Source organism: Vanessa atalanta, chromosome 30, assembly GCF_905147765.1.
Source record: "Vanessa atalanta chromosome 30, ilVanAtal1.2, whole genome shotgun sequence".
NCBI classification, from domain to species: domain Eukaryota; kingdom Metazoa; phylum Arthropoda; class Insecta; order Lepidoptera; family Nymphalidae; genus Vanessa; species Vanessa atalanta.
Window position 1 is genome coordinate 4246877 of NC_061900.1, and position 144179 is coordinate 4391055.

The 144179-nt window shown below is 37.0% G+C and overlaps 4 protein-coding genes across 7 annotated transcripts; 3 read left to right on the top strand and 1 right to left on the bottom strand.

Annotated features, from left to right (window-relative positions):
* Positions 1–15179: 15179 nt before the first annotated feature.
* Positions 15180–64083, bottom strand: LOC125075261. 4 transcript variants are annotated; one of them, XM_047686960.1, is made up of 25 exons: positions 63945–64083; positions 59171–59279; positions 55752–55925; positions 54566–54638; positions 53350–53453; positions 42888–42954; positions 41928–42062; positions 41114–41187; positions 36403–36448; positions 27532–27698; positions 26104–26151; positions 24677–24812; positions 23972–24098; positions 23258–23462; positions 22642–22827; positions 22268–22472; positions 20421–20577; positions 19717–19881; positions 18901–19035; positions 18210–18385; positions 17793–17940; positions 17117–17280; positions 16293–16377; positions 15967–16146; positions 15180–15576 (listed from the first exon to the last, which is right to left on the bottom strand). In XM_047686960.1, exons 2-25 carry the CDS (start codon positions 59275–59277, stop codon positions 15413–15415), a joined length of 3228 nt encoding a protein of 1075 aa, XP_047542916.1. In that variant the 5' UTR covers positions 59278–59279; positions 63945–64083; the 3' UTR covers positions 15180–15412. The 4 variants fall into 4 exon arrangements, with proteins under 4 accessions (XP_047542916.1, XP_047542917.1, XP_047542914.1 ...); XM_047686961.1 differs by lacking the exon at positions 26104–26151; XM_047686958.1 differs by lacking the exons at positions 15180–15576; positions 15967–16146; positions 16293–16377; ... (11 more) ...; positions 26104–26151; positions 27532–27698 and adding an exon at positions 31135–34671.
* A 1100-nt stretch (positions 64084–65183) lies between these two features.
* On the top strand, positions 65184–72697 carry LOC125075295. The gene is made up of 5 exons (XM_047687020.1): positions 65184–65321; positions 66982–67118; positions 70029–70202; positions 70895–71288; positions 72606–72697. The coding sequence occupies exons 1-5, from the start codon at positions 65264–65266 to the stop codon at positions 72635–72637; spliced, it is 795 nt and encodes a 264-aa protein (XP_047542976.1). The 5' UTR covers positions 65184–65263; the 3' UTR covers positions 72638–72697.
* A 4230-nt stretch (positions 72698–76927) lies between these two features.
* Positions 76928–117792, top strand: LOC125075260. The gene is made up of 14 exons (XM_047686957.1): positions 76928–77390; positions 101810–101907; positions 102994–103161; positions 103576–103689; positions 104061–104214; positions 106683–106828; positions 107895–107988; positions 108564–108661; positions 109243–109422; positions 109858–109965; positions 110806–110976; positions 111600–111710; positions 111982–112083; positions 113426–117792. The coding sequence occupies exons 1-14, from the start codon at positions 77198–77200 to the stop codon at positions 117152–117154; spliced, it is 5466 nt and encodes a 1821-aa protein (XP_047542913.1). The 5' UTR covers positions 76928–77197; the 3' UTR covers positions 117155–117792.
* Positions 117793–135790: 17998 nt separating this feature from the next.
* Positions 135791–138189, top strand: LOC125075423. The gene is made up of 3 exons (XM_047687164.1): positions 135791–135826; positions 137261–137464; positions 138050–138189. The coding sequence occupies exons 1-3, from the start codon at positions 135805–135807 to the stop codon at positions 138187–138189; spliced, it is 366 nt and encodes a 121-aa protein (XP_047543120.1). The 5' UTR covers positions 135791–135804.
* The last annotated feature ends 5990 nt before the right edge of the window (positions 138190–144179 follow it).

Sequence of the window (144179 nt, forward strand, 5' to 3'; positions counted from 1 at the left end):
TGAGAGTATGAAAATGCAAGATTACCTCTTGCAAATGTTCATGTCGGTAGTCGTTCAGAAAGTATTTTGTCAACAATTTAGGAAAAAAAAAAGTAAGATATTCAACGGTCGTGATGTTGTGCAAAGAAATGCATATGAAAAGTCAATCTGTCACCAACAGCGGTTTCGGCACAAAGAGTGGAAATTTAATCTTTAAGATATCAGAAAAATTTGAAATTTTGGAAAAATTATAAATTTTGAAAAATATTACCAAAATTCCTTCTCATTTTGGTGAGTATGGTTGGTTGTATCTTTTACACTTGACTGAGAACAGATACTTTCATATTACATACATCCGTTGGGAAGTCAGGGATTCAACGGTTTTGGTATCAGAAGTAGCGAGTTAAAGTGGTTTAGGAGTTACATTTAGTCGAAAAATATTGTACATACACAATGATTAATCTTGAATTTAATTCTAACGATCAGATTACATTTACTGTTTAATTCGGCTGTTAAGTATTTTCTCCCACACGGTTATTTTTGTAAGAGACAGAAATATTAAGATTTTTTAAAAAAAAAATATTTGGTTATTTTTTTTTTTATACGAACACTTATTCAGAAATTTGAATGTGAAACGCCCATTGTTATTATTGTTTATTGCAAATGTTCATGTTGGGAGTCGTTCAGAAAATATTCCGTCAACAATTTAGGAGAATAAGGAATTTACTTTGCGACTCGTGCAAAGAGTCCAAATACATAAATGTTTAAGAATATGTCTTTCAAGTGCTGTACATGATATTCAACGATGTCGTTGTAAGTTAAAAACTTCTTATAATCATAGATTGGACAACCAGCTACTAAAAATATTATAAAGACTATACTATACTATACTCATTATAAAGTTGTGACAACGTTATTTGTGTAAATAACGTGAAAGATTTGTGTTATAAACACTACGAATATTTCAGTAAGACAATTTGAGTCACTTTGTTTTGTAATTAAAAATGGAAAAGCCCCTGGAGAGGACGGCGTTACAACAGAGCTATTGAAAGCAGGAGGTAAACCCGTACTGAGGGAGCTCCAGAAGCTGTATAACTCTGTCCTCTTCGAAGGGAGAACTCCGGAGGCGTTGAGTAGGAGTGTGGTCGTCCTGTTCTTCAAAAAGGGAGACAAGACCCTGCTGAAGAACTATCGACCCATATCCATAATGAGCCACATCTATAAGCTGTTTTCAAGAGTGATCACGAACCGTCTTGCGCGAAGATTCGACGAATTCCAACCCCCGGAACAGGCCGGATTTCGGAGCGGATACGGCACCATAGACCACATCCACACAGTGCGGCAGATTATACAGAAGTCCCATGAGTATAATCGGCCCCTGTGTCTTGCATTCGTGGACTATGAGAAGGCCTTTGACTCGGTTGAAATCTGGGCTGTTCTGGAGTCCCTGCAGCGTTGCCAAGTTGATTGGCGATACATCCAAGTGATGAGATGTCTCTACAAGGCCGCCACCATGTCCGTCCAAGTACAGAGTCGGCAAACGAATCCCATACCATTGCATCGAGGAGTGAGCCAAGGGGACGTTATTTCCCCCAAATTGTTCACTAATGCAATGGAAGACATGTTCAAGACGCTGAACTGGAAAGGGCGTGGCATCAACATCAATGGCGAGTACATCTCTCACTTGAGATTCGCAGATGACATAGTCATCATGGCAGAAACGCTGCAGGACCTACAACAGATGCTGAATGAGCTGGCTGATTCTTCTATGCGCATCGGCCTACGGATGAACTTGGATAAAACCAAGGTCATGTTTAATGAACATGTTCTACCGGAACCGATTGCGATACACAGTACCGTCCTCGAAGTTGTTCAAAAATATGTCTACCTCGGGCAGACATTGCGATTAGGTAGAAACAACTTTGAGGACGAGTTGAATAGAAGAATTCAGCTAGGTTGGGCAGCATTTGGGAAGTTACGACGAATCTTCACATCGTCGATCCCACAGTGCCTTAAGACGAAAGTCTTCAACCAGTGCGTCCTACCCGTCATGACATACGGAGCCGAAACGTGGACACTCACGACAAAGCTGGTCCACCGGGTTAAAGTCGCTCAGCGTGCTATGGAAAGGGCTATGCTTGGAGTATCTCTGAGGGATCGCATCAGAAATGAGGTGATCCGTCAGAGAACCAAGGTCATCGACATAGCCCACCGGATTAGTAAGCTGAAGTGGCAGTGGGCTGGCCATATTTGTCGTAGAACCGATAACCGTTGGGGAAAACGTGTTCTAGAGTGGAGACCGCGTCTCGGCAAACGTAGTGTAGGACGTCCTCAGGCACGGTGGAGTGACGATTTGCGCAAGACGGCTGGCAGGAGCTGGATGCGAGTTGCCGAAGAAAGACCACAGTGGCGTGCATTTGGGGAGGCCTATGTCCAGCAGTGGACGAATGCGGGCTGATGTGTGTATGCATTTTGAACCGTTAGCGACATTTATATGGAGACCTCCTAAAATGTTGCAGAGGACGTTTTAGGTAATTATCATTGGACAGTCAGAAAAACAACAATATTTTGTTAAGGACTGTTTCAAAGATATTCATTCTGGGAAAAAATGGACTTTTAAAGAAACATCGATAACGAATCCGAATCTTTCAGAAGTTTTCAGAAAATATTTGGAATAAAAATTTTACGCCATCAAACATTAAATTCAAGTCTCGATCTCTACTAATGTTAGTAAGCACTTTTAGTTGTATCTTTAGCACACCACTGAGTTCAGAGACTTCTTTATTGCATGCGTCCATTGAGTCGTTAGCGATAAAACATCAGTACGGAGATTTCCACCAGAGCTTTCACGTCTAAGATATCAGTCTGGCAAATGTTCATGTCTAGAGTCGTTCAGAAAGTATTTCATCAACTTATTTAAAAAAAAGTAAGATTTTCAACGGTCGTGATGTTCTCAAAACGATCAACCCAAAGAACTCGTAGAATAGTAACTTTCAATAATAGTTCTTCTGTGTGAGCTATTTGTTGAGATAGAATCCGTAAAACATTTTGGAAAAATGCAACGAATATTCTAAATGCACAGCTTTTGTCGATACGTTTTGTAACTGAGACACTTATAGTTGAGTTGTCAAAATGACTATTTCTGAAAAGTAAAAAGGTCGCTTCGCATCTCACCTTTAACGAATTAACCAAAACGACTTCAAATTCAATGATAACATTATGTGGGATAGGAGTTAAAATATCTTTAAAAAATGTTCTACAAGAGTCTCCATCTCCAGAAATCAATCTTGGAAATGTTTATGTTGGAAGTCCTCAGAAAATATTCCGTCAACAATTTTGGTGAGTAAGGAACTTATCTTCAGAAAAAAGTTGCTCAAATGACCAGTGAGAGTATGAAAATGCAAGATTAGCTCTTGCAAATGTTCATGTCTAGAATCGCTCAGAAAGTATTTCGTCGACAATTTAGGAAATTGAAAAAATAAGATTTCCAACGGTCGTGATGTTTTGAAAGAAATGCATATGAGGAATCTTTCATCGGCTTTCCTAGCTTTCCTATTCAATATATATTTTTGCAAATGTTAATGTTGGCAGTCGCTCCGACAATATTTAATCAACGGTTAAAAAAGTTAACAGAGAAAGATATAAACGGTCGTGGTTTTGAGTAAAATCGACACCGAGATCTAACGAAAAAGTAATTTTATCCCGACTTCATTGGTATGAGTGTTTGTCGATATGGAAAACGTAAAGTAAACGTTGGAAAATCACAACGATCTTGGAGTAAAAAAGGATAAAAATACTATATATGCGAAGAAAAAAGGAAAGTGCACATGGACGTGGCATAGCCCCGACACTATGACCAAGAATGAGACCGATTTCATCATTACTGACAAAAGGCACATATTCAGAGACGCCTCAGTGCTCCACATGTTCAATACCGGTAGTGATCACCGACTTGTCCGAGGCTCTCTGAATATCAATTTTAAGGCTGAGCGCGTCCGTCTGATGAAGTCTACACTCCGACCAACCCTGCACCAAGCCATTGCGGGATCTGAAACGTTCCAGTCAAACCTGGAGAACCAATTCGCTTCCGTGAAAACCACAACAGACCGAAACCGGAACCTCGAAAATGAAGTAAGAATTCTCAGGGAAGAAGGCACGAGATTTTGTAGCATACAGCGTAAGTGCAGAAAGTCCAAACTGTCGGAAGAGACTTAAGGGCTAATGAAGAAACGACGTTAAAACCCACTAGTGTCACTTCGTCAGAGAAAATATTAGGATTGTTTATTGCAAATGTTCATGTTGGGAGTCGTTCAGAAATTATTTCGTCAACTAGGGTTAGGAAGTTAAGATATTCAACGATTTCGTTTCTTCAGTTCGAGTTAAGATATTCTTAAACGTCAGCGACAATTAACCGATGTCCACATTATATTTTAAAAAGGACCTCCTTGGTTATTAATTTTCGATGACGGTCGGAAAATCAACAACAATGATGAGCAATAGAAGGCTGTTTCGCACATATTAAAAACCCAAAATCTAAACTTCAAAACTATTAGTGCAAAATCATGAACTTAGCGAATATATAATCTTCAGAAAAAAGTTGCTCAAATGACCAGTGAGAGTATGAAAATGTAAGTTTACCTCTTGCAAATGTTCATGTCTAGAATCGCTCAGAAAGTATTTCGTCAACTTATTTGAAAAAAAAGTAAGATATTCAACGGTCGTGATGTTTTGAAAGAAATGTATCGGTTTGGGACATAAAAATTCGTAAGAAGTTGTAGAATTGTATACGTCTAGTATTATATTTCACAGTACGCCAGAAGTTTTGTTACAAGTGGAGGGGGAGGGGACTGTAGTGGGTCTATGCCGAAAGACAAGCCGAGAGACGTACAAGACAATAACAAAAGAGAAAAGAGTAACTACTGAGTTTCTTGCCGATTCTTCTACGTTGAATCTACTTTCCGAAACATGACCGCTTGAATTAAAAATATTTTCATTTTGATATACCAAAATTGTTATAAATAATATCACCTTGAAAAAAGTATATTATGAATAGTTGTTAACACCCCCACCCTGCCCCTCTCACTTCACATGTGTTGGGTAGGGTAAAAACTACTTATTTTGCATTAGCACCGTTCACATCGTCGTAGTCAGTTTTTGCCTGTCTACCTTAAAAATTAGTGAAGTATCGTCAGCAAAAACACTATATCACATATACCTTTAACATAGAAAGGAAGATCATTTATATATACTACAAATAGAAAGGGACCCAAAATTGGTCCTCGTGGAACATCCATTTTTAACGTAGATCCAGAAGACTTTATGCCATTAATGAAAACTTGCTGGACTCATTGATTTAAATATAGGGTTAGGAAGTTAAGATATTCAACGATTTCGTTTCTAGTTATATATTCTTAAATGTCAGCGACAATTAGCCAATGTCTACATTAAATTTTAAAAAGGTCGGAAAATCAACAACAATGACGAGCAACATAAGACTGTTTCGCACATATTAAAAACCTAACATCTAAACTTCAAAACTATTAGTGCAATTCCATGAACTTAGCGAATATATAATCTCTAAACAAAATTGCTCAAATGACCAGTGAGAGTATGAAAATGCAAGTTTACCTCTTGCAAATGTTCATGTCTAGAATCGCTCAGAAAGTATTTCGTCGACTTCTTTGACGAATCCAAATACATAAATGTTTAAAAATATGTCTTTCAAGTGCTGTACATGATATTCAACGATGTCGTTGTAAGTTAAAAACTTCTTATAATCATAGATTGGACAACCAGCTACTAAAAATATTATAAAGATATGTACTCTCTTTATAAAGTTGTGCCAACGCTATTTGTGTGAATATCGTGTAAGATTTGTTGCAAAAACACTATGAATATTTCAGTAAGACAATTTGAGTCACTTTGTTTTGTAATTTAGAGATGATGGGCTGGAAAACTTTATTTCGATAAGTACATATGTGCTATTCCACAGATATTCATTCTGTGAGAAAATTTGATCTAAAAAGGAACAACCCTAACCTTCGAAATTATGAGTACATTTCCATGAACTTAGCGAATATATAATCTTTAGAAAAAAGTTGCTCAAATGACCAGTGAGAGTATGAAAATGCAAGATTACCTCTTGCAAATGTTCATGTCCAGAATCGCTCAGAAAGTATTTCGTCAACTTATTTGAAAAAAGTAAGATATTCAACGGTCGTGATGTTGAGGAAAGAAACGCAAATTGAACGATTCTTAAAGACTGTAATGTCGGTACAAAGAGTCAACTGTTCAGTGTTATTCATCACGTCATACTGGTGTGGAAAAGGTTAAAAATATGTCTTTTTATATTGGGAGACGTTCAAGTTAATTAACTTAACTTAACTATACATTTTGAACCGTTAGCGACATGAATATGGAGACCTCCTAATATGTTGCAGAGGACGTTTTAGGTAATTATCATAGGACAGTCGGAAAAACAACAATATTTTGTTAAAGGCTGTTTCAAAGATATTCATTCTGGGAATAAATGGACTTTTAACGAAACATCGAAAACGACTCCGAATCTTTCAGAAGTTTTCAGAAAATATTTGGAATAAAAATTTTACGCCATCAAACATTAAATTCAAGTCTCGATCTCTACTAATGTTAGCAAGCACTTTTAGTTGTATCTTTAGCACACCACTGAGATGATAGACTTATTTATTGCATGCGTCCATTGAGGAGGCAGGAATTCAACGGTTTTGGTGTTATTATAAAGTGTCAAAACATTTTATAGAACAATTTCGCTCAACAATATTGTATAAATATATAAGTCATAGGGACTCCGCTACGTAAATCATCCTCTCCTGTAAATACAGTTGCTTAAAAGAAAGAATACTCCATATCATTATCTTTTTTTGTCATCGATAGTTCCTCTCGTAGATATTTAACATCTTATCTTTAACGAAACCAATACAACTTCAAAATCATTCTTAATAAACTAGTCTTCAAATTCATAGCTTAATTCTATGGATACATGACATCCGTTAGCGATAAAGACAACTATAAACAATGTCCTGCAAGAAAATCCATCTTCAATAATTTTTATTCCAAATGTTATTTGTGTAAATAACGTGAAAGATATGTGTTATAAACACTACGAATATTTCAGTTAGACAATTTGAGTCACTTTGATTTGTAATTTAGAGATGATGGGCTGGAAAACTTTATTTCGATAAGTACATAAATGCTATTCCACAGATATTCATTCTGTGAGAAAATTTGATCTAAAAAGAAACAACCCTAACCTTCAAAATTATGAGTGCGATTCCATTAACTTAGCGAATATATAATCTTTAGAAAAAAGTTGCTCAAATGACCAGTGAGAGTATGAAAATGCAAGATTACCTCTTGCAAATGTTCATGTCTAGAATCGCTCAGAAAGTATTTCGTCAACTTATTTGAAAAAAGTAAGATATTCAACGGTCGTGATGTTGAGGAAAGAAATGCATATGAAAAGTCAATCTTTCTCCAACAGCGGTGTCGGCACAAAGAGTGGAAAGAGTTAATCTTTGAGATATCAGAAAAATGTGAAATTGTGGAAAGAATTACCAAAATTCCTTGTTATTTTGGCGAGTATGGTTGGTTGTATCTTTTACACTTGACTGAGAACAGATACTTTCATATTACATACATCCGTTGGGAAGTCAGGGATTCAACGGTTTTGGTATCAGAAGTAGCGAGTTAAAGTGGTTTAGGAGTTACATTTAGTCGAAAAATATTGTACATACACAATGATTAATCTTGAATTTAATTCTAACGATCAGATTATATTTACTGTTTAATTCAGTTGTTAAGTATTTACTACCACACGGTTATTTGTGTAAGAGGCAGAAATATTAAGATTTTTAAAAAAAAAATGTTTGGTTATAAGGAAACCATATACTAATTCAGTAATTTGAATGTGAAACGTCCATTGTTATTGTTGTTTATTGCAAATGTTCATGTCGGGAGTCGTTCAGAAATTATTTCGTCGACAATTTAGGAAATTGAAAAAGTAAGATTTCCAACGGTCGTGATGTTTTGAAAGAAACGTAAATTCGAAATCATAAAGATACAATAATAACGAAATAAAGTGTCAACTGCTCAGTATTATTCATCAGAAAACGATTTGTGTGGAAAAGGTAAAATAATTATATCATTTTCATTATAAATCTCAAAAACGTACTTATTGGAAGTTGTTCAGAAAATATTTCGTCAATATTTATTATGTGTAGAGAGGTTATTTTCGGCATATTAAAGTCCAAATTCATAAATGCTTATATAATATGTCCTTCGATGTTACTGAAGTATTCGACGATCTTGTTCTTAATTTAGGCGTTAGGGACTCAAAAATTAGAGCGCGATGCGACACTTCGAACGAATATTCAGAGACAATATTCGGAAAAACTACAAGTATAAAAGTTCTGCTTAGCTTTTACCTTCCACTGAAATAATTTGGCTATTTACGAAATAGCCAAAACGACCTAAAACTTAAAACTTTAATTCAATTATTACATAATTTGCGTTAACAATAAAAATATCTTAAGAAATGCTCGCCACCGCCTCACCTTCCAAGATATCACTCTTGCAAATGTTCATGTCTAGAATCGCTCAGAAAGTATTTCGTCAACTTCTTTGAAAAAAGTAAGATTTTCAACGGTCGTGATGTTGAGGAAAGAAATGACTATGAGATACTAAAAATGTTATAAAGAATACAATATCACCTCGGCAAAACGTATATTATGAATACTTGTTAACAACCGCCCCCCGCCCCCCTCCACGTGCGGATAAGCGGAAACTTATTTTCACCACTAAAAATAATCTCATAATTTAAGCCTTCTTACCTTGTATCGGAATTTAATAATAATAATGTTTATTACTTTTTACAAAACAGACCTCACACCATTAAAATTAAGTGATATTTATACCTAACTCGATGAAATTGTACATTAATATATAACAATGCAAATTGTTTAAATAGTGCTCGCCTTCGGTTTGCTCGCGTTTTTGGAGGTTGGTCGTGAGGTGTTAGGTATACAAAAGTAGCGGGATCCATGTCAGTCGACTTCTCGTGGCGCACCCTGGGCAACGGGGCCGGCGGAGTGGACTGTGTGAGCGGCCTCGTTGGCAAGAAGGGGGCGGGGGGATTCGTTATGAGCGTCGGAGGTGTGGTCGTACACCGGTGGTCAATGGCGGAGCCAGCCATCCTATCTGTCGCAGGGCGTCAGTCCTTGGCCTCCAGTGGCGGACTCGGTGGAGTCCGTTACGTTAACGATGGAGGCAGCGGAGGAAGGCGCGCATTCATTCATTCATCGCATTACGGTGGCCGCTGCAGGTGGAGCCGCGGTGGTAAGCCATGGAGCTCCCGTAGCCCCACCATTATGCGGCGTATCCCGGTCCCCCGACCGGGCGGCATGCATAAATGAATTTCCTCCTCGTAAAAAAAAAGACATACAAAAGTAGCATACGTCATTGCTTGGGGTTCGAAATTGGTACATAAAGTAGTTTGGCCGTGTAAGAGTCACAGACAGACAGTTACTTTCGCCTTCACATAATATTAGTATAGATTTATAGTCATCGGCAAAGATCTACTCTCTCCACGAACCGAGATAAAAAGGAGGGCGTGGACAAAGTCTGACTGAGACCAGATAATGAATGGAAAACAAAATAACACGACATCCCATACTAACAGCAGCTATTAAGGGATCTGTCTTCGCCTGCAACATTAGTATGCATTCGTGTGACGTAAGTAAAAAAAAACTTAAGAAAAAAAAAGCGTTTATTTAAATAAAAAAAAAAAACAAAAGCACAAATAAAAAAACAAAAACTTAAGAACTACTAGACATTCATATTTATAATGTCAACTTAAAACATAAATCAAAATAAAAATACAAAAATTTCACTTTAAAACTTATAATTAAAAAATCCCTCCTTTATTATTACTAATATTCCAAGTTATCCCTTCCTCGTACTCATGAATGGGGGACGTAAGTTAAGCATCTAAATATACAACTAAACGAAAAACTACCAGTGAGTCGTCTATAAACCAACCATAAAAGGAAAAAAGGCCAAATAACCAACATTTGCCAGGAAATTGACGCGATATAATTGGTCGAGAGCTCGATTAATCTACGATATTCACTATGGATTTGCGATTGGCGTTTGAACGTCGACGAAATTGTTTAAAGTAAAAGTGTATATAAGTAGTTAAGTGTAACAGTGTTGTATTATAAATAAAGATATATTAATCATTAACTCTCAGTAGTGCACAATATAGCTGAGTTATTTGCGAATCGCATGAAATCTAAGGTTTGTTCATCTTTTTTACTACTTCGATTGGAATAGACTACAGAGTCAGAGACTACAGAGTCTATCAGACAGGTCAATCGCGTGCGGTCCGCGGGGCGAGGGGCACTCGCTTGGGACATGCCGTTCTGCCAGGCGTGTTAAAATCTAAACGGACGAGACGAGATTATTGTGTGATTGAAGTAGTTTACAATTTATTGCATTTATATTTGTAGTAAATAATATGACAACCCTGCGGCAATGACGTATAGCGGCATTTCGCGAGACTTCAAAGGCGACCAACTGGTAGTTTTTCTTTACACTGATATAGTCCTGTACTCAGAGAGTCGGCGTGCAGAGTTTATATATCGTCACTGGATTGGAATAAACTCTCGAATGCCAATATGGTAGTTTTGGTGGGTGCAGAACCGCGGCGCAGAGATAGCATGGCAGCAGACGCTCGGTTACCATAGACAACAGATGTATCTCATCAAAAACTGTACACTGTAGAGCAACAACAAAGTTACCTCGCTACATATTAAGGTCACTTATTGTACACAACGTCACTGACGTCACAATAATATACTGAGATATTCAACGGATTCGTAGATAACGCGAGAATAGATTGCGAGAGAGAGAGAGAGAGACGATAAACGCCAGAGCGAGATGGCGCTTGACAAAGTGCACCAGAATCAGAATTCTTGAAAGATCGAATTATTTCCTTAAAAACCCGACCGATGTATATGAACTAGACAAATTCAACATCACGACATCGCGTTTAAAGATTGAAAAACCGGTAACAGAATTATACGAACCCTAGGACTAGTCTGTCACAATAATCTATAGAGATATTCAACGGGTTCGTCCGTGAAACTAAATCGTGGGAGAGAGAACGAGACAAACTATATGTCAGAGCGAGATGGAAGAATTGTGCAAACCGTTTGAAAGCCCCCAATTCAACTAACCATTCGCTTCACCGTTTAGAATTAGATCGCGTAATTATAAGCGAGAGACGTACAATCTGAGCTTAAATTGTTAACGACGACTACGAAAACTAGACTTGGTACATACGAGCCAAATCTAAAAACTCACTAGTAAAAATAATCGTCATGATATTCCTGTACAAACTTTACAGGAATAGAAAGTTCCTTATATAAAAACATCAAAAAACATCTGTTTACCAACTGCATGGTAGTCGAAAATATACTTCAGACGAAATATCTCGAAGTAGAAAAGTTTTGATTGATCAAAATTGACTTCCCGAGCGAGAAAAATAACTGGGCCTAAGATCCTCGACCATTCAACTACCGCTAACCGTGAAGATACACCAGAAGGGAAAGCTACAACGCTCACACAAAACTATACCTAACTAACATAGTCAATTCAACAATGAAAGACTTACAGAATCACTACACGTATACCAAGTAAGCTGACCGCATCTCACAACGCGACATGCTGGCGATCACTGATAACATATTTGTGATACGTCAAGAAATTTGGACCTTCGAGATAGTCAACTGGTCGAGCCCGAAACGTAAGGAGCAAGAGGTCGGTCGTGTACAAGATGGGCAGACGAGATAGAGACTGTGGCTAGTCAAAAATGGATAGTTACTGCCAGAGATAGAAAAAGTGGAATAACTTGGAGGAGGCTCTCACCGGTAGCTGGTCCGTACAACGATACAGTAAAACCTCCTCTGTTCAGCAAATAAAACCGATTGTTATGAATGAATTTAGCCTCCATGTTTTATATTGTTAATTGTATGAAATTAAACAAAGCTTTAATAATAATAATAATGATGACTTGAACGCGACCGCCTCCCGCCCCCAGCGTCTACTTTGTTCGCACCGATGGCGTTTTAGTTACGTCTATTTAAGACGAGATTAAAACTGCTCCAAACTTAATACCTTCCGACACTGAACAAGCACAAGACGTGTAAAAGTATTAATCTTCTAAATCTCACTCCAATAATTGCACGAAATGTTTGTTCGTATCGCGTGAAAGCCGCGTAGCCAATGTACCGCTTTACCAACGAAGAATATGACCTCTATTTCCCAAGAAATAGATAAATATTCCTAATATTATATAATTGGAAGATATATAATATATCTAGATATATATATATCCATTGATAACTGATAATATAACTAGGAACGAGATGACCCACGGTGGTAGAACACGTACATCTTCACTGGTCGGCGTTGAAGGAAAACATCGTGAGGCAACCTGCACGTGTCCAATTTCAACTAAATTCTGCCACATTCGTGGTAGAATATGGTCCAAACCTTCTCCTCAAAGGGAGAGGAGGCCTTAACCCAGCAGGCTGACAATATATGTAACGTATAACTAGGAAATAAATTATTATACATTATCGTAACCGAGTAAAGAAAAGCTTGTGAGTTATATCCCCCCCCCCCCTTAACTAATTTGTGATCAATTCCTGAAATGTGATCGACATCACTTCTCATCATCAGGGTATTGCTATCCCTACGATGAGAAGTGAATAATCATGTATTATGTATTATTATATACATATATGATCAGTTTGTTTATATTGGATCTTATATAACCTAACGGTCCCTATGTCCTAAACCTTCCAAGCTATATAACACTGAGATAGAGACCAGCCAACTCCGACACGACCTCTGATCTCGGACGCAAGCTGCTTCACGTGCTATACGAGGCACTGGAGCGAACACAACTACCAGACTCCTCAGAGGAACTTATCGACAAAAAACCTCAACGAATTTTCTATAGACCCGATCAGATCTACACTCTTCAAAAAGCACACACATAATAGCATACGTATTATTAATCGTTATAAATGTTTGTATAAAAAAAAGCGTAATTCAATATCATATTTGTACGTATTATATAATTGGCTATTTGACTGGTTTTTAAAATCCATTTTATATTATTTAGTGTAGAGGTTAAGGAACCCAGTGAAAGTTTTTTTTTTTAATTCTAGGACATATTTGCTGAAAGATATCAAATTAAAAATTCCATATTCAAATAGCGCGCGAAAACGCTACTTTGACACTATGGCGCTGCAATGGGGTCGGTGACGTCACTTTCCTGTAATGTAATCTGTGGCACATATAATCCACATACAGTAGGCAAACGAGGTTAACAAGCGACTGACGTCATCATAAGTCCGACCGATCAGGAGCGTTTTGTGTAACGTGACAAACGTTTAAAAAAAAACATTTTTATTTATGGATTTATGAATTAATCAATTATTATTTCCAACTTTCGTTGATAAATAACCATTTTTAAACTCATAATATATACTGATTACAATAATTGACGCTTTACTTTTCGAATCGTCAAATAGCCCATTACATTACGTATAGTTATCGCTAAGCTCATATTTTAATAGGACACCGTTCACTACGCTACACCACTAAACGTACATCGATATCGATAAAAGTATTTGCCTACACTAAGACGAGAGTGCGATGTTCGACCTTGAACTTGAATCGACCAATCAGAGCACAGCGAACACTTTCGCGATTTGTCGAATACGTGCTCGGTGTGGACAGTGTTAGTTTCACGACCTATTTATGAGATAAAAGATTATATATCAAAGTACGTATAAAACATTCCGTTGAATCGACACCAATATCAATACGAGTTTTATTTTTTTGTTGATTTTTTTTTTCGTTTTTTTTTTAACATCTATTCAACGAAAAGGTCCTTCAGACAAATTTAAAAAAAAATCTTAATCCATCAACCAATGACTTAAGTCTAGAAACGTACTATATATGTTTAAGTGTTAATCTTACGCACAGAATATTAAATCAAGATAACATACGAAGATACAACGTCTATATCAGTATGTCGTTTGAAATTTCAAACATATAATAGTATACCTTTTTTTCAATCAACGGTAAGTTTCATGTGAAGAGGCATAATAGCTAACACGAGATATAACAACATCCGAGAAATCAAATTAACAATTTTAAACAAACATTTCAAATTCCAGAAGTTTCAGAAGTATTCTAATACCTGCTTCTGATATACACTAAGTCCTATTCTAGAATACAATAAAAAAAAAAAACAATATTAAATTGAAATCGACAGGACACGTCAGCCTAATAAACATGTTCGTGGTCAAATTTACAACAACATAAAAAAAAAAAAAAACTAAACTAAAATTAGTTCAAATTTCGATCACTGCTGTCGTGTATCCATGTCAAGTTTGAATAAGATAACAAAATCGTCATTACCAATCGCAACGACCTAAATACCTAGAAATTATACATTAACATTAGGGTTCGGGAATTCCCGACAATTCACAAAGTCTCGGCGCACAAAGTCCAGGGAATTCCCGGGACCCGTCGCACAATCACCAAAATGGCGGCATCATTTCATCATTCATTCAACTAACAGATGGCGCGTACATACATAACATAACAATTTCGACAATCTCGTCTCGACACCAAAGTCCGGGGACGAGACAACTAATATTACAAAGAGTCCCGGGACTTCGAGACACGAGACCGAAACCTAATTAATATCATAAGCTTAGAAACTATATACATACATACAATATGTTTTTAAATGTAACATAATATGACATTTTGAGATATTTTATCAATTAAATATTATTTCTGGAACGAAGTTCTTCAACGCGGCTTACAGTATATCGAACTGGCAGAAATCGTCACGTGAGGAAAACGCGTCACAACCCCTCCACGCGACTCTTTCCTCCCTCCCTTTCTCTCTCTTTAATACAATATTATTTAAACTTATCATTTCGACACCAAAAATGTATACTACGCTAACTAGAAAATCCGCTAATAATTGTAATGTTTAGTTAGTTAGCGTTGTATAAATTTGTAACTTCGTTAATTTTGTATGTTTCTTTACGATTTTATTGATACCTATAAAAATAACATATTTTAAGTAACTTAGCACAAAAAAAAAAAAAACGATTTTCACTAAAATTCGAGTTAGCGTAGTATAAAAGGTAGGTGTAGTTTGGTAATATGTCAAACGTTGTCAATTTAGAAAGCAACTTCGTTCCAACCGGGCATCACATGACACCTCTCTCATTCGTCAGTAAAAATAGACTTATCAGCACCAGGCCACCAATATAAATTGATCTATCGTATTGTTGACAATCTACACGCCCATAGCTCTGAGTAGATCGGGAGCGTCCACGATATAGAGTCCAGGTTCGATTCTCTCGCACCTCGTCACCTTCAGCTCCCCGCGACCTTCGTCGTTTACTTTCATGTGCACCAGAGCCTTCGCCAGCATCTCCTCGGTCGGATTCTCGGGGAAGCCTGTGGAACGATTCTTCGTTTTATTTACGGTCGAATTGTTATTAATGAAATGAAATGGGTCCACCTTATGTTAAGTGGTCACCACCGCCTATAGGCATTACCACTAGACTTACTTCGCCAATGCGCCACCAACTTTGAAAACTAAGATGTTATGTCCTTTACGCCTTTAGTTCCAGTGACTCAGTCCACCTTCAAACCGGAACTCAATATTACCAAGTATCGCTCGACGGCCGAATATCTGACCAGTAGGTGTTACCTACCCAGACGGGTTTGCACAAAGCCCTACCGCCAAGTAAAAATATGTATATATATTTATAATATTCAGATAATATTCTTTCAAGTATATTTTATATAAATTAATAAACTATCGGTGTATCGGGGGGTACGCACCGCGCAGCTCGACGTGCGTGGCGAGCGCGGGGCGGTCGCGCACGAAGTCGGGCATCATCTTGCGCAGCTGCTGCACGCACACGTCCTGCATGTTGCCGTAGTCCACGTAGCACACGCGCACGCGGGCGCCGCCCGGGCCCGACACGCGCTCGCACAGCACGCCGCGGAACCACTGCGGGTCTGGGGGGCAGGGTTACACATTCATATCGGTCAGTGTGACCGCAATGTTAAAAAATAACTAAGCTGATCACGGTTCACCCCGAATGAACCGATAGTATCTTCTAGATCGAGATATCCTTCCATAATATTTTTAAACGAAAACTTACAGGGCGGACATTGCGCGATGCAGAGCTCCTCCAAGTTCGGCAAATACGGCTCACGACCAATCTCGCTGTTACAGTACTCGGCCATCTGAAACGCAACGTACGTACCATTAGAGCAAATTACAAAGTACTAGTTATCGCACGCGGCTTAACTTCGTTTTAGGTTGGTTGTCATGTCATGTTTTAAACTTTACGAAATAGCCCACATCCTTCCTCAAAGTTAGCACGGTTCAGTTCAGTAGTTTGACCGTGAAAGAGCAACAGACAGACAGCTACATTTTCATTTATAATATTAGTATAGATATTTAATTATGAATAGAATTATCTACATAGAATTAGTACTAATAGGATACTTACCTAAGTAGCTATAGACATTGATGCCGTTAATATTAATAAACATTCCTTAAAACACCAATGCACCACCGATCCTAAGACCTAAAATGTTAACAAGCCCCTTGTGCCTGTTACACTGGCTCACTCACCCTCCAAGCCGGAACAGAACATTAATAAGTAATGCTATTTGGCGATAGAATATGTAGAATAATGAGAACTACTTACCTAGACGAAAACTTCCAAGCTTCCAACCCCCGTTTTACCCTCTTAGGGTTGGAGTTTCGTAAAATCCGTTCTTAGCGGATGTCTACACTCTATAAGGGACTTACCTACCTAATTTATATACGTACGTGTTATAGTTTCTGAGAATTAATTGTATATATAGATAGATAAATCAATATACTATTCCCAAAGTAAAATTGGTCGACATACCTACCATCAGTACAATTAACGCCAACCAATGGCACAGTCTCGACTAAAAACACCAGTATTACCTGTTCCGTGAGTGTCGTGAAGACTTCTTTGGCGTAAGGCAGGTCTTTGAGGCAAGCGTTGACCGAACCGAAGCTCAGAACCGATATGTCGAGTATATCGAGCACACAGCCCTCCTCCGGTAGGTCGAGGTGCTCCAAATCAGAGAAGGTTAGCGTCGGCGACTCTGCAACAACACAAAACACAATATGAATATCACTGTCCTCATAATAGTCTATAGTTGTGAAACTACGAAATGCAATTACGAAGTCCCGTCTAGAAATCAACAAACGCTAAGTCCACGTATTTTTTTATCCTTAACATAATCTGATATTGAATTATATGCCTCATTTAAGCTTTAACATAAGAACATTCACATCAAAGTATCATATATATATAGCCAATAATACACAAGAAAATTTATATTATTAAAACTTATAGCATTATTAAACATTACCTACAGCACGGAAACCTTCGTCCCATATTATACCCCCTTAAGGGGACATTATCATACAATATTATACTTGTTGACTTCCAGACAGGTTATATTATATACATTTATAACTGTCATTTCACCAACTTAACTTTGTACTCTAAATGTTGATAAAGAGAAACTACTGAGTTTTATTGTCGGTTATTCTCGGTAGTAGCTTAATAGTTAGTTAAAAGACGGTTCAGTGCTTGTAATGGTCTACTTACGGATAACATCCCCTCCACTATTCTCGATTTTCTTCCATTCGGGCGTGCAGAGCTCCTCCAGTTTCTTGTTTATGGATTCCTTACTCTTACTTACGACCAAGTTAACTTCAGCGCCGCTCGGTGCTGACTTGGAGCCATCGGCAAGAGTCTAAAACAAAAAGGGAATATTAAAAAAAATATATATTTTTAATAACGACAAATAATTCTTCGATAAGTGAGTCATACATACACATACAGTATCTACAAAATAAATATTGATCTATAATATCTTTAGTAAAAACATATAAAAAATAATACTGCATTAAAGCTGTCATGAGAACTAGGGGTTTTCTGACAATATGTGCTCAGGTAGACGAGTCTAAAAAAGTAAATTTAGAGGTAGCATTTCGAATACTGTGCTGTTTGTGCGACTCTCACCAGCGTGAGGTCGGCGGCGGTGTCCTTGACGTTCTCGAGGAACTCGGCGCCGGCCGCCGTCAGCCCGCTGACGCCCACTCGCAACTTCGCCAGCGACACGACCGTCGGCTGAGACTCCAGGTTCAGCTCCGGCGGACAGGCGTATATCGTTTCCTTCGTGTTGATTTCGGTGTTGCCTGTTTAGATTGGATAATATATTCATTAGATTACAATTATTCGAACAAAGTTATTTTACGCGGCTTACAGTAAAGTGTAATGATAGAAATCTTCGTAAGATTTTTTTCTTATAATAAATTTTTTAAAGCTTTTGCTTTAAAAACCCGGTTTTAGCTTTAACTACTCTTTCGCCAATAGCCAATCCGCCATCTTGGACGTCCGTCATGTTGGATTTGAGTCACGAGAATATTATTTTTTCGTATTCCTGACAGCAAACCCTTCAATTTGATACCCATATCGTGGGGGTGGATTTCGAACAGCCAGTCCGCCATCTCGGACAGGTCGCCATATTATATTTGTAATGACGTTTCTTAGCTAGTCACGTATTGTCATCAGAACTCATCAGAGCGTGTGAAAAATTTCATCCAAATCGAAGACCGGGAAGTGTGTAAAATTAAGATTCCAAGATTTTCTTACAAACATAGTTAGTTACAAGTGAAGCTAATAAAAGCGTGTTCAAAGAAAAAAAACTCACCAAATTCAATATACTCCAGCAAATATTTATTCTGGTTCACATTCGTCCGTTTACAGAGCGCCCTGTAGCAGTTCCCGTCTGTAAACTTCCCGATCACCACTTGACCCTTCAGCGGTGGATTCTCTATTGGTATAGCTGAAACAAAAAAATATATAATATACTCGTAATTTTAAATCTATTGATATATATTTAAATTTATTTGTTAGTTTTAGTTATAGATTAATGTTATTTTATTGATTATTATAGAAACACCCATCTCTTATTCTATGAGCTAACCTACACTGTTGGTTGCCTGGAAGAGAGCGATAAGGGTCCATTCATTTATTACGTAAGACTATTTTTGCTTGTATTTGACCGCGCCCCCCCCCTTCCCTATTATAAGAAAAATTACAAATAAGAGCCGAGATGGCCCAGTGGTTAGAACGCGTGCATCTTAACCGATGATTTCGGGTTCAAACCTAGGCATCGCTGAATTTTTCATGTGCTTAATTCTCGTCAAAGGGGGAGGAGGCCTTTAGCCCAGCAGTGGGAAAATTTACAGGCTGCTAATGTTAATATGCTAAGAATAGAGCTCGAGTTAAACAATTTCAATATTAAATAGCTCCGCTTAGATTAGTTAAAGTTATCATTTCCGTCGGGCGTCCCGAGACGCAGGCGTTTTTTTAGTGTATCTGTGGAACCACGACCGGGAAAAGAATAAAGTTTAATTTTTACACGATATTCGAGCTGGCATATCTAGGTATTTATTTATATGCCGAGATCTGCTAAGTATAATTCAATAAATAAATAATACAAAGATCACCAGTAAACACATACCCGTCATACCGTAGTGCAGAACGTCTTGAAGGATACCGTCGTATTTCCTGAGCGAGTCCTTATCGCTCGGACGTACGAATATCGAATCCATGGCGGTCGCTTCGACGAGCAGCACGGACGAATTGTTGATCAGATCCGGACGTTTCACGGCCGGTATCACTACAGCTGAAAACATTATATTACACTAGTCGTCGCCCGCGGCTTCGCTCGCGTTTAAAGGGGTTGGTTATCATGTGTTGGGCAAAAAAAGTAGCGTGTGTCCTTCCTTGGAGTTCAAGTTTACTTCGTACCAAATTTCATTAAATTTGGTTCATTGGTTTGGCAGTCAAAGAGCGTCAGACAGACAGACAAATAATAAATAAATCATAAATAAATATTGGACAACATCACATACATTACTCTGATCCCAATGTAAGTAGCCAAAGCACTTGTGTTATGGAAATCAGAAGTAACGACGGTACCACAAACACCCAGACCCAAGACAACATAGAAAACTAATGAATTCTTTCTACATCAACTCGGCCGGAAATCGAACCCGGGCCCTCGGAGTGGCGTACCCATGAAAACCGGTGTACACACTACTCGACCACGGAGGTCATCAAACAACGACATTTGACAGCAAATTGACGCGATATCATTGGTCGAGAGCTTGATTACTCTTATATTCACTGTGGATTTGCGAAATAGTGTGGTAGAAAATTTACCTGGGGTTCCATTACTAGGCACAACGTAGTCTACTTGTGGCTTCCATCTTGAGACTACGCCCTCGCCGACCGAAGTCCCAGTTTCCGCGTTCTCGAGTTCCACTTTGAAGCCATCCTCGGTTTTGGAGATCAGCGTGCATTTAAGACTATTGCCGATCTAGAAATAAAATTAGAATTATAGAATTTTTATATATGTGTACATTATAATCACTGATCGAATAATCGGATGCATATTTACCTAAAGTTATTTTTTCGCTAAGAATTATGGAAGCGGCTTCTTAAAACATATTTTTTAAATATAAATTCCAGGGATTTCAAAAATTCGGATGCAAAAGTAATCGCATACGTAGCATGGAGACGACTTATTTAGCGTGTAGTATTATGAATTTAAAAAAAAAACCCGGGACTCTGGTATTACATAATTATTTATATGTGTCTTTGTTTAAAGTTCAAGACACCGAGTTGTTTGTGGCTATGTAGAGTGAAGAAAGACAATTACTTATCTTGACGTTTGCAATGACAGTTTGGCAATTCACTTTATAACATTAGCCAGCACCCGCGATCTATAGTCGGAAAGCACTAAACGATAATTCTGAAATAGCTTGATTTTTTACGATCGATACAAAAGTGCATTCCATATTAGCAAACACCTGAACGCAAGTATCTGTATTCACCCGACTTAATTCTATATATTTTACACGTAATAAGTACATACGAAACATACGGTATGTACTATATTTTTCATATTTTAATGTAAGTAATCTGTAATTTTAATCTGCTTTTTAATTTTTTTTGTAATAAGTCTCTAATACTGTTGTGTATAGAAGACATAACAGTTAAATTATCATTTTCAATATTGCTAGGAACAAATCTGCAGACGACCTTTGAGTGACAAATACTCACTCAGATTAAAAACAATGAGCCACGTGCCGAACGTCGCCGGGAACATTACCGAAGGTGTAAAGAATCATGTCGGTCACTATAACCGGACACAATTTATTAAAAATGTGTCATAATAAGCGAACTGTCACTATAAGGAAAGTCATTATATCCGACTTTTTTATAAAGAATTTTATATGAGAACCCAACATCATGGTGTAATTACGTCATTATAAACGGTTGGTCAATATAGGCGGAGTCATAATAAACGCTAAATATATTTAATTAGATTAGTTTTTTTATGAGTTTAAAAGTTAATTGTTTAAGGGTAACTAAGAAATACGGCATTTCAAATACCGAACTTAGAATTAACGTCAGAGCATCCAGATAAACTTTATACGTCTTTCTGTAAGTCAATTTAAAAATATATTTAAAATAAAAATAAAAATCAATAAAGAGTATTTGGATTTTGATAAGGGCGATGTCTGAGAGATCAAAATGAGGCATCATGAGCCCATCTGTGAGGTCATCACATTAAATGAAAGGATGATTAACGCTTTGTTGATATAAAGCTGATAAAATTACCGATAAAACAAACAGACGAATAATAAAAAAGTGTAATTATCGAATAAAATAATTCACACGGAAATTAAAACAAACTAAAACACCATTTACGAAATCCGTTCAATAACGTGCAAACCGCAACGGACGCGTCCGCTCGCCGGTTCCTCCTGCTGAGAACTAAAGAAAAAATTCTGACACATGTGTATTCATTCCACCAACCAGCATTGGAGCAGCGTGGTAGAATATGCTCCAAACCTTCTCCCAGGCCTTTAACCCAGCAGTGGGTTAAAGGCCAATGCTTAAAACGCCTTATTACTAGGTGTATCAATTCATGTGACGTCACAGGCACATTTTACATAAACGAGTGGACGAAACGTAAGCGCGATTCAGAAATGTGTCATCACCTCCAAGTTCCGTGCGTCGAGTGCGCAGCAAAACTCCGGAATGTTCTCGTATTTGGGCGTCATCTTTTGACACTTGTCGCTCGGTGATATCGTGACCAGCTTGCTCGAATCGATCAGCGCCGCCTGAGCAGCGTTGAGCAGCTTCGCTCTATACCAGGCACCGTCTTCCGGGTTGCAATAGGAAAAAACTTCGCCAGGGTTCGGTCTGAGGAAAAAAACAACATCGAAATGTACTTTAGTCAAGTATTTGAGTATTTACTTGGGGGGGGGGGGAGCTTTGTGTTATCTCGTCTGGGTAATCACTAGGTGGTAGATCTGGGCTATACGGAGGGTGGCCAATCTCTGGGAACCCCATGTCTTTCAGGAACACTTACTTATACAGAGTCGTCTCAGCCTCGCAATCAGCCGAGTAGTCACCGCACAGCAGTTGGTAGTCTCGCTCGCTCGTCTCGTGCAGAGAAAGACAGATATATCCGTCGGTCTTGCTCTTGCAATCGGCGGCCTTCGCGTCCACCGACAGGAGCACGGTGTCGCCGATCGAGAGAGTTTCTACCACGTAACTGGAAATAACAAAAAATCACTTATCAATAGCACACTACTTTCTGCCTGTGTGTGGGGGGTGGGAGGCGTTCGGTACCTACTTTATTATTTGTACCCCAGAAAACGTGCATGTCGATGTATCTGTAGAGTTTGTTCATTCATTGGTCTAATGGCAACAAATACAAAGTACAAATCCAAGTCGACAATTTCAAGTTAAGCTTTTCAAACGCCCCCCCCCCCCCTTCGACACATCCAAAAACAGCCTTCTCGGTTCATTTGCACTTCTCGGCCTGTTTTTTGTATATAATGACTAGACTATAGCACAATTTCTTTCACCAAATATGTCAAAGGTCACATCAATGATCAGGTCAGGTCTGCGCATCCCCTTGGTGATTATTTGTTGTTAGTCGTATATGTTGCGGAATAAACTATTTAAATAATACAACTTACTTCTTGGGGACAAGCTTCCTAATCGGAGTCGTGTCATTGACAGTGAGCGCTTTGGTGCTTGTCTTGACCTCTTGTTCCTTATTCGATTTGGGTACTTCCGGTTCGACGGCGGCTGGTTTCTTATGGACCGGGAGCTTCGGTTGCTCTTTAGCCGCGGCCGATTTCACCGGCGACGGTTGTTTTGGTTCCGTCTTCTTTGTTGGTTCTTTTCGAATCGTATCGAGAAAAATAAATACATTTATTAGTGAGTATTATCTTAACCGATAATTGCGGGTTCAAACCCAGGCAAGCACCACTGGATTTTCATGTGCTTAATTTGTGTCTATAATTCATCTCGTGCTCGGCGGTGAAGGAAAACATCGTGAGGTCAAGTCATGTTTCCAAATTCAACAAAATTCTGCCACATGTGGATCCACATACCCGCATTTGAGTACCGTGGTGGAATAAGCTCCAAACCTTCTGCTCAAAGGGAGTGGAAGCCTTAGCCCAGCAGTGGGGAATTCACAGGCTTGTTACTGTACTGTACTACCTTACAAATATTCCACGGCTGGGCTGAGGTCTTCTCTCTTTTATCGTCCCAAATATATCCACCAAATTATTAGAATTACTTCCTAAACTTCTCCATAAAAAGAGGCCTATGTCCAGAAGTGGGACATTTTAACGGCCTTACGTTCAATAGCTACGTGCATAATTGAGTTCAAATTCATGCCTCACCTTTCGGTTCAAAGCTCTCCTCTTCGTCTGGTACGGTCGCGTTGTTCGTGTTTTGTTGCATCGGACGCCTCAAGTTACGATTCTTGAAGCTCGTGTTGCCGCGATACGATTTGTTTTGACCAGAGTTCTGTGAATACGTCGTTGATAAAGTAAACTTTGTTTAGGACAAAACTGATAGGTTAATGCCGGAAATGCAAACACCATAAAGATGACAAATTAATATATTTTATTCTTGTGTTAACACGTCCGAGAGCATTCCAGAAGCAAGCGAGTGATGTCAAAAGAAAACCTATACATCTAAGGAACATTATTTAAGACCCAATTATTAAGCATTTACAGAGCAAGTTATAATAGACATTATGTGAGACCCAATACATAATTATTTTCATTATGACATTGTGTTTATAAAGATAGCTCTAATAAAAACAGATATTATTTATGACGGCATAAAAGGGCATCTTCATCACTATTACTAGAAAGCAATTCCCGATGAGGCTGTCTATCTGAATGCGATAAGCTCAAAAACTATGTTTTACATTCGGTTTAAGAAAAATCTTGGCAGCTGGAACCGAACTATGATATTCAGCCAAAATTGCCAAACAACCGGTGCAAGACAAAATTAAACAAAAGTACAATAATATACCTGTTACATTTAGACCCGTACGAAGCCGGGACGTGTAGCTAGTTCAAAACAAATTCACTTACTCTATTCTGTCGATCATTCGTGTTCGTATCTTCGCGCTTCTCTTGGCGCCTCGCGTGTACGGTTTGGGCCGGAGAGTGCGGACGGCGTAGAGGAGGGGCTTGCGGCACCAGCGACGTTTGAACCGCTGGTGTGACCCTAATAAAGTATCACAATTTTAAATCAGCAGGAAACTCTTAACGAAAACATGAACAATAAAAATAATTGTCAGTCACAGGACTCGGCAGTAAGGGTAAGAAGTACCAGGCAACAGCATTCAAGATACTACCCTCGCGATACGATGGAACAGCGATCCAAAAATAGTGAAACCAGGTGCATTAACAGTTTCAAGTGCTTTCCGAGGCATTATATTTTCTATCTTCGACTTGCCACCCTGATGGTAAGTCGTCACCAACACCCACAGATATATTTAATGAATGACGTTGTAATAAATATCTATAATTCCTTACATGCCAAATACGCCAATTACCTTGGAAACTAAGACTTTACGTCTCTATTGCGACTATAATTGTAAATAAATTAGTGCTGATAAATGTTGATCAAACCTAACACCATATAAAAGAAAAATACCTTCATTGTGACTATGAGAATTGACTTCGTATCACCCTTGAAAAGTTGACAGCCGATTTTCGGTGACACGGCATTTTGACACGTGTATCCTATGCATTTCGTAATGATAACAAACAATATCGCAAATCAGATTCTAGCATTTCGCGCTCTTTACTGAGATTAGTTTCGAGTTTATTCCTACAGAATGCCTCGACCGTCACAAAAAAACCTACGCTTTCAACAAGGTAATTTACTGGAGCTAAAAATGTTTAGTTGCACGCTTAAAGCGCAAAAATGTATACACGCAAACTTGGCTCGGTAAATCGACGCTACGAATGATCTGAATCTAAGTGTAGACTATTCTGTAAACCCTTATTCGAAACTCACTGTTAAACACGATGTCAAAGTATGATATACGACTTTCCATTCTATAACACTCAATTTAAAGGAGTCACGTATCGACACAGCGTATTAAAGAAAACGGTAAGGAGTTCGACAAGTTAACGGGAAGACATGCAAATGGGCGACCTGATGGTAAGTGGTCACCACTGCCCAGACAATTATAACCATTCCTTACAACACACCAATGCGCCACCAACCTTGGGAACTAAGATGTTATGTCCCTTGTGCCTGTAGTTACACTGGCTCTCACCCTTCAAACCTGAACACAACAATACTGAGTACTGCTATTCGGCGGTAGATTATCTGATGAGTGGGTGGTACCTAAGCAAACGGCCCTTACAAAAATCCCTTCCACCAATTACGACGCATGATGCAGGTTCATTTGTTTCTTTGCTACACAAGGAATCCTTGTAAGGAACATTTCCATAAGCTATTATCACTGAAATAATAATAACAAGAAAAAAAAAAAAATACTCACGCTGGCGCAACTTCTGCGTCGTTCGTGTTGTCTGTACTTTCGTTTAAACTAAAAACAAACAATATAGCAAATAAACATAAACAGAAATCACTACTAAATAAAATAAACAAAAGCAAAAAAAAAAAATTGTCATACTCATGATGTACGCACATGCTATCGTGAAAACTACACAGAAATTGTTCCCTAAACAACCAACTCAATGTCAAGTCGCTCGAAATCGACAACTTCACACCTTACGGGGCGTCCGTGGCTACTGAGTGAGCCGGTGAAGGCAGGGAGCCGGTCTACTTCCCCGCCGTCAGATATGTTGAAGCGTGATAGAGCAATAACATATGGTAAACTAATGTCAAACGCTGATTTGAGCTGTGCCCGCGACTTCGTGCGCGTTTGAATTTAACGAAAAAGATGTTGGTCAGTTCGCAGATTTTACTATAACTCATTAATTCTGCATTAGGCAGCTTTTGTGATATAAAGTCGTTGGAGTGTTGGCATGCGCGCGGTACTGGAATATTATTTTATATAAAATTCTAAAAAAAAACTAGCCTAAGTTACTCCTTGTTACATCAGCTATCAGCCAGTGAAAGTCCTGTCAAAATCGATCCAGCCGTTCCAGAGATTAGCCGAAACAAACAGACAAACAGACAAGATAATTATGAAAGTTTTAGTTTGAAAGTGGCACCGGTAACCGAGAAGTTACGTGGAAGCCGGCTGTCATGGTATGGGAGTGTTTTACGGAGGAATGAGGACCATGTTGTGAGGAAGGTCTCGAGCATGGACGTGGATGGATATAAAGGGAGGGGACGACGAAAGAAACGAGGAATGGATTGTGTGAAAGATGATATGTCCTAAATAAAATTGGGATAAGGGCAGGAGGATGATGTTAGTATAATGAAAGAAGTGATAAGTTAAACTGTCCGAAATGCGGCTAGCGCTGGGGGTTAGAGTGAGATAGGAGGAGTCTTCCTACTGCTGCGTATGCGTACGAGAAAGGGAAGGCGGACATACTAGCGCCGTCACGCGTTACGTAACGAAGCGGTTTACCATCCCATAACAAGTTATCTAAATGGCCTTCGAGGTGTTAAGAACCTCTCTTCGGTTTCTTAAATAACACTCAAACCCCAACAAACATATTCCTGTGAATGACCAATTTTTTTGTTGCGGTGGCGCTTTTACGTATGTACCACGACTTTTAGCAAGTCGCATGAAATATACACATCTACGATTTGTTTATAACTACTACACAATTCTACGTTCCGTAAGCAAAACATAGCGATTCTCGAACAAGCTAATACATATACTCTATTCAACCATAAAAGGTGAAAAGTAAAATAAACAACATTTGACAGCAATTCGACGCGATATACATAGGTCGAGAGCTTTTACTTTCCAAAGCAAGATAACCACTGTTTAGTTTTAAAATGTACTCACCGAGCCAAATTATGGCACACCGAACGATGTCGACGAACCCAATCGACGGTCTGACATCGGAGACCGCAGTACGGCGCCAGGCCACACCGCGCGCAGTACGAGTCCGCGGGCTGACCGCAAGCGAGGCACGCGCGCGACGACACGCGCTGCAGCGCGGGAAGCGTTAACTGCGACGCAGCGACTCATGTATACCATGTCATCGTGATATGTGTGTCATGTAATGGTGATAAATTTCGACATATCAATGGAACGTAACTGTTGTGTAGCCTATTCGAACCACGAGACGACGTAAGCCAATCAAACAACATTTGACGTCGAATTGACGCGATATCATTGGTCGAGTGCGTCAATGATCTGTGATGTTCATTATAATATATAATAAAATTCCGCAGACATTTTAACTTTTCCGTTTCATAAATTCATTGAAAAAAAAAAAATACATTGGTAAAGAAGTCATATCATTCGATACAAGATTATATAGATGATAAAAAAGCGTGGAGTTAACGCTCGTTGACTTCCAGGCAGGAGACATAACATACATATATAATTGTATTTAACTAGCATTACTGTATTTTTAGATGTTGTAAAAGAGTAACTGCTGAGTTTCTCGCCGGTTTTAATAGTTAAATACCATTTTACATTATTTAGTAGAGGTTAAAAAACCCAGTAAAAATTGTAATCTGTGGCACATATAATACACATACAGTAGGCAAACGAGGTTAACAAGCAAGTGACGTCATCATAAACCCGACCAATCAGGAGCGTTTTGTGTCACGTGACAAACGTTTATAAAATGCATTTTTACATATGGATTTTTGAATAAATTAATTATTATTATTTTCAACTTTCGTTAATAAATAACCATTTTTAAGCTTAGAGCAGTACGAAGAGTAAATAGGGCGAACAATTTTCTGGGTATCATGTTTATTGTGTGGTTTTGTTGTCAAAGTTGTGGCGGTGTGAGTGATATAGAGTGCCGAGCGAAGAGATCTAGTGATGTCGCAGCGACTCATGTTCGACACGCTTATGTGTGACGTCGCTCTAGTGTAGTGTAGCGGTGCGAGTGATATATTATACTGAACAACTGAGATCTAGTGACGTCGCACCGACACATGTGTGTTACGTGTGGTGTCGCTCTATTATAGTGCAATAGTGTGAGTGATATACACATTGGCGAGCGCGAAAAAAACTGGCAACACCGTTAAGTTTAATATAAAAACATACTACAATGTTCTGTTATCGAAGTGCAATGGGGTGAGTTTTAACACAACAATGCAAGTATAATTGGTAGTATAATGAGTACCACACTGAAAGAAACGTTAAACAGCGTCGTCGTGCCAACATTATAATATTGTGTTCGATATTCCGACAATGAGACGAATGCTCTATAAATATGCATTAACACTAATGAAAACATCGGTAACAGAAAAAAAAAAAAACACAAAGTAGCCTCATTATCATAGCAAGATTTTCTTCCAGATGATAGCACGTGTCAAATTAAAATTAGAAAAAAAAAAACAAAACAAAAAACGAATTATGCAAAAAGTATTTATTATTATTAATAAAACTCGAAAAATAACATGCAAAATTAAATATTAACAGAGTACAACGAAAAGCAACATTATAAATTAAATCTAGTCAAACATAATAAAAAAATACTTAACCTAAAACTAATGTAAATTTAATAAATAAAGTAGTAAGAGTTCATGTATCAGTGGTTTACTGTCTTGGGGGGAGATTAAAATTCGACGGATTATCATGGACTCTTATGGCGACGTTTGCAAGTTTTACTAAATATCAGATCTACTCCATTAATTCGTAATTAAAATTTTATAAATTTATTTCGTTGAACCAATCAAATCCAGTCTAAACCAACCCACTTAAACACAAAACAAATCGGTCCAGCCTTTAATCCCCCATATATGGGAAATATATATAGCCCGATATTTACTTTCCAATCTGAGTACATTGTATCGACCTAGCATTAAATTAAACAGCATGGAACTGCCCTCCAATAGCGTCGTACCAATTATCAGAAAATACTAAAAATTCGATAGTCACATACATAATAATTATTTAAAAAAAAATAATCGATAATAAATTCATTTGGAACGTAAACGATTCACCGAATAAGAATAGCAGAAGTGAGAAACGTATCAGCAGTAGAGTGATGAGAGAAAGAACAAGAAAATAATGAACGAAAGAGATAAAACACGCCTAATAAAAGTATTGTCAAATAAATTACGAAATTTATGAGCACTGGCGTATTTTAAACTGGTTGTGAACCCGCTGTTACGATCGCGTCTACGAGTCGATATGACCAACTTGGAGTTTAAGCTTAATTTCAAATTACATCGAATTCGGTTCAGTCGTCAAAGAGCAACAGACGGACAGAGTTACTTTTGAATTCATAATTGTTATAGTATAAGTATAGTAACGCTATTGAGCGTTGACTTCTAATATGACCAATTTGGATAATAATAACAAATCGTATCACATTGAGATAAGAATCTGATCTTCTGAGAATCAAATCTGTGGTCTGGTGCTAGAAGGTCATACACCAAAAAACCATGATTCTTGTTATCAGAATATACACAATGAAAATACTATGATTGTTTTATATAACATACGACTTTTCGGTATTGGCAGTTAAGCTAAAATAGTTCTAGCAAAAACATACATTTCTTTTTTTTTTTTTAATAATTTGACAAAACTAGGATTTTACGAGGTGATAATTGTAATGCTACGTAGTTTAAAACGATATGGCACCGTTGATACCCTAAGAAATAATTATTATAACCAATAACTTAAAATTAGAGACAAAATAATATTACAATAAACGCAACGTTAAAACTAACGCGTAAGAAGTAAAAGAGAAGAAGGGGAAGAACTATTGACACCGACACCCCTCCCCTCACGTTACACAATCGTTAGTGTGAGTGAGTAACGCTCGAACTAACACGGTGTCTTAGTGTGCGTGACAGAACTAAGAGTATAGTCAGCAGAAAAATTAAATGACATTTATCAAGTTTATTTTTTTTATTTATTAATTTAACGTGAATGGACGCCTTTATAAATAAAGAATCTATATAGAGAGATATTATTTAAACATAAAAATCACTAAGCCCTTAATAATAAACGTTATATATAAAAGACGAACAGTTAAACATCCATTTGTCTCTTTCTCTCTAGAGCAATTTTAATTTTGAAAGAAAAAAACAAAGCTATGTCAAAACATACAACCGATATACAACATGTATTGTTAGGACTAAAGTAATAAGTAAATTTATGTCATGAATTAATTATTCATGACATAAATTTAAATAGCAACAAATTGAGAGATAAGAGATTTGTCTCTTACGAGTATACCACGACTAATTACGTAAGGACGTTCAGCAAAGATTATAAAACAAAAGTCAAATGTATTAAAGAGACCGAACAAAAGCGAAAACGACATCAAAGGCGTGGGTTAGTTGTGATAATTAATCTTTAAATTGACGTATTAACAAAAAAAATCGTATCGTCACACAATACCGAGACGATTTGAATTCGTGACGTGGCTTCCAAATAAGATGATTAATTTAAAAATTCGCGCGCCTCTTTTCCAATCCCGACATTTAGGACGGCCTAACGGCTCAGCCTCAAGCCCCAATTATTCCAATAAACCCCTATTCACTACAAATTGTGTCCTGTTTTTAAACCGAGTCCCTATGTCCAACTTCGAATCCTGGTTTATGACGTTTGATACCGACAGCCCTAAACTTACCAAAGATAAACGATTTAAACTGTCCAAATTTTGTTTAACCGTAAATTGAAGCCTCCCCCCTTCCACAATATTTGTCAATATAAACTTACGGATCTTAAAATTTAACGGTTACATATACATACTTAGAGAAGAAACTTAAGTCTCTCTCCTCCTATGGTCGGATCAAATCCCTCCCCCTTTATGATAGACGCGGAATGCTTGTCAATTAAAATATTAAATTTACCACGATTATTTTGCGATATCTTTTCGACCTTCCACAGCTCGGTATTGAGCCCCGGATTTTTATCTTCCAAAAGATCGAGGATTACTTCAAGACCGTCCTTCGATTCAGGTAGAATATTCATAGGAACTTTCAAAACCATCTTGCAATGACCTTGAGCGTTGTTGCGAAAACTTTTCACGGAATCCCTGTCGGAATTTTTATCGATATCCGTGTAGAAGAAAACGTTACTCTCCCTGAAACCGAGATTCCTCATCGATCTCGGAGAATTCTCCTCGTTTCCCTTATCGAAGAACGTCGAATTGAACTTCTCCTGTACTAATTTTACGTTTTCATCTTTAATATTGGGATTAGTTTTTTCGGCAAGAATGTGATTTGAAGGCGAAGAGTTACCTGTTGATATATTGTTATTTGAGTTATCGTGAATACTCATTTTAGGCTTGAGCATCGATTTTAAATGTCCCAGTTTGAACTCCACGCTGTCATCTCCGATCGTACCGTTGAAGTCTTTGTCTGTTATTATTTGAGCCGAGAGCTTATCGATCTGCAAGACGACGTCGAGTTTCGTCCGAGTGTGTACAGTATTGATTTTTCTCCAAAACTTTGTTCGTAATCTCGGATTTTGTTTTTGCAGTAACGATATAACCTCGTCGGCATCCTTATCTGTTCTCACTACCATACTTATAATACCTACCGCACCTCGAAATTCCGTTACCTTTAAATTCATTGACATTTTTGCATTTATATTTGCAACGTTTTCCTCGACCCAAACCCTCGAGCTCATATTCTGACATATAATAAATATCACACCATCAAATAAATATATGTCACGAAATCGCGGTACAGATTCGAAGCATCCGTCGTAATTACCAAAAACAATATTATTCATAGTTCTCTTGATGGAATAAAATTCCATTTCATCGATACGAGTCTCGGGATAGTTGGCTGGTCCGACGTATAATTTCAAATCGTCCGCAACCAAATCGGAATAGTGATTTGTCCTAATACGTGTCAATGGTACATTCATGATATCCGATTCTATCGGACTATACATGACGTGTAACAATTCTTGTTTCAGTTTTTTAGTTTCGTCATTTTCGTATTCCGATTCTTTGAAGTCACAGTCACTTTTCGTACTGTCTCGTTTTTGTCTATCGATTATTCTAAAACTAATCGTTTTCCCTTCGTATATCGGATCAAAACTTGGACATTTGATGACTTCCAGCGATATTGGATCGACGCCGAATTGTCTCTTCTGTTTGCCGGCGACATCAGAATAGTACTTCCAACCATCTGGATTCAATTTTGGATATTTCATTTTAAGTGCGTAGAGTATATCGTGAGATTCGACATTAGACAATTCTTGGGGTAGTTTCATAATGATCCTAGTATACCTGACCAAGTTGTTAACGTCTCTGAAATTCAATTTCAAGCCTGTAGAGTTAATGAACTTGGGTAACAATTCCATTAAATAGTCACGACTTTCCAAACTATCACAGACATATATAACAGCGCCGTTGGACAGATATACATCATGGAATTTAGGTATTATCATATTACAAAAACGCTGCAACTTCATATCTTTATGAAGGTAATCCTTGAATAGATGTTTCAATCGTCTTATATGCGTACCTTCCAGTTTATTCTGCGGATAACCATCTAAAACTAATGAGATTTTGAGTTCATTCTCGACGTGTAAATAATTCGTACGTCTGTTATACGCAATGCCTCTACTGCTGTCGATGTTTAAATTGCTATTCTTCACCGTGACGGTCTCAAAACTCTCCGCAAATGATTCAGTTTGCTCGGATATTGCGATCGTTGAAGTACTAGCATCGATAACTTCAACTTCTTTCGACTCATTCGAAACAGTCTTATTACAGTTTAAATTATCAGTCTCTGTGATCCAAATATCATCTCGATTGCAAGCGCTTTGATCATCTGACACATATTTCGTCACAGTTACGTCTAATCCTTTATCCGCATCGACATCCTTATTCTGATCATCGGACGACCTTTTAATTTCAAACGTCTGTTCATTTCTATCGCTTGCTTCGTCTGGATAATCATTAATTCCTTCGTTCTCCTCGTCGTTATCATCTTTTATTTCAAGATTCCTGGGAGTAGAATCGTTTGACTTAATTTCTTGCAAAAGTTTAACCCTAGACGCAACACTGGACAGATCTTCGTTCATATCTGATAGATAACTGTCGTAATAAATCTCAGTATTGCCCATTAGTTCGAAAACCATCTGATTGTAATCTATGACATTTTTAAAACTTGGACCGCGAATGAATTCACCTGAAACCCTATCTATAATAAATGACGTACTCTCGACATCGTCGATGATCTTCTGCGAATATATTTTCCATAAATGAGTCTTCAAATTCGGATTAAAGTACTGCAAGAGTTTAAACGCGTCCTGAGCGGTTGCCGGCCAAGAGGACTTGGGCGTTTTGATCACACCCAGACACAATCGCTTCACTTTCGCTTTCAACAATACAAGATTACTGCCCATCCTTTCCTGCAGACCTGGTATTATCCTCACCACCCAATCTCTACTATCGACATTCTTGCAGATACAAACGATCGCTCCTCTATTTAGATAATAGTCGAGGAAAGTCGGCGTCTTCTTTAGAAGACCCGCTTTCAACTGCATGTCCATGACATCGTGGAGAGATCTTTGAAACCGCTCCATTTGCTTGAGCTGCATTTTAGACTTAGGATATCCAGACAATGCAATAACTATCTTCATATTATCGTCTACTATGTCTATATAATCGTAATCCCTCAACTGTATCAGTCTATCCGTTTCATCGAAATCGTCGTCGCTATCGCAAACACAAGTTAAATCGCTCCTTCTAACTAATTTAACGTCTCTCTTATCGTCTGAACGATCACTTTTCTTAGTACAATCCGATCTGATCGCAGCTTTCTTTGTATCTTCCCTCATTTTAAACTTATCTGATTTCTGACTGACATCTACCGATCTCGTAACGGAGTTAACTGATTTAACATATCTATCAAAGTCTAAATCAGACTTATCTTTTTTATCCTTGTCCTTCGAACACAGAACGCATGTAGAGGGCGTAGAACTGTCAGACGTTCCTGGTTCGTTCCAAGGATTGTGTTCACAGGAGCAGCTCATCGCCCTCTGTTGACAAATCGTCTACTGTTGTCAGAGCTCAAAGTTTCTTGCTATTACCTATTTCAATAAATTACCACGACTCTACTCATTTAGATATCTATTATACCTTTATCGATATCATTTTATGTTTTAAATAAATAAATAAAAAAAAAAAAAAACACATTTTCAATAATTTAACCTTGTTCACTGACATCTGGAAGAAAATATCAACTATCTACCGACGCAATTATTTTAAAAGTTTCAATATCATAACGAACCTCTCGTTTTATGAGTAAGATCATTGATTTTATTACGGTTACAGCATTGCAACTGTTCCTATCAAATCAAAACAAATCGAAATGATTAAACTCGCTCAACTTTACTATATTTTAGAATGAAATGAGAAGAAAGAAGAACTCTTGTTTTTTAAATAAAAACCAAAAGTACAATTACATAAACGATATTTTCTGGATGATTAGGAGAAATAGGTCGGTTTGAAAGTTACTAATCAGTATTATGGACGTATGCAGTAACATAGTACTCCATAATACTGATTTGTAACAAATATTTGATAGAAACAGATGCTAGGCTCTAACCGTAATAGCTTTGACAGTTCACGTGCACTCTACCAGGTCAAACACCGTCATTAATCACCTACTCTGACGTGATAACTGTTGATCTTTCAATTAATCAGTTTATATAGCAAATTTATAGAACGAAGCCTCATCTGACCTCATACTATTTCCATTTCTTTATCATCTCGATGACAGTTCTAATTCGATAGTTGTAGTGTTGTGACCAAAAAGTATTGATATCGATCGCTTATATTTATTATGACGACCTCCGTGGTCGATGTAGAAAAAGTTCATTAGTTTTCTATGTCGTCTTAGGTCTGGGTGTTTGTAACGTCGTTACTTCTGATCTTCCATAACACGAGTGCTTTAGCTACTTACATTGGGATCAGAGTGATGTATGTGATGTTGTCCAATATATATTTTTTTTCTTTACATAAAGATTACCTGTCGTTTTAATTATTTCGTTTCATTGTCGAGTACCTACCTATACCTACTTATTTTGCAACGGCTTCGAAAATTTTTAAAGAAGTCGGCATTATCAATCAAGAATTGACACGTGTAACGTATAATAAATTTGTACAAAAGTAGTCCGGCAGTAGTTTATTTTCTTACATTTTGTAAAAAAAAATTCGGGTCTGTTATCGTGTTACGTCTAGTCTATCGATATAGCTTCATCCCCATCAGTTACTCCGACTCTGGTATAACCTTGTACGCGTGTAAACGTCATTTTTATAAAATAATGCACGTGTCATTGTAAAAGCTCGAACTACGGTAAATCTATTATGAATGGTAATGTCCATAAAACTTTGGGATTTGGATTTACATGTTAGGTTAGGTTTGGAATGACAAAAAGTCCGAAAAAATCGTCCCTTTATAATAAATACTTACATTTACCGACGCACGTCGGTAAATCTTAGGTTTTACTGGAAAATCTTAAGATTTACCGTAGTTCGAGCTTTTACAGTAACACATACATAGTGTAACAAAAAAAGACGCTCGTTCAAGTTTTCAACGGGAGCTGTCATCGAGAAAATAAAAAAAAAATGGAAATAGTTTTTAAACAATTCGGTATAACTTTAAGACTGCATATTTTTATTTAATTTTGGTGTACAATACGGGACTTTTAATATTATTATTTTCATTAGATAATAAAAATAAATACAAGAACAAATCCTTTACTCACCGAATCACCAGCCGCTGAACTGAACGCGACGTCCTGCTGTTCCGTTCTGTGAATGAAATGAATAAATTTAAGGTATTTTTTTTGTTTTAAAGATTTATGACGATGGACCTTTGCATATAACTACTGTAATAAAAAAAAAACATTGCCTATTGCCTTTACCATTGGTTAGAAGAGTAAATGAGTACATTGTCGAGACAAAAATGAAATCTCTGATGTAAAACATCTTAAACAAATTGAACGGTATTGACAGGCAATTAAATGCAGGTATTCTAAAACAGGTATTCGAGCCGAGATGGCCCAGTGGTTAGAACGCCTGCATCTTAACCGATGATTTCGGGTTCAAATCCAGGCAGGCACCACTGAATTTTCATGTGCTTAATTTGTGTTAATAATTCATCTCGTGCTCGGCGGTGAAGGAAAACATCGTGAGGAAACCTGCATGTGTCTAATTTCAACGAAATTCTGCCACATGTGTATTCCGCCAACCCGCATTGGAGCAGCGTGGTGGAATGTGCTCCAAACCTTCTCCTCAAAGGGAGAGGAGGCCTTTATCCCAGCAGTGGGAAAAATTTACAGGCTGCTGATTATGAGGCTGATGATTCTAAAACAGATCTTTACTAGTCCAAGTCCGCCTGGGTAGGTACCACCCACACATCAGATATACTACCGCTAAACAGTAATACTTAGTATCGTTGTGATCCGGTGTATGTGAGAAAGAATGTTACTTGTGAGATGACGTCAGACAGAGAAGTATGGAAGACATGCTGCGCCGACCCCAAGTAAAATTGGGATAAAATCAAGCACTTTTTGAATCGTCATTTAACAAACTATTTAAAGTAAAGCTACCACCCGGTTGGGAATGTAGATTCTACCGATAAGAACCGGCGAGAAATTCAATAGTTACTCTTTTTCAACATCCAAAAATACAGTCATGTTAGTTGAATACAATTATATATGTATGTTATGTCTCCTGCCTGGAAGTCAACGAGCGTTAACTCCACGCTTTTTTATCATCAATATAATCTTGTATCGAATAATATGCCTTCTTTACCGATGTATTTTTTACAAATGACTTGAATCTATGAAAGATAAAGGCAGGAATGTGATAATGATTATGTGGTGTAGGGGAGAGCGGGGCTGGTTTTAACGGAGGTAAGAATTAACAAACTTATTCCTGCCGAACGTGAAGTGTTTAAAATATGAGACTCCGTTTAGTATAACTATATACAAAGCCGAACATGTCCTGACCTGTCAGTAGTCGACCGGCCGTCGCTAGTGATAGTTGTGCGCAGTGACCTCAAATTGACAGATAATTAAACTTTTTGTACTTCGTGATAATTTGATTTAAGATTTATTTTTTGGTTAAATTAAGTCAAAGTTTATCCTTAGTGAAATTCTATTTTATTGACTTTAAAACTATTATACTTGTTTGTAATTATTTTGAATAGATAATTTTCTATAATTGATAAAGTATAAAAAGTGCCCTCGGGGCTAAAATTAACAAATTGAGTGGGGTAAGTATTAACATGTTAATACTTACCCCACATGTAGGTATGTGATATTAAACGAGTGTTTTTTTGCAATAAGTGTGTTTTTTTTATAGAATGAGGCATTACAAAAGGAAAAGCACAAGGGGGTCTACGTCGCAAGAAGTATTTGAGATGGCAGCGGAAGAAGTTCTGAAAAAGAACAGGAAATATAGAGATGTTGCTAACGAATACAATATTTGTCATGTAACGCTGTTTAAATATGTAAAGAAAAAAAGAGAGGGAATTTCTGTTGAAGTGGGTTATAAAAAAAATCGTCTAGTTTTCAATTCTGAGCAAGAAACAATGATAGCAGATTATTTAATAAAGTGTTCTAATATCTATTTTGGATTGCTACCAGACGATGTCAAAAAATTAGCTTACGAGCTTGCCATTCGATACAAGATAGACAATATTCCAGCATCTTGGAAAAGAGACGGAAAGGCTGGCAAAGATTGGTTTACTGGTTTTATGAAGCGCAACCCATCCTTGTCTATTCGAAGTCCTGAGGCGACCAGCTTAAGCAGAGCAACATCCTTTAACCGTACCAATGTTCATTCATTTTTCGAAAAATATCAAGAAGTGCTTCAAAGATACAATTTTCCTCCGAATAGAATTTGGAATGTAGACGAGACTGGAGTCACGACGGTACAAAAACCCAAGAAAGTGGTAGCTCAACGAGGTTCCAAGCAGGTAGGGGCAGTCACATCTGCAGAACGGGGTACTCTAGTGACAGTTGCGGCAGCGGCAAATGCTATTGGTAATTTCCTACCATGTATGTTCATTTTTCCGCGGATCAGATATAGTGATTTATTCGTCCAAAATGGGCCACCCGGGTCTGTGGGTGTAGGAAATAGTTCCGGTTGGATGACTGAAAAAGAATTCTCTATATTTATTGACCACTTTCTAAAACATGTTAAAACATCAGAGCATGAGCCAGTTTTATTGCTGTTAGATAATCATCATTCTCATGTTAATGTCCTCCACACGCATCGTCACCAAAGCAAAAAACAACCACATCATTCTTTTGTCTTTCCCTCCACATTGTTCCCATAACCTTCAACCGCTAGATGTTGGTGTGTATGGACCATTTAAAAATTATATTAGCCGGCAGCAAACAAACTGGATGATTAATCATTCTGGGAAGACCATGACGATCTATGATCTCCCTGGAATTGTGAAAGAAGCATTTCCTCTGGCATTCACTCAAAACAATATCATCAACTCATTTAAAAAAGCTGGCATTTGGCCGTGCAATGAAGATGTCTTTCAAGACTGTGACTTTCAACCATCATTTGTTACTGATCGTCCCGATCCAAATATTGCTTCGATGGAAAACCAGGGATCACTTCAGCCTCGAAATAGTTCTGTCAATCCGGAAGAAGTATCACTTAATTTAGAATTTTCAATCCAAAATGAAATTATGAATAACATGCCTGATATTGACCTAAGTATTTCAGAGGTTATTAATCAAATATCACACGTTCCAACAAATGAGCCAGGATCATCAAATGAACCAGGACCGTCAAATAAAAAGCAAACAGAAAAATTTAACGTAGAAACAATAAGACCATTTCCAAAAGCACCTCCACGTGTCGAATCCAAACGCAAGCGTTCAAGGAAATCAACGATACTCACTGATACTCCCGAAAAATTGGCCTTAGAGGAGGAAGCAGAATTAAAATCATCAAAAAAGATAAAAACTAGTCTGTCTGAAACTAAAAATAAGGGTAAAGGCAAAGGAAAGGGGAAAGGTAAAGGTAAAGTAACCCGGAGAGTAGAAGTAGAAAAGGTTAAGAAGCATATTCTACAGGATGTTAGTGAAGAAGATAACTGCTTCTGTTTAGTTTGCGCCGAGTCTTACAATAAAGACACATCTGGACTTGACTGGATACAATGTATTTTATGCAAAGGATGGGCTCATGTCACCTGTATTAGAGGTGATACCAGAAAATACATATGCCTCAACTGTTACTCAGATGATGAGAAATCATATTCTGATTAATTATTGCCTGATATGGAGTACCTATCTCCTGTCTAGTTTTAAGTACAAATTACATTAAGATTGATTGAACTAGTTACCTTTTTAATAAATCTAAAGACTGTCTGATACTAAGAAGTACTAGCACTGTGATAATTGTTTATAAATACAAAGGAGATTTAATACTGTATTGTTTAATTATTATTTTTTTTATATATGTAACTCATTGAGATTTTTTAAGACTGTTGATACTATAAGTTTATGTGATTTAAATCTAAGTAATCTTAATTATTAAGTTCAAACTATTTAAGCAAATGTTTGTAGGCTAAAAAACACTCTAATGATTGTTGATTAGTGCAGATTTATAACAATACTATTTTTTCTATCTCGTTAAGAAACTTAAAGACTGTTGAACCTAAAAAGTTTATGTTACTTTAAAACATTAAGTTTAAATAGTGTGTTAATTTTTTTAGGCTTAAATACATTTAATATGTACCAATAATTGTTACTAAGTGTTGATTTAAAAGAATTTACTATATTCTTTCAGTTCCTATCATAAAACTTACTGATTTGTTAAACATATAAAACATTAAAACATATAAGATAATAAAACATTTTCATTATGAATTGTGAGTGACATTTTATTTAAGTATTAGATAAAATTTTAATCTCTGTTAATAATTGCCCCTTACGTTAATACTTACCCCAGCTCTGTTAATATTTGCCCCAGATGCGGGGTGTGTATTAACAAATGACTTTTTTGGTTTTTATGGCTCTCTTTCTGAAACCACTTACTAACCTGATGCTTTTTGTTACTAATATCATAGCTGAATAACCCAAGCACGTTTTCAATAAAAAATAAAACGAAATAGTTGATTATCAATGAAAATATAAACCATAATACAAAATTTGTTAGTACCAGCCCCGCCCTCCCCTACCGGTTCAAGTACACTACTAGTTACACTGGTTCGGTTTCAAGAGTGACCGAACCAGTGTAACTACACAAGGGACATAACATCTTAGTTCCCAAGGATGGTGTCGCATTGGCGATGTAAGGAATGGTTAACATTTCAAACAGCGCCAATGTCAACCACCTAACATCAGGCCTTCCATTTGCCCCTCCATACTTGTCTGTACCATAAAACGGTTAGCTAGTCGATCAATAAAAGGAATATCTCCAGGATCTGTAATACAAAAATCGTACCTTTCGTTTGTGTTGCGAACGACAATCCTCCCATCGGGCAACATGCACCTATTGACCGCGGGTTTCTGAGCTGTCTGTAACAAGAGACATTGGACAAACAATACAGTGGACTCCCGGTAATCCGGCCCCTGTTATCCGACATTATTATTGAATATTTTTTTGTCAATTTTCGCTAATACACGATCGAGCGGGTTACAACTTGTACGCGCCACCACCATAAGGGCGCATTTTCATTCGTCGATAAGGCCCGCATTCGGGGTGCGGGAGATTTCTGTAACGCATGCCATAGGGCCCGCAAAGAGTTTATCGTTTTCGCTGGTCGTCAGATTTCTATAACGCATATATAAATATCAATATATGAATGCGGATATCACCCGCACACGTTTAATCGACCGAGTTATCGACCAGTGGATTTCATTGGTTGTTAGCTCGCATGCGGGTACTCCCCGCAATCGGGCTAACTACCGACTTATCGACCAATGAAAATGCGCCTTAACGGTCTCGACGTGTTTTTGACTTGATTCTGAATGATAAAAAGTCGGTTATCGTCTCATTTCGAATAGCTCCAGCCGTAAACGTGCAGAGAAATAAAAAGCATTGCAATTTATTACATTGTTACAATTTAATAAAGAATTTATTTCATAGGGGGGTTTTAGGTAGTGCTGTATAATCCAACAAATTCGATAGTCCGACATTGCCCTGCAAAACGCATTACGGATTTGGGGGGGGGGGGGTTCGGTTGTGTGTTATAAGTATTATATTAAATTGAAAGATCAAAATTTTCTTTATGATCTGTAAAACTGTGAACACTCACGTTCTTCCCTATACGGTTGAGCAGCAGCATCCTCTGCTTGCATTGTATCTGAGCCTCCTGGAGCTTCAGATGTTTCAGCTTCAACTCCTCAATCTCCAGCACCAGATTCGTGTCGAGACCGTCGTCCAAAAGACCCTGTGAAGAGATACAAAAAGTTTCGGAGTAGGCATGCGTCCGATATAATGAAACTGGTCTAAAATCGGATGTCGTCGATTCGATGTTGACGAGTAACCGTTTTAAGCGCATCTAAAAAACTATGAATATCGTTTTGGTACGTCAAAGCATTCAAAGTACGATGACATGAAACTCATGAAATATTCGCCCTGTCTCTTTTTAACTTAACAGTAACCCGTCCGTGAGAAAGAGACGAAGCGAATGTTAAGCCAATTTCGATATCGCATTCGTTTCATCTCTTTCCCACATATCGTAGAATGTGAAGTTAAACAAAGACGGGGCGACATCTGAAATCGGATGTCAACAACGATATTTAATTCAAATATGACGCCCGATAAACCACTCCGAGGTCCCGGGTCGTCATTAAAAGTAAGCCGCAATTTACCTTTCATTCATTCGATCAACTAAATAAAATACGGAACCCTTCATGGTCGAGTCCGACTCGCACTTGGCCGCTTTTTTATTTCATGTTATATCAATAGTCATCACTGCTCATAGACATTGGTGCTTTAAGAATTATTAACCATTCCTTACATCACCAATGCACCACCAACGATGGGAACTAACATGTTATGTCCCTTGTGCCTGTAGTTACACTGGCTAATTCACCCTTCAAACCGGAACACAAAAATACTAATAATATCTCAGGAGTGGTCGGTACCCAGACAAACTTTCACACAGAGATGAATTTTCAATGATCAGTGATCACTTACCGACATCAATCAGAACGGTCTGTACATCTATTTAAAAAAAAAAAATACTAAAAGTTAAGTTTAGAGAACTAACCAGGTCATCATCAATTACGATATCATCATCGTTATTATTTTCACCATTTGACACCTCCTCCAGCTTCCTGTAACAACAGATAAAAATTAATTAAAAAAAAAAAAAAAAAACTGATTTCAATTTACTATTATTACAAACAACTATTATTTAATTTTTGTTTCTATACACAATATATTTTTTTTCATTGAATGGTCTATTTGCTGTCGACCAGAGTGGCCTCTACAGCGTCACCGGACAGGTTACATACTAAATATACTGTATTAAATATTTAAAAATGAATTGCCGCATGTTAAAAATATCATCATGTTCAATTATAAAAACTAAAGAGCCATGATGGCCCAGTGATTACAAGACATGAATGTTAAAAAATGATTGCAAGTTTGATTTTGTATTCATAATTCATCTCATGCTCAACGACGAGAGGCAACCTGTATCTGGTGGATGAGAATTTATCATGTGTACACCAAACTACACAGAAGCAGAGCGGAATAAGCTCCAAACATTAAAACATGTATTGTGCGTCCATAACATAGAATATTTTGAAATGTATGAGCTCCTTCAAATACAGGATACAATATCGAGCATATTAAACATTGACTGAGCTGGATTTAAACAAAAATAAATTTTACATAGCAGAACTTCATTTATTAACACGAGAACTACAAAAGATAAATGATTTTTACACAGGAACGTTCAACGTTATATAATATTGAAATAAAGTACAAATCTTAAAGATATTTAAGACTGTTCACACGTTGCATATATTTTTTAATATGATGTATGTAATATAATTATCAGACTGTAATATTTGACTTTCTTACAATACTCGGTGTCAATAATCTAATTGATCTTGCAAAATTGTACATCTACCGCTTGGTACTAGCCTATTTGTATAAAGTACATTATTGATCACTTGTAAAAAGAACTATATAATACTTTTATATTGAAGCACTTGTACATACAAGAAAAACATTTAATTATTTTGACCAGGATCCTACGTGGGCCTACGCACGCAAATGAAAAGACATTTATTTATAATTCCTTATAACACACTTTTTTAAGGTCGTGCAAGTTTGTATGGAAGTAGATTTAAATCTAAAAACATAGTGACTTCTGTCAAAGACAGTCCATGTATATTTTTCGTTGTGACTTTATTTTTTATTATTATTTTATTAGAAGAGTATATAAACGTCATAAAGAGTAATCGTAAATCTGTTTCTACATTTAAATCCAATACGGGTTACGGCAAAATTGTACCATTTGACTACATACAAATTTAACTGATTGGATTTAAATTTTACTTGTAATTACGAAAATTAATTAGACCTTCTGTAGTTGCAACAAAAATGTATGCGTTTTGTAAATATTAACATAAAATATTCTCGAATTACAAAATTAACTTATACCCGCCATATTTAATATTACGAATATGATAATTACAAAATTTTTAAAGTAATATCTACTTCGGTATTAATGATTTTAAACTTACGTATGTGCTTTACGTTTTTAAAAAATCATAGCTATTTAGATCTTTCATTACCAATAATGTGTTTTTATAAAAAAAAGTACTCACGCCGAAGTTTTTACTTCTTGCATAGAAGCAAAGTATTTGTTGAGAAGCATAACGAAGGCAAAACTATTAACGATTAACTTTAAACGCAATTTTATTTTGGCAGAAAACGATTTTGTTCACTTATATCAATCACTAAACTATATCAAAAACACAAACTTTTCAAAACGTAGAACATGAACAACTTAAACTCTTTAAAATTTTAAAGTAAGCAAAACTTGTTAATTTACAGCGCTTTAAGCGCTTCTACGCTATATAATCAATGGACGGTTATCACGAATAAGTGTACAAAGCAAAGCGCTGTAAGCGTGTTATGAGTAAAATATTGCATTATGATTGGTCGATTTTTTGATAATGATAGTATGAAAAGTTCGTTATAGGTCCGTAATAATTATTTATTTAAGCTCAGTTTCCGTGATGTTTATGTAATTTTGTTGTTGGTAGGAAACACAATGTATAGAGTACACTACGTGAAAAATGCAAATATAATTCTATCATTAATTAATTATTAAAATAAATTGAAATGTTTTAATAAATAAATACTTACACGTCTTCGTGGCTACCATCGCATTTTACCTCAAAAACATATTTTTTTTTGTTTTGTTGTTATTGTATTAAATGCTTTTATGCCGGAGCCAAATATTTATCTCCAAATAATTATAGTTGCTTTAGCAAAAATTACTGAACTAAATTTTAGTCTATTGAAAATATATAAATAATAAATTCACATTATGTACTGATATTTATCAAATTGTTTGTTAAAAATGTATGCTTTCATTTATTTTACAATTCAGTGACATTCTAACCATGAGAGTTGCAATTTATTTCTGTAAACACTACGTAAACGAACAGAAAGCCTACTGTGGAATGCATTCATGCAACTTTTGTATAATTTGTTTTTAAGTATTGCTGGTGGTATTCTCGGTGGTAGGGCTTTGTGCAAGCCCGTCTGGGTAGGTACCACCGACTCATCAGATATTCTACCGCCAAATAACAGAACTCTGTATTGTTGTGTTCCGGTTAGAAGGGTGAGTGAGCCAGTGTAATCACAGGCACAAGGGACATAACATCTTAGTTCCCAAGGTTGGTGGCGCATAGGTGATGTAAGGAATGGTTAATATTTCTTACAGCGCCTTTGTCTATGGGCGGTGGTGACCACTTAACATCAGGTGGCCCATATGCTCGTCCACCAACCAATGCCATAAAAAAAAAAAGCATTGGTCCAATAAAGTATAAATAAATAAATATGGTGAAAAAGTAATGTATTCCCATATTATTTTTGAGCAAAAAAAGTTATGGGAACCAAGCTAAATGCTTCAAACATCATGTTATTTCTACAAAACTACATCGTTAACCGAATAAATACTTTACTTAACCGAATTATGAAGTCTTTGTGTACCGAAATCATTGATTTAAATTACGACTAAATACATTTTTTTTTTAAATTATCTATTTTTAAAATAACCTATCAACATTGAGAAGCAATGCCGCTTTTAGGGACGATTTTGAAATGACTGACCGCAACGATGGCTCTAAATCGAATCAAATTTGTTCAAGTAAACTTTACAATGAAGCGTTTTTGAATCGTCGATATTTAAATACTACCGGATGAAACTTCTTCTAGGGGGTTAAATGGGGGATGATGAAAATATAACCGATTTTCGTCATTACTAATTTGAAAAATACAAGAAACAGTATTTATAGGAATCTTTTAATGAGTTAAAGGCAGTTAATTAAAGCGTTTAAAAAATGTACCACCCTATAGAATGAAATTGGGGAATTACCGCCAATTTTAATGTTAGAATTACGGAAATCTAAAGAATGTAATGGAATTTTAAGGCATTGTTTGTGGATAAATAGTTGTAACGTCGTTATTTGAATATTAAAAAATTCTAAGACGGTAAATTAGTGGCGAAAGTTTGTATTTGACATTTGTAATCTATGTATTTATTCTTCAACAGATTAAAAATTTAATACTTATCCTGAAGTATTATCAATAATGGTAATTAATTTATTATTGTTATATTAAAATGACACATTTTTAAATCAGTGTTTTAATTGTTAAAATTTAGTCAATTATCAAAACCCGCTCATTTCAAGTTGTTCCAACGTTTCCGGTGAGGTATCCCATCGGGATCACGTTCTTAATCTAGTCAGCTAGCAACACTGAATACTTTCAACAGTTTTATGAACAAGTGCGGAAAATTTAACTGCTATTCATAAGCTTGGAACTTATATCGGATGAGATGTTTAAAAAAAATATCCGCCATCTTGGGTGTACCGTCACACGGGATTTAGAATGACGTCACACAGTTAACCATGCATTGTCATCCATACTGAACTTGTATACAAAATGTCAGCTCAACCGGTTAAGGATATCTGCTACATTATTTATTTTCAAGCTGTAGAAGTCCGTCATATTGAATTAAGAGTGAGGTCACATTATTTTTCGAGTTATTTTTAGCAAGCGCTTAATACCCATATTGCAGGAGTGCATTAAAAATAATTATACCACCATCTTGAGTATGCCGCCATTTTGGATTTAGGACGACGTCACACAATTAACCATGCATTGTCATCCAAGAACGTGTATAAAAAAAATCAGCTCGATCCGTTAAAGATATCTTCTAAATTGAGTTGCAAGATTTCACCCGAACATTCTTAAATTGCAAGTTAATTAAAAGCTCGTAAATAAACAACGCTACTTCAGTGCGGCTTGGTAGATACCTAAGTGCATCAGAAATTCATTCGTCCCATGAAATGTAATAAAAATTTGTTTTTTTTTTTCATTTGACACATGTCACAAAAGGCAATCCGGTGTCGCAATTCAAAAGTCTTTCGACAGTTTATAAACGTTTGTCTATACTTTAAAAAATCTTAATTTTCAATTTTTTTCCAGATTTTAAGATTATGATATTCAATTATATACTTTAATAAAAAGATCAAAGACCGAGAAGTCAATAAATATAGATACATCTTACACACTTTATTTATCTTAAACCATTTACAAATTTTAAGAAAGAATTCGCGTATATCATGGTTAACTTTAAAACGGCTTTGAAAACGAATCGGTATTATAATTCATTAGTAAACGTTTTAATGATTTTTTGTTTAAACATGGCAGCACATATTTAATTTTTTTATATGGCAAGACATTAACAGACATTATCAAAATGGCGACGCATTCAAAGCTTCTTGAAGAGCGCTGCTGACGCCTGCGCAACGGGCACACTTCCCACCTATCCAATGGACGCCTAATGCACGCATACGTGGAAATATAGAACTTACAACATTTTATATCACTTCTATTCTTCTAGAAAATCTTAATGCAAACTTATCGTTTCACTTTATTTTTCAAATGGCAACACTTACTAATGTGTATTACATTTAAGTCGTAAGAGTTTTAATCTAGAAACTTCTGGACTTCAGTAAATTACAAATACAAAGGCTTAAAACTAATCTAATTACTTCATTTGATGAATATAAAAAATTATATATGAACTCCTCATTTTGTTCAACTAAAAATATAACCGGGATCAAGAACAAAATGGCGGCGCTTGAATATCGAAGTGCGCGTCTTACGCCTGCGCATCGGACTCGACTGACCTCGCGCATGTGGAACTAACGCGCTTCCTTCGCGTGAACTTAGTACTTAAACATTCTAGAAAAAAATCGTATAACAAAATTCTCTAACTGTATTAAAATTTACCTCCCAACCAAACCAACTGATTTAAGTTTTTTGTTTTATAAAACGGCAACACTAGTTCCCTTTTAAATGGCCACACTAGCGTTACGAAGAATTCGCAAAAAAAGCAAAACCTAATTAACAATGGGCGTTGTTGACAACACAGTCCACTTGAACTTAAACATTCGTCCTCCATTTTGGCCAACTACACAACGTAACATCGATCAAATGTACAACAAAATGGCGGCGCGTCTTCATAGAAACACGCACCTAACGCCTGCGCATCAGGCTCAATTAACGCTTTGACATAGTTGTTTTATATAGAAGGAAAACTCATAAAGAGCACTTTTCAAACTATAACAATACTTAGTATCGGTTTTTCGTTCTACAAGATGGCAACACCGATTTTTAGTAACATGACTTACACAGGCGAACGGTAAGTTGTAACGTTGCAACTGATGAATATATAAGTTTTGAACCATTTACAATTCTACTATCTTGACATATAATATCTTTATATGATAAGACATTCAATCTTACCCTTAAACCCAAGCAGCATAATAAATTACTTAGATGTTGCCACTTGAAAATTATGAATGGCTAAGAATAATTCCTAAAATTATAAAATATTGACAACAATGCATTTCAATTTGACATCTAATAATAGGTTAATTCTACTTCAACGTCACATTTATATTGGCTATAGGGTAGGGCGGAGCTTGTCCAGGGAAAACGCCCCGGGCGACGGCGCCGCGCGCTTGCGCATCGCACACACGAACAAAACAAACGACAGAAAAATCAATCGAAACGCACACAGCAACATTGGAAGACTAATAACATTAAGTCTAAGTACTAATTTAATACCAACTCCCACGTAGGGTCGGACTAGGGTGGAGTCGGTTCAGCCCGGGCAATTGTCCTAAGACTACGCGCTTGCGCAACGCGACTTAAAAATAAAACCAAAAAGATAAAACTAAATTGAAACCTATTTTTAAATAATCATTCCAAATTTGAATTCAAAAATAAGACTCCAAACAATATCTGTTATTATTTAAAAAATAAAGCGCAGATAAAAAATACGATCGACAAAACGTCAAACACTCCGTTCGAAACGGTAAATAAAACATCTGTACACCATCACTTACCTTCGAAGCAGACAGCTCGCGTACATATAGACATAGTACTGTATTCAATAACGCATCAGTAACATAAAACGCGATGCGTCCCCTTCGACGTCCGAGTGATGAATGAGGGCGAATGCAACGGTAAATCTCCGCAGGCGGTAATTCGATGTACTAAATCAATAAACAGAACTCTAGTGCACATGACAGGAATCCTAGGCAACTATATCGATTCAGGTGCGAGATGGAAGGGGCAGGCGGGGGTTGAGCTTTACCGGGAAAAAAGGTGGGGTGTTTTATTGAAATATCATTTTCTAGAATCGTCTCTGATCTCGTATCAGATCGAGTTTTTGTTAAATACTATCTGACCCCACAGACGCAATCCTTTAAGTATAAATATTTAACTTGTATAAGAACAATAAAAGATTTAAAAAAAAAAAAAAACTTATTTACATATATAAAAGCGAAATACGACTCGCTGATTAATCACGATATCTCAGAAACTACAACACCTACAGCTTGAAATTTGGCAGGTAGGTTCCTTATATGGTGTAGACATCCCCGCTAAGAATACGAATTTCACGAAACTCCGCGGGGGAAAATGGTGGTTTATTATTAATTAATCCGCAGGTTCAGCTAGTACGTCATAAAAGGTCTTTCAGTTTTCTGAAAATTCCCATTTGCATTTTTCCTTCCTTCCATTTAGGTTCCTTATATGGTGTAGACATCCCCGCTAAGAATACGAATTTCACGAAACTCCGCGGGGGAAAATGGTGGTTTATTATTAATTAATCCGCAGGTTCAGCTAGTACGTCATAAAAGGTCTTTCAGTTTTCTGAAAATTCCCATTTGCATTTTTCATTCCGTAAGAACCTTCTACGAATGATTAGAAAACTTATAAAAATAAGATGGCGTGACAATGAGAATTTGGGATTCATTTTTATACAAAAAAAATATATCAGATAAAATCGAAACGTTTTGTTCAGATACATACCAAACGAATGCAGGGCTTTGTGCAAGACCGTCTGGGTAGGTACCACCCATTACCGTCTTTACCATTGGGCACGTGCCAAGGCCCCCCCCCATCCTGAGATCGCCCCGAGGAACCAACAATTTGTGCTCATGTATATTTTCGAAATTGTCATATTTCTAAGAAATAACTAACATAGTTATCAAAAGGCTAGTGACGATATTAAAAGTTGATAGACGTGCTCTTCATGATAAAAATTGATATACGACAAACATAAGATTGTGCAACCAATCAGATTCCTACGAATTTACGAAAATTACCGCACCGTTTATTTGAAACTATACTTAAGGCTGGTTATGAGCAAATTATTTCTACATGGTAGTAATAACCGAAATGGCCTCAAATTCATGGGTGCCCAAGGGCCGCAGCATAGCTTAAGAGGGCTCTGGTAGCACCCACTCATCAGATATTCTACCGCCAAATAACAGTACTCAGTATTGTTGTGTTCCGATTTGAAGGTTGAGCCAGTGTAAGTTCCCAGGGTTGGTTGCGCATTGGCGATGTAAGGAATGGTTAATATTTCTTACAGCGCCTCTGTCTATGGACGGTGGTGATCACTTACCATCAGGTGGCCCGAATACTCGTCCGCCAAACTATGCCACTGAACCGAATTTGATGAAATTTAGTAAACCGGAAGCTTGAACTCCAAGTTAGGACGTAGGCTAGTCGCGCCATTCATCATTTTGATTCTAGCGTCCAGCAATTCTTAGTATTGTTGTGTTACTGTAAAGGGCGAGAGGCACGAGGGTCAAATCCAAAATCAAGATGGTACATAGATAATGTCAGAAATGATTACATTAACAGCGTGTAAATTTCCCACTGCTGGGCTAAGGCCTCCTCTCCCTTGGAGGAGAAAGTATGGAGCATATTCCACCACGCTGCTCCAATGCGGGTTGCTGGAATACACATGTGGCAGAATTTCGTTGAAATAAGACACATGCAGGTTTCCTCGCGATGTTTTTCTTCACCGCCGAGCACGAGATGAATTATAAACACAAATTAAGCACATGAAAATTCATTCGTGCCTGCCTGGGTTTGAACCCGAAATCATCAGTTAAGATGCACGTGTTCTAACCACTGGGCCTTCACGGCTCTTGAGAAGAAATGATTATTACTTCTTAAAGTACCAGTGTTTATGGGCAATGCTGAGTTTTAACGTACGATGTAAGATCTGTTTCCAAATTTAATATATTACATTTTAAATATCGGCTCGCTGTGTTTTATTTCCCGCGCTTTGACATGTGTCACTCGAGATGACAGATGGATATTTAACCACACAGATAATATATATTTCTTGGCGGTTATTTTCGGTTGAATCTTTCTTTGAAATTCCGAACCGGTGGTAGCTTTACTTTAAATAGTTTGATAAATAACGATTCAAAATTACTTGTAAAAGCCTACTTGAATAAAGTATATTTTGATTTCATATAAAATATTATTCTAATACTAATAAATATGTTATTTCAGAACTGTGTACAATCTATGTCAATAAAAGAAAATGTAAAAAAAGAAAAAAATACAAATTAACGATAATAATACAAATTAATAAATGCATCGTTACATAAACGGCAACAGAGTAACATCCATCCCAGTAAGAGCGATTTATTGATTTTAGATTTGTAACATCCACCCCTTGGACCACCCACCTGCACCACCGACCACCCCGTTTCTGTCTGGCCTTTGAGCTATATTAATAACTACACCTCGAAATCAACAGGGGGTTGATATTCATCCCTCGTATGTAAATCAACCGTTAGTTAAAAGAACGTACCAGAATTTAAATTAAACAAATACCGATTCGAAGACTATCTCTACATATAAAATAAAGTCTCAACCCGCCGTCTGTACGCTTAGATCTTTTAAACTACGCAACGGATTTTGATGCGGTTTTAATTAATGAAATTAATTATAGAAGAGAAATTACGAAAATTTCAACTTTACTAGCCCGAAGAAAAACAAGGATTTATAAGACTTTTATTGTGCCCGTGTGAAACCGGGACGAATATCTAGTATTTATATAATATTCAAAATCTTTTAGCGCGTTACGGTTTGCACGGTGCAATTTAATAATAAATAAAATGATACTATATAAATATAAGTGATATTTTGTGAATTCAATTTACTTCGACCTCTGAATTGCCAGGCTATAAAAAAATAAATATTTCAATAATATAATTGTTGTATTTATTAATGTGTAGTAACACAGAAAAATATAATCTATATACGAATGAATAAAAACGAAAAAAATGTTTCTAAAATCAAATAAAATGAAATCATGATTTATTAATTAATTTTGTTTTGTCTGCTGATTTTGACAAGTCTTTCATTGGTAAATAGCTAATATTTTAAGTAGCAACACATTAACTTTAAATCCCAAAAAAAAACAGTTCTACAAAAAAAAAGCAAAACAAATTTTGTAATAATTATAATTTTTTTTAGGCCATAACTTACTGGCCGCCGCTCGAAGGCACAAAATTAATTCTTTTCCCTTATTAACAATTATTTATTGAAATATTTTCTACACTCTGAAAAAAAAACATCATATTCACAATAGGCGACTAATTTGGTTGAACGTTATGGCATTTTTTAATTTACCTTTATGTTTTCACAGAATCTTCTAGAATGTTCCACAAAAAAAAAAAAACTAACTTCGATAAGTGTCTCATCCCATAATATTTGCATATATCCCATATATGTAAATATTATGATCCTCTGCCCAAAGGATGCCTGGAAGAGATCGCTGCTCAGCGATAAGGCCGCCTGTTGCACCTCATTTGCATGAGACCTCTTTTGCGTAGCAAAATTGTAATTTTTAGTTTTAAGTTCGGGTGCAATAAAGACTTAATAAATAAATAAATTACTCAAATAAAACGAATACCATAGACTATTTTAGGTCTCGACAAATGTCTAATCTTGTCTAATTTATTAATGTCTTTGCTCGTTACACTGTCAAGTCCTGACTACAAAATCAACACAAAACTTCGCATACACGTTTTCAGAGGCATCTAAAGCTAAGCACGAAAACGGTAAAGGTATGTAAAAACTGAAGGCCTCACCTGCTGTACCGGCTCTTGCTGCTGACGCTCCCGTCGTCACGATAGTTCATCGAACTCCTCTGGTTGTTGCTGCTTCTCTGGTTTTGCGGTTCTTGATAAGTTTTCTGTTTAATATTAAATATGTTTTTGCTCAGAATGTTTTATTAATTAAAATTAAAAAAGGAGGAGGTATTATACAAGATTTTTATCCTCTCGAAAAATTGGTACCAACTGACGGCAAACTCTAGCACCGCGCACGCTCATTGATCGAATCAATCGAATTGCGGGCTTCCCCGGTTTCAACATCCGGACGGAAGTTTGTAACGGTTCACGAAATTGCAAATTTCAGGAAAGCGAGAGAAAATATGTCACATATCAAAAGTTAGATTTAACAAAATTGTGAAGTCTGAACAAAAGGCTTAAGCGCTGAATACACGAGTTGACATTTTACGCCTCAAATACGACACGTAGATTGAGTAACGCTTAAGAAGTTTAAAAGATCCAAGCGTACAGACAGCGGGAACATACTTTGATTGATACTGTGTAGATATACTTAATGACGAGAAAACAAAGTCGTTTTCAATACTAATCGTAAAATCTTCGAAATTTTAGACTTCAACGACTGAGACTGAGACTCCAAGAGTTCATTTCCGCGCCATTGGTCACCGAGTTTAGACGCATACGCAACATGTCTGTCAATATTTCCAGCAAGGAGGTTACGATTCAACGTCAAACCTCCTCGGGTGACGTTAATTTAAACACTGACTAGTGTGGCATACAAACAAAATCCGTGGCATTTGCCTCAGGATCATTCCACTAACACTAGTGTATCCGCGGCTTAAATGTTTAACACTCAACATGTCAACCTATAAGCTTATCTTACATCACCAATTACTAAAAGCGGATACGCCCCCCCTCTCCCCGTCTGTCTGAACGCAATAAACTCAAAACCTACCGCACCGAATCTGCTATGATTTTCTCCATAGGACGGAGTGATTAACGAAGGTTTTGATATGCAACTCGTGAAGGTTTTGGGTAAATTTGCTGATATATGATAAGAATTATTGAAAATATCGAAAAGACTTACTGACATCGCGTAATCCAATAGTTTTAAGCACAACGGTATTGATGGATATATAGAACCTTATTACATCCATGCAAAGCAGAATAATGTTGCTACTTAAAAAAATACTGGCGAAACTCAATGGAACTTTTATTTTATAGCAGTGGTACATACCTTATGAGCTACGTTGATATTCAACTGGAGAGGGTCAGTCTTATTCAATTTCATCATGGCCAACTTAGCTTCACTGTAACAATTATCAATATATTATTAAATGTCCGAGATGACCCAGTGGTTCAAACCCAGGCATGAATATTCCTAATGATACTAATGAATTTTCATGTGCTTAATTTGTGTTTACAATTCACCTCGTGCTCGGCGATGAAAAAAAACATCGCGAGTGTACCTGCACAGGTCTATTTTCAACGAAATTCTGCCAAATGTGTATTCCACCAACCCGCATTGGAGCAGCATGGTAGTATATGCTCCATACCTTCTCCTCAAAGGGAGAGGAGGCCTTAGCCCAGCAGTGGGAAATTTACAGGCTGTTAATATTATGTATGTAATGCTATAATGTATTAAATGTTCAATAATTTAATATAAACTGCTGAAAATCGATCATATCTAAAAAAATGGCTTATTTAAAGTAATATGGCGATTGTATATTTTCATTGATATGGGAGATAGATTGGCCAGGACGAGCAGGCGATCATACCCCTTACAAGAAAACCCCAAACCTTAACCGCACCCGGGAAACAAATAAGATCCAAAACAAAATAAATTTCTCGTTGGACCAATTAAGTGGAAGTAGCATGTGGGTAACACATTTATTGGGTGAGCTGGCTGAAGATTAGGACATCGTGATATTTGATGAAGAAATGCCATATGGGGTGACATCTTGAAACACTAGAGCAGTCTGTAGATGAAGATATATTCGATGAAAAGGGGACATCACGTATTAAAACTCTTGGTAAGTTAACCAGACGAAGCTAATATGATCTTGCATAATAAAGGGACGTTCCACGTAAGTCCAATGTACTACTACAAGGGACATATTTTATTTCCCAAGGTTGCTGTCATATTGGTTATATAATGGTTCCGGTCTATTATTAATCTTGGAGCTAGTGACGGGGTGTTCCAGATGTTTTTTAACAAAGTAGGAGTACTCAATTACGTCACAATATATTTACAACAATGTTATGTTATGTATATGATAATAATTGTACGTACACGAGACGCAAGGATAAGCTTATAACGCCAAGTTTCCGACTCCGCAAAGTCGATAAACCCTCCCTGGGACGACGTATCGAGGTAAGCTAAGTAAATATATATAAAAGGAATTCATAAACAATCCACTCACCTCGGTGTTTCATACCAGATCAGCGCATATCTCTTAGATGGATCGTTGCTGAGAAAAATTTTGAGACAATTCCCGTATTTCGAGAACAGATTCCGTAGACCCTCCTGTTTCAGTGTCTTCGGTATATTCGTTACGTACAACTTGCAATGATCTAGCTGTACGCCGCCATCTGTACTGAGATTGGAGAGAAAACATTTTGGGTTAGTATTTAAATAACATCAGCAAATAATAGACTGTATAGTTTATTAGAAAGAGCACGTAGAGCTTTCTTTTAAGCAAAATACTTGTTGATTAATCACAAAACATTTCCTCAGTCTATTCAAATTTGCTGTCGAAACACTTGGCCCTTGGAGTAATGGTGCAAAAACCTTCATCAAAAGTATAACACCTCGCCTTATTGCCTCCACTGGTGACAGGAGGGCTGGTTCGTCTTTAGCCCAGAGGATCGGAATTGCGATTCAACGGGGAAATGCTGCTAGCATTCTTGCCACCATTCCACGCGGTCAAGTTTTATACAGTAACTATTTTTAATTCATATTTGTATATATTTAAGTACTTAATGTTATCAATTCTTATGTTAATAAATTTGAACTAGAAGGAATAACGATAAAAAAAACCTTAGATTTACGTATTCCATGCGATTCGCTAATAACTCAGCTATATTGTGCACTACTAAGAGTTTACGATTAATATATCTTTATTTATAATACACACTGTTACACTTAACTACTTATATCCAGTTTAATTTCATCCAAAGTTCCGATAACTGTTTATTTAACGTTCAAAATGCCACTTCTTTGCAAATCCATAATTAATGTCATAGATTTTTATGAATTAGATGTAATTTTATAGAAATAAGATTGAACTCCAAGCAATTCTTCGGATCACTGCCTGATTTCTACCAAAGTGCCACAGGCCAAGCTGCCGCCACCAACGGTAAGCAAACGTCGCATTTGGCACTATAAGTCGGCAGATTGGAACGGTTTGCGCGATTACTATGCGTCAGTCCCTTGGAAGGAGCGTTGCTTCAGTGAGAATGACCCGACAGCTAGCGCCGCTGCTATTGCTGGTGAGATCCTGTTGGGGATGGAATACTACATTCCTAACTCAGACCTCGCCAGTAAGGGTACGCGTAACCGTTGGTTCACTCGCGAATGTGCCGATGCTGTGTCTTCTAAGCAGGCGGCATATCGCGCGTGGATCAATGGCTGCGTTAGTGGGGCATCTAACATTGACTCACTGAAAGCAACCTACAATAAAACTTCCAAGTCTTGTAGGAGGGCATACACAAGAGCGGATGCACAGCGCATTGCGCGGTTTGGCCATGACCTTATTTCACATCCTAGAGGCTCCCGTAGCTTCTGGCGTCTGACCAAATCTGTGCAAAGCAATTTCTGCCAACCTTCGCTGCCACCGCTCAGGTATCCGGACGGATCGCTAGCTCACAGTCCGCAGGAGAAAGCTGATCTTCTGGCAAAACTCTTTGCGGATAATTCCGTAATCAATGATTGTAGTGCGCTGCCACCAACAATTCCTTCATGTGGCTACACGATGCCTGACATCAAAATCAGGCAACATGATGTACGTGCAGAGCTACAATCACTTGATGTGCGGAAAGCTGGCGGTCCCGATGGAATACCAGCCATAGTACTGATGAAGTGTGCAGCGGAGCTGTCTCCTGTGTTAACGCGCCTGTTCCAGCTGTCTCTTTCTACAGGATGTGTGCCGGATTCTTGGAGGGAAGCTAATGTGCAAGCGGTTCCCAAAAAAGGGGATCGATCTGACCCGGCAAATTATCGGCCAATAGCTATCACCTCAGTTCTTTGTAAGGTGATGGAACGGATCTTAAACAACCAACTGATCCATTACCTAGAAGATCACTGTCTAATTAATGATCGTCAGTACGGGTTTCGACCAAAACGGTCCACAGGTGATCTTCTAGCGTACGTAACACACCTCTGGGGTGAAGCTATCGATAAGCGTGGAGAGTCGTTGGCCGTCAGCCTCGATATCTCCAAGGCTTTCGACAGAGTCTGGCACAGAAGTCTTCTCTCCAAGCTGCCGGCATACGGTCTGCCGGTTCAGCTCTGCACCTGGATTGCTAGCTTCCTACACAAGCGCAGCCTTCGCGTTCTAGTTGATGGTTGCGCTTCAAAATTCCATGTAGTGAATGCTGGAGTCCCCCAGGGGTCTGTGATATCCCCCACGCTCTTTCTTCTGCATATCAATGTTATGCTCTCTCTCGGGAACATACATTGCTATGCAGATGACAGTACAGTGCACGGGGGATACCACGGACGCGCAGCGGCTGGACGGGCGGAAACTGAGGAGAGATGGAGGGATCTTGTTGTTGAACTCGATAGGACGTTAGGACTTATCGCCAAATGGGGCTCTGACAATCTTGTTGAGTTTAGCGCCAAGAAAACACAGGTGTGCGCTCTCACAGCGAAAAAGTCACCATTTTCCCCTCCTCCTTCCCTCTGTGGCACTACGCTGGAGATACATAGCAAAGTCGCCATACTGGGAATCGACGTTCGGTGCGACCTCAATCCAAAGGATCACATCGAGGCTGTTATAAAAACAGCCTCACGTAAACTCGGAGTCCTGAACAAGGTGCGGCGTTTTTTCACGCCTGCTCAACTGCTCCTGCTGTATAAAACACAGGTACGGTCCTGCGTTGAATATTGCTTGCACCTCTGGGATGGCTCCGCTAAGTACCTACTGGAGGCCTTGGATCGGTTGCAGCGACGTGCGGTTCGCATTATTGGCGATGTAAAGGTCACCAACACCCTCGAGCCTTTACAATTGCGTCGAGAGATAGCGGCACTCAGCGCTTTCTATCGAATGTGTCACGGCGAGTGCTCAGAGGAACTATTCTCCCTTATTCCTGCTTCCCCTTTCCTTCACAAGTCCACGCGTGCTGGTTCTCGATGTCACCGCCTAACTGTGACATCAATTCCATCGCGTACAAAGAAATTTGGCAACTCTTTTCTTTGTCGCACTTCCAAAACATGGAATTCTTTACCAGCGCACGTATTCCCCTCCTCTTATGACCTGGGTTCCTTCAAACGAGGCGTGAAGAGGCATCTTGCGGGCCGGCAAGGCGGGGGCGGCTAGAGCAGATCACCTTTCCCAACTGCACTAGCCGTCGTCGCGTTTGGACTCTACTACCACTTACCATCAGGTGGAGCAGAGTCATTTGCCCTCCCGGGCTATAAAAAAAAAAAAACCTAAGACATATCTGAACGTAGACTTGAAACCATACGACCTGTTTGATTTAATGAAGTTATGGATTCTTTCGCATTATCGTCTATTTTTGACTTGACTTAGTTGGGGCTCCCTTGAATCCACAAGGGCCTGGGCTGAAGCCCAAAAAGCCACTACTACTACTTAACTACCTTTTTATTTAAATTACTTACTTGGTATCATCATCGTGGTATTGCGGTGCATATGTCGAGTTTTCATATTCTTCTCTCATTGGATCCCAGTCCTGGGAATGGTTCTGACTTCGATTTCGTTGATACATTTCTAAACAAACGATAAAATATTTTAAAGTAAATAGTACCCTTTATTACCCAAATTAAGATAATACGCGAAGTTGACTATATGGACTTGACACCTAATTGGGGGTTTAGCGAGCTTGCCGTTTCTTCTCGGTAGAATCTATTTTCCGAACCGGATTCGAAGGTGCTTTTATGAGCCTATTTGAGTAAAGAATATTTTGATGTTTTGATTAGTTTTATTTTTTTTGTAATTTACATACCTACATATACCTACTGTGCGCGCAATGACAATCTTAAAAACTTTTTTTTTTTTTTAATTAATTGCGTGCTTTATCTTGTCCTTACAATCCTGAGCTAAATTAAAAATGTAAAGTATATCATTCATCAGAAAGTTAATTAATAAACAATTAATCTCGCATTTAAAATTTTCGATTAGGCTGTATGCGTGTTTTCCCAAGCTCACTTAAATTAAAAAGTAAACAAAACAGCTTATTCAAAAAATTCTATTCGATTTGTCTTCTGGCTTCTAAAATTTTATCATATTTCTGGACGTCTGCGTTAAACTTAAACTTTGCCCTAATATGAGATTTCCGTTTATAAGTGATGTTATTTTTTCTCTATTCTTCTGACAATTTAAAGAAAAATTCCTGTGTGACAATCAACGCAGTTATATACGCTTAATGAAAATGTATTTTGTTACATATGAAGAAATAAAGAGAAAATCTGTTAATAAACAGAGAATTAAGGACTTAACTATCAACAATAAGGTGCCTATAATGGACCTTAGAGGGTACTCCCAAACAACAGTAGTTTATATTTATACATAGTAAGAAAAGTTAAATTTATTTCTGTTCATATCAGGGTTCGAAAAAATCCGATTTTTTTATATATATCTGATATATATCCAGGCTAAGAAAACGAAGCGAATATCATAAAAATGTGATAGGAATTCGTAAAATAATACAAGTGTCGAAGTACCACATTTTTTATTAAAAAAAGTAACAAAGGAATTAGTCTCTATCTATTTGAGAAATAAATTTTTAATGAAAACTTAAAAAAAAAAGTACCTTTTATTATTATATCTTCATTTGTTTGTGAGATAAATCAACTAATTTTATTTTAATATTAATTTGTAATCGACTAATCATTAAAAGTAATAATTCCGAGTCAGGCATTAAGTATAGATCTATGAGTGTTGTTCAGAAGATGGAAAAAAAACAATTGATATATATCGTGATTATATATCATGATATATATCCGCGAACCCTGATTCATATACAATACATGTACTTAATTAGTTTGACAAAAAAAAAAACAGGCCCGCTGAGTTTCTTTCGCCGGTTCTTCTCAGGTCAGGGCGGTTCCTTTTCCGAACCGGTGGTAGTGTTTAATTTGACTATCAATAAGTAAGTGTAATGCTTCTATATTGAGTAAAGGAATTTTAGTTTAAAGGATAATTTTCAAAACTGACCTAGTCAATATATATTATATTTTCAAATTAAACATACTTCATGTTTAATTTGGAAATATATTGTCAATATAAATTAAAGAAGATATTCTCTGTATCTACTTTAAATCTATCTCTTTATTTAACAGTTAAGATATATCACACACACACACACACACACACACACACACACGCACACACACACACACACACACACACACACACACACACACACACACACACACACACACACACACATACGCACACACACACACACACATACGCACACACACATATACACAAGCGTGCGCGCACACACACACACAAACAAAACACACATTCATTCTCCCTTTCCTTCATTGTTTTTAATTCTTTATGTATAATTTGGTTACGTTCTCATATTTATAACTTAGCTTTAAGAAGTAAATAATGGAAGAGCACACTGGTTCGTTGTGGCACAGGCTTTTGCTTATCACAAGAACCAGGGAACTCATTTTAATCTGTGAATCATTTTTTATGAATAAAGCATGTTATTATTATTATTATTTGGATTAAAAAACCAAATAAAGAATTAGATACCTTTTTTCCATGAAGCCTGACCAACTTAATGGTTTCCTTACTAGCCTGGTAGCTTAATCTTGACCAAAGAATTAATTTATTATTAAAAATTTCATGACATACATATTTGAATCACAGAACCGAAGATGCTGTTCTCTTGTGGCCATATACAACCCAAACAGTAAAAATTTTAAATGTCATTAAAATGTTGAACAAAATCTTTTCCACATATATAAATAAAGCACTGTAGAATCATCAGTAGTGCACGCATCAAACATTAAATAAGCGAGCGATTTAATTAATATTAAATAAAATCATTTTAATACATACAGTTAAACGTGTACGAGGGGTAGTATAAGTGTAATTACATATTACAGGTTATTATATTTACATAATATTAGTAATTGGACTATCGATCTCGAATGGATAGAGTAAGGAATGAGTACGTAAGAGGAAGTTTGAAAGTGTCACCGGTAACCGAGAAGCTATCTGGAAACCGGCTGTCTTGGTATGGGCATGTTATGCAGAGGAATGAGGACCATGTTGTGAGAAAGGTTTTGAGTATGGATGTGGATGGATATAGAGGTAGGGGACGACCCAAGAAATGATGGATGGATTGTGTGAAAGACGATATGGTTAGAAAGAATGTTACTTGTGAGATGACGTCTGACAGAGAAGTATGGTAGAAGAAGACATGCTTCGCCGACCCCAAGTAAAATTGGGATAAGGGCAGGAGGATGATAGTAATTGGACTATGTTATGCAGAAGTGTACCAAACCACAAAACACTAACGATATACGATAGATTTAAAGAAAAAATATTGTGAAATAGATAACATAAGGACTAATATGCTAACACAATAAACATATACATAATAAATAACATGGTTAATGTCACTATAAAATTGGTAATGGTATTGGAAATCTTTGTTTCCGTGTTGGTACACTTCTGCTCAGCATGGACCAATAGTCAGTTATAATATAAATAAATAAATATAAATATTGGACAACATCACATACATTACTCTGATCCCAATGTAAGTAGCTAAAGCACTTGTGTTATGGACATCAGAAGTAACGACGGTACCACAAACACCCAGACATCATAGAAAATTATTTAACTTTTTCTACATCAACTTGGCCGGGATTAGAACCTGGGACCTCAGAGTACCCATGAAAACCGGTGTACACACTACTCGACCACGGAGATCGACAATTTATGTTATTGCTAGTTCATTCCTTACAGACTTACGTATAAACATTGTTCAGGAAATGTTCAGTTAAAACTCTTGTCTCTCTCTGACATGATGGATTTAACATTCGTTAGAAGAGGACAACATTGTTTAACTAATCACCCCATAAACAACAATTATCGATATTGTTATAACTCAATTCTTATTTTACGTTACAGAGAAGCAAAGCCATTATCTGGATATAATCATTGTTATCAAACTATCATCAGTACACACTAAGAAACCAAAACAGCCTTTGTATTCAATTTATATTTAAATAATGTCATAATTTTTCTTATTTCGTACTACACCCAATATAATAAGGATAGATTCAATATCCCAATTGCAAAGAGAGAGTATAAAAAAGCTCAGCATATGAGAATACCTACGACATTCACTTGCAAGCCGGTCAATTCGCAATGACATAATCAATCTTAATTTATTAAACAAAACAAATTTAGAAGCAGTGAAATTTTAAGTAATTGTATAGAAATCGATGGCAAATAGATAAAAGTGTGATAAACTAATAATTATTATTTAAGAAAAAAATTATATATGATGGTATGAAAAAACAATCTATATAGAACCTAAAAAAAAAAAAACTGTTCATAAACAAAAATATATAAACAGAGAAATATTCTTATGCATTGTAAAACACTTGATAAATAAATATGTAAACCGTTCATTAGCCATTCAAGAATTGAATAAAAGAGGAAAGAAATTTTTAATTTCTATGCCCATGTTCTAATTTATTTGGGGTCGGCAAATCATGCCATTTTTTTCAATTGTCCCTTCGATTGTCCTAATCCCTCAATCTGTGCTCATCATTCTTTTGAGAATTTAATTCTCATTCAAGAATTTAATTTTAAGAAGAAATATGTTCATTTTATAAAAAGTTGATTAAAACTTCTAAATGGGTTATAAGTGAATTGAATTTAGAGTTTGCAGAAATACCCAAAAAGAAATATACTAAATCTAGTATAATACTTTTTTTTTTCAATAAGTAAAGATCCTTATGAAATAGTGAGTATCAAAATTAAATATGTATCGCAAAAAATACTATTTATGAAAAAAAGCGAACTTTTTTTTAAGTTGTAAATTATTTGCCGAAGACAAATGCGTAACATCCATCACTTTAATATAGGCGACAAATGATAATAATACAGAAATATAAAACAAATCCTATTAAATATATTATCGTAATCATATTATGAATTGGTATAATTAAATGATTAGAAAAGTGATTTTGTTATGGCTACAATAACTTCATAATTAAAAAAGTGTACGTAAAACATCAAACCAATAAAAAAAGAAATGCTTTAGGCACGAGTCCTAAACATTTGAAAATTTTGAATTCACAAAAACGTTAACACATGTGCAAAAATTTATTCTCTTAAAGAAATAACGATAAAAGTCGTCACAACAAATGATTTAATTATTATTTTTGTACTTACCAGTAAAATTTATAAAACACGTAAAACAATGGAACAGTGACAGAGAAGATATTCACTGACACAATAGAATAGATCAAAATTATGATAAAAAACGCTACGCCGGCCGACCGGATCCGAGCGAAAATACGAGACCACGTCCTTTCAAATTGTGTACATAGACTAAGGATTTTTTAGCACTGAACGGTCAGCAAAATTAAATAGGGATGTATAGTTAGTCGATTACCTCAATTAATTCGATATTTCGAATAAAAATTGTGAACATTAATAACGATTTAAGGCACATGTTAAAAATCCTTAATAATCCTAAAACTCGATTTTATTATAAATATTTAAGAATTTCTACGCAAATTTGTGTTAATTAAAATGTTCTTTATTCTGTTATCATACTCTTTTTAATCACATTTTTAGACACAATGGTATTATTTCGGTTAAATTACGGTGTACCTTAATGTTTTATAACACACAAAATCAAAACAAATAATTCCTCATAATGTTATTGATATAAGCATAGTTTTAAATATTATTAAATTCTAAATATAAAAAAGAGTAGATACATTCATTGATTTTCCATAGTTAGCCGTATGAGTTAGTTGAAATAATGTCGCTATTAATTCATATATGTATAAATTAGTTACTTAATTTAATATTATACAGTAATTCTTTATAACATTTAAGAAATCATTACCTCATGATGGACATTGATTTTTGATTATAAGCAGTAATAAAATTATTTTCAGACCCCAGAGTGTAGTTTTTATTTAAATTTATAGGAAATATGATGTTTACAACATACTTAGGGCACTACTCCCTTGTCACTTTTGCCAAGTTCTATCAATTTACTAGATCATTCACGTAGATTAGTAAATACTATATATTGTAATCCAAAACTAAAAGACAATTAAATTACAATACGATGCGACTGATTGTGACTCGATACTCGATAAAATTAAACATCATTTACGAATATCGAAATCTAATTTCCTTGTAGATATATTCAATGAACTTTTTAGTGGAAACTATTTTAAATCATTTTGCTAATTATTAATTGGTATTCTTTAGTCTATGAATTATTATTTAATGCTTAAATATATTAAATACTTTTAAATGTTACAAAAAGTATAACTATAATAATCGAAAAAAAAAAAATGAAGAATTTCATACAACACTATCGTTGGTTTTTTTTTTTGTGTGACATTGACAGCTGACTGTTACACACAAATTGACAGTGACAGACAAATATATAACCTCTTCGTACGTCTCAGTAGCAACAAGTTTTTTTTGTTTTTAAAGTTATCTAAAACTATTTACAAATATGAAGAATGGATGATTTCGGGAAACACGCACCTTCGTACCAACTAGATCAAGAAATATTGGACGGTGAGTACTAGAGGGCGTTTGTGAATGAAATTTGAGACTACTTCTCGGAATCAAATGACGCAAAATTCTTTAATTTCGTATTTTTATTTGAATACTTAACGTTTTGAATGAATACTAGGTAAAAAGTAAAGCGTTACAGTGAAATAGATTAACGTAGTTCTTTTGTTTTTGTATTTGTTAATAATATTTTTTATTGTAATTATCAGATTATTTTGTTTTTTTTTTTGTTTACTTATCTCCAATGTGATTCAGAAAATCGCTTCGAAATTTAAAATGTGATAGTCTATTTTATTCTCAAACTGACAATATTACTTGTTAATCTATAAAGTAAGCTTAAATAATATTATATATTCCATTATAAAACAATACACAATACTTTGTTTGAATTCTTTTGTATTTTTTTTTCATAAAGCTTGGACAAGATGTCAACGGACCTAGAATTATAGAGCCAGTGTCCATAAGTTTTTAATATAAATTTATTTTATCAAATTTCTTTAAAAAAATTTTTATTAAATTTTTAATTAGATACAAAAAGTTACTGTACAAAATACATATAACACAGAGAAGTGTGGCAAGAATATAAGCATTTATCTGTTGAATCACAAGTCCGATTCTCTTTGCAAAATATGAACCCTCCTGACACCAGTAGAAAGCATTAAAGACAAAATTCACATTGAAACTATGATATTCATTATAAAATTAAAGGTTTAAAACTAAAGATTTACCTTAATATATTATTAATGTCAGCAAAGGGGTTTAGTTTTGTTTTATAATTAAAGATATATTAATGAAAAACTATTCTTAGTGCATGATATAGCAGAGCAAGTAGTAAATCACATGATAAATTTAAATTTAAAATCGTTGCATATAACTGACTTATAGCCTATTCCAATGGAAGTAGGAAAAAAGATAAACAAACCTTAGATTTACGTATTTCACGCGATTCGCTAATAACTCAGCTATAAACACTACAAAGAGTTTACGATTAATATATCTTTATTTATAATACAACACTGTTACACTTAACTACTTATATACACTTTAATTTTACTTCCAAAATTATGATAACAGTTTCGTGGATGTTCAAAACATCTTAGATTAGATAAAAACAATTGATATTTGTTTATTTGGCTTTTCTCCTGTTATGGTTGTTACAAACAAATAATTCTTAATATGTTTAAATTAATATAGGCTATTTGACTGGTTTTTAAAATCCATTTTATATTATTTAGTGTAGAGGTTAAGGAACCCAGTAAAAGTTGTTTTTTTTAATTCTAGGACATATCTGCTGCAAAATATCAAAATAAAAATTCCATATTTAAATAGCCCGCGAAAACGCTATTTAGACAGTATGGCGCGGCAATGGGGTCGGTGACGTCACTTGCCTGTATTGCAATCTGTGGCACGTATAATCCACATACAGTAGGCAAACGAGGTTAACAAGCGAGTGACGTCGTCATGAACCCGACCAATCGGGAGCGTTTTGTATCACGTGACAAACATTTAAAAAAATGCATTTTTATTAATGGATTTTTGAATAAATTAATTATTATTTTCAACTTGCGTTAATAAGTAACCATTTTTAAACTCATAATATATACTGATTACAATAATTGACACTTTATTTAATTAAAAACAATTTGTCGTCTGCTTATTCCAGCACGTGGCATCAATATGACAGTTGAAGAGGTGGCAGGCTTACCTACATGCAAGTATACGGAAAGAGTTCAAAGTCTGATACTAAACGACGACGACTTGGCTTTTCTGAAGGGTCTCCGACGGAGAATTAAGAACAGAGTAAGTAGGTCTTAAGTTCATATAATTCAATGTATAATACTAAGCTCTTAAAAGGGGGCGAATATCTTGAACTTAGGTTCAAGATTCTATTCTTTGGTTTTTTTTTATTATGTCCGTACAGACATATGTCTCCACTCCACCTGATAAGTGGAAGTGGAGTCCAAACGCGATGACCAGTACTGTCAGCAAGAATGATCTGCACTAGTCGCCTTCGCCATGCCGGCCCGCAAGATGCCTCTTCACGCCTCTTTTGATCCAAATATGACTTGACGAAATGTAACCAAAGCCTAATTCTAACTTAGGACCAATAAATTCCTAACATCTGATCTAATTTTTACTGAACCGCAACTGGATTGTTATGTTATTTGAATATTATATATATAATAGTAGTATCCCACTTCTGGGCTAAGGGCTCTTATTTTTATGAGAAGGTTTGAAGCATATTCCACCATACTCCAATGAGGGTTGCTAGATTCACACGTGGCAGTTTCGTCGAAATTAGACACATGCAGGTTTCCTCATGACATTTTCCTTCACCGAGATTCATCTCGTGCTCGGATGAACAGAAATGAAGTACACGAAAATTCAGTGGTGCTTGTTTTAAGATGTGGTTAAGATGCGTTCTAACCATTGGACCGACCACAGTTTTGGTGTAGTAGTTTTTTTTTTAAGTTACAAAATTCCCTCTCATTGAATACTATAGTTTTTTTATACGCCATAATTTATGTTATGACCAATTTTGTCGAAGAATTGAATTTACAGTGATATTTCTTGTATAAGGTAATTTCTCACGACGTTCGAATGTGCACACCGCAAACGTAACGCGATACGTTCTGGTAACACAAGCTGATTATTGCGGGCTTACATACGTTTTATGTAATTGTGAAAGTTTATTGGTGATTCGCGTTCAATACTTTACTGGTTCCCTGTGGGGAGGGGGGGTTCATTCGTAATGGCTTATAAGGCATCGTGGTTTGGTCGTAAATCCCGGGTTGCGCCTGTAAAAAGTTGAGTTTAGTTTTAAAGAAATTATAATAGATTGGTTTCTGGAAGCTGTGTTTACCACTGATTATAAAAAAAGGCAGATTAAGCTCGCAGAACATTAGCAAAACACAACAAAAGCAAATACGAAAACGATGCCTCTTTTTATAATACGTCAGAAGTATGGGGCCATTCGTTTATTACGTAAGACTATTTTTGTTTGTTTTTGACGCCTATATAAGAATAGAGGAGGGTGTCGCCCTATTATAAGAATAGGTCGACACCCTCCCCCTTGTTCAATATTTATTACGTAAGAATCTAAATGAAAAAATGAATTCAAAGAAACAGTTTTTTGAAATATTTATTCTTAATTTGAAAGGTACTAATAATCTTTATTTTTGGCCCACCCGTGCCATAATAGAAATATCATTTTGTACCTATGCGAACCTCGACAATCGAAACATTTTCAAATAATTTTAACTATACGAATTTTTTTGATCTTACGTAAGAACTATCGAGACTCCTTCCCACCCCCTTGTAAGAAAACATAAGACATGGTCGACTTCCTCCTCCCTAAATCGCCTTGCGTAATAAATGAATAGCCCCAATGACACTTTCATTTTTAATAACTAGCTACCCGTCCTGACTTGAGTACAATAAGTTTTACATTGAAGAAATGGCATTTAAAAAAAACTGTTATTCCGGCTGGGAAATTTATATTGTCGGCTTTTTTCTGTTTTGACTATGTACTATGTTGCATGTACTATTCGTATAAGCGTTCCTCTCGAATCGTCCTGTTTATTGAAGATAACTGCATTAAAATCCGTTGCCTAGTGTAAAAGATCTAAGCGTACAGACGACGGAAAGTGACTTCGTTCTATATTATGTAGAGATTCTGTACATAAATTGCCATTAGGACAAATAATGGAAATATAAATATATTTGTCGAGGAACGAGCAACGCCATTTGTTAATACGACCAAGAACTATGCCTCGGTGTTCCTGTGGAATTGGATGGAATCGATTTTGAGAAACGGCAACACTGCATTTTTTTGATGGGGCTGTCATTCATTCATTTGTTATTAAAGATTTTGTTTGTCGTGGAAAAAAATAAAAAGATGGTGAAGTCCGATAACGGTGGAATTGTAGCACGGAGTAATGGAGGAGGAGCGAAGTGAGTCCGAACGTGCGGAGGATAGTTTTATATATATACCACATAGTATAAAACAAAGTCGCTTCTCGCTTTCTGTCTGTCCCTGTGTGTTTAAATCTTTGAAACTACGAAGTGGATTTTGATGCGGGGTTTTTTAATAGATAGAGTAATTCAAGAGGAATGTTTATTTGTATGTCGGAGGAGCAGGATGTCGAACAGTTGGGTTCGGGGATTGATCCGACATTTGGAAGACTATGACGTGCAATGGAGATACTCACAAAATAAAACGTATTCAATATCGTCTGATCACTGTATTAATTGATTCAATAATCGCACACCACAAATATCAAAGGATTGCAATGATTCATCTCGATTAAGAGCGAATGGGTTCGCGAGCAGCCATCGCATTCGAGTCGCCTGTCCAAACGTAACGGCTCGCGTCGCCATGACACTTACAACTCCATTCGGGGTGACCCGCTCTTAAAAGTAAATCAGCCATCAAACATTATTGCCAACTACTCGATTCATTAATTATCCAAATCAACAACCAAAGTAACCGCGCCCCGTTAAGTATAATATATGCATAATATAGTAGAGAAACACTGACAATTTTAGAGGTTTCTAAAGTGATGTCGTAAATAAACACATTATTTGGAGCTTACATTGCAAACGCTGGCTGAAGCCTACGAGGTAGATCAAAATAATGTACTACGGTATTATGATGATACCCCATTAAAGCGGTTTTAATATTTTTTAGTTTTTATTTCTGCTTAACAGCTCGCCTCACAGAACAGCCGGCGACGCAGTATGGAGCACTTGCGCCGCCTGACTCGGGAGCTGCGAGCGGTGAGGGCGTGTCGAGAGGACGCGCTGAGTGAGAGGCGCGCCCTCTTAGAATCCAGAACGGAATTACGGAAGAGTTTTAGTTTGCTACGGAACCATGTCCTGCAGGTATTTGTTATTTCATTTCTGACTTATGCTTGAATAAAATAATAGGCAGTCTGCCTATCATTTTTAAAACATTAGACATAGACATTTTTAACTTTGCCTTTGTAAAGAAGGCATATTATTCGGTTCAAGATTATATTGATGATAAAAAAGCGTAGAGTTAACGCTTGTTGACTTCCAGGCAGGATATATTACATACATATATAATTGTATTTAACTAATATGACTGTATTTTTAGACGTTGAAAAAGAAAAAGTGTAACTACTGAGTTTCTCGCCGCTTCTTCTCGGTAGAATCTACATTCCGAACCGGTAGTAGCTTTACTTTAAATAGTTTGTTAAATGACGATACAAAAGTGCTTGTGAAAGCCTACTTGAATAAAGTATATTTTGATTTTGCCAAATGGACCGCGTGACTAAATGGCCGCCCGTATAAATACTAAGTCCCTTGTGCCTGTACACTCAGTTTCCTTTAAAATTCGAATATAAAAATCTTAAGTAGTGCTGCTTAACGGTACAAAATGTAATGGTAACTAACCAGACGGGCAAAAAGCCCAACCGCTAAGGAAATCATTTGTTAGGCAATAGACTCCGCCTATTGCCGCTAGATGGCATTAGTGCGCTATAATCATCATCAACCAATCAGAGCAGCGCTTTTAACATCCATAATAAGCGATTTAAATAAATCTCTTTCAGACGCTAAAACATCGTTCCGATCCCACAGAAGTACCGGACATTGAACACGAAAAAACTGAATCTCATTATAAAGAAATTACAATGAAAAATGTCGAAACGAAACCATTGCCAACGATGCAGAGTTTGCGAGATGACTGCATGGAGACGGACAGACATGTTTTCGAATGTCGCATCGATAAGCTGGTTCAGCAGAGCGTCAACCATATGTACAAAGGGAAGGCGGAGAAGCGAGTGTACGCGAAGACGATATTCTTGGACGGAAAGAAAGGTGTTGGGTCGGCGAAAGTCGATGGGGTTGATGGGGTTCTGGATCTTTGTGTCAAGGAGAAGAAGAGGAGTCACGGCAGGAAGCAATTGGCGCCGAGAAGGATAACGTATTGCGAAGATAATGACGGTAAGTGCACATCTTTAAAAATATTATGATACGAAAGTGTTACTTGTTCAAGGTCAAACCGAGAACCAAGTTAGATGAGTAATGAAATGTCGTATCACGGAGGCTTGAACTCCAAGGAACTCCAGGTCTCCAAAACGGTTGTGAGGTCGCAGAAGCTAGTAATAGGACTGAAACGACCATTTTTAGAGCAGACATTAACATATCCAAAACGTGTTGATTACTTTGATTTATGTTTGAAGCAAGAATATCAGAGTTCGTTGACACCACTTGATATTTAAGCTTATATAAATGTGTCTATAGAACGCTCGGGAAATAATAATAAATAAATAAATATTGGACAACATCACATACATCACTCTGATCCCAATGTAAGTAGCTAAAGCACTTGTGTTATGGAAGATCAGAAGTAACGACGGTACCACATACACCCAAACCCAAGACGACATAGAAAACTAATGAACTTTTTCAACATCGACTCATGGCGTACCCATGAAAACTGGTGTACGCACTACTCGACCATGGAGGTCGTCAATAATTGATGATATATTTGTCCAAACAACGCCACCCAAACCCGTGGTCGGCTAGATTAGAAAGGAATTTAAAGAAATTACCAATATTCCTATTTAACCCTCTGTTAAATAGGAATATTGGTAATTTGAAAAGTGGAGACGACAATAGCATAACGCGTCTGGGTCGAACGTGCGACTTCTTACATAGCTAGACAGCCCGTAATCCATCGCGCTTTTGACGCTTGAAAACTGTTTTTAAATACGCCAAAGAAATACAACTTTGTGTACATTTTTTTCTGTAATCGGTATGCGGACCTACAAAAGAAATATTAACCATTCCTTACATCGCCAATGCGCCACCAACCTTGGGAACTAAGATGTTATGTCCCTTGTGCCTGTAGCTACACGGACTCAGTCACCCTTCAAACCGGAACACAACAATACCAAGTATTGATTAGCGGCAGAATATCTGATGCGTGGGTGGTCAACCCAGACGGGTTTGCTCCTAACTCTTCCACCAAGATCAACAGTTATAAAGTTATATAAAAAATAACTTGTTGAATATTAAACAGAATTTCAAATGATTAAATATATAGACCCCTCTCGGATGAAGGCCTTATTTATAAGGCCTTCATCCGTGGGTCTATATCTTAGCTGCACCTTAAATTCTTATGACTATAGTAAATCCCCCCCCCCCTCAGATGAAGGCCTTCTTCAAAGAACATACACCTCAAAATTAATGCATTTTTTTTTTATTCTAACTTCACCCTAAATTCTTCTGACTATAGCCGTTTTTATACATTTCCAGATGGTGTCCTCGATTTGAAGATAAAAAAGTAACCCAGTGACATTCTTAGACAGTTAAACCCTTAAAATTATAAGTAGCCATTATATGTAGACCAAAAATAAATAAATAATTGCACAGATAAAGAATAATACTACCGATAGAGATTTGATAAATGTTAAAAAAAAAAATCTAAAAGATTATATTATTAAAAAAAAAAAAACATATGTCGTATATTTTTTATCTGTGCGAAATCACAGATTGTATATTTTTAAATATTATAAACGGTGTAAGGACCACGAGATATATACAAGAGAATTTATTAATAATGACGTTATATTTGGTAAAATTTTTACAAAATAATCTAACAGATTTTATCGTATATGAAAATGTTATGTCTCTAGATTACTTATTATTGTAAAATAATTAATGATAAGCGGTTTATTAGTTAAACAATACTGTCTACAACAAGAATAATTAAATCATTGTTAAACAAAATATTTATAAATATAATTGTTAATATCCGATAGAATGTTTGCAGAACAACAGAACTATACTTTAAAATTAGAACAAATATGTTCTAGAACATGTTTTGCTGTTTGACGGTAAATCAAAATCAAAATCAAATCAATTTTATTCAAGTAAACTTCACAACGAAGCGTTTTTGAATCGTCGATATTAAAACACTACCACCGTTTCGGAAAGCAGCCTCCGGCGAGAAGAAACGGCAAGAAACTCGCATAGATGCTCTTTTCAAATAAACAGATTTACAATGTTGTTTTTTTACAATAATTAGTGCCCTGTAATGGAACCCGAGCCTAAATCCAGGCGTTTTTTTTTTTCTAAAAAGTAATCTTTTAATGAATAATAAGACTTATTTATTAATTAAGTCTTAATAAATTTTTAAAATTTCATAAATGGTAAATTGGTTACATTTCCCGGTATCTTGTTATATATGCGTATACCATTGCCCAAAAACGTACTCTGTACCGTATGCAAACGGAAAGTAGGGGTTACAAGTTTATATTTTGGTAGGATATCTTACTTCAATATGTTACCACTGTTAAAAATACATTTAATATGAAGTATTTTGTTTTTTGCAAGTATTCTATTGCGATGCATGTTACAACATAAATATCTTCATATATATTAAAAAAATAATGACCCGGTATTGTCTTCCTAACCTAACTTGTTATTTTGTAAAATATTTAAAAAAAAATCTAGAGACGGTTATTTTTTTTTTTTTCATGTAAAGCAATGGTATATATTTTTACAGTCTAAAATACACCACGAAATATGTTAGTATATTTGTTTATAGGTAATGTTTTTTAAAGGTATGGTATTTATATCCTATGGGCGTCATAAAATAGATTGCAATGGAGTGCAAAGTTTTGTAAATGGTGCACATGTGCACTTTTACGTCTATTTGAAGTTAGTTGTTTTAGATACGAAAACCTTTTGTTGAGATTAATGTTCCAATGAACATAATTAAACAATTTAAAATAAAGTCCATTATGAATGTTTTATACATGATATATTTATGAAATATATTAAAAGATAAAAATAGTTTTGGACAAAACGCGTTTATTAATTATTGATGAAGTTTATGTACATAAAAAAGAGAATTTCTCTTAAATCCAAATTGGCGGGAAAATAGCGCGGATAATACGGTCGCCATTTTGAATTTTTAAAGAGAGTTTTGATACTTATATATACAAACAAAATTCTTACGTAAATGTAGTTTTTTAGTTGTTCGCGCTGTTTAACGTAGTGCGTAATCCGCTTATAATCGAATTCCGTACATAAATCAATTGAGTTATAATAGCCGGCATGAGTCGATTACAGAAGGGCAGCAGGTGGGGGGGGGGGGTTTCGAGTTCGCGTCCATGCGCGACCCAATTAAAGCAGCGAATAAAAAACTAGAGTCCAATAGACGACAAGCAACGAGAGACGGACCAATCGCCTGCTACTCGTTGAAACCGGCTCCATCTTTTTCCCGAAAAAAAACCAAAATCTAAAACTACTGCGCATGTTAAGGTTACCCACGACTTATGCCGCTAACTACAATTGGTACATCTTCATTACTTGTCTAAATTAGTGTTGCGTATCCACTATCGATAGACTATAGTTAGGTTTAAGAGATAGTATCGATAGTCTATCGATAGTATTGTCACATGTCAATACTATCGATATAATATCGATAGTATGGATAGTATCGATAGCTCCCCAGGAGCAATACTATCGATAATGTTACTTTTAACCTTAACTATCTATAGCCTAAAACTATCGATAATATTGCCGTAATAAATAGTGTTGATCAAAACCTATCGATATCCTGAATAGTTTTGAAAGTCAACTTTCTATAGTCAAACTATCGATAGTTTTACAACGCAAGTCTAAATAATATACCTATCTTAGCAACCCTTTCAGATATGAAAGACTTTATAAGTTAACTAGCTACTAATTCGAAGTATTCTGACAATACTTAACATCTACGCAGATTCACAAACATTAAGGTCTTTTGTCGCAGTAAAACGTTAGCGCGATTTAAAATACAAGTAACGCCATCTATTATCACAAAAGAAATGTTTACACTTTATATAATTATATTTTGTAAATGTTTATAGTATATAAATTTTAAGCTCGAATTTAAATTCGTTCATAGATAAATGTTTTATTGTATTTTTCCTAGATTACAATAATGAATGCGGTAATCACTTAAATTAACATATTTTAATTAAAACACTTTTTTTATATAACATACTTATAGTTTAAAAAATATACATCACATCACAATTAAGTTCAGAACCTTCCTGTTGTGAAGGAAGAGATTTATTTTATCTGTTTATAATTATAACAATTGTTTTTTTTTTTTAAATAAGTTACTCGAATTGTTTTCTAATAAGGAAACTAAAAAAAAATATCAAAAATAGAAGCAACGCTTTTAGCTAAATACAAACCTCCGAAACGCGCATTATCCGGTGTGAGTTATATGTATATTTGTGTAGTATCTATTTTCAGTTGGAGAACACAAAGTCACCTATAATGAATATAGGACGACAAACGATCTAGTATACACCGGAGTCAACATGAAAGTATAATGCTTGAGGACGACAAGTTATATGTACAGTCGGGGTAAGAAAAGGTTCGTCACCTTAAGATATATTTTCGTGTGCTCAGTATGAGCGATAATCTGCTTTACCGATTGAGTTTGACATATTGCGTCGCAATGTACACTATTTTGAACCTAGTTATCATACTGTGTTAGTTTAATTTTATGTGCAGTTTTCTGTTTAATGCTTTAGTTTCAAAACGTACTAAGAGTTTACGACTTGATAAAGGAATGAATTTGAAAACTGACGAAAATTTTCTTACCCCGACTTTACATATTAAAGAAATTCCCTCTTAAATCCAAATTGGCGGGAAAACAGAGACGCGCAGAATATGGGCGCCATTTTGAATTTAGACTAGTAGGAAGTAACAGTTTTGCTCCGGTATAAACAAGACTTTATCATAGTAGAGTTAAGATATTAATTTCAACATTTGTAGTAAAATCTTTATCTTTTTGTAACTCTATAATTTGTTTAATTACTATATTATTTAAACCATTTTTTAATCGCATACCAGTTAAATGTATCATATTTTGTAAAAGGCACCAAATAATTTTAAGTTTTTTATGTATTTTGTCCAGATGTAGTATAGGTAGTTTTTTTTTTAATTTTTCGTTAAAGATACGATTTTTACAAGTCCACAATTTAGTTATAAGTACGAAACAACTATATTATGTGATGTTGAGTTTTAATAAATAACTAAGTTACCTATTTATTTTATTATTAATCTAGATACTTAAGTTCCCGTCCTTATTATAGTTACCACTTTTTTTTTAATCAAATTATACTGTGGTACAATACTTTTATTTTGTTTTGCCGTTGTTTATTTCTTCATTCAAATCATAAACAATGATAAAAAACATGAATATGTTGAGTTCATTAAAGTTGGCGTCTTCCTTTTTAAATAAATAATTATGATGATTTTATGTTAAAGAAAATTTCTAATGTTATTGCGCCACTTGTGTTTATTTTTCAAACTAGAAGTGTACCGAGCAGCGCCATCTATTATCCAGTAGTGCATTTACAAAGTGATAATTTGCTTATATTGCTCGAAAGGTAACATAATACATTTCTTAATACAAAAGATAAAACGACGTTATACTATTGTTATTTCGAAAATATTTTTCATTCCATAAAAAAACTTATTTCAGTTTTTAATATTTGCTCTTGGCAACTCTACTGTAAAAAGCGACCCCTAGTGTTCCAAACGAAAAACTATCCTTTTGTCTTCTTCAATCCAATATGGCGGTAAACGGTGTATGAGAGGTGTAGAATGTTTTGAATCGAAGCGAGAAATAAAAATCTCAAAAAACCGTCGAAACCTAAAAAAAAATATGCAATGGCCGGTGTGATTACGAGGATGTCGTGCTGATGATACTTTTTTGTTCTATCGTCGCGAGTTTTGTGTCAAAAATTGTTTTATTTTTGTGTAATTCTTATTGTGGTATATTTTGCTAATGTGTGATTGTAAAGCAGTGATATGTAATCGTGGATTTTGTGATAGATATGTCTACCAATGATAAAGTTACATGCCCGGGCGTGTGTGAAAAAACTGATGCGGTGACCGTCGAGTCTGGCGTTGTTCCTGATAAAGATAAACCTGAGAAAAAAGAAAAAAAAAATCTGAGAAAAGTGAATTTCCCTGATGATGAAAAACTTGTCACGCAGTACTTCGCGCCTGCCAACCCTTGGCAAGATGGTGAGTATTTGGATGCCTTTGGCAATTAATCAAAATCATTGGTAGAGGTTTCCTGCCATTGTTTATGAGTTTCTGGTATTTTTATTCTAACTTCTGTCACACATAAAACATAGTCTATCCGTCTGTTTATAAACAATATATAAATATATCCTGTATATATATATACTCGGCTAAAATCTAAAAACATTTCGAACAGATCTCGACACTGTTATCGACGTATTTTAACTGTACCGAAATCGACTCAGTAATATATTCAACAAAAGCATATATAAATAAGTTTAATAATACGGAAATTACCTCAAATGTAATTTCAAATTTAAATTACATTTTTTTAATAATTTGTGTAAAAAATGTACAATTTGATATCACAAGTAAATTTTCTAATAAGATAAATTTACTATCTTTAAGGTTAGATCTGATACCATTGTCGATAGATATTAACCTTTTTTTTCCACAAGATGATTAAAATATCAAGATTTAATATTATCTATATATAAATAGGCATAGGAAAAATAGTTAAGTACCTTTTTTCTGAATGTCAACCTTATTTTTTTTGTTTAGCTGCTATTGAAGATTTTGTTTTTTTTTTCGCAACGATTTTTAGATAAATGTGTTCTTAAAAATCTCAATTGGAATCATGTTCGTAATTCGACCACTGTCTGAATACTAAATAAGATTTAGAAGCAAAATACATAAATTAAAAACTCTAAAACTATTTCCGAAAGTCCCATTTTTGTGCTTTAGTTTTCCATCTTATCAATTGTTGTTATGTATATATTAATCTTAGTCCAAATTAATATCCTTTACTCATGCCTCGTCATTGTCTTATAGAATTGTTAATTGCGAGAAATCATTAAGAGCATTAATAACATCTACCAATGACTCCCAGTGACTTATATTTAAACATTTAATGACATTCTTATTATTCTATATGCAGCTAAATAATTTCATTGTACAATAATAAAATTTGTAGTCACATATTTTATTTATAGCAAGTACTGTTGCTGTTCTGACGACCTCTGTGGTCGAGTAGTATGTACACCAGTTTTCATGGGTACACTACTCCGAGGTCCCGGGTTCGATTCTCGGCAGAGTCGATATAGAAAAAGTTCATTAGTTTTCTATATTTTCTTGGGTCTGGGTGTTTGTGGTACCGTCGTTACTTCTGATTTCCATAACACAAGTGCTTTAGCTACTTACATTGGGATCAGAGTAATGTATGTGATGTTGTCCAATATTTATTTATGTTCTAAAATATATATATATATATACACATGACCCACTCCGCCTCCACGCAAAGGTATGAATGAGGTGTACAGTCTTATGGAATTTTCTGTTTGAAAGTGACAACTCAACTGTACTATGTTGGTAATTATAATCTATAATAATGAGTTAAGAGACATTAATGACTAACCTGATACACATAAAACGTTCACCAGACGATGCGGTGCATTTTGGTAAATGTTTTAGTATATAATTATTATGCAAGTAGCTGCCCTTCATAGTTTCACTAGTTTTAAATTTAGACTATTTATGAGACAAACGATAATTTCGTATTCTACTTGTATATATTTAAACAGTGCATGTCATGGAAGCAAGATTAGTCCAACTCAATTTATGAATATTTTGTTTATTATATTTATATATTATATTTCTAAAAGTTCCATTTACGTAGTTTCTTAAATTATTAGAACCATATGTACGGGTGAAGTAGGTGCTTTAATCTATAATGTACTAGTGACTTTGCACGGGTGCAATGCTGATACCAAATATACTACAGAATGCCTTACAACGTTTACAGTTTTTCAGTCGTCAGACAATACAAACCGCTATGTCCCTGCGTTTTTAATTTGTAATATCTATGTCAAAATACATTTAAATACACTGTAAAGGGCCATATTGATCTATATTAAATGCACAATGTATTTAAGGTACCTATTTGCATAAGGATTAATGCTGCCAGTGTTTCTCTACTATATTGTGCATGTATTATACATATAAACCTTATTTAATCAATATATCTATTAATAAAAACTGCATCAAAATCTGTTGCGCAGTTTTAAAGATCTAAGCATACGTAGGGACAGACAGCGGTAAACGACTTTGTTTTATACTATGTAATGATTTATACCAATTTTTTATTTTGATTATAACTAGCTACCTATCCCAAGGGTATCCCCATCACATGAGTATATGATGTGTGTATGAGTCCATATGACATTTTGATTAAAGAACAAATTTAAAAAGAAAAATTCTTCCTATTTCTACCTTGGTAATTAGAATTCTCAGCTGTTAACTATGGTAATATTCATGTATTTTACACGGAAAACATTCTCATGAATCAATTTTTTTGTAGATGATAATTGCTTTATAATATTTTGCATAGTTTAAAGATCTAAGCGTACACAATGAAATGTTAGGTGGAGGGGTTTTATTTTATACTGTGTAGAGATTAATTCATTGTCAGATAGATGTAAAACAAACTCTATAACGAAAGAAAACAAATGAATATACATACTATTTTTTATGACCTCTTTAGTGGACCCCAACAGTAAGCTTCATTCTCAGTATGATTTCTATCATGTATCATTAGTACAAGCTTTTTTTTTAAATACACTTATTTAGATTGCATATATAAATATTAATACTAAAATAATTGTGCTGAAATTTGTGCACAATGCACACACACCCTTCTGGTGGCAATACAAGATTAAATACTATATTGTATAAACAATCTTTATGTCATGAACTTCTGTTAACGGCAGTTTGTGAATTAGTTTAGGCGTTATTACCATATCGTTCCAATTGTATAATGTTAGTTCTTAAAACTGTGTTTTAAATGATGTTATAAACATTGGGAAGTGTTGCCAAATATGTGTTAATACTGAATCATATTTCATACAGAAATACAATTCTAGAAACTGTTGATGTTCACTTAAGTCGTTATATAATAACTTTGACTGTTGCTTCAATGGTCTACTGGATAAATAAGGTCACAGATACTCTAGGTTCAAACCCCACATCGGGCTGTTATAAAATTGGTTGTTTTTTTTTGTCGAAAGTTCTCAGCAATTCTGTGTATCAGAAAAGCATGTTAAGCCATTGATCCTGTGTTTGAATTCTTTCTGGTCATATCGGGTTAACCGTTCCATCAGATTGTGGGAGTGAAGGAAAATAATGTCTGTGTTCTATGATATGTCCAACACAACAGGTTGTTTGTTCTTGATCATATAGTAACAAAATAGTGTTTCGGATCTGATTATGTGGTACGACTTTGTCCAAGCCCACTGGGAGACACCACACTCTCATTAGATTTTCTGTTCCCAAGCAGCAACACAGTACTGTTGGTGCAATTTGAACGATGAGAGAACTAGTATAGCTACAGTAACGAGGGAGATATTATATTAATTCCCAAGATTGATACATTGGTGATGTAAGGGATAGTTATTGGCAATGTCTATTGTTGGGTGTGACCATCTTACCATTAGGTGACCAATTCGGTTGTAATTTTTTTTTTTTTTTAATAATTATATGTATAAATGTAAGGTGGTATAGAGTTTTGAGGTTTGTTAATATATCTATCACCAATCATATATGATTTTGAATAAGTAATTTTGATTACAGTGACAAAGTACTCGGAAGGGTGTCTACACAGTAAATATGTTGTCGTTTTAACACACATACATAGTGTAGTCATAGAATTCCATTGGCCATGAGTGGTCATATTACATTTATAATTACAAAAGACATACAATGAATAGTTTTATATGATGTAATATATATCTGTGGCTCGGTACTAAAAGGACCTAAGTACAGTTTTGAATAAAATGTTAGTCATATTTTTCCATTTGCTTATTTAATAAATAATATATTTATATAGTGCCTTTGTCGTATAGAACATTTTTGATACCGACAATGTTACGCAAACGGTACCACCCACATCAGATATTCAACCACTATAGAGCAACTACTCAGAATGGTATTGTTTGAAGGGTGAATGAAAGGGATTAATAAAATCTAAGTTCCAAGTCCCATTCCTGCTATGATATAAACGCGAGAGTTTGGGAAGATGAACGATTAGATCTCTGTAAATCCTTCACGAAAAAATTGCTCATCGTATTTGGATTAATTTTGACAATGAGATAATTAGAGGAAAGACGTAGCAATTGCAGATAGTATTTGTATTTAATCGATGATCATGTCTTCCTGACCGATTTTGGTCACAGTGACCAGTTAAAAGATTTGGAGACTGGCAAACTAACCTCATAATCCGATGAGGCGGAAACCGATACGACCGGAAATAGTACAGGCGTTAGTCCTGGACCTTGCGTTCCGTGGTATCAGAGCGTACACACTCCACGAAGCCCTACGACCAAGGTTTTACATTGTGGTAGGGTTTTGTGCAAGCCAGTGCGTAGATAACACCCACTCATCAGATATTCTAGCGCCAAGCAACATTGGGTGAGTGAGCCAGTGTGACTACAGGTACATGGGACATAACATCTTAGTTCCCAATGTTGGTGGCGCATTGGCGATGTAAGGAATAGTTAATATTTCTTACAGCGGGTGGTGGTGACCCATATGCTCGTCCGCCAACTAGACTACGGACTACTACTGATAATTTTTCATCAGGGAAACTCAATAATCCTCGTATCTGTCTGACCTCGGGCTTGAACTCGGAATCTCTTGGAATCTGTAGCCTTATATCTAGCCAGAAGATCGACGAGGCAGTCGAATGTTTAGAATTATTTATATTTAAAAAGATATTGTGTCTGTACCGCACGAATCGATCGGATTGGACCTTTGTGCCGTTGTTGGCACTCGCGTGAAGGTTTTTGCATTGTACACATCAACGTGTAATTTATGTCGCGCGATTTGTATCTGTTAGTCGTTAACGAAGAAATGTATCAAAATTTTATTTAAGCCAAGCCAATTTTTAGGTTTTTGCTTGCGTTTGGATACATAACATTAACAGCCTGTTTTCCCACTGCTGGGCTAAGGGCTCCTCTCCCTTTGAGGAGAAGGTTCGGAGCATATTCGACGGCGCTCCAATGCGGGCCGGTGGATACGCGTGTTGCAGAATTTCGTTGATATTAGACCCGTGCGGGTTTAATCGCGATATTTTCCTTCACCGTCGAGCGCAAATTGAATTATAAACACAAATTGAGCACATGAAAATTCAGTGGTGCTTTGTTTGAACCCGTAGTCATCGGTTAAGATCGTTCTAACTACTGGGCCATCTCGGCTGAGTATCATACATCATATATTCTACCTTCAAACAACAATTAAATTATAAACGTATATCTCCTCAGTTCCAAAGGTTGATGGCGCATTGTCACTCCTGCCTGTCTATCTCTTTTTAAATACAACAAGCAAATCCGTCGAATACTAGCTAGTTGAAACACAACTGCCAATTTGGTTTCATTGAATTAAATTGCAACATGAAATTACAAGAAGACGGCATCGTGACGGATTTCCCTTCAAGACGCGATCTTATCTAAACAACTGACCAATCGTCCAACACCCATCCAAGTGTGCAAACAAATATATCAACCGATATTTAGACCGATATAGGTAATTGCTACGCCAACGTTAGACCAATTGGCCAACTCGGCCAACGTAACCAAACGCGTATGTAGGTTAGGCTTCTAGTATTTACAAAATTATCTTCTATCATTATTATTATTAACCGTAGTTGGACGGCCTGATGGTAAATGGCACCACCGCCCATAGAAGTTGGCGCTGTAGGAAATATTCTTTATGGCGTCACATAGGGAACTAAGATGTCATCTACCTTGTGCTTGTAGTTACACTGGCTCACTAATCCTTTCAACGGGAACACTACAATCTAAGTATTGCTGTTTGGCGTAGAATACCAGGATGAGTAGGTGGTACCTACACAGAACGGCTTGCACAAAAACCTAACACCAAGTAGCGAAATATAAATATGGTTTAGTGCATAGAACGTTGTGGTTTTTAATCGATGATCTTGGATTCAATACCGGTCAAGTTCAATTGAGTTATCTGTCTACTTTTTGGTGTTAAGGAATCCAGTGACTCGTCTCGGGACAATATCGTCTCACGCTGGAGTTCACGGTGCATTGATTTACTATATTCCAAACATAAGAGGAGAAAAGCCAATTAAAAAACATTTGACAGCAAATTGCCGCGACATCATTGTTCGAGAGCTCGATTTTGTGATATTCACTGTGGATTTGCGATTGGCGTTTAAACGTCGACGAAAGTGTTATCGGGATTTTGGGAGCAAAATTAAAGTGGATATAAGTAGTTAAGTGTAACAGTGTGGTATTATAAATAAAGATATATTAATCGTAAACTCTCAGTAGTGTTTATGGCTGAGTTATTAGCGAATCGCACGATATACGTAAATCTAAGGTTTGTTTATCTTTTTTCCTTCTTCCATTGGAATACGCTATACATAGGTAGATACTTTTTTGTTATTTACTATGAACGTTACAAGTGACCGGAAAAAGATCAATTTGAATATCTTAAATGCTTATAATATTATTTAGCATTATTTAAAAATGTTTTTTTTTTAATTAATAAAGGCTATTAATCGTCCCATGAGATTTCCATCGATTCTACTACGGTTATTATAGATATTCTGACGTAGGTTAAGTTTTTTTACTAAACAGACTGAGAGCCAGTGATCAAACTCCATATTACTGCCAGGTATACTGCTTCCCCTGCTGTTGGGGAAATGGAGGTTCACTATTCCCATCGAGGGTTCCTTTGAGCGCGTCGAGGAGTCGAAAAGCATAAAAATTGACTTTCAAAACGTGTTCATAAAATATATTAGAAAAAAATAATGGCAGACACTTACTCCGGTTCCAATTTGATAAAAATGTACGTCATTTCATTAAAGCCTATATTTATATATAATAAATATTTATACTATTATTATATACTTACATATATTTACATAGGCAGACGTTTAAACTGTGACTTAAATTAAGAACTGAAAAGCTAGTACCAATATGAGACTTAAAATTAAAACTTAATAACGATATTCAACGAGTTCAGCTTATATTTAACTAGCGACCCGTCCCGGCTTCGCACGGGTGCAATGCTGACACTAAATATACTACAGGATGTCTTTATTTACAACGTTGACAGCTTTTTTATACAAACCGCTACGTCCTTGCGTTTTAAATCTGTGATATCTTCGAAAATATACATTTGAATTGCTGTAAAGGGTCATCTTGATCTATATTGAATGAACAGTGTATCTACGACAGTGATAGTACTGTTGTGTTACGGTTGGAAGGGTGACTGAGTCTGTTTAAATACAGGGGTTTAGCACAAGGGTTGTGTCTTAGCGAGCTTAGCTCACGAGGTTGGTGACGTATTATTGTTGTTGGTGCGTATGTGAGGAATGGTTAATATCTCTTACTGGCTTTAATGGCTATGTCAGGCGGTGATTACTTAGCATCTGGTGGCGGTCAGCCTAACGGTTAATTGAACTACCGTCAAACAACAATGCTTAGTATGGTTTAGAATCTACATACTTATATTCTGAAACGGTGGTAACTTTGCTTTTAATACAGGTTTGTGTTACGATTCAAAAGTGTAAAAGCATGCTTGATAACAGTAAATTTTGATTTTTGATTGTCGTTTTAGTGTAACTACAGTCACGAGGGACATAACGTCTGAAATCCCGAGGTTATTTTGCCATGGTGATCAAGAACACTTACCATAAGGTGGCCCGGTTGCTAGACCGCCTATTTGTGACAAAAGAAAAAACAAGGAACGAATAAAATTGCCCGAGCCGAGATGGCCCAGTGGTTAGAACGCATGTATCTTAACCGATGATTTTGGGTTCAAACCCAGGCAAGCACTACTGAATTTCATGTGCTTAATTTGTGTTTATAATTCATCTCGTGATCGGCGATGAAGGAAAACATCGTGAGGAAACCTGCATGTGTCTAATTTCAACGAAATTCTGCCACATGTGTATTCCACCATCCGCATTGGAGCAACGTGGTGGAATATATATTCTCCTCGAAGGGAGAGGAGACTTTAGCCCAGCAGTGGGAAATTTACAGGTCGCCAATGTATGTAAATGTAAAAATGAATAAAATTTGGTCCAACGTTTGATCAAACACCCCTCCATCTCGCCACGACGAGCACGTGTACGATTTATTCTTGTATCAACGATCATATGAGACTTGCTGTCTGCGACAAAACTGGCGCGCGTGACGCTTGAATATGATTTTATCGAGGAACAATGTCAAGAATTAGGTTATATTTAAGTATTTCTAGGAATAGACGACGGTTTTGTATTTGGCTTCATTTATCGTACGATGTTCGTCAAACCTTAGCCCGTATAAATACTTTAAATAAATAAGCATTGGACATCACATACATTACTCTGATCCCAATGTAAGTAGCTAAAGCACTTGTGTTATGGAAGATCAGAGGTAACGACGGTACAAACACCCAGACCCAAGACAACGTAGAAAAAAAACTTTTTTTTTCTACATCGACTCGAACGGGAATCGAACCCGGGACCTCTGAGTGGCGTACCCATGAGAACCGGTCTACACACTACTCGACCACGGAAGTCGTCTGTACTTAGGTATTTTTCAAGGTCATGTGCTGATATTAGGTAGCTACCTAAGTTTACTTGGTGGTAGGGCTTTGTGCAAGTCTAGGATAGGTACCGCCCACTCATCAGATGTTGTACCGTCAAACAGCAGTACTCAGTATTGATGTGTTCCGGTTTGAAGGGCGAGTGACCCAGTGTGACTACAGGCATAAGGGTCATAACATCTTAGTTCCCAAGGTTGGTAAGGAATGGTTAATATTTCTTACAGCGCCATTGTCTATAAGCGGCGGTGACCACTTACCACCAGGTGACAAAAACAAACAAAAACAGTCGTTAAAGTCGATTCCATCTGTCTGTCTGTCCCTATGAATGGTTAGATCTTTAAAACTACGCAACGGATTTTGATGCGGTTTTTTTAATAGATAGACTGATTCAAGAGGAAGGTTTATATGTACAATACATGCACAATATAGTAGAGAAACACTGATAATTTTAGAGGTTTCTAATGTGATGTCGTAAATGAACACATTTTTTTGCGCTTAAATTGCAAACGCTGGCTGAACTCCACGAGATAGATCAAAATAATGTACTATAGTATTGTACACCTTAAATTATCTACAAATAATTCCGTAATGGTATACGTCTATCATCATCATCTATCATCTATCGTCTATTGAGCCGAGATGGCCCAGTGGTTAGAACGCGTGCATCTTAACCGATGATTTTGGGTTCAAACCCAGGCAAGCACCACTGAATTTCCTTGTGCTTAATTTGTGTTTATAATTCATCTCGGAAAACATCGTGAGGAAACCTGCACGTGTCTAATTTCAACGAAATTCTGCCACATGTATATTCCGCCAACCCGCATTGGAGCAGCGTGGTGGAATATGCTCCAAACCTTCTCCTCAAAGGGAGAGGAGGCCTTTATCCCAGCAGTGGGACATTTACGGGCTGCTAATGCCAAATAATGCCTAAATACGTCTATCTCTTAGGGATAACCCACAATTACCATTTTTTATCATTTACTTTTTACGAGAAGCAATTACTTATTTAGGAAGTGATTATAAGCAATACAGCATTAATCCTTATCCAATTAAGTACCTTAAATACATTGTGCATTTAATATAGATCATTATGACCCTGAACTGATTGAAATAACTGTGAACGTTTTATATAAAGACATTCTGTAGTATATTTAGTATCAGCATTGCTCCCGTGCGAAGCCGGGGCGGATCGCTAGTAATATATAATAAATAACATAATTATTACATACATATATGAACAACGAACGCTTTTATCGGTCTCTGTGGATTGGAATATTCCAGAAGAACGTGGTCCAATTAAATTAAAAAAAAAATGCAAGTGTGCCAATCCTTGTTTTCCCATTCATCAATACACACACGTAAACATATCCATTCACGTCGATGTGTATATACGTGTCGATGTAAACATACATAAACGCACACACGTTGAGATGTTATCTGTGTTTCGTTTTCGTAGTTATTTTAAGATTTCTCTTGAGATGGATCGGTTTGACGGATATGATGTCACTAGTGTTATGTCATCGGTGTTTATCCGTTTTTAATGGTACTCGTTATAAATTATTGAACAAAAGCTGTATAATAATACTAGCGAGTCGCTCCAGTTTCGCACGGATGCGATAATTTATATCGTTGATGTCTCGTAAATGAAATTTATACCTCGTAGGAATCAGGTGCTGAAGTGCCTTCAGTCCGACTCAGTTTCCGACTCCGCAAAGTTGATAAATCCTTCGGGTTCTATAATAAATTGCCGCAGACATTTTTAACTTTGCCGTTTCATAAATTCAAATCATTTTATAATAAACGCTACTGTAGAACAGTAGAGAGCGGACGGAGAAGACGTGTCGGTATACGAGAGCGTCATTCCGCCGTCACGGAGTACGAGTCGGTCTCTCCCCCGATACGTGCCAGTGGATTCGGTGATAAACTGCATAAGACGCTGCAGTCCCTATCGACGACGACGACGTCCTAAGACGAGGTCCGGCTTCACAGGAAGCACCCTTAGGACAAACTGCATAAGACTGCATCTATATTTTTAACATGACGCTGCGGCCCTTCTCGACGACGAGGACGTCCGCAGACGAGGTCCGGCCTCACAGGAGGCACCCTTAGGACGCGCGTGATCTGAGCCCTTAAGTGGGTTTTCGGGTTTTCAATATCCAGGCTTGAGTATTTTAACTCGCCTCCCCGCCTGGCGACGCTGATCAGGGCCAACAGCATAATTCGAAAAAAAAAAACCATTACGCTGCGGTTTGGGGCATCAACGTCAAAGCGGGGAAAACCTCGAGGACCCACTAGTATCCATATCTTTTTTTTTATAGCATTGGTTGGCGGACGAGCATATGGGCCACCTGATGGTAAGTGGTCCCCACCGCCCATAGACAAAGGCGCCCTAAGAAATATTAACCATTCCTTACATCACCTATGCGCCACCAACCTTGGGAACTAAGATGTTATGTCCCTTTTGCCTGTGATTACACTAGCACGTGGCCGGTTTTTAAACCTAACATCTGCTCACCAACCACTAAAACGAGCGAAGCCGCGAGCGACGACTATATGGTTAAATTCATTTTCGTAATAATAAGATTTCAATATGTATGTAAGTTTTGTAGTGAGTCGAAATATCTCAGTGGTTAGAAGGCGTGCTTCTTAGCCAATGATTGCAGGTTCAAACCCAGGCAAGCACCACTAAATTTTCATGTGCTTAATTTGTGTTTATAATTCATCTCATGCGGCGGTGAAGAAACCTGCATGTGTCTAATTTCAACGAAATTCTGCCCGATGTTTATCCACCACCGTATTGGAGCAGCTTGATCGAATATGCTCCAAACCTTCTCCTCAAAGGAGAGGAGACCTTAGCCCAGCAGTGGGAAATTTAAAGGCTGTTAATGTTATGTGTGTATGTTTATATAGTATATTGTCGCTAGAAAAGACCACGTCAGCAATCTTGGATAGGAAATCAAAATTTAACGGTACATTACGAAAGCGTACTGAAATTTCATGTATCGAACAGAAATATCCGTAATATGGAACGTTAAAACCGTTGCTCATTGTGTTTCAGCGTCCGAAATATATATGAGTCATTATTCTAAGAAATAGATCGCTACACGGCTTAAACACACTCGTTACGAGCTCAGAAGTCATTGTCAAAGTCGTGCGCGCGCAGGTGACAGTGTGTTTACATGCGCGTATGTGTGTGGCTACGCACACATTGACGCGCCGCTAATAACCTTCGGTCATCACGGTTTCAGATGGAACCAATTCTATAGTACTTAAAATTAAAAATACTATTGTTATGTTATGTTATGTTATGTTATACATATACATTTATAATATGTCCAAAGACTTTGTAACATTATTTAAAAGCAAAGAAATTTTTCTTTTTCTCGGTGACCTACCCGTCTGGGTAGGTAGCACCCACTCGTGAGATATTCTGCCGCCAAGCAGAAATACTTGGTATTGTTTAGTTGGGTTTGGGTTCAAGGTTGAGTGAGCCAGTGTAACTACAGGCACAAGGGACATAAATTATTAGTCTCCAAGGTTGGTGCCAATGTCTAACGAAAGATGAGAAAAAGAGAAATATAAAGTTTGGTCATGCACACATCTTTAGACTTTAAATATGAATTAGATGTATAAACATGCGTTCATAAAAAGTAACCTATGTGCTCGTCCAGACGATAATTAACAGTGCCAAATATCATCCAGATCCGTTCAGTCGTTCCGGCGTGATTGAGTCACAGATTTACATACATTAAAAATTTCACATTTATAATATTATTAAGATGACATATATTTAAGTTAATTTATATACATAGTTATATATATTTACCTTTTTTTTCGAAATGTGTGATGCTGTTGGCATCAATGGCCTCTACAGCGCCACTGGACGGGGTAGGCGAGTTTAAGTACTCAAACCTGGATGCTGTGAACCCACTTAAGGGCTCAGAATACGCGCGTCCTTAGGGTGCCTCATGTGAGGCCGGACCTCGGCTTAGGACGCTGTTGTCGACGGGAGGGAGGAATGACGTGTGCATTCGACGTCGTACGCCGAGGCGTCGACGAGTCGGTAAATAAGAGTGACCTCGACCCCGCCGGCAGGGTCGGTGTCTGTTGTCTGTGTTACCAATCGAATTAATGTTGTCGGCAGTGGAACTGTCGGCAGGGTCATGTAGGACATGCTTAAGATGCCTACGGATCGGATACATACTCACCTAACTGAATTTCGACTTTATTAAAATTTCCTTAACTAATAACGTTTGAAATTAACTGCTGAAGATTTGTTAGTCCACAAGTGGGTGCACACACCATATTCCGCTGGGACAGCAAATTCGATATTACTAGAGATATCAGTCGCTGCAGCACGCTCTATGCTTCGAGGCAGGAGAATGTTAAGACGGCCACACTACGGGCTGAAGTCGATAAAATCGAAAGATTATCTTTTACGAGCTTTTGTTTAACTTGCGATGTAAGTATGTTCGAGTGAAATCTTACAACTCAATTTAGAAGAGCTGAAATTTTGTATACACGTTCAGTTGATGACAATGCAGGGTTAACTGTGTGACGTCATTCTAAATCCAACATGGCGACATAAGCAAGATGGCGGACCATTTATTATTTTAAACTTTTACTGTCAGTAAAAGTTTTAGTGTGAAAGTTTATTTTGTTTCTTTTTAAGGTTTTTACTTTTAATTTGTTTCTGTTGGTTATTCGGTCTTAAAGTTGTATCTAGATCCTTTTTGTAGCAGTTTGGAGCCGGGATTTTACTATCAGACCAACCGGCATCATTTCCGTTCGTTTCAAAACACTGAGTCATTCGTCACTACGACAGCAATGTGCGAATACGGATTTAAATGTATGTAGGTTCTCATCGGGTTTCCACGTGAATTTCCCTACTGAGAATATATCGACAGAAAAATTCTATAAGTTTTATCGTCCCAGTTGGGCTTTGAAATCAGTACATTGGGATCTTCGCCCTTATAGCCACAGGTCCACCCCCAAGTGCCATAATTTTCCTACCATTGGCTCGGTTCACTGCGTAGGTCTTTAATGAGTATCTTTTAAGAATATAGTAAAAGCGGACGTTGGCACGTTTGTTTGGGTACCACCCACACAGGATATTCTTACGCTAATTAGTCCATATTCTGGACGTGTTCAAGGTCGTGACGAATTTGTCCTTAACAGTGAAATCGTTATGTAAAATTTGACGGAAATAATTACATGGCCTATTTCGGTACAGGCAATAATTTATTTATAACGAGCTGTGCCCGCGACTTCGTGAGCGTTTAGATTCAACAAAAAGGTTATTGATGTAGCCTAAGTTACTGTATAACATCAGCATGCTGCCAGCGAAAGTCCCGTCAAAATCGGTCCAGCCGTTCCAGAGATTAGCCGGAACAAACAGACAGACAGACAAAAATTGAAAAAAAATATGACATTTTGGTTTATCTACCGTGCTTACATACATATTGATTTATTAAAAAGCGGTTATTTTAATATTACAAATAGACACTCCAATTTTATTATATTTATAGATAATCTTTTTTTTTTTTTAAATTTATTTGACCCCATATTTTGTTTGGTGTCATAAATTAGACATTTGACGTTTTATTATTATATTTTTGACCATGATGTTAATGGTACAAAGTTTTCCAATTGAAACGCTGAATGTAGTCTAAGCCCGTGACCTTTGGGATAATTAATGTCCTGTTGCTGAATTTCTGGCAAATTTTCTCGTAAAAATCGTATTGACGTGTTTCCTCAAGAATACTACAGATTGTATCTCGTAACGTTACAAGTCCATTATAAAAAATACGATAAGATCGTCGACCACCTTGGTTTAGCTATCAAAGCTGAGGCGAGTAGGCGAACGTCGGAGAAGCTTTGGATCAATTTGGTTGAAGCAATTCAGCATTAATCCTTATCCAGTTAAGTACCTTAAATACATTGTGCATTTAATATAGATCAATATAACCCTTTACAGCGTGTAATTTAAATGAATATTTTCGAAGATATTACAGATTTAAAACGCAGGGACGTAGCGGTTTGTATTGTCTAACGACTGAAAAACTGTGAACGTTGTAAGACATTCTGTAGTATATTCAGTATCGGCATTGCACCCGTGCGAAGCCGGGGCGGGTCGCTAGTATTTGATAAAATTCTACCAATGACTTAATTAATAATTAGACTAAACTACAATTTTATTTTGTTGTTTTCTTATAAAAGCTAATGTCATATATTCTTAAACCAGGTAAATAGATATTTCAAATTCCAGTATCTTTCCGCGGTGTCAATGTCCTATACGGAAACTTTTGGCTTTGTAGATTTTAAGCCAATAACCGTTTCTTGGCTTAAAGCCATCGCGCATGGTTCATGTCATCCCGTGACAGAATTAATTTACGCATAGCGTTCGAAAACAACGAAAATGTCTCCGTGAATGTACACGTATTGATATATCTCGTGTCTGTGTAAATAAAATCAAAAATTACTTTATTCAAGTAGGCTTTTAGAAGCACTTTTGAATCGTCACTTAACAAATGTTTTTAAGTGAAGCTACCACCGGTTCGGAATGTAGATTCTACCGAGAAGAAACTCAGTAGTTACTCTTTTTCAACACGAAAAACAACACTAGCTGAAACCGGGGCTATGATGATATCCCTTCAAGAATTGGCACACTACTAATCAACAAGTTTACCCCCTTGAAGGAAAAAAAATGACTGTCCACCTTTGGTTCTTACTGAGTTTATTTCGTTTACCTTTATGGAGAAGGTTTCGAGCATATTGCACCACGCTGCTCCAATGCGGGGTCATCCTCCTCGTGGGAAGTCAGTCGTCAAGCTGGTCTGATTTGACAAATCACTCAGATGAGCCCCTACCCGAGTTTGCCGCTAATCCGTGACGTCAGTATGACAGTCCGATAGTGTTTCCTTAAACTTGCTCACACAGCTTAAAATAGTGCTGTTTTGTGGTAAATTAAGAATGGGTGGTACCTACCAAATGCCTTTGGTGACACTTGCTTACACACCCTTGAACAGTGGCGTTAAGCGGTAGATTAAGTGCGAAGCGGTCGGTACCTACCAAGACGGACTTGCATGAAGTCAAGTAAGCACAATCTTAAGTTTTACCTAAAAATCTACAATCAATTAAAAGTCGTTAACGATTTAATCATTATTCAGGATAAGTTGTAAAGTTGACCTATTTTTTTTTTATTAGTAGAATCCTTGTTTATGGGCGAAGGTCGAATGCATGAGGTCATACACGTTTCCGCGTCTCTGATAGTGATAAACGTCGGTTTACATAGTGTTGGTTTGGATTAAATATTTATTACCAACCGCCTCTATTGTCCAGTAGCTAGATTTTGTTGCTACAGAGTCCAGGGTTCAATTTTCTCGTGTATGATTGCCGTTCAGTCGTATCGGATTTTTATCTCTTCTATCTTTGGACTATGAGGGAGTTGTCCGGACGTTTCGTTAACGTTCAAAATACTCAAAATACTCTTTATTGTACACCAGTAAACACATTATTCACGTTTAACAATTTAGTCACGTTTAAGGGCGTGGACCCATGTATACGGTGCGGCGCCGTTTGCCGTGCAACGGCGTCGTGTACCGGCACGTGCTCACTATTATTGTGTTGTCAGTTGCATAGTGCGGTAATTTTTTGCATAAAATGGCGGACGATTTAGATTTAGACTTTTTGATTTCACTAGTGGAAGCACGTCCCGTTCTTTCAAGCTCAAGCCATATTTTGGTATACGTGTTGAGTGGGGTGCCGGTACACGACGCCGTTGCACGGCAAACGGCGCCGCACCGTAGACATGGGTCCACGCCCTAAGAAAGATACACAAGAGGCGGCCCTATCGCTAAAACAGCGATCTCTTCCAGACAACCTTAAGGTAGAGGGAAGAAGCAGATAGAGAAATATATAGGGGTGTACAAGGATATATAAACATAACATATGACATAACATTACAATGGAATAATAATATATTTAAAATGAAATAATGTACATTTATATAGATATAAGTTACGTATCAAACGTATTTTATTCAATTTTAAAATAAAGCGTTTTTGAATCGTCAGTTTAAACACTACCACCGTTTCGGATACAGCCTCCAGCGAGAAACGGCAAGTAACTCGCATAGACGCTCATTTCTAATGAACAGATTTATAATACAATTATAATACGTTTGTAAAAATACATCGGTAAAGAAGGCATATTATTCGATACAAGATTATATAGATGATAAAAAAGCGTGGAGTTAACGCTCGTTGACTTCCAGGCAGGAGACATAACATACATATATAATTGAATTTAACTAACATATAGGCTGTATTTTTAGATGTTGAAAAAGAGTAACTACTGAGTTTCTTGTCGGTTCTTCTCAGTAGAATCTACATTCCGAACCGGCGGTAAAGTTTCACTTTAAATAGTTTGTTAAATGACGATTCAAAAGTGCTCGTAAAAGCCTACTTGAATAAAGATTATTTTGATTTTGATTGTTCAATCAGTGCTTTGATGATACCCGAGCCTTTTGCTTTTTGTTCTTAAAGTACTCCTATAATTAATAATAAGATTTATTGATTAATTATGTCCTTATAAATTAATTGAATTGAACCCAATGATCGTATGAAGTAGGATTCATTGAATTTAAATGTATTTCTTTATATGCATAACTAGCGACCCGCCCCGGCTTCGCACGGGTGCAATGTGGGTAATCCCTAAGAGATAGACATATACCATCGCGGACTTTTTTGAAGACCGTTTTAAGGTGTACAATACTGAAGTACATTATTTTGATCTATGTCGTAAGGTTCAGCCAGCGTTTACAATGTTAGCGAAAAAAATTTATAAATTTACGACATCACATTAGAAACTTTTAAAATTATCAGTGTTACTTAACTATATTGTTTATGTATTATATACAAAAACATTCCTCTCGAATAACTCTATCTATTTAAAAAAACCGCGTCAAAATCCGTTGCGTAGTTTTAAAGATTTAAGCATACAAAGGGACATAGGGACAGAAAAAGCGACTTTGTTTTATACTATGTTTATGCATAATATCAACCATTACACAAAACGAAACAGATATGATACAACAACAAAAAACCTATTCGATTGAACGTGACATCAACGGAGTATTTAATTACATTTCTTTAAAAGTACAGATATAATACCGTTCACGCGACTGATATTTGTAGTGAGCCAAGAAATAGATAAAAGAGCAATACTTGGTATTCTTCTGTTCTCGTTTGAAGGGTGAGCGAGCCAGTGAGCGAGTGTAATTACAGGGTACAAGTCCGTCGCTAGTATTCTTGACTACTGCCCTAATTTTTTTTAAGATTTATAGTAGCGTCTCGGTTATGTTTCGAGATTAGACGCGGCGTTCTTTTTTGTATTTTGGGTGAGGGATGTGAAATCTTAGTTCTCAATATTATTTTCGTATTGACGTTGTAAGATATGATTAATATGTCTTCCAGTGACAATTTATGTACAGCCTGTTCCAATGGAAGTAGGAAAAGAAATAAAAAAAATCCTTATATTTAGGTATTTCATGCGATTCGCTAATAACTCAGCTATAAACACTACTAAGAGTTTACGATTAATATATCTTTATTTATAATACAACACTGTTACACTAAACTACTTATATCCACTTTAATTTTACTTCCAAAATTCCGACATCAGTTTCGTCGACGTTCAAAACGGCATTTTTTCGCAAATCCTCAGTGAATACCATAGATCAATCGAGCTCTCGACCAAAGATATCGCGTCAATTTGCTGTCAAATGTTGTTGTTATTGACTTTTCTCCTGTTATGATTGGAATGGAGTATATGAGTGGTAACCACTTGTGCTCGTTTTGTTTTTTTTTTCTTGCTGAAAAAACGCGTTACGCGCTTCCCCCACGTGATGGAAAGTGGGGGGGGGGGTACGCCCCGGAGCCCTGGACGCCAAGTGCGAAAAACCAGATGTACCCTCTCCGTCTTTCGGCGGGCGCCACGGGATCGCTTACGCATGCTACCGTGACGCCCCGACGGTCGGCCCGCCTATGCCTCCAACACCTAGGGGGGATTCTTGGGTTACTGAGACCCCCCCTGGTTCCTGCTACGCCTATTGAGGCGGGGGGAGAAGGTGCGCGTAGCGCAAAAGCTTGCACCAAGCCCTACCACAATCTATTCCCCTAAATATCTATACAAATAACACCCAATTCCAAGCGTCATGTAAACCAATGACGTTGATCTTTGCCCGTATTAGAGGCGGTTATTTAATTATATCGATATGACGTCATTTAATCTTGTATTGTGGTTGTTTACGCGACTCGATAAATAACCGAAGATTATGTGCGTATATGAAAATAATAAAAACTGTCGTTTGAAATTTGTCGGTTGCAGGCGATTTTCTCCCATCCATTATAATTCTCCCATCCGTTATGATACGGTTAGTATGTCTGGATCAGAACTTATAAACAACAAATAAAAAAAACCGGCCAAGTTCGAGTAGGACTCGCGCACGAAGGGTTCCGTACCGTTATCTATAAAAAACGGCATCAAAATTATGTATGTTGTACGTTATTTTTTTTTTTTTTGTAGATTTTTTTGTTATAGCGGCAAAAGAAATAAATAATTTGTGAACATTTCCACTGTTTAACTATCACGGTTCATGAGATACAGCCCGGTGATAGACGGACGGACGTACGGATAGAACAGAAACAGCGAAGTCCTAGGAACCCTAAAAATGAGAGGGTGTCTTGGGATATACAGTGCGGACGAAATTGCTTTTTCTTTATATTATAAATTAAATGACAGACGCAATGAATCCCATGTGAATTAAAACAATAACAAAAAATAAGTTTATATAAAAGAAAAAAAGGTGATATAGAGAAAGAGAGGAAGACGACATAACGCTTTATCCGTGACGTGACTTATCGCGTAAAAGAAGTTCGTTCCAAAATGGCTCAGGCTATTCATGGCCAAGTGCGAGCCGGACTCGCCCATGAAGGGTTCCGTAGCAGGACATTATATAAAATTTCTTGTAGTTCGTTGTAACTTTTGAATGAAATGTAAATTGCGGTTTACGATTTATGACGTATTAAAAAACAAGTCAACGTTTTTGCTACGGAACCCTAAAAAGATAAACAAAGTTTGGTTTTACGTGTTTCATGCGATTCGCTAATAACTCAGCTATTTTATGCACTACTAAAAGTTTGCGATTAATAAATCTTTTTTTCTAATACCACACTAAATTCCGGTAACAGTTTCGTCGACGTTCAGAGCGCAATTTTTTCGCAAATCCACAGAGAATATCACAGATTAATCGAGCTCTAGACCAATGACGTCGCGTCAATTTGCCATCAAATGTTGTTTATTTGGCTTTGTTCCTGTTATGGTTGGAATAGAGTATAAATACATTATATTAAACACGATGTACACCCAAAAATAGTTGAGGTTATCATGTGAATTTATTTTGTGTGATAAAGGTAGGTAGGTAAAGATCATTTGTGTGCTGAAGGATATTGCAACACCAAGGACTACTTAGTTGATTGCACAGCTTGGGAATGAGACGATCGTCTCCAGACTGTTTCGAATGACGAAAATATATTTATTGTTATTTTACGCAAAAAAAGTTGTAAAATAAGATATTTCCAAAAAAAAGAAACCCGCTGTGATTCTCTCGCCGGTTCTCCTCTGGTGTTAATTTCCGAACCGGTGCTAGATTCATGCACAAGGGGCACGTGCCCCGAGCCCACATATTGAGGGACCCCGAAGAATCAACGATTTCTCTCGCACGTTGACTGCTATGAATATTTTTTGAACCAATCAGATTCCTAAGAATTAACTTAATTTAATCTCTGGATGTAAGTAAATTATTTCTAATCCTATATCTAATCTAATTAAAAATCCCTAAATAAAAATGCATTTTTTTTAAACGTTTGTCACGTGACACAAAACGCTTCTAATTGGTCGGGCTTGTGATGACGTCACTTGCTTGTTAACCTCGTTTGCCTACTGTATGTGGATTATACGTGCCACAGATTACAATACAGGCAAGTGACGTCACCGACCCCATTGCAGCGCCATATTGTCAAAGTAGCGTTTTCGCGCGCTTTTTTAATATTTAAATTTTAATTTGATATTTTTCAGCAAATATGTACTAGAACTAAAAAAAAAACAACTTTTACTGGGTTCCTTAACCTCTCATAAATAATATAAAATGGATGTCAAAAACCAGTCAAATATCCTATTGTGCCTGTAGTTCTGAAAAATTACAAATAAACATTAGAATAGAGCTAAAACATTTGTACTAAGTATTGCTGGTGTAGAATCTCTGATGTCTCTAAATGTTGAAAAAGAGTAACTACTGATTATCTTGCCGGTACTTTTTGGATCTACATTCCGAGACGGTGTAGGTAATAGTTTGACAAATTATTCAAAATTGCATGTAAAAGTCTACTTGAATGAAGTATATTTTGATTTTTGTGTAGGTAGTACCGAGAAGTTATGTGGATGGCGGCTATCATGGTATGGGAGGAATGTTATGCGGAGGAATGAGGAACATATTGTGAGGAGGGTCTTGAGCATGAACGTGGATGGATATAGAGGAACGGGACGACCAATGAAAAGATAGATGGTTTGTGTGAAAGATGATATGGCTGGGAAGAATGTTACTTGTGAGATGACGTCAGATAGGGAAAACATGCTACGCCGACCCCAAGTAAATTGGGATAAAGGCAGGAGGATGATGAGTAGGTGGTTTCTACCTATCGGTCTCGAACAAAGCCGTACCACCGAGTACTCAAAGTTCACTCGTAACAATAAAATGCATTTCATCGAATACATGACGTCATGACCCAGTTTATTATTTAATGGTCGTCGGTGTCTTTATTACAACAGCTCGTCCATACGTATGAATCGTTTAGCCTTTTTCTCGTAAACTTTATTTTTATGGCTTTTTTTTTTAACGACTGTGACATTTTGAAACGTCGTTTGGAAATTTTAATTGGTTATATTTTTTTTGCTAATGTTGAATGGTTCGTTGATTAAGGGTAGACGATATGGGAACAGATCCCGAGGTTCGATGATAATGCCAATTTTTTTTTTTTGGACAACATCACTTACATTACTCTGATCCCAATGTAAGTAAGCTAAAGCACTTGTGTTATGGAAAATCAGAAGTAACGACGGTACCACAAACACCCAGACCCAAGACTATATAGATAACTATTGAACTTTTTCTACATCGACTCGGCCGGGAATCGAACCCGGGACCTCGGAGTGGCGTACCCATGAAAACCGGTGTACACTCTACTCGACCACGGAGGTCGTCAAATCTTATAGGTTTTGATTCCCTTTTGCGAATGTAGGTAAACTTAGAGGTTTGATTTTATCACAGCTCCAAGGGAGCCCAGGCCTCAGTTACAGGGTTTTAATTTCAACTTTACACCTCTACGCGTTCCATGGGAAAGGAGTCTTGACAGACGGATAGACGGACAACGAAGTGATCTCATAAGGGTTTCCTTTTTTCCTTTATTGGTACAAAAAACCCTAAAAGATATTGCTTTTTCTTAGATAAGATCTTAGTATTCTACCCGGAGCTTAAAACTCGTTAAGAAACTGAAACTGTATTTTAGTATGCACTTGTGAACTGTAAAATACTGGTTACGGGCGCGGCTTTGCCCGCGTGGAGTTCAATAAGTCGTCAAAAAAACATTTTATCATTGAACGTATTAGCATTTTTTTTTGGCATTTGTTGGCGGACAAGCATATGGGCCACCTAATGATAAGTGGTCACCACCATCCATAGACAAAGGCGCTGTAAGAAATATTAACCAATCCTCAAATCACCCATGCGCCACCAACCTCGGGAACTAAGATATTCTGTCCTTTGTGCCTGTGATTACACTGGCTCACTCACCCTTCTAAGTCAATCTGATGAGTGGGTGGTACTTACCCAGACGGGCTTGCACATAGCCCTACCACCAAGTAAATAATATAATAGTATAGGGGTAAATAGGAATATCAGTAACAAATTGTAATGGGTATTACTAATGTTCATGTTTTAAATAGAAACAGAAGCAAGACAAACAGACTTCTCAGCGCATTAGATCAGAATTCGTCATTGTTTTCTTTAGTTTTTTTAAATCGTCGTCAAAATATGGATATGAGTCATGATTTTACGCGTAAATGCAAAGGTCGTATGTGCAAATTGATAAATTATGATCTATATACTAAAATTTTGAAATGACCTAACTGGTGTGTGTCACATGTATTTTGCACAGGTACTCCTTATGGGGCGTAGGTGAGCGTTGGTGTGGGTTCTTGGTGGTTGGCTTCTGTCTGCCCGTATAAAAAATTGAATAACTTTTATTGGGCCTATCTGGGATTTGAACCTAGAATCCCTGGCATCTGTAGCCCCACTGGGAAGTTCAGGAGTAGTATTCGTAATTCTTATTGTATACACGATATTTTGATTAGAGTCTATTAATTTCTATTCGCGTTTGAGCAGGGAGGATAGGAAAAGGGGAGAATATTATACCCAATAGTACCCAAAGCCCTTATCTGAATCTCTGACAGAGATAAATAAGTGAGGATTCCATGAGTTATTTCGCTCAACATATATTTAATATTAGTTGATCCTGCGGTTTTACTCGACACGGAATCCGTCATACCCCATTTTGCTCCTTCGAGGGGTGAATTAAAATAAGTAGACGGGACTCGAACTATCTCCATCTGTGATGACAGAGAGATACTTACGCATTGATAATATTAGTCTAGATGCAATACATATATGTTACTGTAAATCTTAAGATTTTCCAATAAAACCTAATATTCACCGATTACGAATGGTAAATGTCCATAAAACTTTGGGATTCGAACTTTTACCATCATTATCTTGGTAAATCTTAGGATTTACATATTAGGTTAGGTTAGGTGGAATGGCTTAAGTCCGAAAAAGTCTTACATTTACCATTCATAATCGGTAAATCTTAGGTTCTACTGGAAAATCTTAAGATTTACCTTAGTTCGAGCTTTTACAGTGACATATAAATACACAAATTATTTACACAATGACTTAAATACGTATAAACTAAATACAGTTCATAATTAGAAACAGTTACAGCACCTATCGTGACCGCGTGGTATGGTAACGAGAATTCACCAGCGGTAATTTTCCGTTGAATCGCTATTCCGATTCTCTGGGCAAAAAAGTAACCAGCCCTCACGTCACCCGTGTGCCCCCACTGGTGACGTAAGGGCCGGTTCATTGTTATTTATGGCTGAGACGGGGTGTTTTGTTTTGTAAATGTACATATATGAGCCGAGATGGCTCAGTGGTTAGAACGCGTGCATCTTAACCGATGATTTCGGGTTCAAACCCAGGCAGGCACCACTGAAATTTCATGTGCTTAATTTGTGTTTATAATTCATCTCGTGCTCGGCGGTGAAGGAAAACATCGTGAGGAAACCTGCATGTGTCTAATTTCAACGAAATTCTGCCACATGTGTATTCCGCCAACCCGCATTGGAGCAGCGTGGTGGAATATGCTCCAAACCTTCTCCTCAAAGGGAGAGGAGGCCTTTATCCCAGCAGTGGGACATTTACGGGCTGCTAGTATATGTTTTTAACCGACTTCATAAAGAATAGATTCTCAATTAGGTTCTATGGTGTAATTTCGTGTATGTAAAGCCGCTGGTTCAGCCAGTAGTTTAATAAAATGTTAATCCTGGTCTGATTCTGTGTTAGAGGTCATTGCATTGGTCTAAATTAATGTGGAGTAATTTTTTTAATTAAACTTTCCTCTCATTTCCAGTGCCAACGACGACTCGTGCGCAGCTCGCTGCGGAATACCTGGAGTACTGCAGGAGTAACGGGACACCGCCCATCGATTCAGTACTGCAACAAATACGGGTAACTCAGATACACACACACATACATATATATATAATTATATAGTAGTTTTTAGTTGTATGTGCACTTAGTAAGGTGAACGATTTCGTGGTGCCCCCGAAGAGTCTCCAGAATAAATTTCTTCTGCTTTATAAAAAAGTTTAAACAATGGCTATATGCCAATATTAAAACAATAATTATCCGCCCAAATTTAAAAATGCGAGACGGAAAACGATGTCGTTTTAATATTTCAATTTATTTGTTTTTTTTTTTCACAAAAATGCCTTAGAAATAAAAAAAATCGTTATGAAACTTGTCCTGCAGATTATTTAAAAAAAAAATATCGTTTTCTTAGCTCTCCAAAAATGTATAACAAGTAGGAACTTATTTTAAAGCAACTGAAAAACAATGACCACAAAGGACGCTGGTGGAAATTTTTGAGTTATCACGTTCCAAACCGCACTAGAGCTGCGTGGTGGAATACGCTCCTAACCTTCTCCTCAAAACGGAGAGAAGGCTTTAGCTATTTATAATTAAAATTATCATTGTACATGCAAAATGGTAAAAAAAAAAATATATCCCGCTGAGTTTCTTTCGCCGGTTCTTCTCAGGTCCGAGGTGCTAAATTCCGAACCGGTGGTAGATTTTTGACAATCAATAAGCAAGTGTATACACTTCTATATTGAATAAAGATTTTTGACTTTGACTTTGACTTTGAGCTCAACTGTGGGAAATTTAGATGCTGTACGTGTTGAAGTTTAATTTATGTTCTATAAACCATATATATATAATAGATAGAGACAAAGGAAAGAGAGTGACAGAGAGGGAAGGGTCGCCTGGAGGGGTCATAATGATTTTTATGTAATAAAACTTGGGTACAAAAAACATTTTTATTAGTGTTTATTATTTATCTCATTTTGATCGTTGAAGGCGAGATAACCCTCATTTGTCGAATGTAAGTCTGCCGCCACCAAAGTTTCCACCAATCCGCTTTAGAGCATCGTGGTAGAACATACGCCGAACCTTCTCGTGAGAAAGAGATTGATCTAGATGTCGGATGTGGGCAAACGACATTAATAGGCTGATATTATTCTGTTTCGATTCCAGGAACTACCAGAAAATACGATCGGTGGTACAACACGGGCTCCCCGTCTCGTTCTCAGCGACTGCTCGCTGCTCGGCTCGGCGCCGACGGACGCCCTCGAGGCTTTGTTGAGGAAGGTGCAGTTCCGGAAGCTGGAGCTAGACCACACTGATATTGACGATGAAGGAGCGGTTAGTATATATATTAGCTTGATGACGTATTGGACAGTGTTTATCAAACATTGTGTAACTCTTTTCCGGGTTATAAAGAATGTTTTTAATTTATAAAGTTGCATTGTTTTAGAAAAGGAATTTCGAAGTGATAACTTCTTATGGGAGGGTAAACTGCTTCGTTACGTAACGCGATACGGCGCCAGTCTACCTGGCTTCGCTTTCTGACTAGATTGGCCCGGTAACGCGTTACGTAACGAAGCGGCTTACCCTCCCATAACAAAACCTGGTAGGAAGTTTCTTTCGAATTTCGAAAGGCATTCGATTTTATTCGTTCCCACCACCCCCTATCAGATGGATTTCCTTACTAAGCCCAGCTGTGGGGTACGAATATGCTGTTACTTCTTTTTAAAATGGTGTATTATTTATTTTCAGGAGGCATTGTTCGATATGATCGAGTATTACGAGAGTACGTCGTCATTAGGTATATACGGACCGAGGCAGTTCGGGATACGAGGCTGGCAGGCTGCCTCGCGAATGATCAAGAAGGTAATTGGATGACAAGTTTTCCAAGTGCTCAGAAATGAAATGAGCTTTGGGCAAGTTCATCTGGGTATGAATCATTACATATCCTACCGCAGAGCAGCAATACTTACAGCTGATGTGTTCCGGTTTGAAGGGTGACTGTGTTATGCTAACTGGCACAAGGGACATATCATCTCAGTTGCCAAGGTCGATGATGAATTGGTGTTGTAATTTATTGAATTGGCTGATATATTTTAGTGGGCATGCGTTCGATATATCGAAACACGATTATCCGATGCCACCACCCACTCATCAGATATTCAACCGCCAAACGAGGGTGAGTGAGCGAGTGTAGGCACCGGCACAGGGGACGTAACGCGTGTGCGTGTGCGCAGAGCGCGGAGCTGGCGGAGCTGGCGGTGTGCGGCGCGCGGCTGGAGGCGGGGCACGCGCCCGTGCTGGCGCGCGCGCTGCGCCCCGCCGCCTGCGCGCTGCGGGCGCTGGCGCTGCAGGCCGCCGCGCTGGCCGGCGAGCCGCTGCTGGCGCTCGGTGAGTGCACCCCCCAATCAAATAAATTACCGACATTTGAGAATATATAAAAATTCCGCGTAAAAAAAACGTAAAATTAACGAAATCCGCTTTAATAAATTATGTAAAATCATATTCAATAGAAAGAGACGGAGAGATAAAGAAAGAGATATAAAGTAGACACGTTGTGACGTCACGACTAGAGGAACTACAATGCATTTTGAACGATTTTTGCCAGTTCGCTCTAGTGTAAGTCGCGCACGAAAACTTCGTTCCAAAAAAATACGACCAAATTTAGAATCTCATCTTTCCGAGTTTATTATTGGACAAATAATACCACTCCAAGAATCCTTTTCGGACGATCGCAAAGGACCAGATGGTCGAAATCTAAGAAAAGTTTAACTACAGGCACGAGGGACATAACATCTTAGTTCCCGAGGATGTAAGGAATGGTTGCATTTTTACGTCGAATTCAATGGGTATTTGTGAACTTACCATGATATGGTCCATTTGCTCTGTACCTCACCAAAGGCATGATAAATTTGGCAATCGTTGGCGATTTTACCCAAGATAAGTGACTTCATGAGCTTCGATTGGCTGATATTGACTTTACGGAATTGACGAATGCGCTGGTTGGTTAACGAGGTCGATCAGTATTCATGTTTTATTAAACCAACTCTTGGTTCGGCCAATCGGAGTCCTTGGATAGCCTGGATTTTCGCAATGGGGAAACCGAATTAAAACTCAATAGGCTATTTGACTGGTTTTTAAAATCAATTTTATATTGTTTTTTTTTTTAGTTCTAGTACATATTTGCTGAAAAATATCAAAATAAAAATTCCATATTTAAATAGCGCGCGAAATTTGACAGTATGGCGCTGCAATGGGATCGGTGACGTCACTTGCCTGTATTGTTATCTCTGGCACGTGTAATCCACATACAGTAGGCAAACGAGGTTAACGAGCAAGTGACGTCATCATAAACCCGACCAATCAGGGGCGTTTTGTTTTAAAACGTTTAAAAAAAAGCGTTTTCATTCAACTTTCGTTAATAAATAACCATTTTTAAACTCATAATATATACTGATTACAATAATTGACACTTTATTTATCGCATTGTCAAATAGCCTATTGTCCCTAAAAAAAATCTCTAAATTTATGGAAATTTTAATGCAAGTACAATTCCGTCCGCGTCAATCTCGAATCGACTCTAGAATTATTTCAATATTGCTTTAGTTGAGAGTCACATAGACTCGCCTCACTTGATATAGTTTGTTAGGAGACGATTTTAAAGCTCTTGTGACGGGTTGGAGGGAAATTTCTGTCGTATTTCAAAGAAAATATTGGAATTCATTTCATAAAATTATCATCATCATCCTCCTGCCCTTATCCCAATTTTACTTGGGGTCGGCGCAGTATGTCCTCTTCTTCCATACTTCTCTGTCAGACGTCATCTCACAAGTAACATTCTTTCTAACCATATCGTCTTTCACACAATCCATCCATCGTTTCTTGGGTCGTCCCCTACCTCTATATCCATCCACATCCATACTCAAAACCTTTCTCACAACATGGTCCTCATTCCTCCGCATAACATGCACATACCAAGACAGCCGGTTTCCAGATAGCTTCTCGGTTACCGGTGCCACTTTCAAACTTTCATTTCATAAAATTATGTGTTTAATATTTAATTTATGCTCCGTTGCTTGTTACGACTTGTTGCCATCTTTCGGGTGACCTGTGAATTCCTGTTTTGTAGAAGTTCTCGCTCTTCGAGTTTAAATAGTCAACAATTGTATCAGAAAGGAGATTGTCTCCGTGGTTAGAACAAGCAGGCACCACTGAATTATCATGTGCTTGATTTGTGTTTATAATTAGTGCTCGGCGAAGGAAAACATCGTGAGGAAACCTGCACGTGTTTAATTTCAACGAAATTCTGCCACATGTGTATCCACCAACCCGCATGGTGGAATGTGCTCCAAATCTTCTAAAAAATGAGAGGAGGCATTAGCCCAGCAGTGGGAAATTTACAGTCTGTTAATGCAAAATGCATTAGAAACACTTTTGATAGAGTTTAATTTTTTTCCCGTTGGATAATTTTGCAAATGTCTGAACAGGTCATTATCAGACGGTGCAATGTTAGCCGAATACGGTGGGTGACTAAGGACTCTCCATCCTTTTCTGGACGCTAATACTGGCCTTTTCTATCTGATAGCTGCATCATTACAGAACCGCATTGTTAGTTTCTCCCCGTTTCAGCAACTCGTAATACACTCGACCTTTCCTATCCCACCAAAAATACAACTTTTCAGTACTTTTCCTTGATGGATATTTGATTTTGGAACTGTTTCTGATGACGTTCCCGGTTTGCAGTAAGGTTTATAAAGAACTGCTTAAAATACGACAGAACTTTCCCTCCGACCCAATAAAAGCCTCCTCGAATGGTAAGCTTGGTACTCATATTGACGACAAACGTGCCCGCGCCGCAGTGCTGGCGCTGAAGACGAACACGTCGGTGCGCGAGCTGCGGCTCGGCGACAACGGGCTGGCGGCGGCCGACGCGGCGCAGGTGGCCACGCTGCTGCGCTACAACACGCGGATACACTTGCTCGACCTCTCCAACAACCAGATACAGGTGGGCGAGCCGATGGTAACCGCCGTCGGTGTTACTTAATCTGTGGATGTGTATTAATAGTATTGTATATTTATGTATGAACGAGAAATCGCTAGCAAACATAATGAATAAATAAATAGGTAGGTAGGTAGATAGATAAAAATAAATACGCATAGTCTTGACTGCCTAGGTACAAGGCCACAGATCTCAAGGTCCTAGGCCCAAAACCAAAGTCAGGCCGATTTATAGTGACTGGGTTTTCTATCGAATAGTTCTCAGTGACAACCCGGTGTCTGGATGTGACGATGTGAAGTCGATGACGTATCGACGATGTTGGACTACGTTGGGTTTATTATAGTGCACAGGTGTGTGTGTGTGTGTGCGTGCAAACACAGGTTCTTCTATGGCCTGACTGTTACTATCTAATGGGATTTCAAATTCGACCAGACCGGAAATAATTTAATCGCGGCTTTCGCGCTTTACCTTGTGACTTCCAACTTCCACGACTGCTACTCAGAACTTTTCGACGGTATTTTTTTTATGGCATAGGTTGGCCCACCTGATGTTAAATGGCCACCACCGCCCGTAGACAATGGCGCTGTAAGAAATATAATAGAATATCCTTACATCGCCAATGCGCCACCAACTTCGGACACAAGATGTTATGACCCTTGTGCCTGTAGTTACACTGGCTCACTCACCCTTCAAACCGGAACACAACAATACTGAGTACTGCTGTTTGGCGATAGGATAACTGATGAGTGTCTGGTAGCTACCCAGACGAGCTTACACAAAGCTCAACCACCAAGTATATGTATTAACGAAACTTTTGTTAAGTTGCATGTAGTATCAGTTGGTGGTAGGGCTTCGTGCAGTTCATCAGGGCTTCAAGCATCATTAGATATTCTATCACCAGCGTCGACAATATGACATTGATGTACGATACATTTATGGCTAGCGAAATTACAGTATTGATGTATACGTCACTTACCACGAGATGAGTTATTACCAAATCCGTCTAACTGTATAAATTAAACGAAACAAAATAATAATAATAATAATAGCTGTATCTTGTTTTTTTTTTCAGGATGCGGGTTTAGCGCACATAGCGAGCGCGTTGGAAGCTCAGTCGGCTCATTCACCGCCCTCGCCTTCGACGATCTCGCCGCTCTACGGTCGAAGTGAGTTACAATTTTAATATGCGTATACTCTATTCCAACCATAAGAGGAGAAAAGCCAAATAAACAACATTTGACAGCAAATTGACGCGACGTCATTGGTCGAGAGCTCGATTAATCTGTGATATTCACTGTGGATTGGCGATTGGCGTTTGAACGTCGACGAAACTGTTATCGGAACTTTGGAAGTAAAATTAAAGTGGATATAAGTAGTTAAGTGTAATAGTGTTGTATTATAAATAAAGATATATTAATCGTAAACTCTTAGTAGTGTTTATAGCTGAGTTATTAGTGAAATGCGTGATATACGTAAATTTAAGGTTTGTTTATCTTTTTTCCTACTTCCATTGGAATAGGCTATCAATTAATATGTTTTTCGTAGCTACTGAGTTTCGTGTCGGTTCTCAGTAGAATCTACATTCCGAACTGTGTGTAGCTCTACTGTGAATTAATTAAAAGTAAGTGAATTAAAAAAAAGTATTAATAAGTGCTAATGTCAAGTATGGTCAGCAAAAACATTTTATCTGATTGTATTTAGTATTGAAATTATATTTATTTAAAAATGTGTATGAATTTAGTTTCAGCCGGTGGGTACGAGTCACGCGGCCTGGCGTTCCTCGTGCTCTGGAACAATCAGCTGACGAGGAACTGTGCTCAACACTTGGCTAAAATATTGGTAAGTACCATCACTATACAAAATATTCTTTATACGAGTTCTTATAAGAGTACTTGAATTAAATGTAAAGCTAACAACGTTTCGGGAAGTAGATTCTACCGATGAGAACCGGCAAGAAACTCAGCAGATACTCTATTTCACCATTTTAATTACAGAGTATGTCGGTAAAGAACAAGAAATTCACGCTTGTCACGTTAATAGTCTAAATTTGAAACCGCGAAGCGTAAAGATCACTACATATTATAAATTTATGTTTTGTTGATATCGCGCTGGATGTGATCCTAATTGTATCCGGGCGAAGCCGGGACTGATAGTTAATATTATGTATATTAAATCCTCCTATCGATCCTTCGAAACTCGTAGCATCTTCTGGTATGAGCAGCGAACTCAAAACTCAAACTCAAATTCCTTTATTCAATATAGAAGCGTTACAGTTACTTACTGATGGTCAAATTAAACACTACCACCGGAACCGGCGAAAGAAACTCAGCGGGTCTTTTTTTTTTTGTCAAATTAATTATATACATGATTGTCTATGAATAGAACCATCTAATAGCTGAAACACGCCCCTCCCCCCGCAGCGCACGTCGCAGTCGCTGTGCGTGCTGAACGTGGGCCGCAACGCGCTGGGCGCCGACGGCGTGCGCGCGCTGGCGGCCGAGCGCGCCGCGCCGCTCGTGTCGCTGGGCCTGCAGGCCGCGCGCCTGGCGCCCGACGCGCGCAGCGTGGCCGCGCTCGTGCGCGCGCACTCCGCGCTGCAGGTATGTCTGGTGGAGGCCTCCTCTCCCTTTGAGGCGAGGGTTCGGAGCGTATCCCCCACGCGGCTCCAGTGCGGGTCGGTGGATATCGTGTGACAGAATATCGTTGAAATTGGACCCGTGCAAACTCTCCTCGCGATGTTTTCCTTCACCGCCGAGCTCGGGATGAATTGTAAACACAAATTAAGGACAATTAATGGTAATCACTTTCCATTAGGTGAGCCTCCTGCTCGTTTGCATTATAACATAAAAATTCAGTGGTGCTTGCCTGGTTATGAAACCGCAATCATCGGTTGAGAGGCACGCGTTCTAAACATTGAGCCATCTCGGCTCTCTCAGCATTCAACTTAAAAATTAATAATCTCTTAAATCAATTAAGCACTTGGAACAAAGTTGCACCTTTATTTTATGATTAATTGAAAAATATGCGCTTTCCAGAGACTCGATCTACGCGAGAATAAGTTCAGCATAACGGGGCTGGAGGCGATCCTGAGCGCCTTGAAGGAAAATACAACGCTGACACAGATCGACTTGGACGATCCGCCTGTGAGTGATAGAAGACAACTTTGTAATTGACGTCATCGGCCCGGGATGATTCCGTTCCGTACTGACGACGACGTCATCAGACTGGAATACGACTTTTTGGTACTAAGATAAGCCGGCGATAGCGTCGGCCAATAGACGTCGAAGCGAGACGTTACTTGTTAATTTATACGGATTACATTGATATTTAAGTACTAAGCACACTAATAATAGATAACTAGATACGAACTCTGTTGAATTGTACTTAACTGCAATCCGTACACCTGAGTTTAGTATAGCTTCGCCATTCGTTCAGCGTGGTTGTGTACGGAGCTGCGTTATAATTCCGCGTCAAAGTATGAACCAAAATAATAATATAATAATTCTGAACTATTATTTAAGTCAAGGTTAATAATACTTTGACAAAATTATTTGAAAAAAAGTAAAATCACATGTGGTTCAAAAAAATTTAATATCTAGATAATGTTATCATAATACTAGAGTATAATAAGTAATCGAAGTTAAAGTCAATTTTTTTTAACATAGAAGTACTTACTTTAGGTTAGGAAATTAACACCTCGGACCTGAGAAGATCCGGACAAGAGAAACTCAGCTGGATTTTTTTTTATAACTATGGATTTCCAGTAATAATAATAAATGTATTTTCGTTATTTGAAACAGCCTGGAGACGATCGTCTCATTCGTTCATTGAATACTTTTTAAACGTTTTTTGGGATACTTTTGTTGAATCGTATACATTGCCTCACAAAAGAGTTAGTTAGAGTTACCCTGTGCCTGTCATCTTATGAAAACCCGACTTGGATATGATATTTGTCGTAATAGTAATTATTTTCTATACAATAGGAAGCGAATCCGTCGTCGGTGAACGCGCAGTCGTGTACCGAGGCGGCGACGATGGCGCGACTGCTGGGCGACATCCGGGCGATATGTCGCAGGAACGAGTCCGCGAACACGGCGCCCGACAGGCTGCTCAGGAAGATCAGCTTGACGTGCCACACCGCTCCCGTGCCCAAGGTGCGTGCATCCCGACGGCAGGGGGACTCGAGATAAGCGAACCTCAGATGTACACGTTCGCAGCGATTCGCAACAAAACATATATATATATGTTTTGTTGCGAATCGCTGCGATGTCGGAGGAATGCGAGTGCACCCAACGCTTTTCGACCGAGAACTGTGTCTCCCGACTCTGCGCTGGCCCCGACGTTCCGTTAGTGCGAACTGCCACGCCATCTGCCGGCCAACTAAGCACTTTGCCTCAAATCAGCGTCTTTTTATTATTTGCGCTGACATATATGTATTTTTATAATTAAATTACTTTACCACTTTAATTTGACTTCAAGATACCCGATAAGAACTGTCTGTAATAACAAAATTGTCCAACAGAAATAAAAAAAAAAAACAAAATCAAAATATACTTTATTCAAGTAGGCTCTTACGAGCACTTTTGAATCGTCATTTAACAAACTATATTAAGTGAAGCTACCACCGGTTCGGAATGTAGATTCTACCTAGACGAACCGGCAAGAGACTCAGTAGCTACTCTTTTTCAACATCTAAAAATACAGTTATGTTAGTTAAATACAATTATATATGTATGTAAAGTAAATGTAAATTGAGTGTCGCGTGTGCACGTTCCAGAGCGCGGTGTGCGAGGAGGGCGGCCGCAGTCGCCTGCGCTCGCCCGCGCCCTCCCCCGCGCCCTCCCCCGCCGGCAGCCCCGTGCCCGCGCCGGCGCACTCGCGCTTCTCGGTGAGTGCTGCGGTGGCCCGATTAAATATCCGATTGCTGCTATATCGCAGTGAGCTATCGAAGTCGATTTTATAAAGTGATAACTTCTTATTACCGCTTCGTTATGTAACGCGTTATGTTACGCCACGTCCGCCTTCCCTTTCTCTCTTACGCATACGCAGCGGTGGGCAGGCTCCTCCTCTCTCACTCCAGCCGTATTTCTATCGGGCGTCCCGAGACGCACGCGTATTTTTATTTTTTTTAATTTAAAAATATTTTTGTATACTTTCAGGTGATACCGGTGACCCCGGACAGAGTGACTCACAGTCCCAGTCCGAACACTCCAACGAAGAGCGGATTTTGTTCGACACCGTCTAGATTTAAAGTTGTACAGGTGTGATTCATTATCATTTTTATTTGTATAAAATTTGTAAGCTGACTGGAAAATTGGCTATCTGATGGTAAACGATAATCACTCGAAGACATTAAGCATTCCTTAGGCTATTCCATGTGCTAGGGACATGGCGTATTTAAATAGGCAGACGACGCGCGTTTCAATGACGTAGATGCTTATTTTTGCGTTTTTGTAGATTCGAACGCGCATAAAACGCGATATAAACGTGCGTGTGAAGTGCGTTTGTATCGCGTTTGATGGCCGTACTAATGGCCAGAGGAGGGGGAGGGGCGTGCGCTCACGCCATTGTACAACTGACGATGAGTTTATGACCAAAACGTGGAAGTTACGAGACTACAAAGCATCTGTATCAGTGTATTTGTTCGTATACGCGCAGTAACCGCACGTTTTCCGAACGCTCGCAATGTGCTTAATTTACAAGGTTGCTTTCAAATCTCGTTTGAAGCGCCTATACGCGCGTTTATATTACGCTGTGCTAGGGGCCTTACGTCTAATTAAAGTGTAATAAAAACCAACCGCCGCCGAGATGGCCCAGTGGTTAGAACGCGTGCATCTTAACCGATGATTTCGGGTTCAAACCCAGGCAGGCACCACTGAATTTTCATGTGCTTAATTTGTGTTTATAATTCATCTCGTGCTCGGCGATGAAGGAAAACATCGTGAGGAAACCTGCATGTGTCTAATTTCAACGAAATTCTGCCACATGTGTATTCCCCCGCATTGGAGCAGCGTGGTGGAATATGCTCCAAACCTTCTCCTCAAAGGGAGAGGAGGCCTTTATCCCAGCAGTGGGACATTTACGGGCTGCTAATGCTAAAAAACCAACCTCGGCAACTAAGATTTACTTTACACTTAATCTTCAAACCAAAACATAATAATTCTATGTATCGCTCTGTTACGGTAGATTTATTATTTTTTATTTTATGGTATAGTTTTGCGGACGAGCCCATGGGCCACCTTTTTTTTTATGGCATTGGTTGGCGGACGAGCATATGGGCCATCTGATGGTCACCGATGGTAACCGGCTCACTCACCCTTCAAACGGGAACCAACAATACTGAGTACTGTTGTTTGGCGGTAGAATATCTGATACCGACAAATGTAAGCCCTGATTCGGAAGTCACCAAAAAGTCATACATACGGCGTCTCCTAGTTTAGGAGTATAGGGCCTCATTGATGTGCGTATCATACTGTATACCAATGGTAAAATCAAAGGTGGTATCTACATAGAGATACTTGCCCATAGTCCTAGCATCAATTATTAATTTAACTGTTCTCTCTTTCATGGATACTAATGAGGAAAAAACGATTTCTTTCACAGGTTGCCGAACCACCGCAGATACAAATTCATCAAGCGCCAAGGAAATCCCCGTCAAGATTCTCTGTGACGAGAAATTACGATACAATTTATAATCCGACTTTACCACCGACCTCGCCATCGCCGTCACCGTCGCCGTCCCCGTCATCGTCGCCGGCGCCCGAGCTACCCGGTGATGTTAAATTCGATAGATTTCTATCCAGTGATGATGAGAAAAAGGAAGACAATTCTAATGATAAAATCGTTAAAATTACATCAAAACATACAAATGATCCTACAAGAGCGATAAATAGTAACGAAAAATCTATTCCTGATGTAAATAGAGTTTCTAAAGAAGATATCAAAAGTAGTCTTGAACCAATTTTTAAACCAAAACCAGAAGTAAAACCGGAATGTAATGTTAGTATAACAGTTATCGTACCGAATACGGAAAATCGTTCTTTTGTTACACAAACGAAAGAAATCAGGACAGACTTCAATGTTGAAGTTGGAATTGATGAAGTCGGTAAAATGGGGGATGATATTAAAGGCGTTCCTGAAATGAAGGACGAAATTGACGAAATCAAGATTGAAAATGTAGTTATTAGTGAAAATTTGGAAACTGATCACGTTAAGAATGAAACAGAAAAGAAACCTTTGAATATGCCCGAATCTGTGATAATTGCACCCATATTGAGTGATAAAGAACCTACCTTAGGTCCAGAAGCCGTAAATATACCTAAAATTATTAAAATCAAACCGGAAACAATATTAAGTTCAGTTTCCAAGCAAAGTGATATTGTGACAAGTGAAGCTAGTGATGTTAAACATCTTAGTGATGCGAACGTTATTAAAAATATAGATTCGTTGAACAACGAAAGAGTTTTAAAAGACAGCGGTGATTTTAGCAATAGTGTTAAACAATTAAACTTAGTTAAAATTAGTGACGTTAAAGACTCGAGCGACGTTAAAAGTGATAAATACGGTTATAAAAACGTAATGTCTCATACTGAGACCGTAGACAATATTGGTGATGATAAAACGTTAGAGACGGAGACAAATATAGTTAAAACTAGTGTAGATTTGAGTGATAATGTCAAAATGGAAACATCTGTTACAGTGAACGAGGATAGAACCAAAGTACATCGCGACCAAAATGTAAATAAAATAGATAATAAGGGACTAGCCATTAAACAAATAGCGGCAATAAATCAAGGTATAGATGACATTGTACAGGAAATGAAGGATCTGTCGTTGATAAGTAGAAAAAATACTGATATAGTAATAGTTGATAACATTGTACCTGCTCTTAATAGAGAAAGCGTAGTTTTAAAGAAGAATAAAAGTGAGTCTAGCTTAGACAGTCCGGATCTAGAAGTGTCTAGATTGATGAGGAAACCGGTCAGTGCCTTCTGCGACAGCAGTTCGTCTTTAGAGATATCTGGAAGTTCCGTCGAAAGCCTTAATACCGAGAGCCGTATCAAAGTAGCTAGGGACGATTGCGTCCGTATGATGTCGACGGAGAGCAGTGTCGAGTCAACCAGTGATGTGACACCAGTTAACTTAAATATATCGATAAGTTCGAATGAAAGTGTCTCGCCGATTATATTTAATACGAAGAAAATTCACGGCTCGCTATCGAGCCTGGAGGCGAGTGTTAGTTCTGTTGATTCAGCGAGGCAAGAGAAAGTTATGCTAACGTCAGCGGATTCTGGAATAGAGTATTCTTTACAGAATCCCTCGGACACGAAAGAGGATAGTTCGTCGAACGAAGGCACGTTAACCTGTAGTTCGAGTTTAAAGGATTCCGTCAAAAAAGACGGGCAGGAGACCCTGACGTCTCCGAAGAGGACTTCCAGTTTATTGGACGTTCCGGCGTTGAAGTCTAAGGGTTTGGAGAGAATGAGAAAGATATCGTGGGTGGCGCCATCCGCTAGCTTCCATTTACCAAAACCAGAGGAGAGAATCGAATACAAATTGCCGAGTAATTTGGAAAAACTACTAAGTCTGTTCCAACATCCGAGCAGTTTGTTCTCGAGGAACAGCGACGACGAAAAGAAGTCCACATCGAGCACGCCCCCTAGGAAAGACTCATCTTTAACGAGTTCGTTCTGGTCCTGGGGTAGTGTGACTGAGAAAAACGACAAAGACGACACAGACAGCCTCTCAGAGGCAACAGATTCTACTCTGTCCGAGCGAGTCCAAGTATCATTCGTTGACGAATCATTTTCAAGAAAACTCGACAGCAAAACGCCATCCACCGACACGGACAACACTTTAAGCGAGTTCCAGACGTTCCCCTCCACCGGGGAGACCAGAGTTACCGAAATAACCACCGATGACAATTTAGTACAAAAATGTTTAGCTTTAAGCGATAAATGTATAGACGCAAGCACGGATCAACCGGCGTGTGATAAAATAGATCTCAATGAGCCCAACGACTTGAATAACGTATACGAGAACCGGTCCGGTGATCGGCCGGAAACCGGTGCGTGTAGCGAAGCTACGTTAGTTAAGTTAGATGATGAAAAAACGGATGTTAGACCGCGATCGTTCGCATCGGTCCTAAAATCATCCGGTTCTGAAAATTCTTTGGAGAAACAGACCAGCCCGGAAACGGGTCAGCCGGTCGATAAACTACCCAGCAAAGTGATACGAGGTATCAAAGAAAATATAAGCCCCGAAAATACATTGACTTCGAGTATAACCACCAGAGCAATAGCAATGGAGCTCACGGATCGTCAAGTGAAGAGCAAGCCAGTAGTGAACGCTGTTTGGGAAGTCACGAATCCATTGCAAGAGAAGACTGAAATTAAAGCCGAAGGTGTTAAAGTTCAAAGTGACTTAGCGCCGATCGCGACAATTGACGAAACCAGTGACGTGGCAGCAGACGATTTAATACAGTTGGCGTATATCGACGACGCGAAGGTAGACGATAGGGTTGTGGAAGTTGAGAAAAAAATCGACGAACAAAAGCAAGAGCTGTGCAACGTCGATTTAGGGAAGGACGCACTGTCTTATTTAATGTTCGAAAACAGAGAGTTCGAAACGACGCCAGCGGAAAAGTCCCCGCAAGGATCGCTCGCGCAAGAGTTGAGGGACGCTGAAATCAAGGAAATGTTGGATCTATCACCGGAATTGGTGATCGATGAAGCCGTCGAAATACCGGAAATATTTACAGTCGAAATTAAAGGACGAAGGAGTTCGCCGATAATCCCCGAAAGGGCTAAAATTAAAAAGTCGAATTCCCTCGAAGATTTGACGAAACGACCCGTCTTGGAAGAGAAAGACAGTCCGAAGTTGAAGAGTATTGCGTTTAAAGTGCCCGAAAGTACGACGCCGAGAGATATACCGGAACGGAAGTCGAAGTTGAGGAGTAGAAGCGGTTCCAGTCCAAAATCGTTACCAGAGAGCTTAAACAAGCCGTGCCCATTGATCAAAATGGATTCAATTCTGAGTAAGAAGAAGAAAAAAGTATCCTCGCTGGGTAAAATGGCTAGAGACTCACTTTTAGCACTGAACATGACTGAAGAGGAAATAGCAGAGTTCCGGAGGTCCTACAAACTGACATCAGTGGAAAGTCTGAGGTCACTCGAGTCGGTATCCGAAGACGCGAACTCCCAAAGCGGCACATCCTTCGATTCGAGATGCAAAGCGTGCCTGAGGACATCCCAGGAGAGTTTAATGTCTCTCGATTCAATCACGGAAGATTGCAGATGCGTCGAAGATTGTGAGAAACGTCAAAATAGATGAACTAGTGTCTTCGTAAACGATTCTGGCGGCGTTTTTGTCGCATACGGGTATAAACGGCTCGGGGAGCGATCAATTCATTGTCTCTGTAGTATTATTTCACGCCTGAGTAATATTTATTTATAACGTTGTAATATATAGTGTACATATATCAATATATCTTCAGAATTTTATACGATAAAGAGAATATTTCGCGTATCTTACGTACAGACGGTTATTGAACTTGGCGAGATTGAATTTTTTTTTTTTTTAAATATATGTTACATATTAGAGTATAATTCGAAAAAGAATTTTTTAAATTTATAAAAAAATATTCGATTGAATTTTTTACTTAAATTATGGCAACGTTTAATGTAATTCGTGCAATTTGAATGATCGTCCGTATAGAAGGCTAGGCTTTGCGAATTAAAAAAAACAAAAAAAACAAAAAATTTCGTCGCCATATTTAATTCGCGGCTTTTATACATTACGGATGTAACTCGTTGATTATATTTATCGATTGTCGATAATCGATATATCAAATTGATGTATCGATGTTTATTCTCTTAGAAAGAAAAGTTTAATTGTAAAAAAAAAAACGTAGAATAAAAAAATTAGGACGTTTCAGATGAATTCTCATTAATTGTCACAGTTTTATTTAAATAGACGAATAAAGTATGTACTTACAGAATTATTATTTATTTCTTTTTATAATGATACCAAACTTTTTCAACTTTGATATTTAAAGCTCATATTAAAAAAAGCTTTGATAAATAAGGCATATTACTCGATACAAGTTTATATTAAAGATAAAAAAGCGTGGACTTCTTGGCAGAATGTATAAAATTAATTGTTGTTCACTGACATACTCTGTGATTAAAATGGTGGCAAACTAACTACTGAGTTTCTTGCCGGCTCTCGGTAAAACCTACTTTCCGAATCGGTGGCTTTACATTCAATCCAACACGAACATGACGATTCAAAAGTGCTTTTATGAGTCTACTTGACTAAAGAATATTTGTTTTGTATATGGACTAAAAGACAATTTTTTTTATATTATAACATACGATCAAATCATTATATACAGGATTGAATCTTTTATAAATCTACTCTATTCCAACTATGAGAGGAGAATAGCCAAATAACCAACATTTGACAGCAAATTGACGCGACGTCATTGGTCGAGAGCTCGATTAATCTATGGTATTCACTATGGATTTGCGATAAAATGACATTTTGGACGTCGATGAAACTATTATCGGAATATTGGAAGTAAAATTTAAGTGATCATATTTTAACGACGCAAAGCGCTATCGTTTGTGTTTTTTGGTACCGGAACGCGTCCGTCGCAGGGACTAAACTATCGGGACGCCATTTTGAAATAAACGCGTCATTCGAGTTTCGAATGCGTACGAGTTTGTTTCATTGCTTTGCATATAGGTATCGCGGATCTGGTTGTTATTGTTAATTTTACTTATGAATCTGACGAATAATTATTCTTAAATAATATATGTTAATTAATATTTGTTACTTAATAATTTATTAAATCTTAAACAAATTCATTTTTTTTGTTGGTCCAAATGTTGTGAACTCCTGAACACTTGTTTACAAAATTTATAGCTTCTCATGACGGTTACTTTAGTTTTTTGCCAACTAAATGTATCGGGTACTGGTCGTCGCTCGCGGCTTTTCTCTGACGTCGTGGTGTTAGCCTATGTCCTTTCTTGGGGTTCAAGCTTTTTTCATATCAATTAGGCTTCAATTGTTTGGCCGTGAAGGCCTAACAGACAGACAGATCCGTAAGCGAATGAACAAGATACTGGATGTGGTAAAAATATACGAAAAAACATATATATCATTGATCAGTTCTAGGGGCGGATAGACCCCACGGTTAGACTTGCATTTTATATTTGAGTAGGTTCGGATTGGGAAACTCAAATACGGCTCTTAAAAAACGCGGATGACCTTTTTCTTCGTACGTAGCGAGCGTAATTGAAGTGATTCACGACCGACTCTAACGATCTGTGTAGGGTATTGAAGGTATGCAGCACGCGAGGCACGGAGACTCCAGACCTCAGCGCCTTCCCAAATTTAGCGCCCTCCCAACGCCGGCACTGATCAGCTCTACTAACGAATGCTATGATTATAATTACTTATAATAATATAAATAATTAAAAAAAGGATTTTTTATAATCCATACTGCGTTCACAATTGTTGATTGAAAAGGAGAGAAAACTGTCGGTGGGAACTCGCAGAATTAAAGCGAGTACATAAGAAAGAGATGGCAATATTTTCAGGGCAGTTCAGAACAAGTTTGGCGATTTAACGAATAGACGAAATCTGATTTAGATTTTGAATAAATTTGCAATGACACGAAATACCCCATTTTTATAAGCTTTGCTTAGTTCGGCTGGTCTCTGATTTTCGTGGTTGAAAATTTACTTTAATTTTACATTAATTTGTTAGAAATGTAATAATTAAAAAAGTAGTAAAATTGTCTATGTCCAAAGACGACTATTCTAGCGGCAAGATACGATGGCCGTTTTGACACATTAAAAAAGTGATGTGAAATGTAAATTTAGTATCGATATAATATATTCAAATCTTTGTTTTTTTGCAAGTAATTTAATTCAAGTTTTTGTTGCAAGTAGTATCTGATTAAAACGGTTTAATAAAAAAATATAAAATAAGTTTAAGTAATATATTCGAACGAAATCAATTTAAATCAAAAATTGGAATTAGAATGAATAACTTTATAAACGTAATAAACATATATAAATAAAATAAAATAAATAATTTATAAAATAGATAAAATATTTACTGTCAACACAAATATAACACGCGACTACGAGGTCGAGTGTGAGAGTGTGACGTACACGATTACTCAAAAAAAAAAAAAGTTATCTTCGCGTTACCCTAATATTTGTAGTTTAGAAATCACATTCGATAAATTTTATGACTAACTGCACGTCACTATCGACAATAAAGAACAACAATTTGTTCCTTCGATGTAATTATTTATTAAATATGAAACTTCATGAGCGGACAAACGTCAAAACGGCCATCATAGCGTGCCGCTACTATAAATATTTGACAGTACCCCAGAAGGGGATGTTAGAGTTGGTTCTATGTCAGGTAATGTAGAAATAAAAAGAAATTATTGTCACTAAACATATCTAAGAATTCAATCAAAAATCAAAATATACTTTATTCGAGTAGGCATTTACAAGCACTTTTGATTTAACAAACTATTTAATATAAAGCTACCACCGGTTCCGAATGTAGATTATATCTAGATGAACCGGCAAGAAACTCAGTAGTTACTTCTTTTAACATCTAAAAATACAGTCATGTTAGTTAAATACAATTATATATGTATGTAATGTCTCCTGCCTGGATTAATAATTATACAACACATAACTAGAGTTCAACGCCAACCCGCATTGGAGCAGCGTGGTGGAATATGCTCCAAACCTTCTCCTCGAAGGGAGAGGAGGCCTTTATCCCAGCAGTGGGACATTTACTAATAACTAGAGTTCGTAACAAAATTCAACGATTTAAATTGATATTCACGGATGATTTTTTTTTTTATGCTAAACAACAAAAAAAAAAAACTAAATAAAAGTATTGTAAATAAGAACTGTTTCAATCAAATTTCTTCATTAAAAGTTTGTGCCAACGACACGCTATTTAACGATTATAAAATCTAATTAAAACTTAGTTTAATTCCCTCATTAATTTCTGTTGCATTTTGCATTTTTGATCGAACAATGTCGTTTAAAGGGAAACTATTAATTCAACTATGTAAGTATTATCGGATCGACTAGATAAAGTGTATTCGATAATAACTGTAGCGATTTGGAACTTTGCCTTCGTCTTAAATATACAAATACATTGATTGTTAGTCGTTGATAATTTGAACGGTATATAATTTACATACATACATTTACATAGAGCCGAGATGGCCCAGTTAGAACACGTGCATCTTAACCGATGATTTCGGGTTCAAACCCAGGCGCACCACTGAATTTTCATGTGCTTAATTTGTGTTTATAATTCATCTCGTGTTCGGCGGTGAAGGAAAACATCGTGGGGAACCTGCATGTGTCTAATTTCAACGAAATTCTGCCACATGTGTATCCACCAACCCGCATTGGAGCAGCGTGGTGGAATTTGCTCCAAAACATTCTCACCAAATGGAGAGGAGGCCTTAGCCTGCTGGGAAATTTACAGGCTGCCAATGTATGTAAAATATGCTAATAATTTACATATATTTGTGTTTTAGTATTTTCCGCTATCTTTTTTATGGTTTAGGTAGTCGGACGTGCAAATGGGCCTGCTGATGATAAGTCGGCACCATCGTCCATAGGCAATAGCGTAGACTTTGGGAACTATGACGTTATATCTCTCATGCTTGTAATTGCACCGGCTCACTCACCATTCAAACCGGAACACAACAATACTGGGTACCCAGACCGAAAAGCACAAAGCTCTATCACCAGATAAAACCATCTTCAAACATCATCGCGATATTTTAGCCAGTTTATAAACAACTTTAATGAATTATTCAGCTAAATCTACATCTATCGGTTCAGTAGTTTTTAAGTTTAGATAGTATTCAGACAAACGCAACGAAGGTACTTTGTTTTGTAATATACAGTGATAATTGATAAGGGTTCCGGTTTTGCAGTTACTGTTTTCTCAGAAAATAGTTTAGGTTCGTCCTTCCTACCTGGGATACAGAGATACAGAGATCTTGAAAGATATCCCATTGGATTATAACTATACGGGTATATCTTCAAAGATAAGCAAATCGAAACTCAGTCTAATGGTAGGGCTTTGTGCAAGCCCGTCTGGGTAGGTGCCACTCATCAGATATTCTACCGCCAAATAACAGTATTCTGTATTGTTGTGTTCCGGTTAGAAGGGTGAGTGAGCCAGTGTAATCACAGGCACAAGGGTCATAACATCTTAGTTCCCAAGGTTGGTGGCGCATAAGTGATGTAAGGAATGGTTAATATTTCTTACAGTGCCTTTGTCTATGGGCGGTGGTGACCACTTACCATCAGGTGGCCCATATGCTCGTACGCCAACCAATCCCATAAAAAAGGTCTGAGGTTAAACCCGCGGTATCTTTAAAAATCTGACAACTAAGAGATTTTGACACATTTTTTTTATATAAAACTAAAAACAGATAAATAGTATTTTTTTTTCAAATTTAAAAAACAAAAAAAAGCAAATTCCACAGTTTAAACCGACCGAATTCAATAATAAATATAATTATCTAATTGACAGGTTTTATAACCGTTACTTATCAACAACACGGCAACGACTACGAAAACTCGAGGCACCTCCCTCAACGCTTGAACCAGTTGATAATCAACTATAACGAACGCGGCACTTTTAGGATTAATGAAGTCACTCATATACGATCGAAGTATGAAATATCGCCGCACTTTGAACTGGGATACGTCGTCTCAGAAATATTAGAACGGTAGAACTGTTTATTTTAACGATAGAGGAGGTGGAGTTAATGCTCGTTGACTTCCAGGCAGGAGACATAACATACATATATAATTGTATTTAACTAACACGACTGTATTTTTAGATCTTGAAAAAGAGTAACTACTGAGCTTCTTGCCGGTTCTTCTCGGTGCAATCTACATTCCGAACCGGTGGTAGCTTTACTTTAAATAGTTTGTTAAATGACGATTCAAAAGTGCTTGTAAAAGCCTACTTGAATAAAGTATATTTTGATTTGATTTGATGGCTCGTATTAGAGTACGGCTTGTATGTCGTGATAGCAAACGTCAAGAAGCCCTTTTATTTATATTCGTTTTATGATGTCGGTTGGCGGACGAGAAAATGGGCCACCTCGTGGTAAGTGTTCACCGTCCATAGACAATGATGCTGTAAAAAATATTAACCATTCCTTACATCACACCAATGCGCCCAGCGCCACCAACCTCGAGAACTAAGATGTTGTTCCTTGTGCCTGTAGTTACACTGGCTCACTCACTGTTCAAACCGGAACACAAAAATTCTGAGTACTGCTGTGTGGCGGTAGAATATCTGATGAGTGGGTTCCCAGCCTACCCTAACCTAACCCGGCGTGCACAAAGCCCTACCACCAAGAAAACATGTTGTCACACACTCTACCACGCCTCTAATGTCCTTTGAATGTGTGTTTACTATGTATAGTATTTATTTATTGTTCAATTAGCTGACAGGCAAATGGGCTACCTGGTGGTGAGCGGCCACCACTACCCGCCCGCCAAACACTGGTTCATTCACCATTCAAACTGGAAACCAATATTGCTGACCCAGACCGGCTTGTACAAAGCCCTGGCACCAAGTAAAATTAATAAAATAAATAAATTGGTTTTCTTTAAAAATTAAGTTCAATCTAACTCCTGCAATGCGTCCTGTGACAGCTATTTTTTTTTTAAATGTCAATTCCAAAGGAACAATACATTCCTACTAATTTTCAGTTACAGAAAAATGGTTATTCTCGCACTAAAACCAATCGAATATAAGTCTGACATTGTATTCGATACTTTGAAACAGACTGAATTGATACAGCAACTGTTCCTTGAAATTTACCACCTCGTAAACATGGCGCACGAAATTGTCAGTAAATACAGTAACGTTAAAGAATATTCGGACAAACAGCAGTTCGATAGGGCGACAATAGAAGAGCATAACTTCAAAATAAAGGAGAACGAGAGACAGAGGGAGAGAGAAAGGAAGAAGAGAATGAAACATATCAACAAACAGAGGAAGTTGTACTTGAAGGGTATGGCACTCTTTGGGCCCAAGACGACGAAGAAACCGAGCAAATGGTGGCCCATTGATTATGGCTGGGAAATTGACTATTATTGGTGAATTTCTGATTAAATATAAATATAAAAAAACATTTTTATTGTTTGTTTTTAATTTTATAATTAGATTCAAGTTTACTTAGCGATATATCGTACTGATTAGTCGGTACCATCCACTCATCGGATATTCTACCGCCAAACAGCAGTACTCAGTATTGTTGTGTTCCGGTTTGAAGTGTGAGCCAGTGTAACTACAGGCACAAGGGACGTAACGTCTTGGTTCCCAAGGTTGGTGGCACATTGGCGATGTAAGGAATGGTTAATATTTCTTACAGCGCCATTGTCTATGGGTGATAGTGTCAACTTTATCTCCATTGTCATTTAACCGTCCACATACTTATACTATGTAGAAAAAATACCGTTTGTAATAGAAAAGGACAGAGAGGAAGAGGGAGAAAGGTCGCCTAGAGGGTTGTAACGCTTTGTCCTTAGGTGACGATGTCTGCTAGTTCACTATACTGTAAGCCGCGTCAGAGAACTTAAGTCCAAAAATAAACCTTACCTAAGACTAAACAAAAATTAAAATTGGTTTGAAAAATGCTTTGAATACGATTTTATTACGTAGGTTCGCCTGTATCTCTCTTTCTATACCCTTTTCCAACTATAAGAGGAGAAAAGCCAAATAGACAAATGAAATATTTGACAGCAAATTGACCAATGATATCATTGGTCGAGATCTCGATTAATCTATGATATTCACTTTGGATTTGCAAAAGAATTTCGCGGAGTTTCGAACGTCGCCAAAACTCTTACCGGAATTTAGGAAGTAAAATTAAAGTGGATATAAGTAGTTAAGTGTAACAGTGTTGTATTATAAATAGAGATATATTAATCATAAACTCTTAGTAGTGTTTATTGCTGAGTTATTAGCAAATCGCATTAAAAACGTAAATCTAAGGTTTGTTTATCTTTAGCCCTACTTCGATTGGAATAGGTTATATGTAACGGAATCTTTAAATATTTACCTACTTAAAAACGTCGGATTAAATTAAAACTTTGCACACTCATGGAGGAACGCTGACAATTCAATGGTGTGGTCAACCAAGCTGATCTGATGATGAAAGTGGAATGTAGTTGACGGAACTCTACAATGCCTACTAATAAACCCATCGAGTTTGGACTCATTCTTCCCATTTTAATTAGCATTTTATTTATTACAAACATATACAAAGTATTATATATCTATTTTTATATACATAAGCCTTAACCAATCAACCTTTGGGTCTGAAATTTAAATAAATAAATCATGTTTTATTAATTTGCGTTTATTTAATCTCATTCAACAATTAAATTAGTTTAGCGTAATGTTACCTGTTAGATGACGAATGAAACGAATTATTATTCTAGGAAACGCGAATTTTATTTTGAACAATGACTTACTTATAGTAACAAATCGAAGACAATTATAGCACGATTCAAAAATCTTCTAAAGGCAAATTATAAAATTATTTTTATTAAAATAAACATGAACCAAAATAAAAAAAAAATAAACCCAAATTCTTGCCCAAGACCGAGGCTGGGAGCGCAGTATCAAGACCCTGTGCATTGTCGCAAGACTAAGACCAAGACTGGCGAAGTCTCGTCTTGTTCTTGCGTTTGGGCAACACTATTTTAGCGTTAGTAAAGGTCAAATGTTTTTAAACCAACGACAATAACTCCTGAGTTTCTTGCCCGTTCTTCGTAGAATCTACATTAACCGGTGATAGTTTTACGTTTAATACAATAGTATATGTATACCGAGTACAAGACAAGAGCCAATATGACGGAATATACAACATTTGACATCAAGCTAAGATGCTCATTAAAAAATCTGTTATCGGTACTTTCGAGGTAAAATTAAAGTGGATATAAGTAGTTAAGTGTTGTATTATAAATAAAGATATGATAATCATAAAGACTTAAATGAAGCAAGTCTAGGGTTGGTTTATCAGTTTTCCATCTTGAATTTGAGAAAGATCACCTGGAGGCACCGGTGGTCCATATTTGAATGAAGGCGTAGTCTCCAATAAATGAATAAGCCTGTCGATATCCATTTCCAGCGCACTTATGTACTCCATTCTGAAACGGAATACACAAGGCGTACTAACTTCCGGCAGTCTTTGAAGATATTGTCTGCGAAACCGGCTTTATCGAAGCTAAAAAGTTTTTACTCAAATGGAATATACGTTAAGTATAACTAGGTTTTTATATTATTTTTTTTATGTATAACTAACCCGGATTCACACGACTAAAGTTGAAATTATCTATTTTTCTCAACCATAGTATGCATACATATAAATCTTCCTCTTGAATCGTTCTGTTTATTAGTGAGAACCGAATTAAAAATGTATCCAACGCTGTCGTGAATATTTATTTGCATTAAAAATACAAATTAAAGAATCTCACGTGATTTTAAATAGGGTACGGGTTCGTGCAATATCAAGATACCAAGAGAAGTTTTGAAAATCATCCTTTTCGAAAGGACTTCACGTATAACCAGTGTTATCCTCCCACGGACCAAAATTATCATAACTGACATTGACTGAACGTGGACTACAATTACAAATTCGTATTCGTAGTAAAGTGCCTGCGTGTGAGTTCACGTGTATACTTGCTCGTGAACTGTTGCGTGATGATTTTTATTTATGTTATTCTGATTTAGAGATGGTAACACTGTTGCTTGGCGGTTGGCTGGTTGAAAAAGCAGCCAATCACGATCGAGCTCAGCTGACCTATTGAATGATCGCGCACATTTTGATGTGACAGAAGGAAGTTGGAAAAAAAGAGGAAGCAGACTGATGTCAGATGTCAGGGCGCTCAACGAGGTTATCTTAAAATGAAGGGTAATTGATTGTATAACTTGGATAATTGTGCCGATTAAACCTATTGTGTTAAAATAAAAGTATTGACATCTAATTTAACTGAGTTTGGATTTACGAAAGTTGTGTGTGTGCTACTGTTAATAAAAAATAAGTTGAATTATACCTCACGAAGTTATGTACCGGTTTCCACTTGGAAATATAGGGTAGAATCAGTTTCGATTTCCCAGTATATTTGTTTTTCACTAATCGATATATTTCCAACATTGATTGATATTTTTCACGTATTTGACCTAAAAAAACGGTTGTCCGAATATACAGACATGTCTCGTAATCGCTAATCCAAATATGTCAATTTAGATATATGTTAATATTCTTTGTACAACACTAGAAAACGTTGAACTAAACACACAAAAAAGAAAGAAATAGTACTGAAACTAAATACAAAAATGTTTACAAATATTAGATGTTTTGAGCAACGGAAGGATTTATGGCTAAATTAGAAATGCAGACAACTCAATCAGAGAGAGGTTAAATAATGAATCGAGTAGTTGGCAATAATGTTTGATGACTGATTTACTTTTAAGAGCGGGTCACCCCGAATGGAGTTGTAAGTGTCATGGCGACGCGAGCCGTTACGTTTTGACAGGCGACTCGAATGCGATCGTTGCTTGCAAACCCATTCGCTCTTAATCGAGATGAATCATTGTAATCCTTTGATATTTTTGATGTACGATTATTGAATCAATTAATACAGTGATCAGACGATATTAAATACGTTTTATTTTGTGAGCATCTCCATTGCACGCCCACATAGTCTTCCAAATGTCGGATCAATCCCCGAACACCACTACTCGGCTTCCTGCTCCTCCGACATATATATATTTAATAAAAATAGCTTAACTTAATACAGTTTGTTAATTGACGATTCAAAAGTGCTTGTAAAAGCCTACTTGAATAAAGTCTCAATTTTGATTTTGAGTAGTAAATAGTAATCTAATGGCGTCAAATTGGCAAAATGTTTGTACCAATGATCATTCCAAATTGGAATCCATTGTGCCTCGAACACTCATCCCTCAGGCTATCGATTTGATTAATCTTGTACTTGGTTTCTACCACCACCTCTTCGGCCAATGTCCGTAATTTGTCTTTATCAGTCCTCCCCATTTTATCACGAACTTTGCTGTACTGCCATTGCGCTCTTACTAAATAGAGCATATCTGTAAACAAAATTTCATTTATTTCGATATAGGTACTAAGAAATGTAAGCGATAACGATCCGAAATAATCGTATCTTATGTCAAGTTACTTTTTTGTCCCATTTGCCGTCGAAACACTTAGCCTTTGGAGTAGTGGTGCAAAAAATAAACTCGATGTACTTATTATATTATTCGGCATTAATCTGATGATAGAGTAAAAAGAACGAGGAAGGTTCCCGAAAACTTGTCAGAGCAACCGCAACCAGTACTAAAGTTACCCAAATACCCCAAACGTAACAAACATATGTACCGTGAGTTCAGATCGACTTTGGAAGAGACGGTAGATAAATAAAAATAAATAAATATTGGACATCACATACGTTACTCTGATCCCAATGTAAGTAGCTAAAGCACTTGTGTTATGGAACATCAGAAGTAACGACGGCACCACAAACAGCCACACCCAAGACAACATAGAAAACTAATTAACTTTTTCTACATCGACTCGGGACGTACTCATGAAAACCGGTGTAAGTACACACTACTCGACCACGGAGGTCGTTGATGGCGTGAACATCTTAACTTTGTACTTCAAATGTTAGAAAACAATAACTTTGCAGTTTCTTGCCGGTTCTCGGTGCAATCTACATTCCTAACAGATGGTTCACATTTAATTTAATCGTGTAAAAAGATTACGGTAACACCACTCCAAAGCCAAATAGTATCCAGCTAATTATGGAACGGCTGAAAGAGAGATGTTCCTTAATTTTGTCTTGAACTTAAACTACCAACAAAAGTCTAGGCAGCACTTTAAGACACGCTGTGAAGTATTGGGTTCTTTTTTTTTAAAGGGCAAGCTTACGAGGCAAAGGGCAACTTTACGATAAAAAAGCGTGGAGTTAATGCTTGTTGACTTCCAGGCGGGAGACATTTCATACATATATAATTGTATTTAATTAACATGTACCAGTGGATTTTCAAGCTTTGGAAGTCCGCCATATGGAATTAAGAGTAAGGTCACATTATTTTTCGAGTTATTCTTAGCAACCCTAAAGCCTTATTTTAAACAATTTCATACCCATACTGTAGGAGTGCATTAAAAATAAAATTAGTCCGCCATCTTGGGTATGCCGCCATTTTGGATTTAGAACGACGTCACACAGTTAACCACGCATTGTCAACCTAACTAAACGTGTACACAAAATTTCAGCCCAATCAGTTAAAGATATCTGCTTCTAAATTAATTTGCAAGATTTCTCCTACATACTTGCATTGTAAGTTAAATAAAAGTTCTAGGTACGAGTCGGCTCAAGAATAAAATCTTCGCCACATGAAAATAAATGTTTTCTAATTATTTTATTTCTAACAAATCAAAATTGTTGTATTCCTTTGGGACATAAGGCCATACAACCCCTCTGGATAAGTACCACCCACTCTTCAACCACAAAACATTTTCTACCGCTATTGTTATCTTCTGGTTTGAAAAGTTAGTCAGTGTAACTACAGACATCAGGGATGTAACATCCTGGATCCTAAGTTTGATGCATATTGTCGAAAGGTATGGTTATATCTTATGCGCCATTTTTTTCAAACTCAAACTCAAATTCCTTTATTCAATATAGAAGCATTACACTTATTGATAGTCAAATTAAACACTACCAACGGTTCGGAGAAGGTAACACCCTGACCTGAGAAGAACCGGCGAAAGAAGCTCAGGAATCAACTTACATTAATTACAAATCTTAATAATTAACGTCTTAAATATACAGAAGAATTAAAAGAAAGGCAATTTCTGAATGAATAAAATTCAAATTGCATTAACACGTATTTATTATTTAATCGTTACAGTTTTAATAATTCGTTTTTTTATTGATCACCTTAATAATATCGATAAGGTGGTTGATTTCGATCGCCTTGTTGGCTATTTGCTCGTAGGCATTGATGTGTTCCATGGGCTTCCACTCTTTATAAAGCCTTTTCATAGTCAGCGATATGTCAGTGACTATATTAAATTTATCCATCAAATCTCCCATTATGAAACCAAGTTCGAATGACGAGTAGTTTGCGTAGTGACCTTTAATAAGTTCAGCCCTTTTTACCTTCGCATCGCTATCCCTGATGGTTTCATACATAAGTCTGAACAGTTTAATTTTCATGTTGCCGTCTTCTGAATTCGTTTTTCCATCTGATTTAGTTTGTGCTGGAGTTTCTGTTGCGTCAAGAGATCTGAGCATCGATATGCCGACACGACGTGTCGGTAGAATATTCGTTTTGTCTTTTAGAATTTTAATTCTCGTACTCCACGAGAGTTCTTTTAGGATATCGTCTTCTTTTGATGCGTATTTCGAAACCGTTTGTGATACATCTGAAATATATTGACTTATCTTTACTAATATTATAAATGTGAAAATAAGTCTGTCTGTGTTGCTCTTTCACGGACCAATCACTGAACCGAATTTGACGTAATCTGGACTCTAAGGATATTAAATTTCATGGGTCGGTTCAAGAGTCGAACGACGTCTCATTGATTTCATTGACAAATTTTTTTGTCACACATTACAATAATGGTTTATTAACAAACTTCTAGATTTAACAACAAATTTACAATAAGATATTTTTCGAGTAGAAAAGTTTTAATTCTCGGCGTTTCTCCACTAGATATGCACATAAACCTTCCTCTTGAATCACTGTTTATTGATGAAGACCGCTTTAAAACCTTTAGTTTAAAAGACGGCGTGCAGACGGCGGGGGAATTTTAATGCCAATAAAACAAAGTTTTCGTCATTACATTTTAATTATATGAAATTGATATTTATGAAATTATTTATACGTATTGTGTAACAATTTCATAGTTTATTTTATGAGTTATACAATTTTAAAACCGATATTTTTATCATAATACAGGCAGTCCTCGTACTTACGACATAATAGGTTCTCGAAATACGCGACGTAAATCAAAACGACGTAAATCTATTAAAGCTGTCTTTATAAACACAATATCATAAGGAAAATAATTATTTATTAGGTCTCACATAATGTCTGTTCTAACTTACTCTGTAAATGCTTAATAATTGGGTCTTAAATAATGTAGGTGTCTTAAAAATGTTAGGTCTTAAATACAATAGACATTATGTGAGACCTAATAAATAATTATTTTCCATATGACATTGTGTTTATAAAGACAGCTCTAATACTACCCTTAAACCGATGTCATAATAAATATACCCTGTACAAGATAGCTTGATCTTTTTGACAGATGTAATTTTTTCTGTTCGACATAACTTTGCAAATGACGAACATATTCATTTCTTAATTTAATGATTTTTAAAATTGTAAAAAAAATTTTAAAAAAATTACATATAATACAAAAGTTCCTAAGGATTCAAGCGTTATCCGAAAATGTTAAGAAGTTTTCTATTATATATTTTTTCTTCAAAGAAAAATTTTAATAGAAACACTGAAAATAATAGACGCTTGTACAATGTTACATCGGTCGGACGATAGGGACGCGAATAACAGGCAGTAACTGCTACAAATATCGATTACAAAAAACCATTATTAAAGATCATTTTTAAGTTATTGTTACGAACGGGAGTCCTTTTGGTCTCTTTGGCTAGTGGTTGGAGTCTCATTAGCTGGTATAACTCTTTTTTAGAAAAATAAGTTAAAAGATTATTGAATTCAAATTTGAATTACGCATTCTATCGTTCCATCGACTGTTATATTTGTTATATTTTCTGTTTCCCATCACAAGCCCGTCTGTCAAAGAGATCAAGTTAACTTGAACAGGGTATAGATTGCTTTGTTTTATTCGTTTATTCAATTGACGTAAGCTTGAGGAATAGTGCCAAAACATAGCTCGACGTAACTCGAAACGACGTAAATCAAGGCCTGCCTGTTGATATACTTTTTCAATCATCTCTACCAATAATAGTTGATTTCCCATCCGTAATCAATCGGCCACCATTTTGATTTTTTCTTCTTGCTTCCGAAATATCTGTCCATCAGATATTTTTCCGCTTTGATCTTTTTCTGCTTTCTCGTCGTCCTCGTGGGGAACCTTATGCTATGATATACGTAACTCGAGCTTTCCTCGTGCGTTAGGCCGTACAAGTCTTCGAAGATATTTTTTGGATCGCCCTCCGATCGAATCGCGTATTTCCTTTCGATTTCGTGCAACATCTTCGAAATATGATCAATTTCCCAATAATGACGCTCAATTTCTTCCAAATACAACACTAGTTCCATCAAATACAACCTACGTCTCATGTAGTGACTAGTGTTGTACTTGTCGACCATTCTCCGGTATTTTTCTTGTATTGTGTATATTAAGTAACCGATTTCGAAGGCTGCGTTTTCGGACGATTGCTTCTTGATCGCCGCTAGAGCATCGATTCGTTGGCTGGTATCCTTTATTATGTCGCTTGTTAAATTCAATATTAATGCTGTCGATTTTATATTCGCCCTTGTCTGTGCGGAATTTTTCGCTGTACTTGATTCCGTATCTAAAATTAACATTTTAGATCAGTTCTTGCATAATAGGCTACTTGACTGGTTTTAAAATACATTTTATATTATTTGGTTGAGGTTAAGGAACCCAGTGAAAGTTGTTTTTTTTTTTTAATTCTTGTAAATATTTGCTGGAAATATCAAATTACAAAATTCCATATTTAAATAGCGCGCGAAAACTCTATTTCGACAATATGGCGCTGCATTGGGGTCAGTGACGTCACTAGTCTGTATTGTAATCTGTGGCACATATAATCCACATACAGTAGGCAAACGGGGTTAACAAACAAAAACATGACCATTTCCTTAGTTCTCCAAAATTGTATAACAACTAGGAATTAGTATTATTATTAACACATGAGTGTGCTTCGAACTTGAACCTCGGTCTGGTCATCGGGTTCTGTCAACGGAGCAGTCAACCAAGTAACAAATGTATATTTGTGCAATTACGTCATTCGATAAAGGAACGATACACTGGCGAACCCATCCGTTAATTTTTTTAGGTTATTTTCGAGTTATCCATGAGATCTCACTTTTGTATAACTCACGTGATATGTTTAAAACCGACTTACGTTTAAAGTTGACTAGAACTTCAAACCGTTCGACCAAACGTGTCCGAAGTGTGTGTTTGACAAATTTGTTGTACAAATTTGACGCAGTTCGTGTTCGATCGCGTCAGTGGCGATTTGTGTGGCCGAAGATATAAAAATATCAAATTGAGAAAAATACCTGCCAGGTATGAGTACGAGTCGCGTACGAAGGGTTCGGCACCGCTATAAAATATCTATGTCACCGTAAAAATTGTAAATTCCGTTAGATTGTAATTTAACTCGCGAGATTACAATTACAAGATTACAATTCTACGGTTCGTGAGATACAGCCTGGTGGCAGACGGACTGGCAACGGAGCCTTAGTAATAGGGTCCCGTTTTACCCTTAAGTACCTAATCCTACTCAGGTACGGCTTAAGTAATTTCGAGGCTCAATTCGATGTAGTTAACTTTAAAATAATTTTCAAGTACTGTGTGACGTCATATAAATGACGTCAATTAACACCCACGATTTTGATACTGACTTATGAACATCCGGTATCTAGCCTAGTCTGATTCGGTGATTATTATAATATATGTCACTTTTCGATACCAATCGATCGTGTTCTGCAGTGACTTTCGAGATTAGTCTTATAGAATAATCCAAAGGTTAGTTTTCTGTAAAAGGCTTTGCTTGATATATTCCTATTATCCCAATCATGAACTGCGCTACCAACCTTGAAAAGACGTTATGTCCCTTGTGCCTGTAGTTACACTGGCTCCCTCGCCCTTTAAATACAACACTAATGAGTACTTTTTTTACGTTTATTGTCCCTCCTGGTGGTAAGTCACCACCGCCCATAGACAATGGCGCTGTAAGAAGCATTATTCTTTGGAAACTAAGATGTTATGTCCTTCGTGGCTGTTAGGGGCCATTCATTTATTACGTAAGACGATTTAGGAGTGGAGGGGGGGGCGTCGACCATGTCTTATGTTTTCTTACAAGGGGGTGGGAAGGAGCTCCAATAGTTCTAACGTAAGATCGAAAAAAAAAATTAGCTTAGGTTCGCTCGGATGGAGTACCTTTAGAACCTTTGAAGGTACAAATAAACACATTTCAAAAAGTTATTACTTTGAAAAATAAACCAAACGTGTATTCATTTTCTCCTTTAGATTCTTACATAATAAATATTAAACAGGGAGGGAGGGGGTCGGCCAGTTCTTATTTTTTCTTATAATAGGGGGGGGGGAAGGGGGACAAAAACTAGCGAAAATAGTCTTACGTAACAAATGGATGGTCCCTTACACGGGCTCGCTGATTCTTTTAACCGACAACACCAGAATACTAAGTACTGCTGTTTGGGGGTAGAATAAGTATTGAGTGGGTGGTACCTACCCAGGTATACTAGCACAAACCTCTACTACGCTTCCATCAAAGTTTAGTAGAGTTTTATGTAGATCACAGCATAATTAAATACTAGTGCGTCGAAAATTCGCGTTTATTCAAAAGATTATTTAGGAATTTCGAAAATTATGTCAGGTTTTGTTTTGATTCCATTTCATTGTAAACTTCAAGTCACTGATCTACGTTTGGCGCCAAAACTATGGAACCTTTTTTAAATGAAATCTTGACTGTCAAATAGTATAGTTCAGTTAGAATTGGAGTTTGACGATAACAATTTACTTTAATGTTGTTTACGTTTCTCATTTGTTTTTTCTTATATTTAACATAGTAACCTTTTTCCGTGCTCTAAAATCAATTCTTTGTTAAATCGTAACAATTTAGTGAATCGCAATCATGAATCCTCCTTATTTATCTGCACATCTACGGCTGGAGCTCTTCAAAATGAGACCACAACCGATCTTTAACGTGTAGCTTTCGTCCGATAACCACTGGGACAAAAATCGGCTTACGCCATTAATAATATTAGATAAATAACATTGACTTACATATTACCACAATAATTATTATTAATTTCATCGTGTTTCTTGTGTAAAGGGGAACTTTATTATGTAAATTTTATTTGTTAATTATCAAAACAATGAATCTTTATGTGATTAGTTTTTAAATACGTGTAACAATGAAATTGTTATCGTAATCCTTATAGCTGTTTAGATGCATTTTAATGTGATTGTATTGAAATGTTACCATTAGGAATAATAATCGTTTTAATATGTAAGTTCTATTTATAATTTATTTCGTTTTTATAAGTTTCAGCTTCAGTAGTGTATCAATACATAGCATGAAACGAAGTCGCTGTCTGACTGTCCCTATTTATGGTTAGATCTTTAAAATTACGCAACGGATTTTGATGCGGTTTTTTTAATAGATAGACCGATTCAAGAGGAAGGTTTATATGTATAATACATGCACAATATAGTAGAGAAACACTGATAATTTTAGAGGTTTCTAATGTGATGTCGTAATTAAGCACATTTTTTTGCGCTGACATTGCAAACGCTGGCTGAACTCTACCTTAAAAAGTTCTACAAAAATTACCACGATGATATAAATATGTCTATCACCTAAGGATAAGTCACAATAACCGTATCATTTAACTATCTTAATATAAATTACAGCCTCCTTGCAGAGGTCCAAGGGCAGTTACCCCGGTTGCCCTCCCCTAAATCCGGCCCTGTTTAAGTATATGTAATCTATTTATTAGGTGGAACTCTTTCGAAGGACATCATTCTGCCCCCCCGTCCCCTATATTGGTACTCGTGGCCTGAAAGAATAATAAACACCCATCTCATAAATATGACTTCGGAACTTCTTATGGGTAAGTTAGTAGTAATACTAGCAATTGCTCGCGGCTTTGCACGCGTGTAAGTTGAATGTATTTACAGATTGACTTAAAATATTACGTTAATTTAAGACTTCTTTGTATACCACATCTTATATTTAACCCCTTAGGGTATAAGATCCAGGAACAGGTATTTTATCTCACCCCCTTAGGATGTATAATTTTCAAAATTCCTTCATTAGTGGTGTCTACTGAATAAAGCGATCCTTCTCACCAAATTACAAGGCCCTATCTTTAGTAGTTTACGCTCGGCGATGATGAATGTCTGCCTGTCCACCACTGAACCAAATTTGCCTATCAACTCCTAAAACGCGAGCGAAGCCACGGTCGACAACTAGTTCATAAATGGACCTTTCTCTTGTTCAAGGACCAATAGTGTAGGTGGAAAAATTGGACTTAGTACCTGATTGCGTTCAACAGTTCAACCCTTGTTTTTGACACAGTGGAAACCTTCGGAAAGGTACCCGGATCCCTGGGAGGAAACCGGATTATTTGGGATTCCTACACTAAAACCACTGTGATGGCCGTCCTCGAACTTTAGGAAAAGCAAATTCTATTTAAAACTATAAAATTCCGATCCGTGTCAAAGTACATCGCTGAGGCTTAAAAGGGGGAAGGAAAGCCCTAAGTTACCACTTGTTTAATATCAAACTTTTATTATATACTAGCATCCCACGTTTTAACCCAAATGGGTTGATTTCTAAAGATACATTATTAGTACAGCTCCACACCATCGATAGAGCATACATTTTAAATTTCAAGTCTTTTGCTTCAAAAACTTTCATTCAAACTTCCAAACCCCGTTTTACTCCCTTAGGGATTGAGTTTCGTAAAATCCGTTCCTAGCGGATGTCTACAGCCTACCTGCCAAATTTCAAGTGTGTAGGTGTTATAGTTTCAGAAATCTATGAAACTATAACACCTACACACTTTATTAAAGTGAGTGGTATTTCTCTTTTATATATGATGATTTTTATAAAGATTCAATAAAACGTCAATAAAATTAATCAATATTTGGGTATAACTTTTAATGTTTTCTGCAGAAAGCATAATAACGTTAAGCGATACATGAGAGAAATGTTTGCAAGGACACAGTCATTTTTTAACTTTTTAACTTGTGGTCTCACTGGCTTTTTTTTATTACAGAAACTTAGTTTTTTTTTTTTTCTAATTCTCAGTCTCTTTAATGTTATATGTGAGAACTGTTATTTGCCTAATAGTTATTAAGTATTTGTTATTTTTGTTTATCAAAGGCTGTATCAAAGGCTGTTCTCCAATTGAATAAATAATTATATCAGAAACTAGCAGAACGCAGATCGGTTTTAAATGTTTTTGGAGAATCCCCTGTCATCGTCGCTTGACGGGCATTTTCAAAAGTTTTAACATTGTAAATAACAAACTCAATTTCAGACGCAATGTCCAAATTACGACACGCGGAGAAAGTTAAAGATATGCACAGCCACAGTATTACGTTTGAACTGGGCTCCATTGCCGCTGGAATACAAGAAAGATTTCAGAGGATGTTGAAAATCTACAAGAAATACGCTAACTTACCAGACTTCGAACGGGCAACTTACAAAGCGTCGGAAATACAAAATGCTTTCCATGTAATGCGTAAGTAAGATTAACCCTTGGCGCTTTGATCCCGGGAGTCAGGTAGCCCCCCAGGAACTCCGCAAAGGTGGGGTAACCGTCGGGGCGTCATGGATGTCAAAATCAAAATGTACTTTATTCAAGTAGGCTTTTACGAGCACTTTTGAATCGTCATTTAACAAACTATTTAGAGTAAAGCTACCGCCTGTTCGGAATGTAGATTATACCGAGAGGAACCGGCAAGAAACTCAGTAGTTACTCTTTTTCAACATCTAAAAATACAGTCATGTTAGTTAAATACAATTATATATGTATGTTATGTCTCCTGCCTGGAAGTCAACAAGCGTTAACTCCACGCTTTTTTATCATCTATATAATCTTGTATCGAATAATATGCCTTTTTTACCGATGTATTTTTTACAAATTACTTGAATCTATGTAACGAAAAATGGAGGAAGACACGCTGCGCCGGCAGATGAGGGCAGGTGGATGATTATGATGGTGTATATCAACGTTTGTGCAAAAATTTCTTAACTATTATAAGTAGTTTCCTCAGTATCCCTCCCTATATATTAGATATATTCTCAAAAACATTTATAATTTTAGAAGGTGACTACAACGAGATACGTCTCGAGAAAGCACTATTTTACGACATTGTCCGGAAACACGAAACTTCAAAGACCACCGCTAGAAACCGGCGACCGACCTTCCCGACGTTCACGCCCCCTATGCCAGGTCAAAGGTGAAACATTGTCGAAAACTTCATTAAAATATATTCCTAATGTTCGGACGTTTTATTTTTCAATGTCTACGCTAATATTACAATAAATTCGAAAGTAACTCTGTCTTTCTGTTGCTCTAACCGCCAAACCAATGAACCGAACTTGGTGGTAGGCCTTTGTGCAAGCCGGTCTGGGTAGGTACCACCCATTCATCAGATATTCTAGCGCCAAACAACAGTACTTAGATGTGTTCCCGTTTGAAAGGCGAGTGAGCCAGTGTAAATATAGGCACAAGGGGCATAACATCTTAGTTCCCAAGGTTAGTGGAACATTGGCCATGTATGACAATGGCACGGCGGTGATGACAATTTACCATCAGGTGGCCCATATGCTCGTCCATGAAATTTGGTATCAAGCAAGCTTGAACTCCAAGGGAGGACATGGGCTACATTCTATGACTAACCGCAGACGACCAACCCCTTAAAGACGAGCGAAGCTGCAGTTAAAAACTAAAATATATAAATTAAAATTAGTAGTCGCCTTCCCTAGTAGTTTAATTTGGTTCAGTAATTCGGGAACTTACAGAGTTACTATCGTAGTTTTAATATTAGTTAAGATTAACCCCTACTTCCCGTGGTCACGCTTTAACGAGTACATTTATCTTTGTTTATAGTTTTCTAATTTATTATAGAGAGTTCTTACGGAAAGAGAAACACGTAGATAATGTATTTATTTCATTAAAAAACTAGCGAACATGCTTAGCCGCGCTAAATTAATGAAACTTCAACCCCCAATCTGACCCCTTGGAGGTGGAGTTTCGTTAAATCCGTTTTTAGCAGATATTTATACTTTATAATAAACCTACTTGTCTAAATTGAAGTTAGTAGGTGTTATAGTTTCTGGGATTTCGTAAGCAATCAGTGAACGGTATTTCGCTTTATTGTATATATATTTATTGTATATAACATAGATATAAAGACTATACTATTTGTAATAGAAGATCTCATGTAAAATACTTAACTTAAGAGTCACAGGGTATCCTCTTAATTAAACACAGTTTTTAATTGATTTACTTATTTACAATTATAAAATTCAAAAGAATCGTTAAAGAGCGTTTGTGTGCTAAAGGATATTACAACACTAATGACTTTGTAGTTGACTGCACACCTTGGGAATGAAATGATCGCCTCCAGGCTGTTTCAAATAACTAAAATATAGAAATAAAACTAGTTTTTAACTGATTTAATCGCGTATATTAATTATTTTTAACATCCCGACGTTTCGAGCACTTTGCAGTGTTCGTGGGTGACCACGAACACGGCAAACTGAAAAAAATAAATAAATAAATAAATAAATATACGCGATTAAATCCGTTAAAAACTGGTTTTATTTCAATGTGTAAAAATCGCGAAAATCTAAGACAACAACTAAAATATAATTATTATTGTACATTTGCATGTATGGAATGGAAAATGGAAAAAAAAAATATCCCGCTGATTCTTTCGCCGGTTCTTCTCAGGTCCGAGGTGCTAAATTTCGAACCGGTGGTAGATCTTTGACTATCAATAACCAAGTGTAAACACTTCTATATTGAATAAAGATTTTTGACTTTGACTTTGAATGTACAGTCATTCACTTATTCGATTTAGTTCTTAGTTTAATGGCTTTTAGTTGTGCTACAAGGCACAGATTATTCCGCCAATGTCACGTGGGATGGAGAAGACACGAAAGAGATTGATCGGTACGGTTGAGATAACAAAATCAATTAAATTTTGAAGACAAGTTTAGTAGTAGCAATTTCCTTGTCAATCCTTAATAATTCACTTATTATATTATCAGGAGAATTAGTGTGTGTTTCCGAACGTCGTACGTCAAGCTGTCAGACGTCTTGTAAATTGATTCACATTTTGGCGGGAAGCAGCGTGTGGTACGGTCCGGCGTATCATTGTTAAACTGTTTTTGTAATAATATCAGCAAAAAAGAAATTGGGTGTATTTTGTTATTAATTAATTATTATTTTATATTCATGTAATAAAATTATTAAAAGTAAATTTGTTTTGTTAATAATATCATGAAGCTCGGCGGTGAAGGAAAACATAGTGAGGATGTGGCTAATTTTAACGAAATTCTGCCATATGTGCATTGGAGCAGCGTGGTGGAATATGCTCCTAACCTTCTCCTCAAAGGGAGAGGAGGCCTTAGCCCAGCAGTGGGAAATTTATAGGCTGCTAATGTAATGTAATGTAATTATTAGAAACATAAACAGCACGTAACTGATATATCTCGTACAATTCAGATTAACAATTTAAACATTAACGCTGTTCTAATCTTGCACCTCCTAAAACCAACGCAACCGTTAAATTCATTAGAACAATTACGAATCACCCAAACTAGTATAATTAATCGATAAAATGAAAAGGATTATAAATATTACAAAAGCAACAATCTATCGACCACCGCTCACAAAGGCCCGCACCAAAGGTGACTGAGGATGTCATGATCCCTCTGACGTAGCTCCTTTAATCTACCCGACGCTGTCAAGCCTTGACAAATAATTGGAGGGTAGGAAACGCTGGCTATTTCCTTGAAAATTCTCTAAGAATATACTAATTCGATGTCACCGTCTGTGACATAAATTCTATCGAGCATGAAGTTCAGCAATTAATTTCTGTATCGCACCATCAAAAACTGGAATTCTCCAACACACCTGGTCCTTCTCTTATAACTTAGGTTCCTTTAAAAGAGGCGTGAAGTGGCATCATTTTTTATGGTATCGTTTGGTGGACGAGCAAATGGGCCACCTGATGTCACCATCGCTCACAGACAATGGTACTGTAAGAAATATTAACCATTCCTTACATCGCCGATGCGCCACCAACCTTGGGAACTAAGATGTTATGCTTGTGCCTGTAGTTACACTGAGTCACTCATCCTTCAAACCGGAACACGACAATATTGAGTACTGCTGTTTGTTGGCGGTAGAATATCTGATGCGTGGATAGCACCTACCCAGACGGGCTCGCATAAAGCCCTACCACCAAGTTAACGTTTGGACTCCACTACCACTTACGATCAGATAAAGTGGAACCATTTGTCGACATTTGCGTATAATATATCAGAGCTATTGACGAATAACCTTCCTAATATAAGATTTGTTTATTACGTTTTCTTCCATAAATTCATAAAACGGTCGTTTGGATTTGTTAATTGTAATTTTTATCGCGTAAATTAACTTCGTAGTATTCGTTTACGTTTATTATGGAACGGTACAGAAATGAGTCGTTATATGAAGTTTTTTATTATTCCGTAAGTAGTTTGGATATTTATATATATATATATATATATATATTATAATTATTCTGTATGTGTGTATGTCACTGAACTCGTAATGACATTGCAGTAGGTACGACATGGCCCTTGGAACTGCCGTCACCCCCCGAAGCGGGGGCTGACTGAAGAAAACACAAAGATTCCGAATCCAGAGTCAGGATCGACCCTGCGCAATGGACGCAATGGACGCTTAAATTAATTAATTAATAAAGTAATTTATATGTAATTTATAATTGTATTTTTCAGGTTAGTTTCACTATTTTTCTTGAAAACTATACTTTCAAATAATCCAGACATGTCGCCATTTGTAAATGAAATGACACCCGGCCTATACGTTGTGTTTGATAACGAGACTAAAGGTAAACTTAACTTCCAAGTTAAGTGTGACGACAGAGGTGATGATTTAAGCTAATCTAAGTCGAACTATTTAATATTGAAAATATTTAACTCGAGAGAAGCCCAACATTAACGGCCTGTAAATTTCCCAATGCTGGCCTAAGGCCATTAACGTCTTTACCATAGGCCACACGGGGCACGTGCCCAGGGCATCATGAGAGGGCCCCGAAGAACCAAGAATTTCCTTCACACGTTTGTGCTCAAGTTGACTGCTATGTATATTTTCAAAAGTGATATATTTTTAACAAAAAACTGACATATTTATCAAAAAAGGCTATTGACGACAGACGCTATTAAAAGTAGAACGATGTGCTCTTCATGATATAAAATAGCCATAAGATTGTACAACCAATCAGATTCCTACGAATTTACGAAAATTACTGCACCGTTTATTTCAAGCCATACTTAAGGCCTGGCCCAAGAAGGGCCCCAAATTCATGGGTGCCCAAGGGCCCCAGCAGCTTGAGACGGCTCTGGCTAAGGCCTCTCCCTTTGAGGACAGGTTTACAGATTATTGAACAAATTTCGAAAATGATGTTTTATTTCCGTGTGAATTACTTTGTTCCAAAATTTCACTATTTTAATATCCGTCTGTTCATTTTTACGATAATTCTATCAGCCTCATATTAAAGAGTAAAAATCTTCGTTTCATTTAATCTGATGACGTCGGCGCCACTCTAATTAAGGATTGTGTTAATAATTCTTATGCATATAATAAAATTGGAGTGTCTGTTTGTAATATCAAAATAAACGCTTTTTAATAAATGCATATGTATGTATACACGGTACATATACCAAAATAACATTTTATACAATTTTTGTCTGTGTGTCTGTTAGTTCCGGCTAATCTCTAACGGCTGGACCGATTTCGACAGGATTTTTCAAGGAATAACTTAGGCTACAGGCGCACGAAGTCACGGGTACAGCTAGTTTGAAAATAAATGTCTGACTAATTACGATTTTAGAAAAAACACCAACAAGTGTTCTAGATATCATGAATACCAGAAAGTGGTACTTATCGGCTGACATGAACCATATCAATCATCATGGCAGCATGGCAGAAAAAAGTACAGCGTGTTACTCTACATCCGTCACATATAGAGCTGCGTGAGTTTACCTTTACTCTATTCCAGCCATCATCCTTCTGCCCTCATCCCAATTTTACTCGGGGTCGGCGCATGTCTTCTTCCATACTTCTCTGTCGGACGTCAACTCACAAGTAACATTCTTTCTAACCATATCGTCTTTCACACAATCCATCGTTCGTTTCTTTCGTCCCCTACGTCTATATCCGTCCTCGTCCATGCTCAAGACCTTCCTCACAACATGGTTATCATTCCAGATAGTTTCTCGGTTACCGGTGCTACTTTCAAACTTATACTCTAGTCCAACCATAACAGGAAAAACGTCAAATAACAGCAAATTGACGCGATATCATTTTATAAATCTATGATATTCACTATCGATTTGCGATTGGCGTTTGAACGTCGACGAAACTGTTATCGGAATTTTGGAAGTAAAATTAAAGAGGATATAAGTAGTTTAGTGTAACAGTGTTGTATTATAAATAAAGATATATTAATCATAAACTCTTAGTAGTGTTTATAGCTGAGTTATTAGCGAATCGCGTGAAATACGTAAATCTAAGGTTTGTATATATTTTTTCCTACTTCCATTGGAGTAGGCTGTATATAAAGAGATCTCTTTTGGCATGGATTTTTGGAACGAAGTCCTATTACGCGGCTTAAAGTGGAATGAACTGGGTAGCGTAAGCGAAACGGGGATGAGCGCAATGCGAGTTTCTTGCCGTTTCTTCTCGCTGGAGGCTGCTTTCCGAAACGGTGGTAGTGTTTAATTATTGAAGTTTACTTGAATGACGTTTACGTGACAATTTCTGCCTGTTCGCTCTACTGTAAGCCGCGTTCAAGAACTTCGTTCCAAAAAGGTATGGGACGAACATGTTAATCTTAACCTATGATTCTATATGTCCCATGAAAGTCTTCCACGAGTATATCCATCACCCAAATTGGAGCAGCGTAGTGCACATTAGTAGGTATTTTATTTTTAAAGAATTCTAGCAATGTCCCAAATTAATTGAGGAATTACTAATATTCGTATTTACCCCCCCTTTTAAGCTTATCACTAGTGTTAGGAGTGGGGACGACAATAGCCCAAGGGATCGATCCGATTTTTACATCGTAAACCATTGCAGTACTCACACTTGAAAGGTTGCTTTAATATATTTACCAGAATGTGGGATCTGCGAAGATATTTCGAAATCCGTGCCC

Coding starts and splice junctions, on each gene's coding strand:
- LOC125075261 (XM_047686958.1), bottom strand. CDS start 59,277: ATGTATCAACGAAATCGAAGTCAGAACCATTCCCAGGACTGGGATCCA. Junction 54,639..55,751: donor ATCTGGTATGAAACACCGAG/GTGAGTGGATTG, acceptor TAATTGTTACAG/TGAAGCTAAGTTGGCCATGA. Junction 42,063..42,887: donor TCGTAATTGATGATGACCTG/GTTAGTTCTCTA, acceptor ATCTCTTCACAG/GGTCTTTTGGACGACGGTCT.
- LOC125075295 (XM_047687020.1), top strand. CDS start 65,264: ATGGATGATTTCGGGAAACACGCACCTTCGTACCAACTAGATCAAGAA. Junction 67,119..70,028: donor GACGGAGAATTAAGAACAGA/GTAAGTAGGTCT, acceptor TCTGCTTAACAG/CTCGCCTCACAGAACAGCCG. Junction 71,289..72,605: donor GTATTGCGAAGATAATGACG/GTAAGTGCACAT, acceptor ATACATTTCCAG/ATGGTGTCCTCGATTTGAAG.
- LOC125075260 (XM_047686957.1), top strand. CDS start 77,198: ATGTCTACCAATGATAAAGTTACATGCCCGGGCGTGTGTGAAAAAACT. Junction 108,662..109,242: donor AACACTTGGCTAAAATATTG/GTAAGTACCATC, acceptor CTCCCCCCGCAG/CGCACGTCGCAGTCGCTGTG. Junction 109,423..109,857: donor GCGCGCACTCCGCGCTGCAG/GTATGTCTGGTG, acceptor TGCGCTTTCCAG/AGACTCGATCTACGCGAGAA.
- LOC125075423 (XM_047687164.1), top strand. CDS start 135,805: ATGACTTCGGAACTTCTTATGG. Junction 135,827..137,260: donor GACTTCGGAACTTCTTATGG/GTAAGTTAGTAG, acceptor ACTCAATTTCAG/ACGCAATGTCCAAATTACGA. Junction 137,465..138,049: donor AAATGCTTTCCATGTAATGC/GTAAGTAAGATT, acceptor TTATAATTTTAG/AAGGTGACTACAACGAGATA.